The sequence below is a fragment of the Leopardus geoffroyi genome, chromosome C1 (genome assembly GCF_018350155.1).
Source record: "Leopardus geoffroyi isolate Oge1 chromosome C1, O.geoffroyi_Oge1_pat1.0, whole genome shotgun sequence".
Taxonomy (NCBI): Eukaryota; Metazoa; Chordata; class Mammalia; order Carnivora; family Felidae; genus Leopardus; species Leopardus geoffroyi.
Window position 1 is genome coordinate 111209475 of NC_059328.1, and position 132768 is coordinate 111342242.

Genomic DNA, 132768 nt, shown 5'->3' on the forward strand with positions numbered 1-132768 from the left:
AGAATCCTGCATTCCATCCTGACTGGACTGTCCTTCAGTGTTCCTGCTATCCTATCCTACACTAATGACATGGAACTGGAATTGTCTGTCTCTTGTACTGCAAGGAACTCTTTGAGATCTGGTTCATTCTGTGCTTGGAAGTTAGAGGAAATGCAGGGCAGTACTGTTTATGGCTTAAATAGTGGTTTATTGACTGAATTATGAGTTCCTTCACACCAGCCATCATCCCTGCTCCTCTCATTTCCACCTTTACCATATCCTCTAAGGGGATATACACCCTCATATATCCTAGTGTTAAAAAACAAGACCACCATAAAATGGAGTCACTTAAATTTAGCCCCACATCACCAAAACAAGACGTAAGTATAGTTTCGGTTCACCCCCAGAAGTGGGATCTTCAAGCAGTCATTCAGGAATCATCTATCAGCACTAGTTAGGTAATTTGCCTGATAGACCTTTGCCATCCTCTAAAGCAAAGTGACTTTGCCATAACTAATCCACCTTTTTGTCTAATTTCCTTGTTCCCAATCCCATCTGCCTATAAAAGTCTTTCATTTTGAAACCTTGTTATTTATTTATTAAAATTTTTAAATGTTTATTTATTTTTGAGAGAGAGGCAGACACAGAATCTGAAGCAGGCTCCAGGCTCTGAGCTGTCAGCACAGAGCCTGATATGAGGCTCAAACTCACAAACTGCGAGATCATGACCTGAGCCGAAGCTGGATGCCTAACTGACTGAGCCACCCAGGTGCCCCATATTTACTTATTTTTATTTATTTACTTACTTTGAAGGAGGGAGGGAGGGGGAGAGAGAAAGAGAGAAAGAGGGAGAGAGAGAGAGAATCCCAAGCCAGAGATCCACATTGTCAGCATGGAGCCTGATGTGGAGCTTGAACTAATGAACCATGAAATCATGACCTGAGCCAAAATCAAGAGTTGGATGCTTAACTGAGCCACCCAGATGCCCCTTTATTTTTTTAAGTAATGTCTCTGTCCAGTATGGGGCTCTAACTCACGACCCTGAGATTGAATTGTATGCTTTAACAACTGAGCCAGCCAGTTGCCCAATATTTAAAAAATTTTTTATTCACATTGTCGTATTATTTCCCAAAAGTTAGAAGACCATTTGTTTGGAATTTGTATTGTGAACCTCATATAAATGGAATCATCCCTGTCCTCTTTTGCCCCTGATTTAATGGCATCTGTGACATTCATCCAAGTTGTGTTTATCAGTACTTATTTCACGTAGTTCACTCTATAACCACACTACGGTTCATTTACATGCAGCAGCACTGATGGACATTGGATGGATCGATTTTTCTGATCAAAGCTGCTATGCACACTTCTGTACAAGCCTCTATTAGATGTATGCCCTCATTCCAATTGCTGGGTCGCACACCGAGTGAGTATAAACTTAGCTCCAACAGACACTGTTAAATGTTTTTCAAAGTGGTCGTACCACATGGTTCAGCTTTTATAACTTGGTCTGACTCTCAGGAAGGGAGTCACACTAAGAGGCCCGACTTGCACTGGGGTGATATAAACTCCAGCTGCACGCTTGACTAAGCTAAGTGCTTTCATTTAAATGCCCAAAAAACTAGCAGGCAGGAACTCCAATTTCACTGATAAATAGACTTAGCATGGCCAAGTGCCTTGCCCACAGTTTCACTCTAGGCCCCACGCTGGAACTGCCACTCCGCCCCCGAACAAATTTCTTATTCAAACCCTGAAAAACGGGGTGTTCTTGAGGGCATTAAGTTTAGCTCACAGCGCGAAGAAAGCACCGCTTAACACCTTCGCCGCGCCTCCGTTGGCAGCGCTGACTTCCGCTCACCGGGAACAAAGGAAGCCCTCAGGCAAGCCGCAAGGGGATTCGGCCAGGTCCCACCCCTCACCTACGCACCTGCGCAGATGGAGGCCGACCGAGCTAGGCGCCCCAGGCGCGAGTGACGTAGTAACGTCCGACGGTGCGTGGTGACGCCAGGGCGTGCGCTCGGTGGCTCGTAGGGGAAGATGGCGGCTGCTCCTTTGGAGGAGAGGGATTGAGAGGGGAGGAGGGAAGAGGCTAGATGCGAGAGACCTTCCGGGCGGTGGAGACGAACTCTTCGCTCGCCATTCATTAGGAGCTTTGCTCAGCGCCGGAGGGTGAGTGCGGCGGCGGCACGGGACTGCTCGCTTGCTGCAGACGATGGCACTTTCCGCCATTTTCAAGCTCGGCCGTTGCGTGCTTTGGGGGCCTAGAGGGGCGCCTGGGGACAGGTTGGGAGAACTGGGAGCATCGCCGTCGGGAGGGCCCTTTGAGGCTGGGTCGACTTTTAGGGGAGGGAGCTGGAGGCTTGAGGTAGACCAGAAAAGGAGGGCATGGTGGAAGTAAGGCCCCTGACTGGCGACGAGAAGACGTAGGTAGGGTAGGCCACGGATAAGACGTGAAGTTTGGAGAAGGGAAGCGCGTTAAACGTAGATTTGGGGCGGGAGTGGAAGGGGCTGAGCCGAGAGTTGAATGGAGTGCGGCTTTTGGTTCAAGGGTCGCGGGAAGTTAATGGGAAGCCTGTGAAACAGCAGGTTTAGCCTCGATATTATCGTGTCTTGAAATTGGCGTTTGTAATAGGTCCACAGCTTGACGGGCAAAAACCCTTCTCCTTTGGAATAGTTACATTCCTATTTTGCTTGCTTTCGATCATGCTAGTTGCAAGTGTGCCTACAGTAGTAACTCCCTCTTTATCTCCGGTTTTAAGTTGCTTCCTGACAACTACGTATTTAGGATTTTAGCTTTTTTTTTTTTTTTTCTTTTAAAGAAATACTAATACTCTCTTGTAACCCTTGTGGTTAGTGACCCTTCCGTTGTAAGAGGAAGGTGGGTCGACAGGGAATTCCGTAATTGGATCTGTTTAAATCAGATCAGAAAAGTACTTGTTATTTGTAGAAAACTTGTCAAGAATGTTTTTAAGTAATTTCTGCACAGATGACATTATCTTAACTGTTTAGGAACTTTGGAAGACATTAGAGTATGAACAAAAAAGCCGGTGTTAAAAGAAATACCTTTTGGGAGCGCTGAGTTGACTTTTAAGTACACTCTGGAGATAGAGTGTATGCAGTATTTTTGCTTGTGAACGTGATGCAATGGTAGATCTATTTAAAACAAAACTTTTAGAGACTGTTAAAAGGAAACATGTTAATTGTTCTCATGGTGGCTTTTTCTTTTCCTAATCTTAATTGCATTTGACACCCATCTTTAATCGCCATAAGATAATTTTGCAGTTTTTAATTGGTCTCCTTGCTTGGAAGATAAAATAACTGGAACGATTTTTTTTTTTTTTTTTTTTTTTTTTTTTTTTTGGCAGAGGCTTGCAGTTACTCTTTAGCCTGTTTCATTGAACTTTACGGAAAAGTTTTCTTTTTTTTTTTTTTTTAATTTTTTTTCAACGTTTATTTTATTTTTTGGGACAGCGAGAGACAGAGCATGAACGGGGGAGGGGCAGAGAGAGAGGGAGACACAGAATCGGAAACAGGCTCCAGGCTCTGAGCCATCAGCCCAGAGCCCGACGCGGGGCTCGAACTCACGGACCGCGAGATCGTGACCTGGCTGAAGTCGGACGCTTAACCGACTGCGCCACCCAGGCGCCCCAAGTTTTCTCTTTTTGTACTCGTGGTAAGAATATTGATGGAAAGTTGACCTTACATCACCATGATGTAGTTACAAATAAATTCTTATCTATGATGTTGATGGCTTAACTTACATACTTTGGTGAAAAGTACTAAAGGTCAGATTTTGCCATCACAAATTTATCTTGATCTAAGGCTTTAATTATACTTTTGCTAACCACTTAATGTATTTTTTCAGTTCTCTTTGCTAAGTAATAAGTCCATATCTCACATTGCTTTGGGAAAAACTTGTTATTTATTGCCAAATTCCAAACTGTTTCATATTTCAGAGTAGGAAAGTAAGGTTATAGCAAAGCTTTAAAACTACAACAAATCTGTTGCTTGTGTGTCGGTTAAGCATCTGATTCTTGATCTCAGGGTCGTGAGTTCAAACCCAGTGTTGGGCTTTTTATTAAAAAATAAAAATTAAAAAAAAAACCCCAAACTACAACAGATATATTGACAGAAATATTAGTGAAAGTCTCACTTATGAATATATATGTAATCCTTTTGAGGTTGCTTAGCAAAAAATTAGGGGTCTTAGTACTGTTTTTAGATAAAGTGGTATTATTTGTAGTCTGCAGATTAGAAATCTTTATTATCAAAGAATATTTAATTAAATACCATAAACTTACAACTTGCTTAAACACTGCAGATTTGTTCTTTTAAGATTCCGGAACATTCCAAGATTTTGTGTTGAAATTTTTGCTTGTAAGAGAGGTTATATCTGTTTTTCTTTTCTTTTCTTCTTTCTTTTCTTCTCTTCTTTTTTTTTTTTTTTTTTTTTTTTTTGGTCGAATGGTCAAAGTTTCTCTGTTGCTGTGTAATGTGTTGTGACAAGTAGGTCTCCTGACCATAGTTTTAATGCTTCAAGATATTTTATCTTTTGTCTTTTGTCTTTGACAGTGACATAGTTTAAAAACTTTCCTCCTTGAACACACACTGTGGCTGGTAACATTTGTGTCCCCATTGCGAAAGATTTACATTAGTCCTAGACATGGAAGCTCTTAAGTATGTTGGAAAATATTCCCCAAATTACACTTCTCTATTTCTGGTCCTTGATTGTTTTATGTAGTATTTGACTGAAAATTGACTGACTTCATTATGTTTGTATTGTACCGTATATTCATAATTTGAATGCTTATAAATTCTCAGAGCTGGGTAGTGTTGGAAAGGGCTTGACTTCCGGCATCAGACAGACCTAGGTTTGAATGCCAGGCTCACCACTAACTAGCTTTTTTTTAAATATTGGGTCGGGTAATGAAACTCTGAACATCAGTTTCCTTACATATGAAAGTGTTAATTATTATAGTAGTTATCTCAAAGGTGAAAGAAAATGATAATGTAGTAAGCATTCAATAAATTTTGGCATTTTTCTTTCTGTTACTTGAATTTAGTTGGCTAAGTCATTTGTAGGGTGTTTTAATTTATTTATTTATTTATTTTGAGGTATAACTGACATGTAACACGATATTAGTTTCAGGTGTACAACATAATGATTTAGTATTTATATCTGTTGCAAAATGACCACCTCAATAAGTCTAGTTAACATCTGTCACCATAGAAAGTTACACATTTTTTTTTCTTGTGATAACTTTTAGGATCTACGTATATGCACTATAGTATTATTAAATATAGTCGCCATGTTGTACATTACATCCCCATGACTTATTTTATAACTGGAAGTTTGTACTTTTTCCCCTTCACCTATTTTGCCTCCCTTCCACTTTTCAGTTCTTAAAGATTAACTCAGATATCTTTATTAAAGACTTGACAGTCTCATTCTCTTGTAAACTCTTCCTTTCCCTGTGTTATTAAAGCATTTGGTACATATCTCTGTTTAATGTATTTTGATTGTGTATCTTCTCCACTACTTTGTGAGCTCTTTGAAGGCAGATCCTTCATTGCCTTACATTTTTGTATTCATAAAACCATGGCATTCTAAAAATTGTTTTATAGAAGTGAGTGAATTTTCCACAAAAACTATTCTCATGATTCTACTGGGATTCATTTCACACAGATCTGGTTTATTTCTACTACTTGGCTTTAACTTTTTGCCTGTCTTCCTCCTCAAGACTATTCATAACCTATCCATTCCTCAAAAATCCAGCTAAATCTCATCCCATTAATAAGGTCTTCAGAAACTTTTCATGTATTTATTTATTAAAAACATTTTAAATGTTTATTTATTTTTGAGAGAGACAGAGACAGAGCGTGAGTGGGGGAGGGGCACAGAGCTAGAGAGACACAGAATCCAAAGCAGGCTGCAGGCTCTGAGCTGTCAGCACAGAGCCTGACGTGGGGCTCGAACCCATGAACCGTGAAATCATGATCTGAGCTGAAGTGTGACACTTAACCCCACTCAGCTACCCAGGCTCTCCTTTTTATTTATTTATAATTCCTCTCTCCAGTTAGCCTAGGGTCTGTGTGACTGCCTTCTGTTACTTTGTGTCCTTTAGTACCTGGCACTATGCCTTACCCATTTTGAGTAGGTCCTTGGGTGGGATGATAAATGTAAAATTGTGCTTGAGGCTGAGTTTGTTATAGGCTCCTGCTCTATTAACTGTCCCACTTAGGAAGATACTTTTAAGAGCCATTTCTCCTTTTTTGGATGTGGGATATTCTGGTAACTTTCTTATCTTTTTATGTTATGAGAAATTGCAAACATCCAGAAAAGTTGAAAGAATGAATATCTATTACCTTCCATTTAGATTTACCTGTTACTAACACTCAACCATTTTGCTTTAGCTATCTACGTCCCCTCTCAACAACCAATTGAAATTAAATTGCATATGCCATGCTATTTGTCCCCTAAACACCTCAGGATGCCTCTTTTTTTTTTTTTTTTAAAGTTTATTTATTTTGAGAGAGAGAGAGAGAGAGAGAGAGCATGCATGTGCATGGGGAGGGGGGGGATTGCAGAGCAGAGAGAGGGAGGGGTAGAGGGAGAGGGAGAGAGAGAATCCCAAGCAGGCTCAGCACTGTCAGTGCAGAACCTGACATGGGACTTGAACTCATGAACCATGAGATCATTACCTGAGCTGAGATCAAGAGTTGGATGCTTCACTAACTGAGCCATCAAGATGCCCCAGGATGCATCTTTTAAAAATAGTGTCATTCTTCTACACTTTAAACATTTTTATTTCAAGCCTGACTCCATCTAAGGCAGTACTAAAAACACGATACCATTATTGTGCCTGAGGCAATTAGCATTAAGTCTTTGGCATTGATTATTTTTTTAATTTTTATTTTTTATAGATTTTTAAAATTTTTTAAATTTATATATTTGGAGGGAGAGAGAGAGAGAGAGGGAGGGAAAGAGAGAATGAGCAGGGGAGGGTCAGAGAGAGAGAGAGGAAGAGAGAGAATCCTAAGCAGGCTCTGCACTGACAGCACAGAGCCAGATGCAGGGCTAGAACTCAGGAACTGTGAGATCATGACATGAGCTAAAGTTGGATGTTTAACCGACTGAGTCACCCAGGCACCCCTTTAAAGATTTTATTTATTTTTTTAATTAAAAAAATTTTTTTTAATGTTTATTTATTTTTGAGACAGAGAGAGACAGAGCATGAATGAGGGAGGGTCAGAGAGAGAAGGAGACACAGAATCTGAAGCAGGCTCCAGGCTCTGAGCTGTCAGCACAGAGCCCGATGTGGGGCTCGAACTCACAGACTGTGAGATCGTGACCTGAGCCGAAGTCGGCCGCTTAACTGACTGAGTCACCCAGGCACCCCATTTAAAGATTTTAAGTAATCTCTACCCCCCACGTGGGGCCCGAGCTTACAACCCCGAGATCAAGAGTCACATGCTTCACTGACTGAGCCAGCCAGGCACCCCTATATTGTTTTTTCTCTCTTTTTTTTTTTTTTTTTGATGTTTTTATTATTGAGACAGAACAAGTGAGAGAGCGAGCGAGAGAACAAGAGCAGGGGAGGGGCAGAGAGAGAGGGAGATAGAGGCTCTGAAGCAGGCTCCAGGCTCTGTCAGCACAGAGCCTGATGTGGGGCTGGAACTCACCAACTGTGAGATCATGACCTGAGATGAAATTGGATGCTTAACCGATTGAGCCACCCAGAGCCCCTCTTGTTTTTTGTTTTTGTTTTTAATGTTTGTTTACTTCTGAGAGAGAGGGAGGGAGAGATTTAGCAGGGGAGGAGGGGCAGAGAGAGAGGGGGACAGATGATCTGAAGCAGGCTCTGTGCTGATAGAGAGCCTGCTGTGGGGCTCGAACTCATGAACTGTGAGATCATGACCTGAGCTGAAGTTGGATGCTTAACCGACTGAGCCACCCAGCACCCAATCGATTTAATTTTGTAATACATCAAATATGTACATGGTTTACAATTTAAGACTATACTGAAAGAATTACTTCAGTCTTGGTTCTGTCTCTAGGCTCTCCACTACAATTCTCACTCACCCAATGTATGTATGTGTGTATTCTTATTTTTCTTTTCTGTAAAAACTTGTGACCTTTTTTTAATTGTGATGAAAAAATTTACCATCTTAACCATTTTTAAGCGTACAGTTTAGTAGCGTTAAGTATATTCACATTGTTGTGTCACAGATCTGAGAACTTTCTTCATCTTATAAAACTGGAACTCTGTACCCATGGAACAACTCCCCATTTCCCCCTCCTCCAGCCTGTGGCTATTCTACTTTGTGTTTCTAGGAGTTTGACTATTTTAGATACCTCATATGGTTGAAATCATGCATTATTTTTGTGGCTGGCTTATTGCACTTAACCATAATGTCCACAAGGCTCATCCATGTTGTAGAATGTGGCAAGATTTCCTTCCTTTTTTACAGCTTAACAATATTCCATTGTATGTATATACCACATTATATTTATCCATTCATCCATGGCTCATTGACTTTCTGGTTATTGTGAATAGTGCTGCTGTGAGCATGGAGATGTCCAAATATCTCTTCATGATCCTGTTTTCAATTCTTTTTAAATTTTTTTTGTTTTGATGTTTATTTATTTTTGAGACAGAGAGAGACAGAGCATGAACGGGGGAGGGTAAGAGAGAGGGAGACACAGAATCTGAAACAGGCTCTAGGCTCTGAGCGGTCAGCACAGAGCCCGACGCGGGGCTCGAACTCATGGACTGCGAAATCATGACCTGAGCCGAAGTCGGCCGCTTAACCGACTGAGCCACCCAGGTGCCCCTCAATTCTTATGAATATATACCCAGAAGTGGGATTGCTGGATCATATGGTAGTCTATTTTTCATTAAAACAGTTTTTTTAAAACATTTATTTATTTTTGAGAGACAGAGAGGGCATGAGCTGGAGAGGGGCAGAGATAGACACAGAATCGGAAACAGGCTCCAGGCTCTGAGCTGTCATTGCAGAGCCCAACGCGGGGCTCAGACCCATGAACTGTGAGATCATGACCTGAGCTGAAGACAGATGCTTAACTGACTGAGCCACCCAGGTGCCCCTATTTTTCATTTTTTGAGCAACTTCCATCCCGTTTTCCATAGCGATCATACCATTTTATATTTTATATTCCTGCTAATAGTACAAAAGGGTTCCAATTTCTCCACATCCCCATCAACACTTATTTTCTGTTTCTTTGATAGTAGCCATTCTGTTAGGTGTGAGGTGATATTTCATTGTGGTTTTAATTTGCATTTCTCTCATGATTAGTGATGTTGAGCATCTTTTCATATGCTTGTTGGCAATTTGTATATCATCTTTGGAGAAATGTCTATTCAAATCCTTTGCCCCAATTTTAATTGGATTATTTGATTTTTTGTTGTTGTTGAGTTGTAGGAGTTCTTTACCTCTTCTGGATACTAACGCCTTATCAGGCATGTGATTTGTGGGTATTTTCTCCCATTCTGTAGGTTGCCTTTTCTCTCTTAATTGTGTTCTCTGCTGTGCAAAAGTTGGAAAGTTTGATGTTTCCCATTTCTGTGTGTGATCCTTGTTCTTTTTCCACCTAACAACATATTCAAGAAATCATTCCATATCAATTCAGAGCTTCCCCCCACACCCACCCCATGATAATGTGATTTATAATAAGAAATACATATTTGATCTTTGTCCAGTTTTTGGCACAGAGCTCCTAAAACTCTTGGAATTTCCTAAGTGATTAGAGTGATGTGTGTCTTGACATTCAAAACAAACCTCTTTGAACCACACTGTATTTATGTTAAGGAGCTGACTTTTGGAAAGCTGTGGGATAGGGGCTGGTTGCCAGGGAAACCAACCAAGTGATTAGATGGTTGGATTTTCAGTCTCACCTTCTCAACCTCAGAGAGAGAGGTTGGAGGTAGGATCGGTTGCCAGTGGCCAGTGATTTAGTGAACCATGCCTAGGTAAAGAAGCCTCCATAAAAGGCCAAAAGGATGAGGTTCAGAAAGCTTCCAATTTGGTGATTGTGTAGAGATTTGGGCAGCTTGGTGGGTCAGTGGATGTGGATGCTCTAACCCTTTTCCCACATACCTTGCCCTGTATGTCTCTTCCATCTGACTAACCAGTAATCTAGTAAGTAAAATGTTTGGGTTGTTATCACTTTCAAGTTATTACGAAAAATAGTGAATAATGTTATGAATAATAGTTATGAATAATAGCATACAAGTTTTTGTGTAGACATAATGCTTTCGGTTCTCTTGGCATTATACCTAGGAATGGAATTGCTGGTTGTTATGGTAATTCTGTATTTGGGATTAAGGAGATTCCAAATCTGTTTTCTCAAAAGACTGTACTATTTCATATTCTTACCAGCAGTATATGAGGGTTAGAATTTCTCCTTATCCTCACCACCACGTGTTATTTGCCTTCTTTTTTTTTTTTTTTTTTTAATGTTTATTTATTTTGAGGGAGAGAGAGACAGCGTGTGAACAGGGGAGGGTCAGAGAGAGAGGGAGATACAGAAGCTGAAGGAGGCTCCAGGCTCCGAGCCGACAGCACAGAGCCCGATGTGGGGCTCGAACTCGTGAACCACGAGATCATGACCTGAGCCAAAGTTAGACGCTTAACCACCTGAGCCACCCAGGTGCCCCAGCCTTCTTTTAGATTATAGCTACCCTAATGGATGTGCAGTGTTATCTCATGGCTTTGATTTGCGTTTTCCTAATGACTAATAATGGTGAACATCTTTTCATGTGCTTATTGGCCATTTATATATCTTAGAGAAGTCTCTTTTCAGATACTTTGCCCATTTAAAATATTAGATTATTTGTTTTTTATTATTACTGAATATATTGTAAATGCTGCAAGTCCCTTATCAGATACATGATTTGCAGAAATTTTCTCTCATTTTATGGATTGTCTTTTCACTTTCTTGATGGTATTATTGAAGCACAAAAGTAATTTTGATGATGTCCAATTTATTTTTTCTTCTGTTGATTGTGCTTTTGGTATTATGTCTTAAGAAGGCTTTGTCTCATAGTCATGAATATATTATATATTTGCTGTATTTGATGCAGTTAGCAATTGGTCAAGCATTTGATTTACCCCACCAAGAATGTGTGTTGTCCATAGGGCAAATATGAGTAGGACTTTGACTTTTTGGTTAGAAACTTGTAGGGCTTTACTTTGTGGTTAGAAATCTATAAGCTTCAGTTTTGGCTCTAATAAAAGCAGTTTTACATAACTGTACTTAACCTTTATTTTATAAAGGGTAAGGAAGGTTATATATTTCATTGGTGAAATTTATTTATTTTTTATTTTCTTAAAGCTTTTATTTTTAAGTAATCTCTACCCCCAACATGGGGCTCAAACTCAACCCTGAGATTAAGAGTTGCATGCTCTACTGACTGAGCCAGCCAGGTGCTCCATTAGTGAAATTTTTTTAACTTCATTTTTACTACTAAAAAATTTTTTTTAAGTTTATTCGGGAAGAGAGATAGTGTGTGTGTGCACATGCGAGCAGGAGAAGGGGCAGCGAGAGAGGAGAGAGAATTCTGAGCAGGCTCTGCACTGGCAGCGTGAGCCCAACACAGGGCTTAAACTAAAAAATCACGAGATCATAACCTGAATCAAAATCAAGAGTTGGACGCTCAACACTCTGAGCCACCCAGGTGCCCCTAATTTCACTTTTAATATTTGATTAACTCTTAGTTTACTGTGTCCTTAATAACCACTATATTTTTGAGGTCCAGACTGGGTTGGAGGGAAATACAAATTGAGATAGTGTGTGTCATAGGGTAATTAAAGACACCGTAAATGCCAAATACTGAGGAACTTGTTAGGCTTTTAGGTAAGAACTAGAAACCGAGAACTGGCCCAAAATCAAGAAACATTCAAAGCCTTGAGCATGTCAGTTTATCTTGCTGTTGACAAATTTGAAATATTCAGGACCATGTCTTTAGGGATTGTTGCTTTGGGAATGATTTTGGGTATTCTGTTAAGTGCTTTTACCTTGTTGTTAAGCTAGATTAAAAATGAGCTGAACGAAATTTAGGAAAATTCTTACCTGCTCCCTGTGTAATCTTGAAATTATAGAATTGTTTTACTTTTGAAGGTCATCAAATCTAGACTTTTTAATTTGAAGATAAACAGGATTGAAGAGATTAAATTTGTTTGTAGTCACACGGTGGCAGAATTCAGGTCACCTGAATACCAGTTTAGTGTTCTTCATTCCACCTTTACAAAAAACCCAGAGCATTTCATAGTATAACTTGGAAGGGCTGTTTGGTTCATTGTCTTTGGGAGAGAGCTAAAATGACAAGTTACATACCTAAAAGAGTCTAAAATAGGAAAATCTTCCATCAGGATTTAAGTGGTCACATTGTGGTCCTTAAGTTGTCACAAATAGCTTTGTTCAGAATTGGTTACTGGTGAGGACTTTGGTGTATTTTTATTTTAGTAATGTGATGATTTTCAGTCTTTAAATCTGCATTTGGGAGAATATTTCTTAGTAGATTTTATACACACAGAAACACACACAACCACCCACCCTCACATCCCAAATGTAGCCCCGTGCCTCCCTATGTTTCATATACTCAAATTGTAGTTGGTATTATTAATAAGAGTCTTTTTCATCCACATTTTCTCTCTCTTTTTAAGTTTATTTATTTTGAGAGAGAGAGCTGGGGAGGCACAGAGAGAGAGGGAGGGCAGGAGGGAGACAGAATCCCAAGCAGGCTCCACACTCCCAGTGCAGAGCCTGATGTGGGGGGGCTCAAACTCATGAACTGTGAGATCATGACCTGAGTCAAAATCAAGAGTTGGACGCTCAACCGACTGAGCCACCTGAGCCACCCAGGCCCCCTTCACCTACATTTTCTATCCCAATGCTCATTTCCAGTTATATTTTTTATGTCGCTTTTGTGCCCAGAGTAGACATTTCCAGTTTTGTGTCTGGCCATGTTCATAACACTAACACTACAGTTGGTAGCATTACTTTTATAAGTTATTTCATTTTTGGGTATTTATTCATTCATTTATGTGCTATATACGTGTGTTAAGACACTGAAAAGTACAAGAGGATGTGCAGTGATCTGTCTTCTTGCAACTATCTTCTTTCTTCTATGCAGTAGCTATCTTTATCAGTTTGTTGTGAAATCTTCCAAAGTAATGTGAGGTATATGTAGCAAATTTATGCACTATAGATGTGTATGTGTTCCTTTTTCTGTTGCTTTTCACACACACATTAACATTCTATATGTTGGTTTGTACTTCCCTTTTTTTCACTTAACAGTTTATCTTGGAGATCCTAAATAGAATTACCTCCTTTATGGTAGTTTTCGTAATATGCACTGTATGTATATTTCATGGTTTACTTTGACTAGTCCTCTGTTTAACAGACATAGGTGGTTTCCAGTCTTTGTTATTGCAAAAAGTGCTCTGCCTGTGTAGGGGTGAATTCATGGACATGGGATTGCTTGGTCAAAGTATGTACCCCATTAGTGTCTGAGTATAGTTGTTTCTCTCACATCAATACATGTATTATGGATTTTGCTTTTTTTTTTTTTAATTTTTAATGTTTTGAGAGAGAGAGAGAGAAAGAGAGAGAGAGAGAGAGAGAGAGAGAGAATGAGTGGGGGAGGGGCAGAGAGAGGGAGACACAGAATCTGAAGAAGGCTTCAGGCTCTGAGCTGTCAGCACAGAGCCCGACGTGGGGCTCGAACTCATGGAGCATGAGATCATGACCTGAGCTGAAGTCGGTCGCTTAACCAACTGAGCCACCCAGGTGCCCTGGTATTTTGCTTTTTTTTTTTAAATAAAGATTTTACTTGAAGTAATCTCTACACCTAATGTGGGGCTTGAATTCACAACCTTGAGATCAAGAGTCACATGTTCTACCTGCTGAACCAGCAGGCACCCCTGATTTTTGCTTTTTTGAGTGATGTTGCTTTTCAGTAAGTGATGAAGAGTCATTCTTCAGCATGAGTATTGAAGGGAATTTAAAATCACCAATTTGGGAGCTCCTGGGTGGCTCGGTTGGTTGAGCATCTGGCTCTTGGTTTCAGCTCAGGTCATGATCTCATAGTTCCTGAGTTCAAACCCACAGATAGAGCCCTTGACAGCACAGAGCCTGCTTGGGATTCTCTCTCCCCCACTCTGTCTGCCCCTCCTCTGCTCACTCTTTCTGTTTTTCTCAAAATAAAATCAAATCACTAATTTGCCCCTTTTTGATCATTCTTCTGGGATAATTTTTGCATAGTAAAATGTTATGCAGCTCATTGAATACATTATTTAAAGTAGATCTCAAGGGCAGTCCATTAGAATCTTGTTTTGTATAGGTAAAAACCATAGATTTAAAAAAAATTTGTGAAGACTAAAAAATTTAGTGAGAGATTTTGGTAAAAAGATATGTACATCTTCCTTGATTATTATAGTTGAGTAAATTCTTTTCTTGCCTCTTATTCCTCCTTTAAAATTGCATAGGATAATTTATCTTTCTAAAATTCAAATTTTATCATTCACATTTCTTGGATGACTCATCATTGTCCACAGTAGTAGTTTTTTGAACCCCGTGAGGTGTCTGATGAAAGTTGTTTACTCTTTTCCCAGACAAATATGTAAATATTCATATTAGAATTCCTGCAGCTGTGAGGTGAGGGGGTCACTGAACTCCTTTTGCCCATTTATGTATTCATAGACCCCAGTTAAGGCTTCCTGCATTATTTGATAGATTTAGCATGTCTTCAGCATGTGTAGGTTAACATAACAGGAATTTCAGAATTCAGCTCCAATATATGAACTTCCTCTGCTGCTCACTCTTAACACCTACCCTGTCCATGAACCACTTTTAAAAACTTAAGTGCACCTAAAACCAATCCGGTGTTACATGTCAATTGTGTCTCCATTAGAACAGAGGCCTTTTATTCTTTTTGCTATTTCACTCTGCCTGTTGTCCAGTTGGTATATTCCTTTTTTTAATCACTGCATAATTTTTAAAATTTTTATTAAGAGAAAGCATGAGTTGGAGAGAGGAGCAGAGGGAGAGAGAGAGAGAGAATCTTTTTTTAAAAAATGTTTTTAATGTTTATTCATTTTTTTTTTTTTTAATTTTTTTTTTTTCAACGTTTATTTATTTTTGGGACAGAGAGAGACACAGCATGAACGGGGGAAGGGCAGAGAGAGAGGGAGACACAGAATTGGAAACAGGCTCCAGGCTCTGAGCCATCAGCCCAGAGCCCGACGCGGGGCTCGAACTCACGGACCGCGAGATCGTGACCTGGCTGAAGTCGGACGCTTAACCGACTGCGCCACCCAGGCGCCCCTGTTTATTCATTTTTTGAGAGAGAGAGAGAGAGAGAGAGAGAGAGACAGACAGAGCACAAGTGGGGGAGGGGCTGAGCTGTCAGCACAGAGCCTGATGCGGGGCTCGAACCCATGAACCTCGAGATCGTGACCTGAACCAAAGGTGACTCCTTAACCGACTGTGCCACCCAGGTGCCCTGAGAGAGAAGAGAGAGCGAGAGCAAGAACGAGAGAGAGAGAAAGAGAAAGAAAAAGAAAATCTTAAGTGGGCTCCACACTCGGTGCAGAGTGTGACCTGTGCTGAAAACAATAGTTCAAGCAACTGAGCCACCCAGGTGCTCCTATCACTGCATAAATGAATTCACTTGAAACTTGTTTTACATCTGTGCTTCCGCGTTCATTAATTCTTGTTTCTTCCCATAGTATTCCCTCTCATAGCATTTAAAAATTAATCCTTTAGTACACATTTATTAAAGCCACTAGTTCATTACGTAGTTATTGAATACCTGCTAGGTTCCATGTCTAGCTTTGTTTGTTTGTTTGTTTGTTTGTTTGTTTTGGTTAAAACATGCTTAGTGTAACTTCATTCTTTTCTCCCAGTGGTAGTTAACCTTTTTAAATATACACTTGTGGGACATTAAATACATTAACAATATTGTACAACCATCTGTTTCCAGAAGCCTTTCAACTTCCCTAACTGAAACTCTGTACTCATTAAAAACTAACTTCCCATTCTTCCCTCCCTTAGTCTGTGACAACCACCAATCTACCTTATCTTTATGAATCTGACTACTCTAGAAACCTCATATAAGAGACATTATACTATATCCTTTTGTGGCTAGCTTATTTCACTTAGCATAATGTCATTGGTGAATTCTACCAAACATTTCAGAAAGAAATTCTACTAATTCTCTATAGTTTCTTTCAGAAAATAGAAGGAATACTTCCAGAAAATAGGGAATACTTCCTAATTCATCCTATGAAGCCAGCATTACCCTAATACCAAAACCACATAAAGACCATACAGGAGGAAAACTACAGATCAGTATCTCTCATGAACATAAAAGCAGAAATCCTCAACAGAATATTAGCAAATTGAATGAATCTTATGGTAAATAAAAAGAATTACACACATTATGACCAAGTGGGATTTATTTCAGGTATGCAAGCCTGGTTTAGCATCCAAAAATGAAATGATGTACTTTATCACATCATATGATTATATGAAGAAAATTCATATTATATTAATAAATCATGCTTTATATTAATACATGCAAAAAAGCATTTGACAGAATTCAGTATCTATTCATGATAAAAATGTTCAGCAAACCAAACATAGAGGGGGTCTCTCCCAAGTTGATATGGCACATCTCTAAAACCCCCATGGCTAACATCATACTTTAATAGTGTGAGAAATTAAAGACTAAAATCTGGAACAAGGCAAAGATGTCCCTGCTCCCCACTCCTTTTCAGCATTGTCTTGGAAGTCCTAGAGAATGCAGTAAAACAAGAAAAGGGAATAAAAGGTATACAGATTGGTAAGGAAGAATTAAAATGGTCTTTGTTCGGGGCACCTGGCTCAGTTGGTTGAGTGTCTGACTCTGAATTTTGACTGAGGCCATGATCTCACAGTTTGTGGATCCGAGCCATAGGTTGGGCTCCGTGCTGACATTGCAGAGCCTGCTTGGGATTCTGTCTCTCTCCCTGCCCCATGCTTCCATATGCCTCGTGGGTGCTCCCCCCCCCCGCCCCCAAAATAAATAAAGTTAGAAAAAAATAAACTAAGCTCTTTGAAAAAAATAAAATTGTCTTTGTTCCCAGATGTGATTGTCTATGTAGAAAATTTCAAGAGTTAACAAAGTATCTTTTGTAACTAATTGATTATAGCGAGGTTTCAAAATACAAGATAAATATACAGAAGCCAATTGCTTTCTTATATACCAGCAACGAACAGTTGGAATCTGGAAATAAAGCAGTGCTATCTATATTAGCACCCCCCCCCCCAAATCCCTTAGATATTAATCTTAAAAAAATGTACAAAATCTGCATGAGGAAAGCTGTAAACTCTTTGAAAGAAATCAAATAATACTTAAATAAATGGAAAAATATTCCATATTGCATGGACAGGAAGATTCAATATTGTTCAAGCTGTCAGTTCTTTTGAATTTGATCTGTAGATTCAGTGTGATCCAAGTCAAAATCCCAGCAAGCTATTTTATGGATATATCGATAAACAAAGCTCCTTTTATTCAGGTAAGTATCATCAATGGCTACTAAATGGTTGATTATTAGAGAACAGAATATTCACACATTTCTAAGGTATTACCTGAGGTACTAAACATTTTAGATATGCAGAAAAGTTGAAAGTAGTTAATACCATATACTTGCCTCCTAGATTCAACATTTATTACAATTTTGGTGTAGTTTCTTTTTCTATTAGCTTGCTAGGCGGCCATAACACAACTGGGTTGCTTAAACAATAGTCACTTATTGGGGCGCCTGGGTGGCTTTGTCGGTTGGGCGTCTGACTTTGGCTCAGGTCATGATCTCACGGTCCGTGGGTTCGAGCCCCGCGTCAGGCTCTGTGCTGACAGCTCAGAGCCTGGAGCCTGTTTCGGGTTCTGTGTCTCCCTCTCTCTCTGCCCCTCCCCTGTTCATGCTCTGTCTCTCTCTGTCTCAAAAATAAATAAACGTTAAAAAAAAAAAAAACAATAGTCACTTATTGTTTTACAGTTCTAAACATTTATTTGTTTTTTATTTTATTTTTTAAGTTTATTTACTTAGAGAGATATCACAAGCAGGGGAGGGTCAGAGAGAAGGAGAGATCATTCCAAGCAGGCTCCATGCCAACAGTGCAGAGCCTGATGTGGGGCTCGAACCCAGGAACCATGATATCATGACCTGAGCTGAGATGAAGAGTCAGACGCCCATCAAACTGTGCCACCCAAGTGCCCCTCTAAACATTTTTTGTTTGTTTGTTTTCTATTTATTTATTTATTTTTTAAAACTTACATCCAAATTAGCATATAGTGCAACAATGATTTCAGGAATAGATTCCTTAGTGCCCCTACCCATTTAGCCTATCCCGCCTCCCACTAAACATTTTTTTTATTTTTTATTTTTTTAATATGAAATTTATTGTCAAATTGGTTTCCATACAACACCCAGTGCTCATCCCAAAAGGTGCCCTCCTCAATACGCATCACCCACTCTCCCCTCCCTCTCACCCCCCATTAACCCTCAGTTTGTTCTCAGTTTTTTTTTTTTAATTTTATTTTTTTAATGTTTATTTATTTTTGAGACAGAGAGAGACAGAGCATGAACGGGGGAGGGTCAGAGAGAGGGAGACACAGAATCCGAAACAGGCTCCAGGCTCTGAGCTGTCAGCACAGAGCCCGATGTGGGCTCGAACTCACGGACCGCGAGATCATGACCTGAGCCGAAGTCGGCCGCTTAACCGACTGAGCCACCCAGGCGCCCCTATTCTCAGTTTTTAAGAGTCTCTTATGCTTTGGCTCTCTCCCTCTCTAACCTCTTTTTTTTAAAAATTTTTCTTCCCCTCCCCCATGGACTTCTGTTAAGTTTCTCAGGATCCACGTAAGAGTGAAAACATATGGTATCTCTCTTTCTCTGTATGACTTATTTCACTTAGCATAACACTCTTCAGTTCCATCCATGTTGCTACAAAAGGCCATATTTCATTCTTTCTCATTGCCACGTAGTATTCCATTGTGTATATAAACCACAATTTCTTTATCCATTCATCAGTTGATGGACATTTAGGCTCTTTCCATAATTTGGCTATTGTTGAGAGTGCTGCTATAAACATTGAGGTATAAGTGCCCCTATGCATCAGCACTCCTGTATTCCTTGAGTAAATTCCTAGCAGTGCTATTGCTGGGTCATAGGGTAGGTCTATTTTTAATTTTTTGAGGAACCTCCACACTGTTTTCCACAGTGGCTGCACCAGTTTGCATTCCCACCAACAGTGCAAGAGGGTTCCTGTTTCTCCACATCCTCGCCAGCATCTATAGTCTCCTGACTTGTTCATTTTAGCCACTCTGACTGGTGTGAGGTGGTATCTGAGTATGGTTTTGATTTGTATTTCCTTGATGGGGAGTGACATTGAGCATCTTTTCATGTGCCTGTTAGCCATCTGGATGTCTTCTTTAGAGAAGTGTCTATTCATGTTTTCTGCCCATTTCTTCACTGGATTATTTATTTTTTGGGTGTTGAGTTTGGTGAGTTCTTTATAGATTTTGGATACTAGCCCTTTGTCCGATATGTCATTTGCAAATATCTTTTCCCATTCCGTTGGTTGCCTTTTAGTTTTGTTGTTTCCTTTGCTGTGCAGAAGCTTTTTATCTTCACGAGGTCCCAATAGTTCATTTTTGCTTTTAATTCCCTTGGCTTTGGGGATGTGTCAAGTAAGAAATTGCTGCAGCTGAGGTCGAAGAGGTTTTTTTGAGGAGAGAATGTGAGTGTGGGAGGGGCATAGAGAGAGGGAGACAGACGATCTGAAGCGGGCTGTGCACTGACAGTAGAGAGTCTGATGGGGGCTTGAACTCATAAGCCGTGAGATCTACCTAAGCCGAAGTTGGATGCTTAACGGACTGAGCCATCCAGTTGCCCCTATTGTCTTACATTTCTGAAGACTAGGTGTCTGGGATCAAGTATCAGTGGGGCCTTGTTCCCTCTGAAGATGTTAGGGAAGGATCTGTTCCAGGTTTCTCTCCTAGTTTCTGGTAGTTCTTTAGCTTGTGCTGGCATAACTCCAATATTTACGTGTGTCCAAATCCCCATGCCCCCTTTTTTTTTCAAAAAGGCATTTATTCTCTCACAGTTCTGGAGGCTAGAAGTCCAGAATTTCCCCTTTTTATCAGGACACCAATCATGTTGAATTACAGGCTCATCCTACTCCATATGACTTCATACTAACTAATGACATCTGCAATGACCCTAGTACCCAGTAAGGTACTAAGGGTTAGGGCTTCAATTTAAGGATGTTGAGGGGGAATGTAATTTAATCCATAACATTTTGTCTCTACATACATACATACGTACATACATGTTTTTGAACCATTTGAGAGTAATTGCAGACATGACACATATTGCTTCAGCATGCAGTAGTAACATGCAGTATCGTATCTAAGAAAATTAGTCATAGTTCCCTATTATTATGTAATATCTGTTCTACATTCAGCTGGTCTTTGATAGCTGTTTTTTTCAAACACCAGGACCTAATCAAGGTTTATATGTTCGATTTGGTTGGCTCCTCAGTCTTGTTTATTTAAAAAAATTTTTTTGATGTTTGTTTATTTTTGAGAGACACAGAGTGAGAGTGGGGGAGGGGTAGAGAGAGAGACACACACATACACAGAATCTGAAGCAGGCTCCAGGCCCTGTATGTCTTGTTTATTTAGAGCAGTCGTCCTTTTTATTTTTATTTTATTTATTTATTTATTAAAAAAATTTTTTTTTAATGTTTATTTCTGAGACAGAGCATGAGTGGGGGAGGGGCAGAGAGAGAGGGAGACACAGAATCAGAAGCAGGCTCCAGGCTCTGAGCCCCAGTGCGGGGCTTGAACTCATGAACTGTGAGATCATGACCTGAGCCAAAGTCGGTTGCTCAACTGACTGAGCCACCCAGGCGCCACTTTATTTTATTTATTTTAAAGTTTATTTATTTTGAGAGGGGGAGAGAGAGTGAGTGAGCACCAGGGAGGGGCGCAGAGAGAGAGAGAGACAATCCCAAGCAGGCTCTACACTGTCAGGGCAGAGCCTGATGCAGGGTTCGAACTCATGAACAGTGAGATCATGACCTGAGCCAAAGTCCAGAGTCAGATGCTTAACAGACTGAGCCACCCAGATGCACCCATCCAAGAGTATTAATACAGAAGGCTGTATTAATATACATGAGTATATATACAGAAGGCTCTTGATGGATAGTTAAGAGGGCTGTTTACATTAGTTGTCTCTGTTATAGTTATTCTGGCAAATGGACTTTATCTTTTTGTGTATCTCAGGGATTGTGTCACCACCTCAAAATGTTTATTTTATATGTGCAACACATTTTGTATTTTAAGTTTTAACTATCTGGAACATACCCTTTCAATCTGGTGAAAATTCCCTTAGCTCATTCTCTGTAATATAGAAACACAACAATTAATGTTGTTCTCTGAGCAGATACTTTGCTGGTTCTCTACTGCATAGTTACTGTTTTTTCATTTGTAATTAGTAAGTATCTTGGAGTAGATACTTTGGAATTATGTAAAATATACTGTTCTCAAACTTCTGCCTACGAATTTTCTTTTTTTATTTTTAAAAAAAATTTTTTTTTTTTCAACGTTTATTTTTATTTTTGGGACAGAGAGAGACAGAGCATGAACGGGGGAGGGGCAGAGAGAGAGGGAGACACAGAATCGGAAACAGGCTCCAGGCTCTGAGCCATCAGCCCAGAGCCCGACGTGGGGCTCGAACTCACGGACCGCGAGATCGTGACCTGGCTGAAGTCGGACGCTTAACCGACTGCGCCACCCAGGCACCCCTGCCTACGAATTTTCTTAATCCATTGGTGGATCCTGTCTGCAGCAAGTATTATTGGGTGTTCCAATGGTGATTTTCTGTTAGTATATATATATATATTTTTTTTTAATTTTTTTTTTAACGTTTATTTATTTTTGAGACAGAGAGAGACAGAGCATGAACGGGGGAGGGTCAGAGAGAGAGAGGGAGACACAGAATCTGAAACAGGCTCCAGGTTCCGAGCTGTCAGCACAGAGCCCGACGTGGGAACCGCGAGATCATGACCTGAGCCGAAGTCGGCCGCTTAACCAACTGAGCCACCCAGGCGCCCCTGTTAAGTATATATTTTAACGTATATATATATATATGACAGTTTTTATATGTGCCAGGCTGTATGCAAGGCATTGGAAATACAGAGATTATAAACATTCAGTCCGGGGTACTTGGGTGGCTCAGTCAGTCAAGCTTCCGACTTCAGCTCAGGTCACATTACAGCTTGTGAGTTCGAGCCCTGTATCAGGCTCTGTGCTGATAGCTCCGCACCTGGAGCCTGCTTTGAATTCTTTGTTCCCCCCGCCCCTGCTCATTCTGTGTGTGTGTGTGTCTCAAAAAGAAATAAACATTAAAAAAAAAAGAAACATTCAGTCCTTGGGACGCTTGGATGGCTCAGTTGGTTAAGTGTCTGACTTTTGGTTTCAGCTCAGGTCATGATCTCTCAGGTTTGTGAGATCAAGCCCTGCATTGGGCTTTGTTGGCAGTGCAGAGTCTGCTTGGAATTTCTCTCTCACCTCTTTCTCTACCCCTCCCCCATGCTCTCTTTCAAAGTAAATCAATAAACTTAAAAAAAAAAAAACTTAAAACCCAGTGCCGTCCTTGCTTACAAGGAATTTGAAGTTTAGGTAGAAAGATAATGTGTGTGTGTGTGTGTGTGTGTGTGTGTGTGTGTGTGTGTGTGTTTTTACCAGTGTGATGTATGCTTTCTAGGATTATGCATAGTATATTTTGGGAGTTCAAAGACTGCTGAATAAATTGAGCATAATAGGTAAGAATAAATTAACAAAAAGAATTGAGAGCATCAGTATAGGAATATATTAACTAACAGTGGTTTGGTTGTAGTTAACAGTGGTTGTGGGAGTATTTGGCAAAGTTAGAGATATTAGAGAAGCATTTTTATTTTTTTGAAGAGTTTTGTTGTTGTTGTTGTTCACTTGAGAGAGAACATGGTCAGGGGAGAGGGAGTGAGTCCCAAGCAGGGGACTTGGGACTTGGGGTTGGACCCCACAAACTGTGAGATCATGACCCAAGGTGAAATCAAGAGTTGGGCACCCAAATGACTGAGCCACCCAGGTGCCCCCAGAAGAGCGTTTTAAAAAGAAAACACCATTCCTACCTTCTTGTAAAAGTAATCCACATCTGTTGTGGACAGCTTAGAAAAACTGAAGGTATAAAGAAGACAGCAAAATTTTACCGTAACTCCCATGCTTTGTTGCCTTTCTTATGTGTTCCTTCCCATTTTTCTGCCCCCCCCCCTTTTTTTAAATACGGAACGTTTCACGGATTTGTGTGTCATTCTTGTGCAGGGACCATGCTAATCTTCTCTATATTGTTCCAGTTTTAGTATATGTGCTGCCGAAGTGAGCACCTATTTTTTGGCTTTTGCGCAAAAGTGTATGGTTCTTTTAAAGTAATTGTAATTATTCACAATCTGATTTTTCCACTTAACATTAGATCATGTGCAATTTGTTTAAAATATTTCAAGATTTTAAATGGTTATATAAAATTTCATGTTACAGATAGGTTGAAGTAATAGTCTTTTTTTTTTTCTCTCTCTCTGGTGCTTATGCCTGTGAACTTGACTGAAAGATTTTTTTGCAAGACAAAATTTTTTGTAAGACATTTTTTGTTTGCCTCTGTTCATCTCTATTAAATCATAGAATGGTTTTCTGAAATTTGTAAATATACAAAGGTACTTTTGGAAATCACAGCCAGTTGTAACCTGGTTTAAAAATAGCAAAAGTTTTCTTGAATATCAAATACAGGATTATAATTCATAATCATTCTGTGCTTTACAAATTTTAAGTATTGAGTAATATTAGTGGTCCTTAATTTTATTCCTTCATTTTAGAAATCAAAATATTGGGGTGACTGGGTGGTTCAGTCAGTTGAATGTCTGACTCTTGACTTCAGCTCAGGTCTTGATCTTGCAGTTTGTGAGATTGAGCCCCGCATCGGGCTCTGCATTGACAGTGCTGAGCCTGCTTAGGATTTTCTCCTCTCTGTTTGCCCCCCTCCCTCCAAAAAAAACTTTATTAAAAAAATGTTTTTTTAATGTTTTTATTTTTGAGAGAGAATGCGAGCCGGGGGAAGGGCAGAGAGAGACGGAGATACAGAATCAGAAGCAGACTCCAGGTTCTGAGCTTTCAGCACAGAGCCCGACGTGGGGCTCGAACCAATAAGCTGTGAGATGACCTGAGCCAAAGTCGGATGCCCAACTGACTGAGCCACCCAGGAGCCACCCAAAAAAACTTTAAAAAAGAAATCACAGTGTCAAAAAGTTCCCCAGCATTGACAGGGAAGTTATCAGAGCCTCAAATAGCGTTTTAGTTAGCTTTTCTAGTTCCTTATACTTTTTATTCAAATGCTTTGTACTCCTCTCCCCCCAAGGCTTAGGTGTTCTGTGGAGGAGTTGTGAATAGTATTAGAGTGGTACAGTTTTCTTGTGTATCTTGAACTTGCTTCTAAGACTGACTTGAGTAAGGGGCTCTTATAGTTGGAAGAGATTAAAAAGAGAATGAGAACATTCTTGTACTGTCTTTCCCATCCAATTCTATTATTTTTTCCCTGTGAATAGTAAGTATTCCCAGCTCTAGTTGATTCCTGTTATTCGTGGCAATAATATTTTGTGATATTGTTATGACACTGAATTAGCAAATACTAAATGGTTGTTCCTGGGGAAATACAGGGTTAGATTCTTGTGAGCCTTGGATGACAGTTGCATAAGACCAGCTGAAACATAATCTTATGTGTGCTTCTGTATAAAAATACCAGGGGCACCTGGGTGGGTCAGTCACTTAAGCACCTGACTTTGGCTCAGGTCATGATCTCACAGCTTGTGAGCTTGAGCCCCGCATTGGGCTCTGTGCTGACAGCTCAGAGCCTGGAGCCTGCTTCAGATTTTCTGTCTCCCTCTCTCTCTGCCCCTCACCCACTCGCACTGTGTCTTTCCCTCTCTCTCAAAGATAAATATTTAAAAAAATTTTAAAAATACTTTTAAAAAATCCAGCAATGAGATTTTTTAAAGGTTAACCGTCCAAGCAGTTTTTATTCATTGATACTCATAAATACATACAGCTTCATTAGAGATTTCAGTTTTCCTCTTCAGTTTGAATGTGGATTATTAGGAGAGCCTTTTGCATGTCATGGTACAGTAAACAGAGATCACCCCTGCACTGCTACTTACGTTTACCTGTTAGAAGTAAAAATTAGTTGAGATGATTATATGTATTTTCTCTCTTCCTTTGAATGTCCACCAGTGTCACAAGAGTGACAGACCTGAAATTATAATCACCAAACAAACCCAAGGTAATTGTTGTCCACTTCCATCGGCAAATACAGCATAGAGGACATTGTCTGTGAATTGAGATCTTATTAAAGAAGAGATGGTGGAGGCTCATTTCCTTTACTAAGCATTGAGACATTTAAGTAAATCATATTCTTAGTGGAACATTTAGGAAGTTGTTAAAAACATTTACAAAGAGTTTTGTAATATGGAAAACTCTTAAATTGTAATTATTAATGTGAAAAAAGAATAAAAATGTACATAATCCACAATTGTACACATGATTAATGGCAAATGGTGGTATATTTATTTTCTACTTTATTTTCCCCTCTTTTGTTTTAAGTGTTTATTTATTTTTGAGGGGGGGGGGAAGGGCAGAGAGAGAGGGAGGCAGGAGATCCAAAGTGGGCTTTGTGCTGACAGCAGAGAGCTTGATGTGGGGTTCAAACCCACAAACTGTGAGATCATGACCTGAGCTGACATCAGATGCTTAACTGACTAAGCCATCCAGATGCCCCTATTTTCTCCTCTTTTAACAGATAATCTGTTATTACCATGTGTTGTTTTCACAGTGGACCAAGGCTTAAAAATATGCAAATTATGTAATAGACAATACAGATTTGACTCAGCATATATAATGGGATCATCAGTGTCCATAATAATGTGATATTGAGATGGAACAGGATCTTCAAGTTACTTCTAATAGTCGTTAGAGAGGGATTAATTTGTTCATTTAGGTTTTTTATGAGCTCTGAAAGATGCAGACTTCTAAAAACCTCGTGTTCATCATCAGCAGTAATAAAGAGATTTTCTTAACCATATAGCAGTAAGAAAAGAAAATTAGCAATAATTACCTAATATTAATTAATATGTATTCTGTTTATCTAATGTGACAGACAAATTCTATTTACCTAATTTTATTTACCCAGGTTACCTAATTGAACTATATATAAATTCAATAAATTATTTTGTATAACTTTTTTTGCACTATATTTTTAAAATTCTGGTATACTTGACATATAACATTATATTAGTTTCATGTGTACAACGTAATTCAGTATTTGCATATATTGAAAAATGATCACCACAAATTTAGTAATAGCCATCACCTCACATAGATACAAATTTTTTTTTCTTGTGATGAGAACTTTTAAGATCTGTCTTAGCAGCTTTCAAATATGCAATACAGTATTATTAATGAGTGTCCATTAACAAGTGTCCGTTACATCCCCATGACGTATTTATTTTATAACTAGAAGTGGTGTACCTTTTGATCCCCTTCACCCATGTCTCCCACCTTCATCCCCTGCCTCTGGCCACCACCAGTCTGTTAATCTGTTTTCTTAAATGTATGAACTTGGCCTTTGTTTGTTTGTTTTGTTTTTAGATTCCACATGTAAGTTTCACCTATACAGTATTTGTCTTTTTCTGACTTATTTTACTTAGCATAGTTTCCTCAAGGTCCATCCATGTTGTTGAAACTGGCAGTTCTTTTTTATGTTGAAACTCCATTCTTTTTTATGGCCAAATATTGTGTTGCATACACACACACACACACACAGATTTTCTTTATCCTTTCATTTGTTGATGGACACTTAGGTTGTAAACATGGGGTGCATATATCTTATTAAATTAGTAGTTTTATTTTCTGTGGATAATTACCCAGAAGTAGAATTCCTTGATCCTGGGGTAGTTCTATTTTTAATGTTTTGAGGAACCTTTATCCTGTTTTCCGTAGTAGCTGTACCAATTTACATTCCCACCAGCAATGTACAAGGTATCCCTTTTCTCCACATCCTCACTGACACTTGTTTAACATTTTCTTTTTTTAAATCAGGGTTCCATCAAGGTTAGTTACATTAAAAATTTTTTTTTTAATGGGGCGCCTGGGTGGCTCAGTCGGTTAAGCGTCCGACTTCAGCTCACGTCACGATCTCGCGGTCCGTGAGTTCAAGCCCCGCGTCGGGCTCTGGGCTGATGGCTCAGAGCCTGGAGCCTGCTTCCGATTCTGTGTCTCCCTCTCTCTCTGCCCCTCCCCCGTTCATGCTGTGTCTCTCTCTGTCTCAAAAATCAATAAATGTTAAAAAAAAAAATTTTTTTTTTTTAACGTTTATTGATTTTTGAAAGAGAGAGCGTGTGTGTGAGTGGGGAAGGGACAGAGAGGGAGGGAGGCACAGAATCCAAAACAGGCTCCAGGCTCTGAGCCGTCAGCAGAGAGCCTGATATGGGGCTCGAACCCATGAACCTCGAGATCATGACCTGAGCTGAAGTCAGGTGCTTAACTGACTGAACCACCTAGGTGCCCCAAGGTTAGTTTATCTAAACAGATAAACAGTCACATAATCTGGAATAAGTCTTCCTTTTCTCTTCCAGTATTGTGTAAGCACATGTGAAAGGACAGTTTTTTGGACAGTCATATTTTCCATTTAAAATTAATTTTGGTTAAAAGTATTAAAAATGGTATTCCAAATAAAATAGTTGTTAGACTTGTGCCTTATTTGTCTGTATGTTTGAAATAATGTACTAGTGAAACTGTCAGTTCTCCAGAAATAACTGTATTGAACTGAATTCTCCATTTGGAGAGACCTATCACATAGATGTCAAGCATGTAAGCATGTTTTTCAGCCTTATAGAGCTTCCAGCTAAAAACTATCCAAGTTTTTGGTTGAAAATTTAATCCCAAATAGAATATGCAATTAAACTTGTATTTTTGTCATTTATAAATGGATACTATCTACTCATTAAAGGAGATCAAATAGGACCCTTACTGCTTTAGAATGATAATGCATATACTATATACTGAAATGGAAAAATATGTTCTTGTAGATGGAGAGAGGGTACAAGTGAGCAAGGGACAGAGAGAGAGAGAATCCCAGGAGGGACAGAGGAGAGAGAGGGAGGAAGGGAGAGAGAGAGAAGCGGGGCTTATTTGGAGTGGGCCTTGTGTTTTACCTGAAGCGGGGCTTGAGCTCACCGGATCTGGGGCTCATGCTCACCTGAAGCAGGGCACAGGCTCACCCGAAGTGGGGCTCGAGCTCCCCTGATGTGGGACTCAAACTCACAAACCATGAGATCATGACCTGAGGTGAAGTCAGATATTTAACAACTGAGCCACCCAGGTACCCTGGAAAAATATATTCTTAAAAACAAAACTGAATTCTGGCTTCTGTTTTTTAAGTTGAGTGAGACGGTGAAATTTTACAGTGTTTTACATTGAGTTTTTAACATATACCGGAACATTAAATACTACCTATGAAACAAATCTCATTTATTTTGGGCGGTAACACATATAATAGATGGTTCCAATAGAATTTGAACACCTACAATTCAAAAGGTTTTGAGTAAGTTTCTTCTCCTCCTTACATTAAGTCATCTAATTCCCTTCCCCAGAAGCCATCACTGATAGTGTTTCTGGCATATCTTTTAAAAAAAAATTTTTTTTTTTTAATGTTTATTTATTTTTGAGACAGAGACAGAGCATGAATGGGGGAGGGCAGAGAAAGAGGGAGACACAGAATCGGAAGCAGGCTCCAGGCTCTGAGCCATCAGCCCAGAGCCCGATGCAGGGCTCTAACTCACGGACCGCGAGATCGTGACCTGAGCTGAAGTCGGATGCTTAACCGACTGAGCCACCCAGGCGCCTCTGGCATATCTTTTTATAAGTGATACAAGCATAAACAAATTTGAGAGTGTTTATAGCATACCACTGGCCTGCTTTGTTTGTTTGTTTCATTCCAACCAAGATAGTTTTATTTATTTGTTCTTTTTAGATTCTGTGGAATTTCCCATTTCTTTCTAAGGTGTATATTCATCAAGTTGAAAGCATAACTTTATCATTTTCATAAATAAATTTGGAAAGCTTAGGAATTGGTCAGGTTTTATTGGTTATGTTTCTTGTGAATAATTTGTAATAATATCTTAAATTAATAATGTACTTCATAGTTTGTAATAAGTTCTTCTGTGCTAGTTATTTGAATTTAATTCTGTATGGCAGTGGCAAGTTTTCAAATTAAGGTCAGAACTACTTTCATAATACTAAGATATTATTAGGCCTTTTTACTATGTTGACATTTGTATGTATGGTGTGAAAGCAGTAATGGATAAAACTCTTGGCTCCTTAGCATGGTTCAAGGCAGTGGTATCAAATTTCTACTAATAGTCATTTTATGTTTACTACCACCTTACACTGGTAGTTGGAAAGAAAAAAAAAAGTCAATTTCACCTGAGAATGTTATTGGTAAAACATTAAAAATAATTTAATTAAATATCAACCCTTGAGAATATATACATATATATATATATATATATATATATATATATATATATATATATATTTTAATGTTTATTTCTGGGAGAGAGAGACAGAGAGGGAGGGAGACAGAGAATCCCAAGCAGGTTCCACACTGTCAGTGCAGAGCCCGACTTGGGGCTCGAACTCACTAATTGTTAGATCATGACCGGAGCCGAAATCAAGAGTTGGATACTTACCTGACTGAGCCACCCAGGCGCCACTTTGGTTTTGCGTTTTTAATTTATTTTATTTAATTAATTTTTTAAATGTTTGCTTATTTTTGAGAGAGCACCAATGGGGGAGGGGCAGAGAGAGTGGGAGACACAGAATTTGAAGCAGGCTCCAGGCTCTGAGCTGTCAGCACAGAGTGCGTTGCAGTGCTCAAACCCACAAACCGCAAGATCATGACCTGAGCTGAAGTCTGATGCTTAACCAACTGGGTCACCCAGGTGCCTCTAATTTATTTTATTTTAAAATTTACTTATTTATTTTGAGAAAGAGAAAGCATGTATGCCCAGGGGAGGGGCAGAAAGAGAGGGGGAGAGAGAATCCCAAGCAGGGTCCGCATGGCCAGCATGGAGGCTGATGTGGGGCTCAAACTCACAAACCCGTGAGATCGTGACCTGAGCTGAAATCAAGAGTCAGATGCTTAACCGACTGAACCACCCAAGTGCCCCAATTTGTTTTTATTATTATTATAATTATTTTTATTTTTTATTTATCCAAAGTGGGCTCCACACTGACAGCAGAGAGCCTGATGTGGGGCTCCAACTCACAAGCTGTGAGATCATGACCTGAGCCTAAGCTGGATGCTTAACCAACTGAGCCACCCAGGCCTCCTTCCCCCTCAAGTTATTTTAATTCCAGTATAGTTAACACACAGTGTTATATTCCTTTCAGATGTACAGTGTAGTGATTCACCTATTCCATACATCATCCAGTGTGCATTATGACAAGTGTACTCCTTAATCCCCATTACCTGTATCACCCATCCTCCCACCCACCTTGAATATATGTTTTTTTAAATAGAGCGTTCTGTGGATTGAATCATGTCTCTGTAAAATTTATATGTTGAGGCCCTAACCCCCAATGTGATGGGATTTGGAAATCTGGCCTTTGGGAGATAATTAGGTTTAAATGAGGGAATGAAGGTAGGGGCTTCCTGATGGGTCCCTATAAGAAGAGACACCAGAGTACTTGCTGTCTCTTTCTGCCATGTGAGGACATAGCAAGAAGGTGGCTGTCTGCAAACCAAGAGCCTGACTGTGCTGGCACCCTGATCTCAGATTTTCAGCTTCCAGAACTGTGAGAAAATAAATTTTTGTTTCAGCCTCTCAGTCGGTACTAGTTTGTTATGGCAAGCCAAGGAGAGTAATGGATAGTGTGTGGTGAAATGGGAAGTGTGGATAAAGCACTTTTGCTATTTACAGAAGTACAATAGTTCCCTTAGGAAATTATTTAATATTCATATTAATATTAATATTCACTTTTTACAGAACCTGGTGTTTTACTTGAAAGAATGACAGACTGTTTAATAGAAGCAGAGCATGGATAGTGAGGGAGGAGACCAAGTTAACAATATCAGGAATGAAAGAGGAGCTATCACTACAGATCTTACAGACATTAAAACAATAATAAGAATACCATGAACAACTCTATGCCCAAAATGTGACAGCTTGAGTGAAACTGCTCAATTCCTTCAAAGAACAAACTACCAAAACTCACTCAGAAGGAATAGATAACTGGAATAGTCTTCATCTTTTTTTTTTTTTTTTTTTTAAGTAGGCTTCGTGACCAATATGGGGACCTACACGGGGCATGAACTCATGTCCCTGAGATCAAGACCTCAACTGAGATCAGATTTGGATGCTTAACCAACTGAGCCACCCAGGTGCCCTAGAATAGTCTTCTTTTAAAGAAACTGAATTCATAGTTTAAAACCTTCCAGTGGAGGAAACTTGAAGTCCATCCAGATGGTTTCGCAGGTGAATTCTACCAAACATGTAAGAGGAAAAGATACCAAATCTGCACAGTGTCTCCCAGGAAATGTTAGAAGGAATACTTCCCAATTCATTATATGAGGCTTGATAATAAAACCAGATAAAGATGTTACAAGAAAAGAAAACTATGTTAATATTCTTCATGAGCGTAGATGAAAAAGTCACGACAAGATGTGAGTTAAATTCCACCAATATATTAAAAGGATGATACATCATGACCAGTGGGATTTATCTTGGGAATGCAAGTGTGTTCCACATTTAAAAGTTGTTGAGGCTTATTTACTGTATTAAGACTAAGAAAAGCCATATGATCATCTGTGTACATTGAGAAGAAGCATTTGACAAAATTTTTCATACTTGATAAAAATTCTTACAAACTAGAAATTCTAGGAATTGAGTTTTTCTTTTATGTGATGAAGGGCATCTACAAAAGTATGTAGCTAATGCCATAATGCTTACTAGTGAAGACAATGTTTTCTCCTTTAAGATGGAGAAGTGTGATAAGGCAAAAAAAGAAAGTTTTTAGAACAGAAAGGAAGAAATAAATTGCCCGTATTTGCAGATGATATGATTGTCTATGTAGAATACTCCAAGGAATCTACAAGAGAGATTCTAGGACCAACATGTGAATTTAGCAAGGTTGCAGGATATACGGACAATGTATAAGAATTAATTGTATTTGTTTATACTAGCAATGAACAACCAGGAATGGAAGTAAGTAAAAAACAGTACCACTTAAGTGGCACCAAAAATAGGTGCAAATCTGACAAAGTGTATACAGGATCTGTGTGTCTAGAACTACGAAACACTGATGCAGCAAATCAAAGAAGGCCTAAATATTTGTAGAGAATTACTGTTTGTGGTTTGAAGACTCAGTATTGTTAAAATGTAATTTCTCCTCAGCCTGGTGCACCCAGATCAAAATCAGTAACACTTTTTTTTGTAGATAATGATAAACTGCTTTTAAAAATTATAAAATGGCAGAAGAACACAGATTGCTAGACCATTTGATAAAGAACAACATAGTTGGAGGATTTGATCTGAAATGTAGCTGATTTCAAGACCTGTGAAGTTACAGTGATCAGGGTATTGAGGTAGACCCATAGAAAAAATGCAGTCAGTTGATTTCGATAAAGGTGTAAAGGCAATTCAGTAAAGATAGCCTTTTTCCACATAATGGAGTCAGAACAATTGGACAGCATATGAGAAAAAAGAATTTTAAACTATCTCTTATACCTAATGTGGCAATGAACTCAAATAGATCAGAGATCTAAATGTAAAATGTAAAATAATACAATTGGCAGAAGAGAACAAAGGAGAGAAACCTTTGTAACCTTGGCTTAGATGAAATTTCTTACATATGACCAAAAGCATAACATAAATTGATAAATTGGATGTTGTTAAAATTAATGACACCACAAATTAATCTTTGTGGTGTGATTCTTGATTTCGACTCAGGTCATGATCTCATGGTTCATGAGTTCGAGCCCCTCACTGCTAGTGCAGAGCCTGTTTGGGATATTCTCTTTCTCTCTCTCTCTCTCTCTCTCTCTCTCTCTCTGTCTCTGTCTCTCTCTCCCCCCCCCCCCCCCCAATAAACTTAAAAAAAGATAAAAACTTCCATTTTTTGAAAGATACTCTGAAGAGAGTGAAAAGAAGTGGCAGACTGAGAGAAGATATTTGCAGATCACATATCTGACAAAGATTTTATATGTAGAGTACAGAAATAATTCTGAAACTCTATAATAAGAAAAAAAACCGAATTAAAGAATGAGCAAAAGATTTTAACCCGAAACTTCACTGGACATGATGTATGGGTAGCAAGTAAGGGCTTGAAAGATTCTCTGCATCATTAGTCATTAGGGAAATGCAAATTACAGCCACAGTGAGATGTGACTGTACGCTTGTTAGGGTGACTAAGAAAATAAACAATCCTTCTCTCTCTAGCTGACAATATTAAGTATTAGTGAGGATGTAGAGCAACTGGAACACATACATTCCCACATACAATACATTGCTGTGGGAATGCAAAATGGTACAGCCACTTTGGTAAATCTTTTGAAAGCTTCCCATAAAGTTAAACAAAAACTTCCATGACCCTGTAGTTTTGTTTTTAATTAAAAAAAACTTTTTTAATGTTTATTTTTGAGAGAGAGCACTAGTGAGGGAGGGGCAGAAAGAGAGAGGGGAACAGAGGATCTGAAGTGGGCTCTGTGCTTACAGCAAACAGAGCCTGATATGGGGCTCAAACTCATGAAACCACGAGATCATGACCTGAGCTGAAGGAGGACGCTAAACCAACTGAGCCACCCAGGCGCCCTCCACCATTGTAGTTTCAATCCTAGGTATTTACTCAGGAAAAATGAAGACTTAACAGTTCACACAAAAACTACATGTGAATGTCAGTAGCAATTTTGTTCAAATTGTTAAGTGCTACAGGCATTCTCCTGAATTGGAGAATGGATAAACAAAATGTGGTATATCCATAGAATTCAATAATAAAAAAGGAATTATTGGTGGGGGGCACCTGGGTGACTTAGTCGGTTAAGCATCTGACTCTTGATTTCAGCTCAGGTCACGATCTCATGGTTTATGGGATTGAGCTCTGTACTGATGGTGTGGAGTCTGTTTGGGATTCTCTCTCCCACTCTCTGCCTCTCCCCTGCTTTCTCTCTCTCTCTCTCTCTCTCTCTCTCTCTCTTTCAGTAAATAAATAAAACTTAAAAAAAATGGAATTATTGGTACTTGCTACAACATTGGTGAATATCAAAAGTGTTAAGCTACGTGAAAAATGCCAGACTCAAAAGGGTACACAGTGTGTGATTTTATTTATATGACATTCAACAAAAGAGAAAAATTACAGTAATGGGAAACATCAGTTGTTGCCAGGGATTAGGGGTAGTGATAGGAGATTGATAACAGAGGGTTCTGCATCTTGGTTGTGGTTGTTTGATGATTCACGCTTTAAAAAGCGCTACTGCTCACGGAGTGCCTGGATGGCTCTGTTGGTTAAGCGCCTGATTATTGATTCTGGCTCAGGTCATGATCTCGTGGTTTTTCTCATTGAACCTTTCGTCGGGCTCTGTGCTGACAGTGTGGAGCCTGCTTGGGATTCACTCTCTCCTCTATCTCTTTCTCTTCCCTGCTCTCTCTCCCTCAAAATAAACAAACATTAAAAAAAAATCTCTGCTGCTTGGTTTATATCCCATACAGTTAAATCAGAATGAAGATGAGAGCCTTAAAGCCTGGCTTTGGGAACTGCTGGTTTTGGCTCATACTTGAATCTTTGAATTCCTTATTCCTAGTTTAGGAGACTACTTTATCTAGAAAATGTTGCATCATTTTTACTTTTGCAAAGATGAATTCAGTAATCCAGTGAGACTTCGTTTGTTCAGTTTTTATTGGCTTAAATAGTTGGTAAGTTAATACATAATCCAGTTTAAAAAACACATAAAAATGGAAAAGCTCTCTTGTTTTGTATGCTAATGACAAGGGGAAAAACCACACTGAGTTTATCTCCATGAAACAATTGATAGTACAGATTTCTTTATCCCAGAATCACACTTGTGGAATATTGAATTATTTTCTAATTAAGTCGACAGCCAGAATTATGTTCATGTGTGGATTATATGTAAAAGCTCTTGAAATGGCACAGAAAACAATCTAAAAGCCCAAGTATAGTATTAAGTAACATGTTAAATTGGTCAAGTTCAGTATCCACAAAAAGTTTCAGTAACTTCACAGCTAAGTATGCAGTGCAAGCTCCTTACCCCAGGTTATGAAGAGTTCTGCAGTTGAAACTGTGGCTGAAAGCTATAAAAGTTGGAAAACTCCTACACTGAGAGTTAAATAAAATTGATTTTTAGGGGTGCCTGGGTGGCTCTGTTGGTTGAATGTCTGACTTCAGCTCAGGTCATGATCTCATGGTTTGGGAGTTCGAGCCCCGGATTGGGCTTGCTGTTGTCAGTACGAACCTCTGGCTCCCTCTCTCTCTGCTCCTCCCCACTAATATATTCTCTCTCTCTCAAAAATAAACATTTCAAAAAATTTGCTTTTTAATGTCCAATTTAGTTATCAACAAATTTATGGTAGTCTTAAAATGCTCTTTTTTTTTTCTTTCCTTTTTTTTTTTTCCCCCAGAGAGCGAACAAGTGAGCAGGGGAGAGGGGCAGAGGGGGAGAGATAGAATCTTTATTTTTTTAATTATTTTTTTATTTTTTAAGTTTATTTTGAGAGAAAGCGCAAACTGGGGAGGGGCAGAGAGAGAGACTCCAAAGCCGGCTGTCCCTGTGAGTGCAGAGCCTGATGCAGGGCTTGAAACTCCTAAACTGTGAGATCATGACCTGAGGGGAAGTCTGACACTTAACCGACTGAGCCACCCAGGCCCCTGATAGAGAGAGAGAGAGAAAGAGAGAGAGGGGGGGAAGGGGGGGAAGAATACCCGAATGGGGGAGGGGCAGAGAGAGAGGGAGGCTGAGAATCTGAAACAGGCTCCAAGCTGACAGTGCAGATCTCAGTGTGGGACTCAAACCCACAAACCACAAGATTGTGACCTGAGCTGAAGTCAGATGCTTTATGGATTGGGCCACCCAGGTGCCCCTCATGTTAACATTTTTAATCAATTTTTATTGAGATTATATGTTCAGTGCATTTGGAAGAAAAATACCAAATGGGGCGCCTGACTGGCTCAGTTGGTTAAGCATCCAACTTTGCCTCAGGTCATAATCTCACAGTTTGTGAGTTTGAGCCCTGTGTTGGGCTCTGTGCTGACAGCTCGGAGCCTGGAGCTTGCTTCAGATTCTGTGTCTCCCTCTCTTCTATGCCCCATCCCCACTCATGCTCTGTCTCTCTCTCTGTCTTAAAAAGTAAATTTAAAAAAATTAAAAAAAAAAATACCTAATGGTCCCATGTACTTTGTCTAGTTTCTCCCAGGGGTAACAGCTTGGAAATGATAGCACAATATCACAAGATGAGATTAATACTGATTTTAATCTATAGATTTTACACAGATTTCTTGAGTTTTACTGGTGCTCGTGTGAGTAATTTTCTGTAATTTCATTATATGTATATATTTGTGTATTTACCACCACAGTCAAGATCCTTAACAGTTCATCACCACAGTAGTTCCCCTTTTATAATCACACCCCTTCCCTATCCCTAACTCCTGTTCTCCATTTTTGTTATTTTGTTATTTCAAGAATGTCACATAAATGACAGTGTACAATCAGATATAACCTTTTGGATAGGTTCGTGTATCTGCTACCACAGTCAAGATACAGAATCATGTGAACTTTTAAAAACTACTTATATAAACAGCTGTCTTGTTTATTCTTTAAAAAACTGAATGGTCTCATTATAATTTCTCCTCTAATTTGTTGGGGATTCACATTTATTAAAGATTGGGCAGTGAAGAAAAAGGGATCATGATGATGCTTTTGTTACTGGCCTTGTTTACCATTCATGTAGGTCCCCTCAAAGTTCTGGGACTTTGTAGGTATCAGATCTCATTTAGGGTAGACTGTTCATCCCAGGACATATTTACTGGTTTGGCTATCGATAGTCTTAAAATTTTTTTTTAAGTTTATTTATTTATTTTGAGAGAGCATGAGTGGGGTAGAGAAAGAGGAATTCTAAGCATGCTTACATGGTCAGCACAAAGCCTGACATAGGGCTCAAAATCACAAAACTGCGAGATCATGTCCTGAGTTGAAATCAAGAGTCAGACGCTTAACTAGCTGAGCCACCCAGGTGCCCCTGGAGATCAATAATCTTAAAATAGAGGTTTCCAGGCTAAGGTTCTGACAGTGGAATCCAGGTTTGTGTTAATCATGTGGGGATCTTAAAACCTTTTATTATTTTTAGAAGTTCCATACTTATTGTACTTGCTATCCTAGCTCTTTAATGCATAGATAATTTGCTCTTGGTTAGAATTATTTCATCTCAGTTTGGGAAAACAAGTTTTTTTTTGTGATCAGAAGCTCTGATTACTGGTTGACATGGTAAGAATTACTTGATTTGATAATTGGACCAAATTCTGCCATAGCTACTGTAGTCAGGCACAATACCTACTTACAGACTGTCAGTCTTTTGATAGCAGTGTGTGTGTGTGTGTGTGTGTGTGTGTGTGTGTGTGTGTGTGTGTCTTTTGAGCCTGTCAGGTAGTTAGTGCTCACTGATAAATTCTTGAAATGAATTGAATTTCTCATTATGCTTCCCTTTGCCATGGGGATTTTTCAGCTGTTTCAGCAATTTCTAAATGTGTGTGTATTCATGGCTGGGAACTGCCTCAGTACATTTGGTAGTGCCTGCTCATTACCCGATATTAATTTTCCTATCTAATTTCCAACTTAAGTCTTACCCTTACTAATGAATACCTTCCTGTTCTTTCTCTTCATTGTACTATTCGTTTCATAATTTTTGAGGCTTTGTTAGCATTCATGTACAGTTTTTGTTACTTTATTTGGAGGCTTAGGTTCAATAAAATGAGTTCTTGTTTAGCACAGTTCTACAATGTGAAATTTGTAATGACTGTTATTGAAGGAAAGCACTTATGGTTTTTTTCTATTCACTTTTCTATCTTCAGGTATGATTTTGGTATAATTGCCACATGATGAAGCTTACAAAACCTGTTACTTTGTGTCAGTTGCGACAAGAACCATAATTATAATGCTGGTACAGACTTGTGTGCACAAACAGTGGAGAACTAAGTCTGGATATTCCACTTTGTTCAACAGACTAGTCACTGTGTTGGCTAACAGAATAGTAGATTTCATTTAAAATAGTATCTTTGAGCAAAAAGAATCTTGGAAGTTATGTACATTAACTTCCTTGTCCAGGTTGAGAAAACATAGGCAGAGAAGTTGAGTGGTTTGCTTATTTTTGGGGAGTAGTTGAAAGCTTGAAGGCTAAGAATATGCTGCAAACTCTTGTGAACTCAGGAGTCTTTGTATTTGCCAAAAATAGAGATGGGTCCAACCACCACAAGGTCTGAAATCTGTTCTCTGAACTTAGAAGTGATACTCAGTAAATCAGAATGATATGCTATATGTGGTGCAGGGTATAATATAAAGTAGGCACTTGATGAAATTTTGCTTATTGCTTGAAACATTGAAGGCTTGTGTGTACAATAAAGACATGATGAGTTCATTGTTTCATGTGGATTTTTTTTTCCTTAGCCATTTGGTTTTCTTGTTAGTATGTAGTGTTTAATAATCATACCCAAATTACTTGTCCTCTCTGTACCTTAGTTTATCTTTCTTGTCCCACCTTCCCTCCACACTAGATAGATGAACATGCTTTGGGGACAAACCTGAGTGTAGTTTAAGTTGTTCTGTTAATGTAGCTTAAGTGAATAATAGAGTAAGTAGAAATCACAGTAATTATGAAGGATAAAGCTCTTATTTTCATTTTCTCCACTTGGTGATATATAGTTCCTTGAAGTGTAGCCCCTAAAAATGTTTGTTTGTTTGTTTATTTGTATTTAAAAATTTATTTTAGGTAGGTTCCATGCCTAGATTGGGGCTTGAACTCATGATCTTGAGATCAAGAGTTGAAGGCTCTACTGACTGAGCCAACCAGACACCCTTAAAGATGTTCATTTGATTTTTATTTATTTTTGAGCTTTTTAAAACAATTTATTATTTTTTTTAGAGAGAGCACGAGCAGGGGAGAGGGGCAGAGGGAGCGAGAGAGAGAATCCTAAGCAGGCTCCCTGCTCAGCACGGAGCCCCAATGTGGGACTCCATCTGATGAACCTGATGTCAAGACCTGAGTCGAAATCAAGAGAATATTTTTTCTGTTCAGATGTTAGTGTTGCTTGTATGAATATGTAAATACACAATGCTGAGAAATATGTTTTTGTGGTAGTTGTTTTGATCCTGAAATTAGATATACATGCTTTCAACATTCATACGAAATAGGATAGTTTATTGCTCTTTTTACACTATTCCTAGGAAATTTGAAAGGACAAAAAAGATTAAAAATTAGAAAAAAAATTTTTTTTTTACGATTTTTTTTTTTTTTTTAAATTTTTTTTTTTTTTCCAACGTTTATTTATTTTTGGGACAGAGAGAGACAGAGCATGAACGGGGGAGGGGCAGAGAGAGAGGGAGACACAGAACCGGAAACAGGCTCCAGGCTCTGAGCCATCAGCCCAGAGCCTGACGCGGGGCTCGAACTCAGGGACCGCGAGATCGTGACCTGGCTGAAGTCGGACGCTCAACCGACTGCGCCACCCAGGCGCCCCTTTACGATTTTTTTTAATGTTTATTTATTTATTTTGAGAAAGAGTGAGAGCCTACAAGTCAGGGAGGGGCAGAGAGAGAGGGAGAGTGAATCCCAAGCAGACTCCATGCTGTCAGCACAGAGTCTGATGTGGGGCTCGATTTCATGAACTTTAGGATCATGACCTGAGCCGAAATCAAGTGTCAGTCACTCAACTAACTGAGCCATCCAGATGCCCCCCAGATTTAAAAATTTTTTTAGTTATTCTTGTATAAATAGGGTCTTATCATAAGCTTAATATTTTTATTTATTTTTAAAAAATGTTTATTTTGGGGGGCACCTGGGTGAGTCACTTAAGTGTCTGACTTTGGCTCAGGTTATGATCTCGTGGCTCCTGAGTTCAAGCCCCGAGTCAGGTGCTCTGCTGACAGCTCAGAGCCTAGAGCCTCCTTCTGACTCTGTGTCTACTTCTCTCTCTGCCCCTCCCCTGCTTGCATTCTGTCTCTCTTCCTTTCTCAAAAATACATAAACATTAAATTTTTTTTTAATGTTTTTATTTATTTTTGAGACAGAGAGCATGAGCTGGGGAGGAGCAGAGAGAGGGGGAGACACAGAATCCGAAGCCAGGCTCTGAGCTGTCAGCACAGATCCCGACGTGGGGCTTAAACTCACAGACTGTGAGATCATGACCTGAGGCGAAGTCGGATGCTCAACCGACTGAACCACCTAGGCGCCCCCATAAACATTAAACAAAAAAATTTTTTTTTCTAATGGAAAAGAGTGTGAGCAGGGGAGGGGCTGAAAGGGAGGCAGACAGAGAATCTGAAGCTGGCTCTGTGCTGACAGCAGAGAGCTCAACATGGGGTTCGAACCCACGAACTGTGAGATCATGACCTGAGATGAAGTCGGATGCTTAGCCACTTGAGCCACCCTAGTGCCCTGAAAACTTCATATATATACACACACACACACACACACACACACACACACACACACACATATTTTTTAAAATTAATTATTATATTTTTTTTTGAGAGAGAACACAAGTTGGGGAGGGGCAGAGAGAGAGGCAGAGAATCTGCACTGTCAGCACAGAGACTGATGTGGGGCTCAAACCCACAAACTGTGAGGTCATGACCTGAGCCAAAGTCAGACTCTGAACTGACTGAGCTGCCCAGACGCCTCCCGAAAACTTCATTTTAACAATGTGAACAGTTCTCAGTGGTTCTACCCTACCCCCTACCTCACACATGCACAATACCCAGCACACACACCCCACGCTGTTATAAACTGTGGTTTTTTCCTTCCGTCAGCCTGAATTTTATAATAAATGCTTATTAGCACTTATTCTGTGAATTGACCTTTTTAAAATATATAACTGGTCTCTGCCATTAAATCCAATAGTTCATTTTGTAAATAGGTTGACTAAAAGCTAGAAATGATACTTATTTGAAAAAGGAAGAGAAGTGTAAAAAGTAACTCATTTAAAAATATTTTCAAGCAGTGCTTAGTGCTGATGTTTGTAGTGAAAGTACTTTTTCCCTACCCTAGTGTCCTAGAACGAAAACTTCACCATGGCTACAGAAATTGGTTCTCCTCCTCGTTTTTTCCATATGCCAAGGTTCCAACACCAAGCACCTCGACAACTCTTTTATAAGCGACCTGATTTTGCACAGCAGCAAGCAATGCAACAGCTTACTTTTGATGGAAAACGGATGAGAAAAGCAGTAAACCGAAAAACCATAGACTATAATCCATCTGTAATTAAGTATTTGGAGGTAAGTTAATGTGCTTCTGATGATCAAACTTTGTCTTTTTTTTAAAAGAGAAAGTTTTTAAAATACAGGGTTATAAGCATAGCTGTGTCCTTGGATTAATGGGATGGAGTGCAGTTCCAGAGTGCAGCTGGTCACCAGTACATTGACTCTTTGCATGTGTGAGTCTTCTCAAAAATTGTGAAATTTAAACTCTAATTTAGAAATAGGCCTTGTTCTAAAGTTCATAGCAAATCTTAGAAAGTGGTACTTTAATCCCTAGGCCAGCCTTAAGACACTTGTTAAACCCACGTACATATGAAATGTTGACACTACCAATATGAGGATATTCCTGTGAGAACACACATTCAGAATAGCGGTTCTGCGTGTCTGAGGCTCTGGCACAAGGCACAGGGACTCTTCAGGCCCTGCTGGTGGGTGGCACTCACAGACAGGATAGGGGTCTGCAGAAACCTCTGTCTGATCTTTCTCCCTTTGAGTTCTTTATTTACTTGTCTTCACCAAGGAATTAGCCTCTGTGACTCGCTTTTGATTACTAACCCTATTACTTTGATCAGGTTTTGGTCTTCTCTGGCCTCCAATGAAGAAAATGTTTGCTTTTTCTTACCTGAGACCTGTTAAAGACCTGTTGGCATATTGGATATAATTAGTATGTTGCAGACATGAGAAAAAGATTCATTCAGAGGTGAAGACAGATTTAGGTTTTTCCAGGTAATTCAGTTGCAAAACTAGCCTAAGAGAGCTTGAGATGTCTTAAGACAACCAAGGGCAGGATACCAGAAATTGTTTTGTGCTGAGGATTTTGAAGAAACTGAAGACATCTGCCTATCTATCCCTTATTCTTTTTCCTTTTATTAAAGTATGGTGAGAATGGTCAGCAGTATCTTAGATGATTGGTTGGGGATGAGGTGTAGTAAAGAGAGGAGGGAGATTCTAAGCAATGTAAGTAGGGTAAGAGCTCTCTCTCGAGCTCTCTCTCTTTTAATTTTTAATTTTTTTAAATGTCTTTATTTTTGAGAGAAGGGGAGAGACAGAATATGAGTTGGGGGGAGGGGCAGAGGGTGTGTGAGAGAGAGAGAGAGAGAGAGAGAGAGAGAGAGAGAGAGAGAATATGAATCTGAAGCAGGCTCTGAGCTGTCAGCACAGTGCCCAACACGGGGCTCGAACTCACCAACCGTGAGGTCGTTACCTGAGCTAAAGTCAGACACAACTGACTGAGCCACCCAGGTGCCCCTGATTTTTAAAAAATTTTTTTCTGGGGCACCTGGGTTGCTCTGTTAAGCGTCTGACTCTTGGTTTTGGCTCAGGTCATGATTTCACACGTTGTGGGTTTGAGCCCCACATCAGGCTCTGTGCTGGGAGCTCAGGGTCTGCTTGGGATTTCTCTCTCCCTCTCTCTCTGCCCTTTCCCCATTCATGCTCGTTCTTTCACACACACAAAAATAAACAAACATAGAAAAAAAATTTTTTTCTGTGTTTATTTTGAGAGAGAGAAGGAGTGCTGTGGGCACATGAGTGGCAGAAGTGCAGAGAGAGGGGGAGAGAGAAAATCCTAAGCAGGCTCTGTGTTGTCAGTGCAGAGTCCAAGGTGTAGCTTAACCTCACCAACGGAGGTCATGACCTGAGCGGAAATCAAGATTCTGGTGCTTAACCCACTGAACCACTCAGGCACCCCTAGGATAAGATCTCTTTAAGATACCCACTGTTATCTTTGTGTTAGAACCTGTGAAAAGGTTTTAATCCTATTTTCTCCCCATTTGATAGCAGCTTACATTCTGTTAATGCTTACTTTAGTTTGAAACTGAGTATAATGCGCCATATGTTAATTAATTAATTTGTTTATTTCAAACAGAATAGAATATGGCAAAGAGACCAGAGAGACATGCGGGCAGTTCAGCCTGACGCAGGTTATTATAATGATGTGAGTATTAAGATGTGTCACACTAGTTTAATAAAACCTCTTTGCTTGGACATTTGAACCTAAAACTATGTGACCTCAAATGCAACATGGAATTTTCTTTTTACGGATTTATAATTAAAACAAAAGATTCCTAAAGAGATAATATAACATGTATGTACTCCATTGGTTTTTATCTCAATTAAAATTTTTCTTGTACTCTAATGGTGGGTGAACTTTTTATTTGGGGCTTAAAGCCATGTCTAACAAAAGACTGCACTACCTCAAAGTCTGTGGAATACAAAAGCTGATTTTAAATTTGGCTTATTGTGAAACATGTTTTTATTATGTTGACCTTGAGAGGTAATTGGTGAAATCTGGTACTTGATTTTTTTGTTTTTTTATTAATAATGGGCATTTAACTGTCCTGTGTCTCAGTTTTTTTAAATTTAATTAATACTGACTGATTATTATCTATAATAATAGTTTTTTGAAAGTCCTGTATAGTCTTGAATTTGTCTTTACATGTTGAAATAATTACCTTGCTCTGTCCCTGGTTTATGCTCTGTGCATAATCAGGAGCTCTTTAAAACCCAATTTTCTCTTTTTGTAGCTGGTCCCACCTATAGGGATGTTGAACAATCCTATGAATGCAGTAACAACAAAATTTGTTCGAACATCAACAAATAAAGTAAAGTGTCCCGTATTTGTTGTTAGGGTAAGTATTCTTTTGGATGTTTTTTGGAAAAGTTAATCCTGAGTTAATCTGTACATATGCTTAACAGGACAGAGAAAATTAAATTATTTTAAATATATATATCTGGTATGAACATTGGTGTGTTGCTAATAAATCTTTTGAAATACCCAGTCACTTACCTACTATAGCCACATTGAGTAAGATACTGCTTTTGGATTGTTCTTCATGTTACAATTTCCATAGAATTCTCTGCGCAGGCCATAGATCTATATTGCAGCAGGTCTCGGACTTGCTCTTGAATAGGGATGCTTTTGCTGCTGTTTAGAAAGTGCATCTCAGGGTTAATGAAGACTGTTAGGTGTCACTAGTAAGGAAAACACCTGAGAAGAGCTAAAGACCAATAGTCAACCATAAATATTAGCTCCATTAAGGTACATAGTAGGTACTCCATACATTTGCATGAAATTAAAAAATGTATATTTTTAAATAAATAGTGGATTGACATGGTTCAAAACTTGAGAATTTGAAGGGGTTTGGAATAAAAAGTCTTCCCATCTTTGTCTCCCAGGCATTCAGTTAATATTACCATTTGTGATAGTATAATCATTTTCTTTGTGATTTGCTAAGTAAGAATGTACTTGTTGGTTAGCAGTACATCAAGTCCAGAAATGTAAGATAGCTAATAGAGTTGAGTAAATAAGAATTGGGGAAGAAAAAAATGGGACAGAGAAAAGAGAGTTATAGCAAACATTGTGGCAAGTGAGCATAATAAGCAAGTTCTCTGATACTAGGTATGGCAGACAGCAGGCAGAACTCAGGGGCTGGGGGAGATGCTGCAGTCAGTCTTCTGTCTCCTGTTTGCTTCAGAGGCCTAAAGCAGTAGAAAACATCAGTCGAGAAACTTATTTTAATGGCTGTTTTGTTGGTAGAGCCAACCAGTATGTAATATAATTTTGTTTGTCAGGAAATTTGGTAAGAGCTAATCTTATTTTTAACATTTATTTATTTATTTATTTATGTATTTATTTATTTATTTATTTATTTTTTAACATTTATTTATTTTTGAGACAGCATGAACAGGGGAGGGTCAGAGAAAGAGGGAGACACAGAATCTGAAACAGGCTCCAGGCTCTGAGCTGTCAGCACAGAGCCCGATGCGGGGCTCGAACCCACGGACCGCGAGATCATGACCTGAGCCGAAGTCAGACGCCCAACCGACTGAGCCACCCAGGCACCCCTATTTATTTATTTTTGAGAGAGAGAGGTGGGGTTTAGTGGGGGCAGAGAGAGGGAGACAGGATTCAAAGCAGGCTCTGCTCTGTGCACATAGACTCTCACAGCTTTGAAACTGTGAGATGGTGACCTGAGCCGAAATCAACAGTCAGTTTCTTAACCGACTGAGCCACCCAGGTGCCCCGGTGTGCAGCTGACTTAATATCTTCTTAGCATAATAGAGAACATCTTTTTTTTTTTTTTTTTAACTTTTTAAAACATTTTTATTTATTTTTGAGAGAGAGCATGAGCAGGGGAGGGGCAGAGAGAGAGGGAGGCACAGAATCTGAATGAGGCTCCAGGCGCTGAGCTGTCAGCACAGAGCCCCACTTGGAGCTTGAACTCACAAACTGTGAGATCATGACCTGAGCTGACATCGGATGCCTAACCGACTGAGCCACCCAGGCACTCTGAGAACATCTTTTTTTTTCCTTTTCTTTTAACATTCTTTTTCTTTTTTTTAAAAAAAAAAATTTTTTTTTTTAACCTTTATTTATTTTTGAGACAGAGAGAGACAGAGCATGAATGGGGGAGGGTCAGAGAGAGAGGGAGACACAGAATCTGAAACAGGCTCCAGGCTCTGAGCCATCAGCACAGAGCCCGACGCGGGGCTTGAACTCACGAACCGCAAGATCATGACCTGAGCCGAAGTCGGACGCTTAACCGACTGAGCCACCCAGGCACCCCTTAACATTCTTAATGTTTATTTAGTTTTTTTCAGACACACACACACACACACACACACACACACACACACACACACACACAGAACATGAGCAGGGGAGGGGCAGAGAGGGAGGGACACACAGAATCCAAAGCAGGCTGCAGGCTCTGACCTGTCAGCACAGACCCCGATGCAGGGCTCGAAATCACAAACTGTGAGATCATGACCTGAGCCAAAGTCAGACACTTAACTGATGGAGCCACCCAGCCGCCCCAGAACATCTTTTGAAATGAATAAAATCTGAGCGTTTTGCATCACAGTACAGAAGGGTAAAACTATTTGTTGCAGTTCATTAGATAAATTTCTTATATGGTGATCAAACTGTAAGATCTTAGGAGACACTTGCACATAGTGGAGGCAGAGTCCAAATTACAAGAAATTAAGACATAAAAACAGGGTCCTGTGCCTATAGTTGGTTGCCTGTAGTATTTACTTGGTTACAATCCATAGCAGATAACAGGAACTAGGAAAGTAGGAAGATTTTATTCATAATAGTCAAAGTCGTGATGTGCAGGTAAGCAGTAAAAAGCCAGGTTTACCAAGTAGTCTTTTTTTTAATTTTTTTTTTTTTTATCTATTTGAGAGAGAGTGCACGTGCAAGTCGGGGAAGGACAGAGAGGGTGGGGGAGAGAGAATCCCAAGCAGGCTCTGTGCTGTCAGCACAGAAGCCAACATGGGGCTTGAACTTGGAAACAGTGAGATCATGATCTGAGCCGAAACTAAGAGTCAGACACTCAACCAACTGAGCCACCCAGGCGCCCCTTATTTTTAAAAATTTTTGTTTATTTTGAGAGAGCGCGCAAGCAGGGGAGGGGTAGAGAGAGAAGGAGAGAGAAAGAATCCCAAGCAGGTTCTGAGCTGTCAGTGGGGAGCCCTATGTGGGGCTTGAACTCACAAACTGTGAAATTGTTGACCTGAGCCGAAACCAAGAGTCAACACTTAACTGACTGAGCCACCCAGGCATCCCCCAAATAGTCTTTATTTTATGTATCTCATCCTGCTATTCTGATAAGCACACTTCAGTTTTCAAGTATGTGTTACAATTTTTAGTTTGGAAAATGCAGTTGTTGTATTTTCATTTCATGTATTTACATTGTCTAAGGAAAATTAGTGTGTAATCTGTCATGGAAACTTGAAAATAAAAAGTTGAGAAAAAAATGTTGTGTTTTGAATTGATAAGCATATGTCACAGATTTCCTTCAGTATACAAATAATGGCATTAAAATATTGCTGTAGTGTTAGTCATGAGTGATGTATTACATGTTTTGGAAAGTAGATCAGTATAAGACTGCTTGATACTGTGAACAGAGGAGAGCTTTTTAAAGTACATTTAGTTGCCAGGAAAAGTTTGATAGCCTTGATGTCCTTAAATTAGCTTTTTTCATAAAACACCACTAACTTTTCTGCTTGAATTGGTCCACTAGCAGATGTAATTCTTTTTTTTTTTGGTGACTGACGATTTTATTTGTTAGCCTGCCTTGTATCCTAGAAAAATATGGTCTTTGCAAATTTTGTTTTTAAAGGTTCTTTAATGTATGTAGGTATATGTAACTTAACCAGATACTTATAATATATTTACCATTATTAATTTAGTTTATGGGCTAAAGTGCTAGAGCTTTCCCTGCACTGTGTTAACATTTTTTTTTTTTTTTTTCTGACAAAGTACTTATAAATCTGAACTATGATTCAGTGAAAGTATTGTCTATTTAATGGTGATTATTGGATATTTTATAAATCCTTTCTAAGTGCTTTAAAAATTAACTAAGATTGAGGAATTGTGACCTTGGATAACCTGTCTTCTTTTTCTTTCCTAGTGGACTCCAGAAGGAAGACGTTTGGTCACTGGAGCTTCTAGTGGAGAGTTCACTTTGTGGAATGGACTCACCTTCAATTTTGAAACAATATTACAGGTAACAGTAATCATCAGACTGTAGCATCCTCCTGTGGTCCTGTAACGAACTGGAGATACATTTACTTTGTTGGCGTTTTAAACTTGAAATTGGACAAGTAATTGTTGTGAGTTGATGTCTGCTCCTGTAAAGCCTTCTGTCATATATTCTTTTATATAATGTTTAAACTGTTTTATGTTTTCACAGGCTCATGATAGCCCAGTGAGGGCCATGACTTGGTCACATAATGACATGTGGATGTTGACAGCAGACCATGGAGGATATGTGAAATATTGGCAGTCGAACATGAACAACGTCAAGATGTTCCAGGCACATAAGGAGGCGATTAGAGAGGCCAGGTTTATACACAATATACCATTTTCTGTAGTCCCTATTGTCATGGTTAAATTATTCTCTAAGTGTATTCTGGGTGCAGAGATGCATGGGCTCTGTCAGATTCTGGGATACTTTCTGCACCCTATAAACACAATATTTTTCTTTGTTTTCACACATTCACCATTTTGCTGGCACTTTTCTGAAGTAGTGTTGTCCCGGTATCAGCCTTTGCAATATGTTAGAGATGTATTGTCTGCCGCATTTTGCACTGGTTTTCTCTTTTCATTTATGGTTAATAATGTGTATACGTTATTCCTTTTTATTACCTACTGTGTAAGATAAGAATCTTTCATTCCAAATAAAGAATTCAGTCTTTAATTATACAACTGAATAAAATCTAAAGCCTACAGAAAACACTTTCAGAGTTCACACAAAATACAAGAAAAAAAGGCTTAAGTGAAGACCTGGTTGGCTTGGTTATGCCACGACTTCAAAAGGAAAGTGTAGTAGGACTAAAAACTCACAAGTGACCCTGGATGTGGCAAACGTTAATGGAGTAATGAATGGGTTCTTCAAGCTTTGAAACTGTAAGCAGACCATTGTCAAGAGGACTCTAGGACTTTTTCTTCTGATTCACTGTTGAGAACATCAGTTATGCAAATGTATAATAATAAGTGGAGTTTAAAGTATTTTCAGTGAGTTGTATATTTTTACATATCAATGAGATATGCATAGTAAAACTGGAAAACAAAGTTTCAAAAACAAGCCTGACGAATTGCTGCAGCCTCAGAATAAAGCTAAGCAGCATTCTTTACGGTCGTACCGCCCATGTGTGGGAGGAGGTTGACATCTTTATAGAAACATCATCCGCTGCAGTCACTTGTTTCTACGTTCAGAGCCTTAACAAAAATTGTTGGACTGACATGCTTCTGCAAAGACTGTGCTGTAGTGTCCTGCCCATACATTGAGTTTTCACAGGTGGTTCTTTGTTAGTCACAGGACCCAAAAGTTCAAGGAAGTTCTTAGAGGTAGATGAGAAACGTGATGGTCTTTCATGGCAAGGAGGTAAAGATGGCAAAATCCTTTGCAGGAGATTACCTTTGGCTTCAAACACAGTCTGAAGGTCCCTGTGTTAAAGTTTTCCCTAAAAGGAGCAACATTCATGGAATAGCTTGCCAGGGAGAAGGTGTGAAAGTTTTCCACAGACCTTGCAAATAAACGAGAAACATTGTATGTAGTGATGTTTAGCCACGAGTTTTAAAGAGCCTGTCCAAAATTTTCAGCTCATCATGTCATGAAGTGTCCCAGGCAGAAGAAGCTGATGCTAATTTTTGGAGCGGTATTCCTAATGTGATTTAACAGCGTGTTTGTAGGAATATTGCAAAAACAGATTTCATTTAGTTTCTACACTTAAATGAGCTTCACGTTTTCTGTTGGTATGACAGGAAATATTCTACTGTGGGGAGTGTGGGGAAGCATCAGTGCTAATAATACACCGGTAAAGGTCTCTGAATATCAGTGATTGAAAACTAAGACGCAACTGCTGTGTTAAATTCTTCGTTTGATGAGATGCTTTTGTTAGCTGACAACATTCTCTTTAAGGGCTTCTTCACTCTTGGAATACTTCCCTCTCCTGTTTATAACGCAGCACAGTGTTTTTATTTTTCCCTGTCTGAGAAGCACAGATAATCTGTTAAATGCTGACTTCTTTCCCCTGCTGTGTGTCTTCATGTAACAGTTTCTCACCCACGGATAATAAATTTGCTACATGCTCTGATGACGGCACTGTTAGAATCTGGGACTTTCTTCGTTGCCATGAGGAAAGAATTCTCCGAGGTACGTGTACTAACAGTCCTGATTGGAATATTTAAATAGGGAAGGCATTTGTGGTTAAATCATCACAATACCACAATACCAGCTTACATCTCCATTCAATTTTTTTACACCGTCTCCGCCAGCCTCTTTAAAGAAGCCTGAACTCTCTTTCTGGTTCACAGTCATTTTGTAGATTTTTATTACTACTAAAATCTTTGAATTCTTTGAGCTATAAATTAAATACAACTGTTCCCCTTCTGTCATTCCACCCCCCTCCCCAATTACTTGCTTATCTGTATTTATCTGTTAGGGCTATATTCCTTTTCCTGTCTTGTAGCCCAGGTAGCTTTCTCCAACATAATGACACTATATTTTTTATTTACATGGCTCACATTCTCCTGGTAGTCCTATTACAATGATTACCTGAAGTATCAATAGCTGTACTTCTCATTATTGCTGTTTCTGCAAGCAGGTGTTTAAAAAAATGTATTTTTTTAAAGTATATCACATTTATACATTACATGGCCCACTTGTTATTAAATTTTGGAGGGATTTCTTGTTTACTTTTATTGATTTCATAATTAGAAACTAACGTTTATGAATTACTCCCTTCTACAAAAGAAATCCATAGTTTTACCTTGGATTAGGTTAGTTTTAAAGTAAGGCTCTGAAAATGCTAACAATTTATCAGTACCATTTATGTGAAATCAGTGGGTGTTAGGGAATTAACTGTGTTTTATATATGTAATACAAACATTGAGGCAAAAACATTTACATTTAATAAAAACATGTAATCTCATTGGTTTATCGTTAACTAGGAAGGTAGTTTTCTCAAGTGCTTAATTTGAATTTGTACTGATTTAACAAACATTCTACTTCAATCTCTTGATTTCAGTATAGCATAAAAGTAACATCTTCCTCTGACACATAAATGCAGAGTAGACACATGAGTACCATAGACATTGGGTGTCAAGAAATTACTGTTCAGCAATTTTCCTTTCCTTTCAAGTCTTGATTAAATTATAAGCTTTTAACAATGTTCCAGAACTTTATAAAGCCTTCAGTGTTGATGCTTTCTAGATAAGAAAATAAATGCCCTTGATATTTAACCCATATTTCAAGCCAGTAGTTTTTGAAATCATATTTGTTTAAACATTCCTGGCTTTGCACATTTTGTGTGGGTTCATCCACAGTACTTACTGTATGGTGATAGCTAGTATAAGGATATAGTACGTATTAAAGAGTGTACTCACTATGACGGCTATAATATTGTGTAATTTCAGAACTAGATGGAGTCTTTGGAGTTATTTAGTTGGAGTTATTTTATGGATGAGCATCATAACCCAGCAGGAGTAAATGACATGTTCAGGGTCATCTGAAATAAGTTCAGATCCAGGACTAGAATCTTATCACTTGACTCCTTGCCTAATGCTGTGATAATGTTGCATCTTTCCTCACTCTTGATAGAAGTCTTCGCTGTTAAACAGAAATAAGATGGACAACTTTTTCTGGGCTTTGAAAATCCTAAGAAATAAAAGTGAAACAATAATTGTAGTTACTAAAAGCAATATTCTAAAGTATCAAAACAATTATTTTTACAGAGGACTAGGGAGGACCACAATAATTGTGAAGTCTGATTTAAAATCACTATGTATCTTGGATTAAAAAAGAAAACCTGACATATGATAACATTTTTCAGTTTCATGTTCCAGTGAAATGTTACCCAATTTGGTGATGCAGCTGTTTCTAAATAGTACTTAAAAAAATTTTCCTCTGGAATGTAGAATGTATGTGAGACATTCTAGCAGTTAAATATTTTCAGATTTGAATTGAGGTGAATTTGGATAACGGTAAATGGATGCTGAGTTATTATTTGCTCCTGTAGCTTAAAAAATATACCAGCATCCTGTGTATATTAATTGAGAGTAGAATTTTCTTCTTTATGTGGGGGCTCTTTTAATTTTAAATTTAAATATTTTAAATTTTGCTACGGAAATTTCAAACATACAAAAGTATAATGAACTTCCATGTACTTTTATGATATGTGTTCTAGCTTATTCATGATTTTTGCTTCCTTTTAAAAATATTTTTTCTTAGTACCTCCATGAGTATATGGGACCAATATGAATCTATTAAACCAAGTTAATTGTATCTCCAAGTAGTAGTTCTAGTAGCAGGCAGGTCTGGTATAGTAGATAAGTTATTAGGTTCCAAGTATCCATTTTCTGTCATTCCCTGTTTTTCTAAATTTTCTGAAATTTAGCAGTGATTATAAAACAGTAAAACTGGTGTTATGATTTTTCTGTTCTTTGCTTGTGGGTTGAGGATCCCCAGGGTGATGGGATTCCAGTTGTCTCAGGACTGCTGTGAAATTCTTCATATAAAATTTGAAGTGAATTTAATTTAGCTTTTATACATAGAAAATTGGATCACAGAGTCAAATAAGGATAGGATCTTCCAACATCTAAAATGCCTGTTGGCCTCTGTGAAGGGTTGCTGTTCCTGTAACTTACACAGACTCTTAAACACTGGGCAGGTAAGCATACTCCTGCATCATGTTAGTGTTGTACATTAGACTGCAACTTGGGTTTAACTATAAGGAAAATATAAGAGCATTTTAATTGAAGGGGGTGTTTATGATCATGTAGTTCAACTCTATCAAATACTTAACCTTTTCTACATCATTCCTAAAAACCAGTCTTCTATTCATAAACATTTTTAGCATTCTAGTATTCACTACCTCAGATGATTCTCTTTTCCAATTTTGGATAGCTCTAGTTTTCAGAAGGTTCGTTCATTATATCAGAAATCTGCTTCTGTATGACTTGTCCTGCCTCTGGATAACAAAAAAATTAGTCTATATTATACTGTCTTCTTCATGGCAGCCCTTTATTTGAAGACTGTTATCATGTCTTCTTAACGTAGACCGTCAGCTGTAAGAATACAGGATCCCTACGCATGGCAGAAGCCATGATACCATACTACTGACCGCAGGATTTATGGTTACCTTTAAGTGTCCTTTCTGAGATCGTTCTCATGCTTCTTGGAAAAGGAAGAAGTTACACAAGAGAAAGCAATCAGATTTTTAAGGTTAAAACGAACACAGACCTATCATTAGGAGATTTGCTACTCAAAAAATGATGGTGATTGGTCCATAGGTATGAAATTGAATATACTGCAAAATTGAGAAGTGTCATATACCAGTCATTACTAAAGCACATGCAAGTCAGCATAATTTATACACAGTTATTCTTCTTTTGTTTTGTTTTGTTTTTGAGAGAGCAAGCACGCACAAGTGGGAGAGGAGGACAGGGTGAGGGAGAATTTTGAGCAGGCTCCATGCCCAGTGCGGAGCCCAACGCAGGTCTCTATCTCACAACCATGAGCTCATGACCTGAGCCGAAACCAAGAGTCAGACACTTAACTGCCTGAGCTGCCCAAGTGCCCCTATTCTTTTCTTTGGAGCACTCAGTATATGGGCTGGGATTAAAAGAACCTTTAAGCACCAGGAGTACATGAGACTAAATGAGTCTCTGGTTTACTGATACTTCTCCATTTGACTCCAAGTGAAACAGAGCCATTAAAATTAATGAGCATATGCTTCTACCATTGGTAGAAGAATCTTTTTAAAAGGTATGACCCCTCTCCTTCTTAAAGTTTAGTAGTGGGGGTGCCTGGGTGGCTCATTCAGCTAATTGATTTGGCTCAGGTCGTGATCTCATGGTTTGTGGGGATTGAGCCCTGCGTCGGGCTCCACGCTGTCAGCATGGGTGCTCTCTCCCTCTCTCTCAAAATAAACATTAAAAAAAAAAGTTTAGTAGGGAAGATAAGGTATTTTCACATACTTAAGATGGTGGAGAATATGGAAGAAGAGTCATGATAGCGTTAGACGTGTAGATTTACCAGTTTTATCAGAGGTCATGATAGTGTTAGAAGTGTAGAGTTAGAATGCACATGAGAAGGGGTAAAAGCATAGAATCAATAAGAACACTGAAACGAATTTTAGAAGCATAATACTCTTAAAAAAGAACCCAGGTTACAAGTTTTAGCATGCTTTAGTTTTTGTTTTACCTTCTTAGTTTTAACTATAGCCGACATATTACACTTAACTATGTATTGGGCATGTTCTAAGAACTTTGTTTAATCTCTGGTAACCCTGTGAGCTGAATACTGTTTGTTCCACGCTTCAAACGAATAACCAAGGTATGGAAAAATTAAGTAAACCTGTCTTAAGGTCAGGTAGCTTATAAGAGGTGGGACTAAGATTTGGACCCAGGGTTTTTGGTCCAGAGTTCATACTCAACCTCTATGTTAAACTGCCTCTTTTCTGTTTTAAAATTGATATCAACATGGATGTAATGATGTCTCCCTAAGCTGTGATGACAGAATTGTAGAGTTTCTTTTGGGGGTGGGGGGGAAGAGGAGGAGTGTAGTTAGAGGGAAGTAATTTAAGTACTCAAGGTCATTTTACTATTCTTTAAAACTGTCCATATTATAGGTTTTCAATGTATGATATATTTAACCACAGAAAAATTAAACTATAATGAATAGTTTAAACTGAATGGGTTATAAGATATATGCTGGTTTATATAATAAGGACATGGACATAAGGAGTTATCGTGAGACTTATTCGGGGGTAAGGTCTGTTTTTAGTTTTCAGATCTAGCACTCATGGAGAGGAAATGAACCCCTGAGTACACACAACTTAAGAAGAATATTATTAGTACTTTTGATAAATCCCTGTGTATGCCTTCCTTATTGCATTGACTGTGGTCTTTAATAAATGAGATCAATCCCTCTGCAAAGATCTTTTGGTTCAGCAGTGTGTTTTGAAATTTGTGAAGACATGTTTACGAAGTCTGAGTATTCCAAAAATCTTTGATGCTTTACTGGAAATAATTTTACTTATTAAAGTAAAATTGGCAAACCACATAGTTTATGATTAAGAGACCTACTTTATTTCTATAATGTTTTACAAAACATTCCTCAAGATCCTGTCTGTTCTCCCCCAGACAAAAGCCAGAAACACCCAGTTTCCTTTAAAAGATCCTATTTAAAAAAAAAAAAAAAAAAAAAGGCAAAGCAAAAAAGACTGTATCAGAATAACTCCTTCCACTAACATAGCATATTTTAATATTAAAGCTCTTCAAGGACATCTTACTTAATCATCCAAATAACGATGTAAACCAATTTTACTTATGGACACTGATTTTCTTGGTGTTTCCTTATTTTGAGGAAGTTTATTCTAAGGCTTTTTTCCTTCTCTCCTCTAAGGACTGGATTATGGTAGGTTCTTCTATGTAAAGAATCATCTGAGGGGCGCCTGGGTGGCGCAGTCGGTTAAGCGTCTGACTTCAGCCAGGTCACGATCTCGCGGTCCGTGAGTTCGAGCCCCGTGTCAGGCTCTGGGCTGATGGCTCGGAGCCTGGAGCCTGTTTCCGATTCTGTGTCTCCCTCTCTCTCTGCCCCTCCCCCGTTCATGCTCTGTCTCTCTCTGTCCCAAAAATAAATAAACGTTGAAAAAAAAAAAAAAAAAAGAATCATCTGAGAATGAGTGGGAAAAAGACTTAATAAGTCTTAACAAGACTTCCAAAGCATATTATTTGGAGAAATTAGTAGGGCTCTGAAATACCCATTTTGTTTGTTTATTTGTTTATTTATTTAAAAGTATATTTTGAGGGGGAGAGAGCGAGAGCAGGGGGAGGGGCAGAGAGAAGGAGAGAGAGAATTCCCACTGCAGTGTTAGCATAGAGCCTGATGAGGGGCTCAAACCTGTGAACTGGGAGATCATGACCTGAGCTGAAATCGAGTTGGATGCTTAACCGACCGAGTCACTCAGGTGCCCCTGAAATATTGATTTTATATGGTACATTCACATTTTTACAGGAATTGTTTTCAGATTTTTATATTGGGCTTTATTCTTTCTGTCTCTGTACTTAATTTCAAATGTTGCACATAATATGACAAAAAACTTGTTGAAAATAGATCTGTGGCTTTCTTGGGAAGCCAGAGTTGCATGCTGTTGCCACCAACAGTGTTTTAATTAAACAGAGTCTAGCAATTTCCAGACACTTCTATATAAAAGATTCTGGTTTCTTGACAGCAACAAATCACAATGATTAATAGTTTAGGCTGTTGAGGGGCACCTGGGTGGCTCAGTCATTTAAGCGTTTGACTTTGGCTCAGGTCATGATCTAGAGAGTTCGTGAGTTTGAGCCCTGCATGAGGCTCTGTGCTGACAGCTCAGAGTCTGGAGCCTGCTTCTGACTCTGTGTCTACCTCTCTGCCTTCCCTGCTCGTGCTCTGTGTCTCTCAAAAATAAACATTAAAAAAAAATAATTTAGGCAGCCGATTCCCAGAAAGAGTGTGCATCTTTGCATTAATTATTTTATAATCGCTTCAGTTATTTATTTATTTATTTATTTACTTACTTACTTCTGAGAGAGAGACAGAGTGTGAACAGGAGAGAGAGAGAGGGAGATACGGAATCCAAGCAGGCTCTAGGCTCTCAGCTGCCAGCACAGAGCCTGATGCAGGGCTTGAACTCATGAATGGTGAGATCGTGACCTGAGCCGAAGTCGGACACTCAACTAACTAAGCCACCCAGGTGCCCCTGCTTCAGTTTATTTTGAGTGAGGCTGAAATTTCCATTTGGTGATGAATTAGTTACCTGGTTATATTGTTAGAGCTTCCCAGCTAATTAGATCTTTCGTAGTTAAAAAAAGTTTCTTTAGGGGTTCCTGGATGGCTTAGTTAAGCATCCAGCTCTTGGTTATAGTTTTAAATTATTATTCATATTTTGAGGTGGGGGGTGGGCAGAGAGAGGGTGAGAGAAATCTCAAGCAGGGTCTGTGCTGTCAGCACAGAGCCCAACGCTATGCTCAAGCTTATGACCTTTGAGATCATGACCTGAGCCGAAACGAAGAGTCACCCAGGTGCCCCTATCTTTGGTAGTTTTTTTTTTTTAATGTTTATTCATTTTTTGATAGAGAGCGTGAGTGGGGAGGGGCAGAGATAGAGGGAGACACAGAATCCCAAGCAGGCTCCAGGCTCTGAACTGACAGCACAGAGCCCAATGTGGGGCCGGAACTCACGGACCATGAGATCATGACCTGAGCTAGTGTCGGACGAGCCACCCAAGCTCCCCTCTTTGGTAGTTTTTAAAGTTAAAATTCAGAGCATTGCAAAGAGCTGATGAAATTAGATAAATAGGTAATATACTTTTGGCTTTTTCAGTTTTAGTGGGTAGATCCTTAAATGATTAAAGTATGATACATTAAAAATAATTGTCAACGAGGGAGGTTAAGTACCAAAACAAATATTGTGTTTTTTATGTTTTTTGTTTTTAATTTAGAGAGTGAGCAAGTGGAAGCAGGGGAGAGGGGCAAAGGGAGAGAGAGAATCTTAAGCAGGCTCTGTGCTCAATACAGCCTGACATGGGGCTCGATCCCACGACCCTGGGATCTTGACTTGAGCTGAAATCGAGAGCTCAACCGACTGAGGCACCCAGGCATCCCAATACTGTTGTTTTAATAGTTACTTCTTCCCTTTATATTTTAACGATGTGTCAGAAAACCATTTTAAAGTTTGATTTATGTCCTATGTCTGGAATCTATAAGAAGCACCTACAGTGCTATGGTCTCTTTAGTTATAGAGAGACCAGATTAAGAATTTCTGTTGAAATCAAGAAATGGTATTTCTAAGTCCTATCCCATCAACCCCCCCACCCCATTTATCCTTTTTTATGGATTATTTCATAAACTAGTCTTAGTTTCCCCAACATGCACTAATAAGTTTTTCAAAGCCAATCTGCTGAATCCTCTGTTTTTTTCCCTTTGAAGGTATTTTGCTGTAACTCTCTTTGCTCTCAAAGAGCAAACTTTACCATTATTAGCATTCTTTTGGCATATCACATTTTACTTGGATGATTAGCCCAGTGAATTGTATCTGCTTCAATTTGCTGATATCTTTAAATACTGTATTGGTCCCTAGGGAATACCAGGAAGGCACAGCCACCACAGGCGGCCAGCAAGCAGACCTCCCAGTTTGGGCCAGGGAACGTTTAAGAGTTCACACGGCAGCCCTCTCATCTTTCTATAGGAAAAAGTTTCCATCATTAAACCCATATATGATATATCCTCCCCACCCCCTGAATTCTAGATCTGTATATAATAAATCCAACCCGACTTTCAAACATAATGCTTTAAATATTTGAAAATGGCATTTAAGTCTCTCTTACCCAAGTTGAATACTTAATCCCTTTACTCTTTCTCATGATTTCTGGACCGGCTGCCATTTTGAGCATCTCTAGTCCAGAATTAAGCTTCACCATTCTGAACACCCATTTTTGCTAAATGGGGGAAGGCAGGACACCATACGAATTCACACTAATCATCTAAAACCTGCACATTTTTTAAAGTTTATTTATTTTCGGGGAGAGAGAGGGAGCTGGGGAGTCCCAAGCAGGCTCTGTACTATCAGCACAGAGCCTGAGCTGAGATCTAGAGTCAGCTACCCAGGTGCCTCTACATTTGTTCTTATATAAACTCATAAGCCAGAATTGAGGTTGAAAACCTTAATACTGGGCCTTATATTTATCTTCAGTTAACATTTTATGTATTAAGTCATTAAATTTAACATCACAGTATCTTCTTGAATCCTAACACCTAGAGAACTGCCAGCTTTGGGTCACCTGTAAATTTGCAAAGCTGGCCATCTAGATTATTAAAAAAAAGATGTTAAACGGGACAGAGGCCAAGTAAAGAACCTTGCAGCCCTCTCTGCAGACTTGCATCACAGGTAACAAAACATCTAGTGGAAACTAACGTTGGAAATGACCTTTCAGTCATGTGGCTATAAAGCCATGATCTTCTGCCATGATCCACAGACTAGTTCAAAAGATTGCCTATTATTTGACTATAATTTCATTGACACCCCTTCAGTAATTCTGAAAAGAAAATTAAAAAAAGGATTGTTTTAGCATAACTTATTCCAAACCACTGGTTTTTGGTGGAGGCAGTAATACCCTGTAATGAACACTTTATGTAAAATAGATTTTTCTTCTCAAGAGTGTGCACTGATGGTGCCTTTATAAAAAAGTTTTATGTGTAGTGGTCATTATCAGTGAAGATAAAGAATGTTTTCAGCACTCTAAAGATTCCTTCATGCCTTTTACTCCACCCAAGCCTTTTGTTAGGTAGGTTAGACCTTCAAATATATTTTCTTTAAATTACTTTCCCTTTTTTTCTACTGTTTTTCAAGGGGTTTTTTGGGGTCATTTTGTGGTTTCTTTCTATCATCTCCCTTTCCTTTTTGTAGAGTTGTATTAATTTCCTTGATTTGCCTTTGTGTTCTTTCTTTTATTTTTCAATTTGTTTACTTTGAGAGAGAGTGCATGTGCACGGGGCAGGGGCAGAGATCAAGGGGGTGAGAGAGAATCCCCAGCAGGCTCTGCACTGACAGTGCACATGCAGGATTTGAACTTGTGAACCGTGAGATAACGACCTGAGCTGAGGTCAAGAGTTGGATGCTTAATTGACTGAGCCACCCAGGCACCCCTGTTGTTGTTGTTGTTGTTTGTTTGTTTTTTTGTTTTAATTTTTTAGCATTTATTTTTGAGAGAAAGAGACAGAGCACAAGTTGGGGGGTGCAGAGAGTGAGAATCTGAAGCAGGCTGCAGGCTCTGAGCTGTCTGCACAGAGCATGATGTGGGGCTTGAATCCACAAACGGTGAGATCATGACCTGAGCCAAAGTTGGACGCTCAACCGACTGAGCCACCCAGGTGCCCCTCTTTTTTTTTTTTTTTTTTTTTTTTTTTTTTTTTTTAATAAACATTAAGGGTTTATTTATTTATTTTTAATTTTAGTTTTTTAGGTAAACTCTAGTCCCAAAGTGAGGCTCATACTCATGATCCCAAGATCAAGAGTCACATGCTGGATCACCTGAGCCAGCCAGGAGCCCTGCCTCTGTGTTCTTTTGAAAACAGTGTTTTGTTATTTCTCTGATTAGCTTCATTTACTAGTTTCCTGATACTAAAAGCAACACAACAAAAGTTATTATATAAAGAGATAGTATTGTGTATTATCATCACAGGCTCTGGAACCTGGATGTTAGTCACTGTTTATTCCTTACCAGCCATGAGACATTGGGGCAAGTCACATTCCTGTATCTGTGTTTTCTTCTGTGTAATGGGGATTAATAGTAGTACTGACCTTCCTGAGTAGTTATGAGAATAAAATAGGTTAATTCATGAGAAGCATGTAGTGCCATAAAGAACATTTGATCAATGTCAGTTATTACCTAATTTCCAAAACTAATTTCAGAGCCTGCTTCCATTTCTCTGCCTACTTAAGGATAAAAATGGTTATTTCAGAAGTATATTTTACGTTTCTCATGTAAATTTTTTCAGCCACTGCCATTAGTTATTGCAGTTGTAAAGGTTCCTGTTTACGAGTGGTCCATAAATAGGACCACTTCTTTAGTGTACGTTCTGCTGGGATTAGCACTGTGGCCACTTGCTTAAATGTCATGATTTTCCGATGTTTTCAGGTATAAAAAAATTCCACACTCAGAATTGGCCTTTTTAAACAAGATCTCATATGGAAGCATTTAAAGATTCTATTTTATTTCACTATTTAAAAAAAATACTTATTTTTGAGAAAGAGTGTGAGCGGGGGGCAGGGGCAGAGAGAGGGAGACACAGAATCCAAAGCAGGCTCCAGGCTCTGGGCTATCAGCCCAGAGCCTGATGCGGGGCTCGAACCCATGGACCGGACTGTGAGACCATGACCTGAGCTGGAGTCAGATGCCCAACCGACTGAGCCACCCAGGCGCCCCTAAAGATTCTATTTTAATTGTTAGATGAATCAAATATTTAATGATTGCCAACTCTGGTCAATAAAAATTCTCAAGGCATGTCCTCATCCTTAAGCAGCATTTCCAACATTTCCCTAGTTCTTCATTTCTTCAAATACGTTTTGTGAATTGGGCAAGCACCATGGTGAATGTGAATGCTGAATACACTGAAAATCAAGTTGTCACAACTCATCACACCTCTACAGACTGGTCACTGGTGTCTAGACTGTTTCACTGGGACAGCATTTATTATTCTCTAGGGGGAGGAACAGGTTTTTTCCTATTGACCAAATTTAATCACAGTAATTTCTAACTCCATTTAGTAATGAGGTTGGATGAGCTAGTGCTAACTGTGGTAGAATATCATTTCTTTTTATCCTCTTCGATGAGTAAGGTGGTCAGTGGTAAGTTAGGGGTCTTGGGGAAGCTAATTCTATGTATTTTCTGTCCTAGTAGATGGGACTTAAATACAGAAACCTAATGTCATTTTTTGGGGCCTTCTGATCAGCCTCTACCCCATCCCATCAGACTAGCTGGGATGTCACCTGTTCTACCCCAAAAGTCTTTGGTGGAGTTTGTTGGAGGGTGGGAGGCTAAATCCTTATCTCAGGTGTAGCAGATATTGGCCCTACTGATAAAGTGATTCTAAGAGCAAATAGAATGGTATTAAAGGAGATACTAGGCATTAAAGAACACTGTAAGTTTAGTAATTCCCAAACTTAAATTCTGCTTTTTTGAGGTCATACAATACAGTGCCCAGTTTTAATGTTATTTCTGTAGGCCCTGAATGTTAAATACTGTGGAAGTTTGGTTATTAATAGTTTACATGTTTCATCATTTTCTAGAAATTTATGGAAACTTTCATTTACATCTTTTAGAAGTGTATTATTGCTTTACAGATTTATTGTTTTAATGTGTCATGCAAATGTAAATTACCAAGGATCTTCTTGGTAAAAATAAAATGCTTATTTAAACAAAAATTCGGGCTCACTCAACCTGGGTGACTCAGTTGGTTAAGTGTCTTGACTTTGGCTCAGGTCATGATGTCGCACTTCGAGAGTTGAGCTCCGCGTTAGGCTCTGTGCTGACAACTCAGGGCCTGGAGCCTGCTTCGGATTCTGTATCTCTCTCTCTCTCTCCCCTTCCCCTGCTTATGCGCTCTCTCTCTCTCTCTCTCTCTCTCTCTCTTTAAAAAAAAAAAAATTCTTCAAGTGATTTGCTAGGCATTTTATTTGGTTTATTAAATTCTAGAAGAGAAACTATTAAGTCAATTACTGTAAAATACTTTATAACTCTTTGAATGAACTGTTTGAAATTTAGGTTTTTTTTTAATATTTGGCCTTTTTTTTTTTTTTTAAGGGAAAAAAAACACTGCTGCCCTCCCACACTGGGGAAATCAGGTGGTGACAGTTCTGATTTAGGAATTGGATATTAGATATTGATGCTTATGAAATGAAAGGTATTTGAAAGAGGAGAGTTTTAGTCCTGGAGGAGGCACACCAAGGTCTGTGATCATCATAAAGGATAAAACTTGGCACTATTAGGATTACATTGTAAAGAGAGAGTAGTCAACAGTTTGGTGTCTTTTTTCATTGCTGTTGTAGAATGACACTTGAATTAAATGTGCTAAAATTCACTGGGTCGTAATTCTCCTTTTCATAGAAAAATTGTGGAAGACGTTTACAGAGGAGGTCGGGAGTTAGTGGAAAAGTCAGCCTTCTTAATTGGATTATCTCTAATACTCTAATACAAATACAGATGAAAGGATATAAACGTACTATAAAATGTAACTTAGAATATTTAGCCCATTATTCTCCAAAATACCTAATACCTCCTTCACCACATGGACTTGGAGACCACAAACTCTCTTTTCCTACTGTAAGTTACACAGGCATTACTTCATATAATACGTATTATCTTTGAACAAGCTTTTAAATAGTTTTTTAAAAATTGGTTCTCATTTTTATATTGAAATCATAGGGTTTTTTAATGTTTTTATTTTATTCTTGAGAGAGAGAGACACACAGTGAGAGCAGGGGAGGGGCAGAGAGAGATGAAGACAGAATCTGAAGAGCTCCAGGCTTCGACATGGGGCTTGAACTCACAGACTGCAAGATCATGACCTGAGCGGAAGTCGGACACCCAACCGACTGAGCCACCCAGGCGCTCCGAAATCATAGTTTTTGGTTTCTGGTTTTTTAAAAAAATATTTATCTGAGAGAGAGAGACAAAGTGCAAGTGGGGGAGGGGCAGAGAGGGAGAGGGAGACACAGAATCTGAAGCAGGCTCCAGGCTCTCAGCCGTCAGCACAGAGCCCAGTGTGGGGCTCAAACTCACGAACTGCAAGATCATGACCTAAGCCGAAGTTGGATGCTTCACTGACTGAGCCACCCAGGTGCCCCTTAAATCATAGTTTTGAACTACATATTGGCATCAGAAGATGAGTTTAAATCATTGCTCCTTCTACTTGTAACAAGGTTTTCATGATCCATAAAAAGTAAGTGGTAATGCCTAACGGAAATCAGATTGTAATATATACAACACTTTATGTGCTACACAGATGAGAGGGTAGTGGTGATGAATGTATTTTTTTCTCTGAACCAAAATTCCCATACAGTGCAGGTTGCTAAGAAATGATGTGCCTTCGAAGACAGTGACTTTTATGTGATGATCCACACTTAGTCTTCCAAGTCCAGGAAGGACACAGTGGGCACTTGGGGAAGTGGAAGTGGTGTGTGTGTGTGTGTGTGTGTGTGTGTGTGTGTGTGTGTGTGTGTACACACACAACCCATGTTCCCACCTCCTAGACATGAAAATCTTTCAGTTTTATCTAAAAGGTAGGTAGGTAATGGGAGCTTTATTTTCATAGGTTTGTAAAAATCTGGTTATACAGTTGACACTTAAAAGGTGTTTTCTGCCTTATCTTTGGGGCAGAGAAGGGTTTTAAAAAAAATTATTATTCCCCTCAGGTTCTTCAGGATTTCTAGTTTTTTAGTGTCTTCAGTAGATTTATTTGTGTTGTAAGGACTTGTTTTTTTTCTAAGTTGGTATTCTTGGTTTTTATACCTCTGTGTGGTGTGATTTATACTTACAAAAATAACATTTAGCTGCAAAGTGGGAGATTTTGCACATTGAGAAAGTCTTTCAGTGAAGAGCACATAGAAAAATTTTGCTTTCCTTTTCCTCTCACAGCCTGTTACCCGGATTTTCCAGTAGTTATGGTGAACACTATTTAAAGAAAAAGTTACCCTCTGCCACCTTTTCTTTTCCTTACACCTTTGGCTTTATTATTGTTGGGTATCTTACTGGAGTCCTTGTTTTAAAACACTTCTGCATCTGGGTATAGCCCAGATATGTGAGCATGTCCCCGATTGACATGGTTCCTGGCGAATGCCTGCTCATTCTTTTTTGTTTTTTTTTTTTTAAACTTTTTAATGTTTATTTATTTTGAGAGAGACAGAGTGTGAGCAGGGGAGGGGCAGAGAGAGAATGAGACACAGAATCCAAAGCAGGCTCCAGACTCTGAGCTGTCAGAACAGCCCGACGTGGGGCTCGAACTCACAAACCACGAGATCATGACCTGAGCTGGAGTCGGACGCTTAACCAACTGAGCCACCCAGGCGCCCCTGCTCATTCTCCTAATGAACATTGCTAGCTGGGCTTTTCCTACATGCCTTAACAATTTTCAGTACGATTGTCATTAATGCTTTTTATTTTATCTGAACTTTCAACACATGTTAGCATGGTCTTGACATTAAAAGCAAAATGGAAGGAGTGTTATACCAAAGTTATCCAAAGCTGCCCTCTCTGTGAATTGTGAGATGTGTACTAATAAGCCATATTTTGGAACCGTTTTGTAACCCTAGAACATGTAGTCTATTTTCATTCCACCATTAGTATTTACAGACGTCAATACCCTTCAGAGACCTCCAGGAACACTTGTAATTGAGCAAGTTGGATTTAATACTCTCTGCAGCAAAGAATACAGACCATAGAGAACTATGGGGTGTCTCAGTGAGAGGGTGTTACAAAGATTGTATTATAGGGTCTGGGCTTTGGGTAATTTGGGGGAGGGAGGATTGTCACTCATTTAGCATAAGAGACATTTTATATTTTGTGGGTTGAACGGTGATCTTTTTTTGATCTGACTTCATTATGGTCTCAGAATGACAGAGATGTCTGGAGAGATCAGGAGAGCAAAATGGTAAATGTCAAATCAGTTTGTAATAACATTGCGGCTTAGCTGTGAGTATTAGATTATTTCTCAGGGGTCAGAGACTGCTTTTTTTTTTTTTTTTTTTTTTTTTTAAACTTAAAAGCATTTAAATCCAAACTGGCTTCTCATTCTGTAGAAACCAGCTTGGGGTGGAGGGAGGTCAGGATTCAGTAGCTGTGACATTGGGCATGTCATTGGAACAAGCTGCAGTGGTACCAATAGTTATGTTTTTATAAAACAAAAACAGTTGGGAAGCACATCAGTTTTCAGCTGGCTAGAAGTAGTGGATAAAATACAAACATGTTCTTTTTAATAAAAGAAATGAGATGTGTGAGTTTTTCTGCATTAATCTCTCTGGGGGATCCCAGGGTTTATCCTGCTAAATTTGGTATCCAGGGATTGGTTTGTAGTGCTTCAGGGGTGGTTTATTTCCATCTGGGAAGGGTCAGTCATTCATTTTCTATATTATCTATGTTAATATAAAGCAGTAAATACCAAAGGGATTTTAAAGATTTAAGAACTCTGTCAAATACTTTACAAGTAAAAATTATAATAATTGGGGTTCCTGGGTGGCTCAATTAGTTGAGTGTCTGACTTTTGATTTCGGCTCGGGTTGTGATCCCAGGGTTGTGGGATCAAGCCCCGTGTCGGGCTTTGTGCTGAGTGTGGATCATGCTTGGAATTTTCTTTATCTCTCTGTCTGTCCCTTTCCCCCTCACACGTGTGCACACACACACACACACTCTCTCTCTCTCTCTCTCTCTCCCTCCCTCCCTCCCTCCCCAAACAAACAAACAAACAAAAAATTATAATAATTGTAAAAATTCCTTATGAACTGTCAGATTGACTTAAGGTAAAAAAAGAAAAAAGGATCATGTTTTCATAGCTCCATTGTCCATCTTAGTCATGTTCATCAAAGAGCACGAAAGGGAAATTTATATCTATTCATTTATTCAAATAATTGCTGCTTACTAAGTGCCAGGCCCTGGGTATGGAAGAAGGGGTCAAATAGCCAACCCTGTCTTCATGAGCAATACTAGTGGTAGCTGATTTTTGCTTTACAGTCATCACTTTTAATAGTCTCTTAATTTCACATATATTCTAGACTAAGCACTGCATGATTTTATTACAGTATACAGAAGAATATATGTATGATTAATAAAGTAGTTTTATAGTTTTTGTAGTTTTAAAAGTAATTTTTAAAAATCACATGTTTCTGGAGCATCGGCTCAGGCAGGTCCAGAGATACTTCTAAATTGGAGGTCTTGAGGACAAAATTTTGTGTCCTAGTAAACTGCAATATGTATCAGTTGCTTCTTTATATATCTTCATCTTGAATAACAAGTTGAGGGTATTCTCCTTAATACTGAAAAAAATAAAAACTGTCGTAAAAATAAAAATGAGTAAGTGTTAGAACTAGAAAAGTTAGGTTAGTAGTTAAGACTTAGCTGAGTAGCACATTTGGGTAGTGTCACAAGAAGGGAGAATGCAAAGTGTGTAGTTCCATCAGGCAAGATACCTTCTAGGCAAACCAGTCTTCCTCCTGCAGTACTACTAGATCTGTTGTTGGTCTGTGGAATTTTCCTGTGGCAACAAAGAATATAATGTTCGGTCATTGAACTCTTCATAGCTTTATGATAGCTTTGAATATTCATGAGATTCTCAGAAACCTTTAAGAAAGTATTTAGATTGCAAAACTTTTTACATCTTGGTGCTTTTGATAGAGCAGTAGTAGCATTAGAGTGTGGTTGCTTTGGACCCAACTAAGGGCGATAACGTTTCAGACCTAAAGACCATTCCACGCAGAAAAATGTGTGTGTTTTAAGTTTTAAACACCCTAAAATGAACTATCATTTAGATTTTATTTGCCAACTACAGTACGTATTTTTGCATAGGAAAAGGGATCCTAGAGTTACCACAATTTTAAGATTAGCAGGGAACTATTACATAACCATTTTTATCAGTGTCTAAATTATGTGTTGATGCCAGGACATGTCTTCATATAATTTAGGCATGTAGGTTTGTGGTACATTCTCTTGGTTAAAGTTTCTGGATCAGGTTTTGTGTTTTGAAACTAAATCTGTCTGGGCAGCAACCCACTTTAATGATCCCCACAGAATTTACTCTTCTATGATTTATTACAACCAGTGGATTTACATTTATGTCTTTGTAAGTATCCATCTACCAGATGGATTGATGTGGAATAATAGTACAGTTTACTATGTCTTTTCCTAATTAATGATGACTGTAAGTCTTATTTGTAGTATGTTATTTTTTCCCTGTAAAATGGGAGGGGTAAATTTTATTTTGTGTGTTGTTAACATTCAAAACTTAATGATAAGAGGGGCGCCTGGCAGGCTCAGTCAGTAGAGCATGCAACTTTTGATCTTGGGGTCACGAATTTGAGTCCCATGCTGGGTGTAGAGATAACTTAAAAAATAAACGAATAAATAAAAGATACCCTCCAAATTAAAAAAATAACTTAATGGTAGGAGAACATAGTGTAATTGCTGTTTACAATGCTTAAGTGATGAGGAAAAAGGAACTTAAAATTATCGAGCCTCTTCTCCAGCTGCGCCAGAATTCTAGGTACAGTATAGTTTTTCCCTGGGGGCAGTCGTAAGTCATCTGAGAGTCCGTAGTTCTGGCTTTGACTCCCAGCTCTGCCACTGGGCAAGTCCACCTGAGTTTGTGTTTCCTCCTCTGTCACGTGGGGCTAATGATACCTACCTCACAGGGTGGTTGTGAGGGTCGGAGAAGCACACAGAAGATCCCCTTCTCACGTGGCAGGCATGCAGTAAATGTGTGTTGCTTACATCACTTATGTGCAAAGAAAGATGGTGTAAAGAAAGTCACATATTTCAGTGAATTTGATTTAAGAGGATTTTAGAGCTCATTAGGAAAGGCATTATGAAGGATTTATTTAAAAGGAGATGACTAGATCAAGAGTTGGGATTTGGGATGGGATATTATATGTGGTTATCCTATTTTCAGTAAGGGTTCTTAGGATTAGAAGTGTCATCAATCAAATTAATTGTATTGTAAGCCACATTTAAATAAATAACATTGAAATGGAACTATGACTTATTTTTTAAAACTTTATTTATGTAAGTCCTCATACTTTACTTCCACTGTCATCTCAGAACCACCATATTCCCTTAAGGCGGTAGTGCACCTCCATTATTCCCCAGGCACTGTCCCCCAGATTCTGTTCTTTTCCTTTGGTCTGTTGCTTGCCTGTTTGCTTTTTGAACAGATCATGATTAGAGTCTTCTTGATAACTCCTAGCTTTTTTCTTTTTGAGTTCTAGTTAGGTCAGTTGATAGTTGGTGAGCATAAGATATACTGAGTTGTCTTACAGATTTGTAGCAGAATTTTCTTTTCATTGCTACTTAAAAAAAATTTTTTTTTTTTGAGAGAGAGGGCGTGAGCAGGGGAGAGGCAGAGAGAAAGGGAGACAGAGGATCTAAAGTGGGCTCTGCGCTGAGAGCGGAGAGCCCGATGCAGGGCTCCATCTCACAAACTGTGAAATCATGACCTGAGCTGAAGTCAGATGTATAACCGACTGAGCCACCCAGGTGCCCCTTTTCCGTTGCTACTTTTTACTAGGTTTACAGTATCCTGAAAAAAATTTAAGGGCCAAAAGCATGATATGTTTTTGTTGTGTGAGTTGTTTATTTGGGCATTTTTTTATTTTATTTATTTATTTTTTTCAACGTTTATTTATTTTTTTGGGGACAGAGAGAGACAGAGCATGAATGGGGGAGGGGCAGAGAGAGAGGGAGACATAGAATCGGAAACAGGCTCCAAGCCATCAGCCCAGAGCCTGACGCGGGGCTCGAACTCACGGACCGCGAGATCGTGACCTGGCTGAAGTCGGACGCTCAACCGACTGCGCCACCCAGGCGCCCCTATTTGGGCATTTTTAATAGACATTGAAAAAAATTTCTTTTTCTAATGTTTTTTTATTTTTGAGACAGAAAGACACAGAGCATGAGCGGAGGAGGGTAGAGAGAGAGAGGGAGACACAGAATCCAAAGCAGGCCCCAGGCTCTGAGCTGTCTGCACAGAGCCCGACACGGGGCTCAAACCCATGAGCCCTGAGATATGACCTGAGCCGACATCGGATGCTCAACCGACTGAGCCACCCAGGCGCCCCTTTAATAGACATTTTAAGTTTAGATCAGAATCCAATACGCCATCGTTAGAGATATTTATATAACTAGCACTGTGGTCCCTTTGTAAGTCCACATATATTCTGTTATCCGTCAGTCTTGATTTTCTCCTCTTACTGTTGCCTTCTCTAAAAATGAGTAATGAAAGAAAAATGATACTTCAAGCACAGTGAAGGTTGTGTAGCCTTCATTCTGTCATATTACTTTGATTTTTTTGTTCACTGTGATGACTGAAGACGGGAATTAAAGAACAGAAACTGAGAACTTCGTGGTCCCACATACCCCAGCATCACACTATTCCCACAGAGCACAGACAGGCAGTGTTGCTGCAGATACTCAGCTGACCAGCGCTCTCTGGGCAACATGACACAACTCAGTGACTGTGTGCAGTCGACTGGCAAAGAAATGTGTAAACTGGTCACACAAATGTGCATGTGTGTTCTTCAGAATACAACCATGAGACTGAAGCCCACTGTCCGTTTGTTCCCACTAGTTAAAATGGATTTACTTTGCTCTTTCCACACCTTGTACTGTCACCAGGAAGATGACCGATGAGTATGAAAGCAGACTGCATAACAGGTTTTGGCTGATGTGGGGATATCACTTGTAACTTTGGCTTTATTAGCAATGCCATACCGCAGCCAACCAAGCCGAAGACTAAATGCAACATTAAGATGCATTGTTTTCATCAGTCATGCATGGCAGCAAGTATTTTCTGTGTATCGCACGGGAGTAAGATTCGGAGAGTATTGTAAGGTCTGGATTCACACATCCCCACCATGTGCCAGATGGAAGGCTGAGATCTGTGGTGCAACAGTGTTGGGGGAGTGGAGGGGTGGAAAGGTAAGGAAAGAACTGGGTGGGATTAATGTGGAAGTTATCTTCTTGAGGTTTTCTGCCTTTACAAAGGTAATAAACATTCATAAAAAGTTCACACAATTAGAAGTGAAAACTCTGTCTCTCCCCCTTTTCAGTCTCATGTCCAGAGTTCATCACTATTCTGTTAATAGTTTGGTGTGTATGTTTCCACAGTTCTTACGCATATACAAAAAGGTATACATTAAAAAAACTACATGAAACGGGATTATACCACATATATATTCTTCTGCTGTTTGCTTTTCTCCCACTACAATATATCACGGTCATGTTTCCGTGTCATTACTACCTCAGTCTTTTTAGGTAACTATAACATTCCATAGCATGTATCTACCATAACTTACATAACCATTCTCATTGACAGACGTTTAGGATTTGCAAGAGGTTTAGAGTTGTACACTAAGCTTTCTTGTACCTTTTTATTTGTTCCCACTCATGTAAGTTTTCCTTTAGGATAGACAGCTAACCGTGAACCTGATGGATCAAAGACTATGAACATTTAAGCTTTTGGGAGATACTTCTTAGTTGTCCTCACAGTCCTGGAGTCCTTAATGATAAAGTTTAAGAATGTTGTTGTGGTCTAGCCAAAAACTAAAGATGACAGGGTTAACATTTTAGGATTTTCCCACCATTTAAGAATGCAATCTTATTTTTATTTTTATTTTTTATTTATTTATTTTTTTTCAACGTTTATTTATTTTTGGGACAGAGAGAGACAGAGCATGAACGGGGGAGGGGCAGAGAGAGAGGGAGACACAGAATCGGAAACAGGCTCCAGGCTCTGAGCCATCAGCCCAGAGCCTGACGCAGGGCTCGAACTCCCGGACCGTGAGATCGTGACCTGGCTGAAGTCGGACACTTAACCGACTGTGCCACCCAGGCGCCCCAATCTTATTTTTAAAAGTTACAATCTGCTCACATGGTAAAGTCTTTTCTCCAACATCATAGCAGGATGGAATTTGAAACATAAAAATCTGCCAATCCATTACGACTCCCCAGAGATAAAAATTTTAAACCAATTTGCTTTTATTCCTGTGGTTACCATCAGAATTTAAAATAATATATTTCTTGGTATATCTGTCTGATATGGTGTCTCTTTACTTCCTGTCATGAAAGATGAAGAGTTTCATGTACTTACACCACCGACTGCCTTCTGCCTCCTGGGTTTTATCATTACAAATTATAGTTGTTTTGATGGTTTCTGATAGCTTTCGATATGCTTATTAGTTCATTAGTTTTTTGGGCCACCAACTTTAAGCAGCCTCCTTTGACTCACTCACCTTATGTTACATGAGGAAACACATGCCCCTCGGTGTCTTTCTACTTTCTCTCCTCCCTTTACTTTTAGACACTGCCAAGGATTTTAGTTTGCGTTAGTTTTTCTTGCAATTTCTAACTACTTCCTCGTTTTTTTGTTTGTTTGTAATGTCACCAAAAGCATTTAAAAATTCTTTTAGTTTTGCAGTGACATTACATGAATTTTGGTTTGTTTATTTGTTTGTTTTAGTGCAAAAAAAAAAGTGATTTTATTAAAGCATGGGGACAGAACCTGGAGGCAGAAAGCTGCCTGTTTTTATTTTTGAAGACATTCTTTAGCTGGCTCTCTGACTTCCTGCTTTGATTTGAACTGTCTTCTGGGCCAGTGACTGCAGTCATACTGGGATTTCTTTGGCTTCCTTTGTTAAGTCCACTCATTTTTTCTCAGTTTAATTGACAATACATCAGAAAAAAAAATTTTTTTTTCTAGAGACAGTGTTTGGGAGATAAATTTCAAAATTCTTAGTGCCTGGAGAGGTGTATAATTTGCCATCATATTTGACTCATAGTTTGGGTTGTGAATTCTTACTTCTAGAATACACCTCAGAATTTTGAAGGCCTCTATTATCTATCAATTTCAGATGTTATTCTGATTCTCATTATTATGCATATAACCTAGATTTCCTTTCTGAATGTTCTTGAAATGATTGCTCTTTCTCTGTCAACTTCTTTTCTTACTGTACCCACACTAAGGTGTAAGTATTTTATTTTTTATTTATTTATTTTTTTAGAAAGCTTGAATGGTAGAAGGAGAGGGAGACTCTTAAGCAGGCTTCACACGCAGCATGGAGTCCACTGTGGGGCTTTTACTCATGATCCTGAGATCATTACCTGAGCCAGAATCAAGAGATGGATGCTTAACTGACTGAGCCACTCAGGCTCCCCATATATTTTATTTTATTTAAAAATTTTAAAAAGTGTTTATTTTTAAGAGAGAGAGAGAGAGGAAAGAGAGAGCACGCAGAGGAGGGGCAGAGAGAGAGAGAGAGAGAGAGAGAGAGAGAGAGAGAGAAAATCTCAAGCAGGCTCCAAGCTGTCAGCTCAAAGCCCAACTTGGGACTTGAACTCAATGCACTGTGAGGTCATGAGCCAAAATCAAGAGTTGGTCGTTTAACCGACTGAGCCACTTAGGTGCCCCAGCCCCTAGCATTTTAAACTTTTATCTTTTTTGGCTCACTTTAATCTACAATTTCAAATCTTTCTTTCAAAGAGTTTTTCTTCTTTCTTTGATTATCATTTTCTGTTATCTCTTGTAGAACTTTTAATATATTAATGTTGGGCCTCTTGGAGCTATCTGCCTTGTATTAACTGTTCCTTTCATATTTTGTTTCTCTCCTTTCCTCTTAAGAATTGGGAGATTTCTTCTGTTTTTATCTTCCAGAATATTATCTTTAGTCATGCCCAGTCTGTTCTGTAGCCCTTCTGATGAAATTTTAATTTTACCACTGTGTGTAATTTCCAAGATCTCCTAGTGGTTCCCTGGTATTTTTGTTTTTCATAGTGACCTGCTTTTTTTGTTTGTTTTAAATGAATATACCCCTTTAAGTTTTTAGCATAGTAATTAGCTTATTTGGTTTGGTTTGCCTTGGTCTTGTTCCTGTTTGTTTTCCCTGGGGTAACTTAATCTTTCTTTTTTCCTGGTCTTTCTCTTTCTTCCTGTTTGACTTTTCTCAGATGTTCAGTGATCCTTGGTTGGTTAAATATTTGAATGAAGATTTGTATTGGTTAGCATGAGTAGCTGTCTTTCGTTTCTTTTACCATTAAATAAGTCCACTCACCCCAGAGTCTCCTCCTCTGGATGCCAGCCCTCACTGTTGACTGTGTGTGCATGGTGGGGGTGGGGGTGGTGATGGTGGGAAGGACAGGCGTGGAGTGAGCAGCGTCTGCCACAAGCCATGGTTAAGTGGATTGTGTTACGAGGTGAAATGCTTGGTTGACTTCACTCTCAGATAGAATGCCTCTTCTCCTTTTCTCCCTCCTCCTCATCCTCCTTCCCTCTCTTGTCTCCTCTTTCCCCATTCACTCTTCCTCTTCCTTCCCTTCTGTCCTGCTTCAGGGTCATAGTGCAGCATTGCCTCAAGCTATGTGCTGCTTTCTCCTCCAGTCTTAAATCCTGTTCTTGGGTTTCTCCCAAGACTTAACTTCTGCTTTGTTTAGAAAGCTGTTGTCTGACTTTAACTGAAGGTGGCTGTTCTGTATAAATGAGAGGTCAGCAGGGGCCTGGACAAGTCACTTTATGGAAGCTTCTGTAATTATCCTCACTACAACATCACACAGCCTTTGTCATTGAACTGTCTTGGAGCCTAGAGTCTTTTATTGTTTATTTTTTAGTAATCTCTACACCCAGTGTGGGGCTTCAACTCACGACTCCGAGATCAAGAGTCACATGCTCTTCCAGCTGAGACAGCCAGGTGCCCCCATGTCTCTTAAAGGCCTCTAACAGTCTGCTGTGTATTTAGGGTTTGGTTTGTTTCTGCTCTGGCTTATTCTTTAGTAATAAGCCCACTTATTTTTTGAGAATGCTCACACTTGGCTTGAAGTTTTTTGAAATTTTAATAAAATTAGTGGTCTTGGGAAATAAGTGCCTCCACTGTAAACCTTTGAAAGTAAAGGAGGGGCTTATATACACCATTTCATAGTACTAAAATCATGATTTATTTTAAGACATAATTTCTTTTTCACATCAGTGACCTTTAGAAATAAAATAAATAGAAATAAAGCAATTTCCATTACTTCCCTCCTGGCATTTTTCCTACTTACATCATTTCTCTACATCTTAAAAAATAGTATGTATTTAAATTTTTAATCATGTATTTGAAGCTTAAGATAATACATGGCAGTGGGGGATTTAGAGGTAAGTGATCGAGTAAAATGACTGAAAGACACTTGAGTTAAACCTGGTATTTTTCCTGTAGGTTTCTTTCTCCCTAGAAAGGAGTTAATATTCTTTAAAAAAGAGAAGCTGCAGAGAATCGTCAAACATCTCCTCCATACATATAAAAGTAAGTCTCTGTGTTGGAGACTGCATTATCTTAGTCTAGTGGAATCCGTAGTTATAGCAAAAGTATTATCTGTCTTTCTTAGTTACTTAAAACATAGTCAAAGTCATTCAGGCAATGACGGCCCCCTTTTTCGATTTTCCAGTTCTGAGAGAGACACGACATGAGATCAAGTCTAAAACTTGGTTTGGATGTTGGTCATTGGAGCTCAATGTTCTTTTCTCAGAGGTCATTTGAAAACTGAAATTTAGCTAAATCTTAAGTCTTACTTTGTGGAAGTAGTTTTAAATTGAGCCATTTTCTGCTTTCCTGTATTCTGTTCATAGTAGGAAGAGCTCTTGCTGGATAACTGACTGGAAATATCTGTCCTCAGGGTGGAATTTTTCAGGGCAGAGATTGAATCAAAATAAGAGCATTTGTTGACTGTTCAAAATGTGTGCCAGGCATGATGATAAGTTATTTATATAGCTCTCATTTAATTCCTGAAACAACCCAATAATTGAGTATTAACACTTAAAAATATTAAGGCTTAGCAAGGGTTAAGTAAATTACACAAGGCTTTAACTGGTGACATCTGATGTTTGAACAGGTCAGGTTTACTGCAGGTTTTTAAAAAAATGTTTATTTATTTTAAGAGAGGGACAGAGAGAGAGAGAGTGGTAATCCTAGGCAGGCTCTGTGCTGTCAGTGCAGAGGTAGGGCTCGATCCCACGAACTGGGAGATCATGACCTGAGCCAAAATCAAGAGTCGGATGCTCAACTGACTGAGCCACCCAGGTGCCCCTACTCCATATTTTTTTACCAGTAACTGCTGTATAATGTATGAGCACTAAACAATGTACCAATATGAATTAAAGTATATTTAATATATCCTTTCTTTGCTTTCAAATAATACTGTTTTGGCACTGTACCTGTGCTCCTACTGGACAAAGCTAATTTCATCTTTTCTTCCTATGGAGGGAAGTCTAGTAGACTATGTGGAAATGAGAATTTTTGTGATTCTGTCTTGATGCTGCTCAGAGAGGAGGGCAGAATTAACCATTGATCTCTTTTCCCTAAGAAAACAATTTTGATTTTTAGTACAATGTGCATGGATGTATTTTTTGCTCTCTCAGCTTTTCATTATTCATTCAGTAAAATACAAGAAGATGGCAGATTTTAATTACCTCAAGGAAATGCTGGTATTCTTTATAATATATTAAGTTTAACTTAAAGCGGTTTGGATTTTCACATTTCCTACTAAGTATTTATTACTTGGTTTCCACATTTCTAGAATGGTAAATATTTTTTTCTTTCTGAGATCTGTGGGAGAAATTAAAAAAAATTATTGTATGTCTTCATTTCATGTTTACCTTTATAAAGAGGCATTGACTGGGTAGTGAATTCTAGATTCAGAGTCTCCCTCCACCCCCGCACCCCCAACTTTAGCACTGTCAAGATCTTGTTCCAGTCTTCTTGGAGCTAGTGTTTTGATGAGAAGTTTTACTCTGTCTTTAAAAACAAATTTTTTTTAATGTTTATTTATTTTGAAAGAGAGGAGGGGCAGAGAGAGATGAGAGAGAAACTCAAGCAGGTTCTGCACTGTTAGTGCAGAGTGTGATGCAGGGCTCAATCCCGTGAACCATGAGATCATGACTTAGGAGAAAATTTTATGGTACTTTGTAGAATGTCCCTCAATTGGGATTTATCTGATATTTTTCTCATGATTGGTTGTGGTTTTATGGGATTTGAGGGGGAACATCACAGAGGTCAAGTGCCCTTTTCATTACCTCAGAGCAAGGATGTACACTAACAACATGACCTGATGACCTTGATCACGAGGTTGAGGCAGTGTTTGTCAGAATTGTCCAGTGTAAGGCTGCTCTTTCTCTGCCTTCCCCTGCTGTGCTCTTTGGAAGGCAGAGTTATGAAGCACAGCCCACAGTTAAGGTGTGGGAAGTTCCACTTCATGTCCTTGAGGGTGCAGTAACTACTTAAGTTATGTGGAATTTTCATGCACAAGAGATTCAACTCTTCTCCCCACTCTTATTTGTTTATTCGGTTATTTATGTCATTGTGGACTCATATTTATTTGATTGTTTATACTATGATGGAAGCTAAGTAATATCACCAGCTCCCAGCTGTGGTTTTGTTTTCTTATTTCTGCTTTGAAACAGAAAGGGAGATAATTGTCAAGAGCCAATTGGAGTGTTGATGCCATCTTGGATTACGTATTTATAGAAAAAGTTCTTAGTAATAATAGCTTGAAATTACAGTCTGCTGGGAATCATGTGGTAGACACCTGCCTCCAGCAGTTACTTAGGGGTTTGTGTAACCTTGTTCTGATACAGGTAAATTTCTTTTAAGTTTGCCATTGTTACCTTCCTTAGTGGTAGATGAAAAGGGTTTACAGGGAGCCAAAAATGTGCAAATATACACAAGTAGATACTGGCAAAACTCAAGAGATTCACAGTACAGTTGATGTTGGGCATAACTATGATTATCATGGGGTTAATTAATTACTTCTAGTTTGGTCAGGATTCCTTATTGCTTTTGTGTATCTAAACCTCCAACTTTAAAAAACAGTGACCTTAATCTGGCCAATTGAGGGTGATGAATCAGTTTACTTTTTAAATCTTTTTTTCAGAAGGAAAGCTTTCCCAAAAAATGCCTTAAAGTATAATTTAAAATTACTCTTGTTTTCCTTTTGTGATTCTGCCTTTTCTTCTTTATTAGGGGTTTCAGGCATGGCTTCTTTTCACTTTTGGCCAAGGTGTCTGTCTACTGGTGTTCGTGACTCCGTTGTTAATGTGGTACACCATAGGTGCTACTCTTTCTGGGAGTCTTGGGAGTCTTGGTATTGCCAGGCCTTCCCATCATTCTTTCCAAGATTTTTTTTTTTTTTTTTTGGTTTTTATACTTTCTTTTCTAGTTTTTCAAGTGGTGACTATATGCTTCTTTTCGTGATTCTTTAAGACTATTACGTCATCTGTATAATAATACTGAATTATGAATGTATGCAGAAATGTTTGCTAGAGAACTTCTGATCTTACACACACACACACACACACACACACACACACACACACACACACCAGTGCACACTTTCTTATAAAGGACTTTGTAGCTGGTTTCTGCCATGTGTATGGGACACCAGGTAGCTTCCATCTCAGACTAATGGCTCCTGTGCTTTGTGATACTAGTTGTTAATATGTGGGACAGTAAAATAGCAATGAGATTGAAAGAATATTTGGTTGCATTCTTTCCCTTTAGGCTTCTTTGATGAATATTGTCCAAAATAGCCTTGTAATTTTATTTTTTTTGAATATTTTAAAAGAAGAAAAACCAACAAAGAGTTTGCTGGTTGGCAGAAAACATGATGCAATGTTCCTGCTTTTTGAACTGAAGAATATAGAGTGTTGACACTCATTTTTTACGCTATCAGGCAGTGTTTGGGGGGGAAAGTGTAGAGTTTCCTGTTGTATCAATCATCTCTTAATTGTTTTTCTCCCTTACATAATCCACAAGATTTTTCTAAATACAGTCTTTTAAATTGACTCAGGGAAGCTGTGCTTTTCCTCTGTTACACCCTTCCCCCACATTATTGTGTAAGTTCAGTAGCAGTCTGACATGTAAGTTTTAGCAAACTTACACCTGTATATGTTTTTATTGGGCTCAGAAATTATTTATATGTCATATATTCATAAAACATTTCACTTTGATGCCAAAAGTAGCTACCTGGCATTAATCTTATGACATGTATGCTTAATTTCAGTTTTTAACCTACCTGACAATTTCTTTTAGGTCAGTCTTTCATGTAAATACATGGTACAGATAAATAGAAACCATTTTACTTGCATACGCAAATTAAATGTGTGACTTAAGTAGGAGATTGGCAAATTTATGATGTATCTTACCCCCTTGTTTCATTTGAATTTTTATGCCTGTATACTGGATACTCTTCTGACACCATACATTTCAGTTTTTTACAACCTGATAAACACTTTTGTGTTAACACTCAGCTGTGTCAAATCCTTCCATTTTGCCATGCTTATTTCTGAATTTTTTAAAAGAAGAGCACATTACAAACGTGGTGAAAATCCCTTTACACGCCCTTCCCCAGTGCCCTTCCCCTCTTCCCTCAGAGGTGTTTGCGGTCCTGAATTTGAGTTCATCACTGCACACAATATAATAAGCTAGCATTTCATAATTTCCCACATTCATCTTCTGGGAGACTCATGAGTGGTTTGAGGAAAAAAAAAAAGCCCCATGGTCAGATTCTCACCTGCAGATTTGTAATCCATATTGAAAGCATCTCTCAGACATGGAAAAAAAAAAAACTTAATTTTTAAAATTTAACATTGCCTGACTCTTTGACCACAGAACCCCTTCATCCAAGATTTTGTGCTCTGTTGTTGCTTGGAACATACTCCTTAAAAACACTGCCTAGAGGTATAATGTTTCCATGATTGACTTTCCATTTAATTCTATCAGTTTTTACTAATGTCACTTTCTAGATTTAGATGACGGAAATACTAATAGTATCACTTTCAGTTGACATTGACAGTTGAATTGGCTTTAAAATCATTTTGCAAAAAAAGGGAGGTAAAATGTTAATAAATTGCCTATTTATTGGCCAGCGTACAAGTTATTTATGATGTTTAATTTTTTAATGGAGTTCGCTAATCTATTGAATACTAAAATGTCTGGCTGTGGACCCTGGCAACAAATACCCTTTGCTTTAAACTGATCTGTCACATTTATGTTCCTGTGGCTGGAAGTAGATGGAGTTTGTTGTTATTGTTTGACACATTTTCTTGAATAACAGTTCTTCAACTGTTAATGTATGAGATGGTACTTGAATTCTTTGTTTGCTTTTTTTCTTCCTGTATTAGAAAATCTTGGTGCTTTTTGTAAGTTATGTGTAAAAGAAATTTTTCTTAAGATTTGTTCATATACTGGCCTGATCCAGGAAAAATAAAATGGGAAAATGGACACTATATTTGACCTTCAAATAAAAATACTGGTTTTCAGACTGTTCACCGAGCTTTGGGGTCATATGCATTGTCTTAAGGCAGGACTATTTACCTGTGTGGGATGACAGATGCCCTAGGATCTGGTGAGGCTGTGGAGGAGAGATGAGGTTCTTGAATACACAGAGGCACACAGTTTACATACAATATCACAGAAGCCAGGGAACCTCCTCTTCTAAAGGAAGAGTCCACAAACAGACCTCATTCCCCTACTGGCTTCTGTCACTGAATTACATGTTATGGTTCTGAGATAGGAAATAAACAGAAAAGCCTCCACTTTCTACAAAGTACATCTGGGACTGTTCATCAAATATCTAATGACTAAACCATCTGTCCTGTTATTAGAGTTTTAGGTTTTATTAAGAAGTCTCTGCATTTTATTTCTAGGATCTGTCCTAAGAAAAACACATCAAATTAGGAAAAATTGTTTTGCATTCTGCATCTTGCTATTTTAGGCAAGTTATGTAACTTTTTTTTTTTAAAGAGATTTTTCTGTTTTCATTTGTGGAGAAAAGTCTCTTAAGAACCATTAGTTTTTGTTAGCTTGATTTCAGTCTTTATTCGGCATTTTATTCTAAATATTAACTTTGTTGAAAGTTACTGTACCTGGATTATATGATTCTGCAAATATTTCCCCAGTGTTCAGTCCTCATTTTATTTGGTGATCACATACATATTTTAGAGATTGAGCATCCAAAGTAGGAGCCCAATAAATGTTGCTATTGTGCACACTTATTTTGAATTAACGAGCAAGGGAAAGCACACAAATGAGCGTGTGAAGGAATGATCACGTGTAATAAGTAAAATTTTGTTTTCTTCCTATTTGGCATAAATTCTGGTGTACAACTTATGGCTATTTTTTGCAAATAATTATTTTGAAGAAGTAAGTTAAACAAGTGTGGTGTGTCAGACTCCAGTTCATCCACAAAGCAGTACCACCTATCTCCTAAAAGATGCTAATTCTGTCACTGTTCATTTAGCTAGGACCGGAAGAGAGTGTTAGCTAGCTAAGAAATGATGCAGAATTCGTTCCCCCCAAAGCTTAATCTCTAAAGGTAACCTAGTATTGTTAAGTTAGTTTATAATTTCTTTGGGTGGAGTTAGGTCATGGTTGCCACGTTCCTTTCCTTTTCTTTTCTTCCCCCTGTCCCCCACATCCCTTTAATCTTAATAAGACTCCCTGGTCTCCAGAATCCATCTGATTACTTCTCAGGTAGTTAAAAGAAGCAATTCTCATTTATGTATTTATTTTTAAATTTTACCCTTCGATTCTGTTCTTCTGTCATTCTGAGACATGGAAAGGTGTACAGAAGTTGGTTTACTGCAGTCTCCTCAGTTACATGTGACTGATGGTGAAACAAGAGGAACCTTTTTGACCCTTGTCCAATGCAGGGGTTAGGGACCTGGATCCCTCCGCTGCAAACTCCATGTGTAACTTTTGATTCCCTAAAAATAATTTAGCTGCTCATAACCTACTGTCGATGGGAAAGCCTTACTGATAACATAAACAGTTGATAAATACATATTTTTTACGTCATATGTATTATATGTTGTATTCTTAGAATAAAGTAAGCTAGAGGAAAAAAATGTTACCAAGAAAATCATAAGGAATAGAAAATACATTTACAGTACAGTGCTGTATTTATCAAAAAAACATGTGCATGTAAGTGGACCTGTGCAGTTCAATCCCCTGTTCAAGGGTCAGCTGTATTTTGCCACTTCATTTGGATGTTCTATATAGTAAGGCAAAGGGAAGGTAGGGATGGTGAGGAAATCCAGGCCACCTCTGGGCACTGGCTTACCCCTTTTAGGCCTCAGCTTTATCTTAATGTAACAATTTCAGCACTGGATAACTTTGCAGGTCTTCCCTGGCTCTAGTATCAATTGAAGATACTTCTTTTGTTGTTCATTATGTAACAGTGAATAAAAATGATACCATTATGGGAACTTAAGGAGGAACTTTCTTTAAAATGGCTAATTACAGTCTATACCTGTGTTGTCCAATAGGAATTTTTGTGATGATGGAACTATTCCATGTCTGTATTGTCCAGTATGCTAGCCTATAGTTCCATGTGGCTGTCAAGCACTTGAAAAGTCACTAGTGTGACTGAAGAACCTAAATTTTTACTTTGATTAACACAAATTTAAGTAGCCACGTGTGGCTGATAAGTTTTACTGTATTGGACAGTGCAGGTTAAATTCTTAAGTATCTGTAAGTATTTAAGGGATTCCACACATAGATTTATTATGACAGTCTTGTTCTTTATGTAATGATTTGCAACTGGAATCTCTTAGTTTTAGAATTTAGCAATTGCAGCTCCAACTTTGAATATTAATCTTTCTTCCAGCCTATCCTCCCTTTCTAATTGCAGTCAAGTGTGGGTAGAGGTACTGTGACCTTTCCCAGGGATCCTGGAATCTTTACTTGGTAACCATGCACCTATGTTGCTGGCTCTTTAAAGCTCTTCTCCTATGGAAGACTATATGTGTTTACCACAGTCTACCTGTAGACTCCTGTCAGATCCCTGCAAGGCTACACCTTGCCCTGTGTTAGGCTTTGTAGTACCTGGAGCGGGTTTGATGTTGAATTTAATCTTCACATTTTCAGGCTTGATTTTGAAAAGTTACAATTAAGGGCCACTTTAAAAATTGCTTGGTCTTCCATTGGCAAGAAGTTTTTAGTCCTAGATCTTGAGCCATTAGCAAGATGTTAGCTCTAAAATATCTAGGTCACTGGGTCGTAAAAATGGTTATCACTTGAATAAATTTTCAATTCCATCTGTGTTAATTGCTTCAGCATTGCAAATACTAATTACGTTCTTGAAGTTTCCATATTTGGGGATCACAAAGAATTTTGAATGGTTCTATCCTGAAATTCTGGACCTTTCAAATGATAAAAATTAGTATAGAGACATTCTTTTGGGTTAATGGTTACAGTTGATAAGCTGTGTGTTTGGGCTTCAATCATTTTTCTGTGAGAGAATAATTTATATAAAATTAAGCTTCTATATATAGCACCCAGCTCACAAAACCTGAAATATACAACTTAATTCATTCATACTGAGTCTGAGAGCTATCCGAAAAAGTGCATCCCCACTGAGGTTCTGAAGCACATCTTCCTGGGACTGCAAGCACTGGTTAGTTCTGTATTGACAGACAAAGGCACTAATTAGTATCAGTCATTTCTTTTTTTTTTTTTTTTAAGAACCTGCTGGATTTGATCCACAGATTTTTTTTTTTTTTCAACGTTTATTTATTTTTGGGACAGAGAGAGACAGAGCATGAACGGGGGAGGGTCAGAGAGAGAGGGAGACACAGAATCGGAAACAGGCTCCAGGCTCTGAGCCATCAGCCCAGAGCCCGACGCGGGGCTCGAACTCACGGACCGCGAGATCGTGACCTGGCTGAAGTCGGACGCTTAACCGACTGCGCCACCCAGGCGCCCCTCAGTCATTTCTTAAGATCTGAATAGAAGGAGACCAAAGGCAGTTGCCATTAAGTAAAGTAATAAAAGAACATGTTAAAAACTTCAGGCAGTGCAAGAGTAAATGCCTACTTATTCCCATAGCATTTCTTTTCCCTAAAAAACTATTATCAGCTACGTTTTCTTTTGTACAAATTGGATGAAATTACACCTTGCTTTTCTGCTTATATTTTTTTAAAAGTCAGGCTTATTGAGGTCTAAATTACACATGGTAACATTCACCCTTGCTGGGTATTCAGTTCTATGAATTTTGACATATACCATAATGAAGATATGTAACATTTCAGTCCCTTCAAAATGTTCCTTTCCTTTGCTTCATTGTTGTAACCACCACCATAATCAAGATATAGAACATTTCCTTCACCCCCAAAATGTTCCCTCATCTTGCCTCAGTTTAACAGCTGTACTGTTTTCAGTTACATGGATTTACCTTAATTTTCCTAAGTAACCCCTCATTGATTGATGTTTGGGTTGTTTCCAGTCTTGCGAATCAAACAAGGAACAATAAATATGTTTGTAAAATTTTGGTGTGATTTTACAACTACAGACACAGGTAAATTTCTAGGAGAATTAAGGCTATAACATTTTTTTTAATTTAATTTTTTATTTTTTTAAATTTACATCCAAATTAGCATATAGTGCAACACTGATTTCAGAAGTAGATTCCTTAGTGCCCCTTACCCATTTAGCCCATCCCCCCTCCCACAACCCCTCCCGTAACCCTCAGTTTGTTCTCCATATTTTTATGAGTCTCTTCTGTTTTGTCCCCCTCCCTGTTTTTATACTATTTTTGTTTCCCTTCCCTTATGTTCATCTGTTTTGTCTCTTAAAGTCCTCATATGAGTGAAGTCATATGATTTTTGTCTTTTTCTGACTAATTTCACTTAGCATAATACTTTCTAGTTCCAAGCATGTAGTTGCAAATGGCAAGATTTCATTCTTTTTGATTGACGAGTAATATTCCATTGTATATATATACCACATTTTCTTTATCCTTTCATCAATCAATGGACATTTGGGCTCTTTGCATGCTTTGGCTATTGTTGGTAGTGCTGCTATAAACATTGGGGTGCATGTGTCCCTTTAAAACAGCACACCTGTATCCCTTGGATAAATGCCTAGTAGTGCAATTGCTGGGTCATAGGGTAATTCTATTTTTAGTTTTTTGAAACAGTTCCATACTGTTTTCCAGAGTGGCTGTACCAGCTTGCATTCCCAAGGCTATAACATTTTGATAGATTTGACCTAATGGCCTCTCCCAAAATTGGACCAGTTTACTTTCTGACCAGTAATGGATGATGGTGCCTATTATTCTCTTATTGCTGGGGTCACCAAATTTAATTTTTGTTACTCTGATAGAAAAAATATTGCCTAGCAAAGTAACTTGCATTCAGTGGTGGGTTTTTTTTCTCATTTTAAAAACATCAGAAAGTTACCCACACACAAAAATCTAACCTATGTGATTTATGGTTAAAACCACACTGTAACAGAGAAAATATGAACACTTCACCTTTGTTTCTGTGATCTCAATATAGTTTTCATTTGCTGCTTATTCATATTTCTGTACTTACACATGAACATTTTCATAATCACCCCTGTGGTATATGCACCATTTATACATATGTTATTTTGCTTGCTAGTTTAAAATTCACTTTATTTCATGAGCATTTTCCTTTGTTCCTAGAATCCTTATTTTAATAGTTGTATGTTCTTTTTTTTGGCCATGACACAGTTCGCTTAATTATCCCACTTCTAAAATTTGTTCACACATTTTCACTACTTTCAACAAGGTTTCAAATGCCATCTCTTAAATATAAAAGTTAAAAAAAACCTTTAGATTATTTTCTTAGGATAAATTTCTATTAGTCTCTCCTTGTTCTGGATCTAATTGTGTCAACACTGACATGAGAGGGTACAATTTTATCATTTGAAAGCATTTTTTTACTTCATTGGAAATTCAGTAACATTTTTTTACTGAAGAAGGAAGCGGTTGCAGATCAGTGTGCTTCTGCGCCAGGGTTAAGCTATTTATTTTTCCTTCTTTTCATTTGGAAAAATTGTAACAATGATACATGCTACTTGTAACCATTTCGTATCCACTTTCCAGAGGTAATCAGTCTACTGCTATTTAGTAAATTAAAAATTTTAGCTGATTTTTTTCTCAATAGATGATTCATGTGTTTCAGTATTTAAAAAGTACCAAACAATATACAGTGAAGTCTCCTTACTCAGTTGCCTCTCTTGGAGGCAATTAATGTGATGAGATTCTTGTGTTTTCTTTCAGACACATTTTGTACATTTTTGAGCAAATGTTTGTGTGTGCTCTCTGTGTGTGTCTTTTTAAGCTACAAATGTTATTAGCATGGTGCACATATTATTTTGTACATATTTTCTTAGGTAACTTTTATTTGTGTTTAATAAAAAAATAGATGACATGTGCATATAGTTAAAAATAAAATAATGTAAAGACTTGGATACTTGCCTTTCCATCTGTTCCCTGTCTGCTATCTTTCAGTGAGTCTTTGTGCATATAGAAGCCAATAGAAAGGGACATGTTTTCTTTTCCTCCTGTAACTCTTAGACGAACCTTTCCACATCTAATGGGGCAATAGGCATTTAAGAGCTATGGCTTAGGGGCCAGCTCCCTGCATTCAAGATGTCTGCTCTGCCATATATCAGCTATGTGATCATGGGCAAGTTGTTCAACCTATTTGTAATTTTCATATGTAAAGTATTAGTATACATGCTTTGCTTAGAATAACTAATAGTGCCATACAGATGTGCCTGGGTGGCTCAGCCAGGCGTCTGACTCTTGTTTTTTGCTCAGATCACAATTCCAGGGTTTTAGGACCGAGCCCCTCATTAGGTTCCGTGCTGAGCGTGGAGCTTGCTTAAGACACTGTCTCTCTCTGTCTCTCTCTGTCCACCGTCACCACCACCCCCCCCACGCCCCTGTGCTCTTACTCTCTAAAAAAAAAAAAAAAAAAGAATAATACCATACATATAAGAAGTGTATATGCTTGCTAATAGTAGTATTTTTATTTTATTATTAAGAACAATGACCAATAAAATAATATCTAAGAATCAGTTCCAATCACTTGGATTTTTATTAGTGATTTGTCTGGATATGGGTAAATTTGTTTAGCAGAAAAGGATAGATGGGATTCCTCACTTGGCTTGGATTCTACTTAAATACATTGTAGAAAACTTCAGAAAACAAAATCAAAGCAGCTAAAATATATTTTGTTGTTTCTTTTTTATGAACTGATAGGGTTTTCTTTTCTTTTTTTTTTTTTTTTTTTTTGCATATACTTCTTTAAACATATACTATATAGACTAAACATATAAAGTGGAGGCAATATCAAAAGTATCCCAGAAAAGGCGAGGTTAGAGGGGGCTGCTTAGAGTATGAACTTTTTTTTGCACAGTGCATCGTATTTTAAAAGTGTTTTCTAACGTATTTTCCAAATTTGGCTAAAATACACATGTATCTATACATAATACTTGATTTTGGGTGATAATGGCCCATAAAGTTTTTTTAATTTCCTGGCCATATCTTAGTTGTTAATGACATTAAACTTTCTTAAGCCAAACAAGGGGCTGGGGGACTGAAGTGTATTTCTATTCAATTTTATCATCCTCAGTTCTTTTTCTTAATAAAATCAAAACAACAATAAAATTTCCCCTTTTCCACCTTCGGGTCCCATATATAAAATTATATATGTTCATTATATATATACAGCACAAAACATTACAAAAAGAAGATATAAAAACAAAACACACAGGAATAAGAATCACCTTAATACCTCTACTCATCTTAATAATATTTCTGGTAACAGTTTGCAAGTCTAGACTTCTTGCATTTTTTCTCTAGATAGGTTTGCATACACTCATAGTCTTAATTTATCTTTTACATTCGTGGCATCAGGAATACTGCACACACTGGTATTTTTGAGATTGTATCATGAACATTGTAATTACATCGTTAAATTACTATATTATCATTTATAACAGGTACATCATATTCCATTGAGCCCGTATGCCATACTGAAATATATTTTGCAATATGTTTCTGGAGGACACTTCAGAATAAACTATCAGTTAACATTCTTGTAAATAAATCTTTCTGTACATCCATTATTTCCTCAGGATAAATTCTGAGACATGAGGTCATTGGGTTGTAGGATACACACATTTTTCAGGCTTCAGTACACATTGTTAAACTGTTGCCCAGGCAGTTGGCATCTTCTTACATGCTTGCCAGCATGGGGTCTTGTTTTTAAAGTTCCTGCTTATTTGAGATGCAAATCCTTCTTTCCTCCTCCTCCTCCTCCTCCTCCTCCTCCTCCTCCTCCTCCTCCTCCTCCTTCTCCTCCTCCTCCTCTTCTCCTTCTCCTTCTCCTACTCCTTCTCCTTCTCCTTCTCCTACTCCTACTCCTCCTTCTCCTTCTCCTTCTCCTTCTCCTTCTCCTTCTCCTTCTCCTCCTCCTCCTCCTTCTCCTTCTTCTCCTCCTTCTCCTTCTTCTCCTCCTCCTTCTCCTCCTCCTCCTCCTCCTTCATTTACTTTTGAGAGAGAGAGCACGAGCAGGAGAGGGGCAGAGAGGATCCTAAGTGGTCTCTGCACCGTCAGCGCAAGCCCAACAGAGGGCTCCATCTCACGAACTGCAAGATCATGACCTGAGCCAAAATCAAGAGTGGGATGCTCAACCAACTGAGCCACCTGGGTGCCCCAAATCACTCACCTTAATTGGTGCAAATTTACTTTCTAGTGCCTCTGGAACCATCTCTTCCTTCTTCCCTACCTCCCTCCCTTGATATTCTTCCATATCCTTTCTCCTTCCCACCTCAAACTTCATAGAAGCTGGATTTGGTCTTGATTAGAGAGGGAGCTGTTTGAAATACTCTCTACCTCCCTTTTCACCTGCTTTGTAGTGCTGTATAAACTGCTCCTGAGGCTTTTTCTGGATAGCACTGATTTTTTAAAAGCCATAACTAGTTTCTTTGAGTTCTGTAAATTGTGATTTTGACTTTAGTGAGTTTTAGTATCAGTTAATGTGTTCCACTTGTGAAGTGACCTCATGCTCTAGCACTGTGGTTGAGAGGACTATTTCTGGAATCCTGTAGACCAGGTTCACATTCCAGCTCCTGTTCTCGTTGACTAGCTTTGGAAACTAGGACGTCTTAGTTAACCCCTCCAGTCCTTCTGTTTCTTTACTTCCCTTATAAAAAGGATGTAATGATCATATCTTTCTCAGGATTTTGTGAGGATTTCAAGAGGTGATGCTTGTAGTAAGCACTAAACAGAGTAGCTGGCATGTGTGTGAATAACGCAGGGATTGTTTTTCTCATTTTGATTTAATCAAATTCATCAATTCATTTCAGTAAGTGGAATACTTTTCCTACTGCCACATCTAGAAAATGCTGGTGTGTGAATCTGAATTTAGGACTTTTGATCTATAAGGATCATTGTGAAGTGGGAAAACCTGGAGTGAATGGCAAGGATCATGCCCAATGATTATGATCGTCCTGCAAAAACATAAAAAGCTTTAAATATGGGGCTTGGGTGATGCAGCTTCCAAAATGCTTTGACTGGCCCTCCAGCAGGTAGGCAAGAAGATGAGCTTAGTTGTAGGAGAAGAGGAATAGTTCCTGTGCATCGTGGCCTTGGAAGAGGTTGCTGTATCTAAAACTCGAAAGACCAAAGAGTCTTTTCAAAAAGATTAATATGACAGTACTAGGATCAAAACTTATAATAGTTTTGTCTACTCTGGTTTAAATTCAGTGGAGTTCTGCTTTAAATGTGTGACTGATTAGGTTTTATCTTAATTTGTTTCCCACAGGGCATGGTGCAGATGTGAAATGTGTAGACTGGCATCCAACAAAAGGGTTAGTTGTTTCAGGAAGTAAAGATAGTCAACAACCAATCAAGTTCTGGGATCCCAAGACGGGGCAGAGTCTTGCAACACTGTAAGTGATAGGAACCCTACCTTGGTCCCTAAACAAAGGGGCACAAGGCTGCCTGTATTCCTTAACTTGAGCCTTCTTTCCCACCATGTATTCTTGAAAATCTAGGGTAGACAACAGATGGACTCGTACCTAGAGTCTTCTTATTAATTAAGTGTGGGTTCTGTTCTGTATGTATCTAAATGTAATTTGGGGATCCTGGGGGTGGGGGTGGGGAGGAGGAGGTGGTTCTCGCTACCCTAGGTTGCCATGTCTCACGATGTACCGTTTGGTACCATATGGAGCTGATGTTGTGCCACTTACTAGACATACCCCAGGCCTCTCCATCTCGCCACATCTGCCCATCTCGCCACATCTGTCCCAGCCCTCTCCATCTCGCCACATCTGCCCACCTCGCCACATCTGCCCCAGCCCTCTCCATCTCGCCACATCTGCCCCAGCCCTCTCCATCTCTCTACATCTGTCCCATCTCACCATATCTGTCCATCTCGCCACATCTGCCCCAGCCTTCACCTTCTCGCCACATCTGCCCCAGCCCTCTCCATCTTGCCACATCTGTCCATCTCACCACATCTGCCGCAGCCTTCTCCATCTCGCCACATCTGTCCGTCTCGCCACATCTGTCCCAGCCCTCTCCATCTCACCACATCTGCGCACCTCGCCACATCTGCCCAGCCCTCTCCATCTCACCACATCTGCGCACCTCGCCACATCTGCCCAGCCCTCTCCATCTCGCCACATCTGTCCATCTCGCCATATCTGCCCCAGCCCTCTCCATCTTGCCACATCTGTCCATCTCACCACATCTGCCGCAGCCCTCTCCATATTGCCACATCTGTCCATCTCACCACATCTGCCCCAGCCCTCTCCATCTTGCCACATCTGTCCATCTCGCCACATCTGCCCCAGCCCTCTCCATCTTGCCACATCTGTCCATCTCGCCGCATCTGCCCCAGCCCTCTCCATCTTGCCACATCTGTCCATCTCGCCACATCTGCTCACCTCGCCACATCTGCCCCAGCCCTCTCCATCTCGCCATATCTGTCCATCTCACCATATCTGCCCCAGCCCTCTCCATCTCACATCTGCCCACCTCACATCTGCCCCAGCCCTCTCCATCTCACCACATCTGTCCCATCTCACCATATCTGTCCATCTCACCACATCTGTCCATCTCGCCACATCTGCCCCAGCCCTCTCCATCTCACCACATCTGTTTAGAGGGAAGTTTCCCCTCCAGTTTTGAGTCCATTCTCATTTTTTGTCTGAGGTGCTTACTTCTGATGCAGCCTCATAATAAAGTTTTGTCTTTGAATTATCTGTTGACATTCATATTTAAATGGCTATGTTACTAACATGTTTTTGACGAAAAGCTGGATCCTGGTCCTTGTGACTGGGAAGGGAGGCAAATCCAGAGTGAGGGGTTGGAGCAAGGCTGCTTTGCTGCAGACTGCAGTGGCTGCAGCCGCTGGAGGGAAACGTGAGCGGTGCTCCTTGCAGGCCTCGACTTGTTGCAGTGTTTTTAGTTCAAATTAACCCTCAAACTAGCCTGTGCCCCTTTTTTATGCTTTGTCTTAATGAGAGGAGCTTCACTGAACTTTGAAAAGTTAATGAGCTTTATTGAATATTAATTTACATGTTCAGGTGCTTCCCTGCTTCACAGATCAGCTTCCCTGTACAGTTGAAGTTCTGTTGCTATTTTAGTTGGTTAATGAAAACTATGCTTAGATAATGGATGTTATTTCTGTCATTGACATATTTCTTTCAAGTGTACTTTAACTGTGGTCTTGTGCTGTTACATGCTTTACAGACCTCTTGCCGTCTTGACCCATGTCCTTTTTAACCAAAATGGCCATTGTATGGATTCATACTTGTTTTGAATTCTGACAGATTATTTCCTTGGTACTCTGTTTCTAGTCACGCCCATAAAAACACAGTAATGGAAGTGAAATTAAATCTCAATGGCAATTGGCTGCTCACCGCATCACGTGACCACCTCTGCAAACTTTTTGATATCCGAAACCTGAAAGAAGAGCTTCAAGTCTTCCGAGGTCACAAGAAAGAAGCCACAGGTCGGTGGCTGTGGCATGCTTCTCATTCTGTCACCACTAGTATGCTGAGATGCTGACGACTTTGCCTTCCCCCACGTTTGTTTTACAGCTGTGGCCTGGCATCCTGTTCACGAAGGACTATTTGCCAGTGGCGGGTCCGATGGCTCTTTGTTATTCTGGCATGTGGGGTATGTAATACTTACCATGTAAAACAGTTGTATATTTTATGAAGAGAGCTCCCAAAAGTATAGAACATGGTATTTTGTGTTTTTTCCTGAGTATTCCTATGTCCTGTATCAGAGTCTTCCTGCAGTTTTCAATTCTGTAAACCCAGCTTGGAATAGAAAACTTAGCACCTTCATTTTGGATTTGGAAACCTTTAAAGGAGAATAAAACAGATTTCTTTGTTTCTTATTGGTGAAATCATTCTTGAAGCATTTTTCCCTCTGAAGTGCTCTTTGAATCAAAGATTATATTACTGATGACAAATCAGTACCCCTGAAACATGTGGAACTGACCAGATTCAAAGTAAAAGGCTTTGGTAGCTTTGTGTTACAGTAAAATAAAATGTCTGTGTGTGTGTGTGTGCGTGTGTGTGTGTGTGTGTGTGCGTGCGTGATTTTATTGAAAAGACTTCTTTCTGTGGTGCTATTACAGGGTAGAGAAGGAAGTGGGTGGGATGGAGATGGCCCATGAAGGAATGATCTGGAGTCTGGCTTGGCATCCTCTTGGACATATTCTCTGCTCAGGTTCAAATGACCATACTAGGTAAGCTTTATTTCAAAAATAACAAGGAATTACTGTGTTTATAGAGCTGCAGAGAAGATATATATTTATTTTTATTGATGTATTAATTTGTGGTCCAACCTCTTTTTTATAAATTTTTTAAAACTTAATTTTGAGAGAGAGAGAGAGAGAATGAGAGGGGGAAGGATAGACAGAGAAGGAGACAGAGAATCCAAAGCAGGGCTCGAACCCACAAACTGTGAGATTATGACTTGAGAGCTGAAGTCAGACTGAGCCACCCAGACACCCCTTTATGAATTTTTTTTAATCTTTATTTATTTTTGAGAGAGAGAGATAGAGCATGAGAGGGGGAGGGGCAGAGAGGGAGACACAGAATCTGAAGCAGGCTCCAGGCTCTGAGCTGTTAGCACAGAGCCCAACATGGGGCTCGAACCCATGACCTGTGACCTGAGCCGAAGTCAGATATTCAGCTGACTGAGCCACCCAGGCGCCCCTGTAGTTCAACATTTTTATAGTGATTTATAAATATGTATATAATAATAAGGAGATAGAGTATGGAGTATGACTTTGTTATTCAAATTTTGTTCTGCCTTCTTATAAAAAAAAATCATTCATTTTAAATTTTTAGAAGAAAGGTGTTGTAAAACTTTATTGCGTTTACCCTGCTTGGTATTTGTAAGTGCCCAGAAATACACCAAAACTGTGCTCCTCCCCTCGCCCCTCCAAATGGTTTTGTTTTGACAGCAAATTTTGGACCCGAAACCGACCAGGTGATAAAATGCGAGATCGATATAATCTCAACCTATTGCCTGGAATGTCTGAAGATGGAGTAGAATATGGTGAGACCCTTGCACATTTATTGTTCTTTGAAATCTGATATTCTTTTATAAAAGTGTTATCAGGTATGGATAAGATTATATAAAACTAATTTCAGTTTTACAGTTTATTGAGTGATAATTCATTTTTATAAAGTCTTCATTTTATTGGACTACTATGTTTATAAAATCTCTATTGACAATAGATGTATTTCTATTTGTAGATGACCTTGAACCTAACAGCCTGGCAGTAATTCCAGGAATGGGAATACCAGAACAACTAAAACTGGCTATGGAACAGGAGCAGATGGGTAAGAGACATTGTACCTATATGTTTTATTTTTATAAAATTTTTGGAGACCTCTTCTATTTTCTTCTTTTTTTAAGTTTATTTATTTGTTTTGAGAGACAGAGAGAGCATGCACAGGCAGGGGAGGGTCTGAGAGAGGGAGAGGATTCCAAGCTGGCTCTGAGCTGGCAGCCCAAAGCCCAGTGTGGAGCTCCAACTCACAAACTGTGAGATCATGACCTGAGCTGAAACCAAGAGTTTGGACCCTTAACTGACTGAGCCACCCAGGCGCCCCTGGAGACCTGTTTCTTACCTTCATGATACTGAATTATTTTGAAAGTGCCCAAATGATTTATGTTGAGACATGTTGATAAAAGTCATCTAATTATCTATTACATATTATTTAAAGTCTCTTCTAAAAATGCATTCACTGATGAAGTAGCCACCTTCTCTTATTTCCTTGGCTAACTGCTTCTTTTTATGGTTACAGGGAAAGATGAGTCAAATGAAATTGAGATGACAATTCCAGGTTTGGACTGGGGAATGGAGGAGGTGATGCAAAAGGATCAGAAAAAAGTTCCTCAGAAGAAAGTTCCATATGCAAAACCTATTCCTGCTCAGTTCCAGCAGGTGAGTAACTACCAGCAGCCCCCTCCTCCACCAGGAGGTTCTGCCTGCTGAGGCTTTCTTGCATGTTTTCATCCGAGGAAGGTATTTGTGCACTACAGACTTCTTTGGAGTATTCTTAGAGTTCCCATCTGCTGTTCTGCATTCCTGTGGAGTTCGTCATGACTCTTGTAGCTCTTTGATTCTCACCTATGTCTTACTGTCCAAGTCATCAGAGGAAAGAGAAGAGAGAAGCATGGAACAGAGAGTATGTTGACTCTCCTCTGCGTTGTCTGTCTGTCTTCTACTTTATTTGTCTCTGCAACACAAAGTGCATGTGCCCTTTTGAAGATGTGGGCAGGCTTTTCATTCTTAATAACACATAAGATCTTATAGTTTTTATTAAGTTAGTAATTTCTACCTGGCAATGTGCTTGCCTAACTCCATTCTTGTGTCACTAAGAAGGAGCATTAGAAATAAAGGCAGTGTACCAGGTGAACTGGCTTCTTTTCAGCAGGTTGGAATGAGCCAATGACCTTACAGAATGGTTTTCACCTTCTCTCATTATAATATACACACTTAGGGTATATTTTAATATTCTCTTCTTTCCCAAGGCGTGGATGCAAAATAAAGTTCCAATTCCTGCCCCAAATGAGGTACTGAATGACAGAAAAGAGGACATTAAATTGGAAGAGAAGAAGAAAACACAAGCGGAAATTGAACAAGAAATGGCCACGTTACAGTATACTAACCCACAGCTTCTGGAGGTGTGTGATGCTCTTTAGCAGAGGGTTCAAGATGATCTAAGAAAGTAGATCTTTCTTAAAAGACATTTATTGACATGCTGTTAAGGAGAGGGGAGGGGACTCTCAGATGGATCTGACGAACGCCACCATTTCTTTCTGTTTTTCTCATTTTTTAATTGAAGCATAGTTTACATACAATGTCACAGTTTCAGGTGTACAACATAGTGATTCAACAGTTCTATACCTTATGCTGTGCACAGCATGATAAGTGTATCATCTGTCACCATGCAACATTATTACAGTATTAGTGACTATATTCTCAATGCTGTACGTTTTGTCCCTGTGACTTAATTATTTTATTAACTGGAGGTTTGTACCTCTTAAACCTCTTCCCCTATTTTGCCCATCCCCCCACCCAGCACCACCATTTCTTATTGCTACATTAGGAAGCTAGTTTGTGAAAGAATTCTGTTTCTTAGACTTTGAAACCAGATCAGTCAAGCAGTGAGTCGAACTAAGTTAAACGTACCTTTTTAATAGAAAAGATAAAGCCAGCATAGTTTTAACTTGAATTCATTTATTTACCCACAGATAAAATAATTTTTCTTTTTCTGTCAGCTCTAGAGCAGGTGATTTGCTCCTTTTTTTTTTTTAACCTTTGAAAGTTAGCAAGAATGATAAAGAACTAGTAAATTATTGGATATGAATAATTCTGACTGTTGTTTCCCAGTATTTCAAAAGAAGGTGCTTACATGCTCCCAGAATACCTGAATGTTGTATGGCTTGTAGTTACTGTGGAGTGTTGGGAGGTCGATGCCTTATGTTTGTACTGAGGCTCTCCCAGTGAAGTAAGTGATAGTAATATTGTCATCGTTGAGGGCTGCGGCATATTTATCAGTGTGTTTTTTCTTTCTTTCTTTCCAGCAACTTAAAATTGAAAGACTTGCACAGAAACAGGCTGAGCAAATTCAGCCGCCTCCTTCATCTGGCACTCCTCTCCTCGGACCCCAGCCCTTTCCAGGACAAGGTCCAATGTCTCAGATTCCTCAAGGTTTTCAACAACCCCATCCATCTCAGCAGATGCCAATGAACATGGCTCAAATGGGGCCTCCGGGGCCGCAGGGACAGTTTAGACCCCCTGGACCCCAGGGACAAATGGGACCACAAGGTCCTCCACTGCATCAGGGAGGTGGGGGGCCACAAGGATTCATGGGACCACAAGGGCCCCAGGGCCCACCCCAGGGGTTGCCGAGGCCTCAGGACATGCATGGGCCCCAAGGAATGCAAAGGCATCCTGGACCTCATGGCCCTTTGGGACCTCAAGGACCACCTGGACCACAGGGTAATTCTGGTCCTCAAGGTCATATGGGGCCTCAGGGTCCACCTGGCCCACAAGGTCACATAGGCCCCCAAGGCCCACCTGGTCCCCAGGGTCACTTGGGCCCTCAGGGGCCTCCTGGTACTCAAGGTATGCAGGGACCACCTGGTCCCAGAGGAATGCAAGGACCTCCTCACCCTCATGGGATCCAAGGTGGGCCAGGGTCTCAAGGGATCCAAGGTCCTGTGTCTCAGGGACCTCTGATGGGATTGAATCCAAGAGGAATGCAGGGTCCTCCAGGCCCCCGAGAGAACCAGGGTCCTGCTCCCCAAGGGATGATGATGGGCCACCCGCCTCAAGAGATGAGAGGACCTCACCCTCCAAGTGGACTGCTGGGACACGGCCCTCAGGAGATGCGAGGCATGCAGGGGCCTCCAGCCCAAGGGTCCATGCTAGGCCCTCCCCAGGAATTGCGGGGGCCTCCAGGCTCACAAGGTCAGCAGGGGCCGCCCCAGGGCTCTTTGGGGCCTCCACCCCAGGGTGGCATGCAAGGGCCCCCTGGACCTCAGGGACAGCAGAACCCGGCAAGAGGGCCACATCCGTCTCAAGGGCCAATACCATTCCAGCAGCAGAAAACAGCTCTGCTAGGTGATGGGCCTCGGGCCCCCTTCAATCAGGTATTATTTATTTCTAACTTCTAGGCATTACACATTGGGAAAATATGCCCTGCACAGAAGTGGCCCTTCCAGATGCTATGGGAAGCCATCACAGCTCGTATCAGGGGCTCTCAAGTAGTGATGGTGGCTTGAGAGTAGCATCATGGCTGAAGAAGCAAATGAGAATAATTAAATGGACCATTATACATAATGTAATATGAATCTTTTCAATAGCAGTTATTCCAGAAAAGATAAACTCTTAGTTTAGTACAGTTCCTAATTGTCCCCGGGGCTAAAAGAGCTGTGACCTTGAGGAAGAGGCATGGATGGCTTTGAGCCTGTCAGGCCTCCCCTTTCTGGGCTCTTCATGTTGTAGCCTGGTGTTTCACGGGCTGGTTTGCCTGCCGGCTCTACTCTTGAAGATAGGATGGAGTATGTAACTCACAAGTTTACAGCAGACTCTGATCTCACTATTTTCATTTCAGTGAATGCTTTTAGAGACCTCTGAGCCCAGAATTGTGCATTCTCAAATGATGACCCTTTGGACAAAATTCTGTTCAGGGTTTTAGCTCACATGTCAATTTACTGGAGGGAATATTTCTGTAGACGTTTTCTGGGCCCTTTTTTTGACGATTCTGTTTTGTTCGCCAAGTTTTATTACCCCTTGGCTGGGCTTGTGCTTTGAGAGGAGGGCTCAGGGTTCATGGGGGACTTCGAGAAAGACTGCATGAGCATGAATGGATTTGACAGTGTGGCTCTGTGGTTTTTATATTTTTCTCCGTTTCATAGTGTGGAAGCATTATTTGGGTGTGAACAACTGGGTTTGTGTCCCTGAAGTCAGTTGTGGACCAAAAGTGAGTGAGTGAGTGAGCTAATGTTGACCCCCTGGGTCTTCACTGGGAGGCACTCGATCCACTTGGAGAGGATGTGCTGCTGATGCTGCATGTGCAGAACATGGCCCGTTTTGCTTTTTCAGACACCTGAGAATCTGTCACATGAAGATGACCGTAGGGTCTACTGAATTAAAATAGTTAGCTAAATAAGGTTACACGTTACCCTTCTGTAGATCTCCCAGGATTTAGAGGTGTCACAGCAGCAAAGAACCCGATGGTAGTTGAGTTTCTTTCCAGAATCTGTTGGGCATCTTTTAGAATTTAGGACGAGTGGAATAAATCTAGGTTGATCGTCCTTAACTGCCCTAAAACTGGAAGTGTTATAGATTTTATTAACACACAGAGCATTTGTGTGTGTTTACAGTATCAGTTACCTAACCTTATGGTAATGAATTAACTGCGTTCATTTGAAGGACAAAAACAGTGATGAACTTTAGCTACCACATTATGACTGAAATTATAAACATGTCAGATTCAAGAGGATAGGCCTGAGTTTCTGGGACAGTTCAGTAAGTTTTTATTGTATCAAGTAGTGACAGATTTTATACATGAAAGGCGTAATGGTTCTAAAGACTCATTAGTTGACCTACGGAATGAGTGTGAAGGTTTGATACATTATAGGACATTTCAAATCTCAAGAGTTGCCTGATGAACATCTTTGCTCATATTTTTTATATGCTGAAATTTGACTTTCTTCACTTTGATGAAGCCAACTATTTAAACCCATTGTGTCAGTTGGTTTAATTTAGTGAAATTGCTTTCTGGTGTTAAAGTGACAGCTTGAGAGATGTTGATAAGAGCAGTCCTTGGGTCAGGGGGAGAGGAAACAAAGGATGGAAATTACTGGTGTTGAGTTAATGGTGGCCTTGTAGCCGCATGCCGCACGTCCTGTCATGGCTGCTCTTTCATGGAGCTGGTTTGGAATGTGCAACTACTGTTTTCATAGTAGGTCCAGCCACCAAATGCATTTTTTATATAAAGGAATTTGTTAAGAGACCTGATCCAAGGTCATTGGACAGTGTGGAGACTCAGAATTTAGGCGTGGCTGGGAAAAAATGCAGAGTCTTGGGGACACGCTGGAGTGAACTCTGGGGTTCCCGAGCGCAGGGACAGAGGATCAGAGCAGCAGGTTTGTGTCTGCAGGAACCTAAGGAGTCTGGTTGTCTGCAAGAACCTAAGGAGTCTGGTAGGGTCCCAGGTGACTCAGCTGGGAATGAGAAGTAGGTGCTGAGGATGGGAAATGAGGAGGTCAAGAAAGAGGGAGGGAAGGAGGTGGTGGGAGAAAGCCGGTGTGGACGAACTCCTTTCTTCTGCCTCTTCAAACCCAGCCCTAGCCTCTTGAGAGGACTGATTATTCTCTGTAGCTGGAAGGGAGTCTTGAGTGTGAGAGCAGAGTTTACCTGTCCCGGCAGATTTCCAGATCTTCACTTTGGCTGGAAGTTCCTCCTTTATGCAGAGTGTTATGTATGATTTCTGACTTTCCATTGTGGTTCTTACTTGGCATTACAGGTAAAGATCTAGCTTTACATGAAACCTGTCATCAGGTTTAAAATGTAAGTGTTTTGTTTTATTATGGTAAGAGAAGTGTCTCCTTCTCTCAATCTAAGGACCATTTTACTATAATGTCACTAGCTGTATATTTACTGCTGGAGGCTGTGGGGCAACCTAGTGTTTTAATCTTGTCACATTATGATGAAATTGCTATTCATGAAGCACAAGCCTATGATTTCACACCCCCGCTTTAAAAACATCTTTTCAGGAAGGACAGAACGCAGGCCCCCCACCCCTGATACCAGGCCTAGGGCAGCAGGGAGCACAAGGTCGCATCCCCCCTCTTAACCCTGGACAAGGACCTGGCCCTAACAAAGGTAAATATCTGCTTGGCTGAATAAGGGATTGCATTCTACTACCTCTGGGTAAATCTCACAGTAAATAGTTTATTGGTAAGTAACTGATAGAATGGGCACTTGAACCTATAGGAAAACTAGGAGCACAGTCATTTCAGGTAAAGGCTTTGTTAACGGTGTTTTCTTAGACTTGCTTTGGTTAGCTGGAAATGCCGCCCGAGGAGGTGGCAGCTGGCAGTGAGACTGCTGGGACGACCCCTGGGAGAAGGGCCTGTGCCTCGGACAGTCAGCCGCGTGCCTCTCTTGGGAGCGGGAGCGACTCCCGTGCTCACTGAGCACACATGCATGTTGTTAGCATCCTGGAGAGCTCAGCTGCTTCCACTTACAGGTTTTGATGAGATCATGAATGCAGAGGTTTTAGTAGTGTTTTTCATATCACCCTCTTCTGCCCCCAAGTTGTGCCACATATTGAATGCTTTACCTGCTTATATTGTTCTGCATGATTCACTAAGAAAAAGAAGAAAGCAATGTACTGATGCATCGGGTTCTTGATCTTATGGAAAGCACAGAGATGAGAACTGTCAGTATCAAGATGTAAGGCTGTTTGGAAGTTGAGTTCATTGCAGGAGTTGAAGGAGAGCACAGAGGCAGCCCCTAGTCTCATTCACATGTTGTACTGTCACACGAGAAGGGCTGGAGCGGGACCGAGGGGGCCGCAGGCTGCTGGCTGCAGAGGGCAAGGGCAGGACTATGAGGGGTGTGGATGGAGGGCAGGTCGGAGGTGGAGGCGTTGGAGTCAGTGTGCTTTTCACAGGGAGGACACAGGCCCGAAACCTAGGAGCACTGTGGAGGCTGCACTTCAATGAACTTCAGTCCCTGTAATTTTTAATGAGCGGAGCCCACAGCACTCTGTGGGACATGTTACATTTCTTGCCCTCACTTTATCAAATTACCATCAGCATTTTGCAGCACTAGGGACTTTGGGAGAAGCAGCACGTCCTAGGAAAGGTAGCAGTAAAGAGATTAGGAGAATCTTTATGGTAGTCTCATTGCATGGAAGTGGTGGCCGACAGGGAAACAGAGAAAGCAGGAACCCATCTTTGGAATTTGGGGACCCTGAGAAAAGAAGAGTCTGTTACCCACAAGGTACAGCTATCAACGAACTGAGAGCCTGCCTCTCTTCCTCTCCCCTACCTTGTGTCTGTCTCCACCTATTTCCCTCTCCTCCTTGCTCTTCCCCTTTTCTCTTTACCTCTCTCTCTCTCTCTCTTCCTCCTCTCTTTCTCCTCCCAGGGACCAAAGGGAGAAGGGAGAGCCGAGAAAGTGGCCCTGCCATCCCCTACTGGATTAACCAACGCCGCCGCCCCACCACCGGTGGCCACACCCCTTCTAATTTGTAGTGGTGGGTTTCTTTCCTTGGAGGAGCCAGGGTACTTTTAAACAGATAGAGGTAATGGGAGGATTATTATTCATAGGTAAGTCCAAATGGAATGTGTTCAGCTTCCTCAGGTCAAAGTCTGCTGTGTCTGAGATCACACCAAGTTCAAGCAACTTAAAGTCAGAGAAGAAGCCATTAGCTGTAGGAACCCACTGAGAAGTGGGGGGGCCACTTTATAGAAGGAAAGGGCCCTGGGATTTGCAAACTGACTGAACAAAGAGGCAACTTAGAAGGTGCTTTCCTCAGCATGGAGAGGACTGGTTTACTGAAGTAAAGAGCGGGAGGCAGGAAGAGCTTAGGAGCAGAGAGAACCCTTCTAGTGGTGTTTTTTAATACTGATATTTACAAGTTTTTTATTCATGTTGAATGGTGAGGCGGGATTGAAATGGCCAAGAGAAAGGAACAAAAGGGATGAGGAAGGGCATGGGAGGGGAAAAAGCTGGCTGGCTGTGGCTCGAGGAGAGGGTGTTCATCTTTATTGCCAGGGAGAAGCGGGGAAAGGCGCGAGCGGGGCAGGAGGAGGCATTCGGAGGAAGTCCATCCTAAAAACCTAGTTGTTTTGGAACAAGAGGGGCCCTTTGCTACCTACCTTTAAAAATGCTTGGTTTGAATTGTACCCTGACAGAAAATAGGTACCAATTTACGATGGCTGCAGTAGTTCAGTAGCCAGGAGAACAAATCCCTCCAAGGTTAAGAAGTGAGCTAAGGTAACCATCACAAGTTTAATTGGCCTGTTTCCATTTTTATTCAGGATGTTGAATATATTACATACGTTAAAGTATTTTCAAAAAATCTCTAGTGGGTTTCCAAACGCTGTCTGCAAAGAATGGTGATAATTCTTACAGATGAGGGATATATATCATTCATGCGAAGGGGCAGGAAAATGTGTTTGTATAAACCCCCAAACTGAAGCATAGCAAGGCTGTTTGGTCACCAGGCAGTTATTAGGGGGCCTGTGGTTCCATGTGCTTTTCAGAGGATTTTGTTAAGAGTCAAAGTGTGCTTTGTTACTGACCCAAGCTGTCCATTTCTCTGATGGGCTTGAATAAAGTATTCCCTGTCAAAAAAAAAAAAAAAGAATCAAAGTGTGAGTTAACGAATCAATTAAATGAAGTGGAGGATAAAAGGGTGACCTCAGGGGTGGAGGAAGTGGAGGTACAGCACCCTGGGCTTTGAGGGTCTTTTCAGGTGCAGAGGTGGCCTCCCTGTGCTTGGCTTTCTGGCCTGCTGCATGGGTGTTCTCTGCCGTCTCCTCCCTCGGTAGGGGGCAGGCAGGCCTAAGGAAGTTACTGAAGGAATGGGGACAGGAAGGGGTGCTCGTCCTTATGCCTGGGAGACTCATGTTTTTTGAATTAATCCTCACAGCAGCCAAGTAGTTGCTAATCTCATTTGAGATTAATAATTTGCCCTAGGTGGAGTTGCTTAGCTAGTGAGTGATGAGGTTGAAATCTGCACCCCAAAACCTGCATTCTTCCATTAGATGATGCCTGAGGGATTTGTCTCCTGAGTGTGCTGAGAGCTAAGGAGGGAAAACATTCTAAATGCCAGAATGCTTTCTGAAAGTTTAAGATGCTGAAAATCAGACCTGTGTTGGCAGGATTCCTGGAAGACAAGGTAAAAATCAGCTTTGTTTCCTTTAGGTGACTCACGCGGCCCTCCAAACCACCACATGGGCCCCATGTCAGAGAGGCGGCATGAGCAGAGCAGCGGCCCTGAGCACGGGCCTGAGAGGGGGCCTTTCCGGGGCGGCCAGGACTGCAGGGGTCCCCCTGATAGGCGTGGCCCTCACCCCGACTTCCCTGACGACTTCAGCAGACCAGATGACTTCCACCCGGACAAACGCTTTGGCCACCGATTACGTGAATTTGAGGGGCGAGGAGGACCTTTACCACAAGAAGAGAAGTGGAGGCGCGGGGGCCCCGGGCCTCCGTTTCCGCCTGATCACAGGGAATTCAGCGAGGGGGATGGCCGGGGCGCAGCTCGGGGCCCTCCGGGGGCTTGGGAAGGCCGCAGACCTGGAGATGAACGATTCCCCCGGGATCCTGAGGACCCACGTTTTCGAGGGCGCAGAGAAGAAAGGTGGGACGGACGCTTTGTCTGCTAGCTCTTCCCTGGAGCTGTGGCCCTGTTCTCTCCCCAGAAGTCTCTTTCCTCTTTCGCTGGGCAGGGGGCACTGGACTGATTGCTAGTTCTACCCTCTTTAGGTTTTGCGTTTAGACTTGAAGCAAGTAATTATGCTTTTTAACCTTTTTGTGCTTCTTTTTTATCTTTGCAATTTAGGAATCTTTTTGTTTTTGCTTACTTTTTGGTTCTTTTAAAGAGATGTGAGCATCAGGATAGTATCAAGTTTCTGGGGGCTGATTAGAAGGCACCAGCTTCTCTTAAAATGATGCAGTATGGTACAGATAATCCAGGTGGAGAGTAAAGGAATTATGAGATTGTTTTTGTGTAATTGCCTAAAGAGCTTAACACCGTGGAATCAAGCTGAAAAATTATTCTGCTGTTGAATTAGGGTAAGGTCAGGCTTGAGCACTCCGCTTGCCTGGGGTAAAAAAGGTATGAAGAAATAAGGAGCAAAACCAAGAATTAGTGAATCGCAGATGAGACAGAGAATAATCAGGGGTGATGATAATTGAGCATTTCTGTGTGCCACTGAATTGTGAGATCGGTGTTCTTGTCAGCAGTGTCCAGATGAGGGGCCATGCTGAGAATCAGCAGTTTGACTTTAGGACAGGTGGACGCGTCGGACAGGCGGAAGTGTCCCAGCGGCTTCAGGCCAGGCTGGCAGACTGCGGTGCCGGTGCTGTGTGCCATTCCTGCCGTCCATCCCTGCCACAGTGTTTCCTGTCACATTTGGACCATTGCTAGTAGAGGATAGAGTCAAGGGTTGGCATTCCCTCCTCCTCACGGGATGTGTTAGACAAGAATGGTTGATAAGATGGCCAAGGGGTGTGGGGGAGCAGCCATCAGAGGGGAGTTCTTTAAAAAGACGTAAGGGCTCCTAGTTTTCTTGAGGGCCTGTCTTATGGTATCCGAGGTATACCAGTGGTGTTCAAGGATCTTCGAAACGGCACTGTGTGTCTGCAGGAGCCGCATCTCCAGGGGCTTTGGCATCAGCATAACTTTCACCAATTTCCTGAATGTCTGCACCTTGTTCAGTTTCACATTTTACTGTGCCTCAGTTTGTATTGTATTTCATCTGTTAACGACAGACCTGCAGCCTAGTGCTCTTAACATCACTCTTCAAATACGCCAGAGGTGCTCCTGCTCCTGTTGTGTGTGCTGTTTTCTCTGCCTGGAGCACAGTCCTGCAGACGTTTGTGGCTCACTGCAGTCAGAGCCCTCCTCCTCTCACCCCAGTTCTTTCACCCTGCTTCCTGTTTCTTCATAGCATTTAGCACTGCTTGACATTAAGCAATGTGTTTATTTCTTATTATGTGTATCTCCCAGGAACATGACCGCTTCCCCCGGGCAGGGGCTTTGTTTCTGTACCTCTGTGGCCTCAGGACCCAGAACAGTAATGGTGACACAGCATGGGTGCTCAGTAACTGTTGAATTAGTGAATCTGTCAAATGGGGAGAGGTATTTGAGAAGGGTCAGTTCATTCGGGGATGTACTCATCAGCTCATACTGCCATAACAAGATACCAAGGACTGGGGAAGTTTAAATAACATGAGTCTATTTTCTCACAGTTCTGGAGGCTTGAAGTCACGGGTCCAGGTCCAGCAGGGTGGGTTTTTGGTGAGACTTATCTCCCTGGCTTGCAGGCAGCCAGCCACCTTCTCCCTGTGTCCTTGCACAGTAGAGAGACAGTGAGCTAGCCCTTGCTGGTGTCCTTCTTACCAGGGCACTGATCCATCACAAAGCCCCCATGCCCATGACCTCCCCTAATCTTAATTACCCCTCACAGGCCTGTCTCCTAATACCATCCCATTGGGGATTTGGGCTTCAACGTACAAGTTTTACGGAGGACACGTTAAGTCCTTGATAGGAGCTACTTTCTAATGAGGGCACATTAGATTCTCTTGTCGTAACTAGGGCAGCCTTGTAATGGTTGCCTGGCCAGTCCTGTGGTGTTTGGGGGCGTGGGGATTCTCCCCGAATCTGTCCCAGGGAGACAGCGCCCTCTGCTGTACTTTTCCTGCTCCACTCATCTCCTTTTGGCCAATTCCACCTTTACGTTTAGTTGTTATTTCAGCCAGTGTCCCGGGCACACCCTCTTTGCTTGCAGGAGCGTGAGTCATCAAGGTCCACAGGACCAAGACAGTTCTTAAAAAAGATAGCTGGAGTGGAAAAGGGAAAGCTCTTTTTACACTAAAACCCTGTATAGATCACTCCACAGATTCCTTAATTGTGAAGGAAAGAAAGTGTACATTTGCAACAGTGAAATTTGGTTCAGCACACCACTTTTACCTCATAAACAGGCAGACAACCTGGCATCACTGAGACGGTATAAGCAGTTTTGCCAAAAAGGTTTAACTTGAGTCTAGTCATGAGGAAATAGATAAATTTAAATTGTGGTACATTCTATAAAATACCTAGATGGATTTTTTTTTTTTAATTTTAAAATTTAATTTAGAGAGTGCATGTGTGTGAGTCAAGAGGGGCAGAGGGAAAGAGAGAGAATCTTTTTTTATAAATATTTATTAATTTTTGAGAGAGAGACAGAGAATCCTAAGCAAGCTCCATGCTCAGTGCAGAGCCTGACATGGGGCTGGATCTCATGAACGGTGAGATCATGACTTGAGGTGAAATCAAGAGTTGGATGCTCAACCAGTTGAGCCACCCAGGCGCCTCGTTTTATCTGGATGTAATCTTAAAAAATGCTGGGATCATGAAAGATCAAATATAGGAAGGTCCTAGATAAAGTAGACCAGAGACAGGGCCACTAAATAACAGTATGTGATCAGGATTGAAATCTATATTTAAAAACAACTATAAAGGACATTTTGAGGACAATGGGAGAAATTTGAATTGGACTGTATTAAAGAATATTCCATGTTATTCAAGTGGTAATGGTATTGTTCTGTAGGAGAAAGTCCTTGTACTTAGAAGAAACATACTGAGGTGTTAGGGATGAGGGTCATGTTGTTGGCAATTGATTTTGAAATGGCTTAGAAAGTGGATTTGTAAGTAGATGGAGAGAGAAGATAAAGTACACGTGGCAGTGTCCTAAGAACTGATGAATCTAAAAAAACAAAATGAAGAGAACTGATCAGTCTAGGTGAAGGATACATGGGTGTTTGTTCTGTTCTTTTAACTGTGTTCTTGGTTTGAAATTTTGCAAAGTGAAACGTTGGAGTAAAAGATAACTGAATGGAGACTCAAGAAAAGTGAAAGGCCTGGCTGCTCGCGCAGACTGGCCCTGTGCCCTCACTCCTCCTGACCCATTCTCCAGCCCCAAGGCCTCTCTCCACGTGCTCATGCCCCATTTCTGCTTGTAGGCCCCTTTTCCGCTTCCCCACAGGCCTCCTCTGGCTCAGACACTCTTCTTGTAATGGCTGTGCTTTGGCAGTACTCTTGGCCAACTTGGCCTCCGGTCCAGAATCCTGAGGGACACTGAACCTGTCCGCCAGCCAGGGCTCTAGGCTGCCAGCTAGCTAGTGTGTGGGCTGCCAAGTGCCTGCCTGTACAGCAGTCAGCTGTGGAGTGGAGCTGTGGGTGAAGTTCATGGCCAGCCCTGCATAGAAGCGGTGGGCTAGGGCAGATGGGAGAGCAGATGTTCCCAAATGAGTCTGGTACAGTTGGCAGTCATAAATCTGTACCCTCCCTTTTCTGATTGTAAATGATCATGAAAAATACTGGGAAGGCAGTGGTAAAAGAGCATGGGCTGGAGTCCAGACTGGCTGAGTTCAAATCCCAACACTTACTGTGTGTCATAAATAAATGACGTTACCTCTCTGTGCCTCAGTGTACTCATGGGTAGAATGGAATTAATAATGGGGTGCTGAGGATGAAATGAAATCTGAAAGTGAAAGCATGATTATTAGCACTTAAAACGTATTCACTGCTTTCGTTACTCCTAAAAGCTTTCGGAGAAAATGAACATAACCCTACATTTTCCTTCCTGTTTTTGCCTTTAATATTGGGACTATAAAATCTGTACTTAAAAAAAAAAAATACATAATTTTATTTTGTTTTCCTCCCATTTAACGTTAATATCATACTTTCTTACACCATTATGTTTCTTTGAAACATGAACTCAAGAGCTATGAGGGGTTTCATCAGGTGGATATTTTGCTGCTTTTCCCTGACAGCTTTAGAAGAGGAGCACCCCCAAGACATGAAGGCCGTGCCCCGCCCCGAGGTAGGGATGGCTTTCCTGGTCCTGAAGACTTTGGTCCAGAGGAGAATTTTGATCCTTCTGATGAATCGGCCCGAGGAAGAGATCTCCGAGGTCGAGGTCGGGGTACCCCGCGAGGTGAGTGTGTGCTGAGGATGCTGGGCTTGGCAAGGATGGGCTGGAGAGTTTGCCGCTAGGGACACACCTGAAATGGTCTGTGAGTGTGGTGTTGTGTTGTTCCCATGTGTAGGAGGAAGGAAGGGTTTGCTCCCCACTCCTGATGAGTTCCCTCGCTTTGAAGGAGGACGGAAACCAGACTCCTGGGATGGAAATAGAGAGCCAGGTAAGGAAGGAGAGCTGCTGTGGCTTCTGGTGATCCGAGCCCAGCCGCTCATAGAGTGCGGTCTGGGGACTTCTGGGGGCCCACCAGGTCCATTTTCTTTACTGTTTATTTATTTTGAGAGAGAGAGAGAGAGATAGAGACCAAGTGGGGGGAGGGGCAGAGAGAGAGGGAGACAGAGGATCCCAAGCAGGCTCCTCACTGTCAGTACAGAGCCAGATGCGGGGCTCAGACTCACAAACCATGAGATCATGACCCGAGCCAAAACCAAGAGTCGGACGCTTAACCAACTGAGTCCACCAGGTGCCCCCAGGTCCTCTCTTTTCTAACTCACATCTCCATGGGAAGATGGATTGTCTTCAGATCCTTGAGGCAGCAGCATTTTATTGCAGTAGATTGAGTGCAGAAACGGCTGGGAGAATCCACCTTTCTTCTTCTGAGCCTGATGTCAGAGGGGTTTGTCTAAATAGAAAACATTACCATTCTTTCCACGAAGTGGCTTTGTTTTCAGAAAATATAGTTAAATGCATTAAAGTTTTCTCAGCTTTAATTGCTAGTATGGCAAATTTTATGAAATATAAGTCTCATAAATTAAATCTCAGTAATTTTTAAGAGTGTAAAGACATCCTGAGACTAAAAAGTCTGAGAACCACTTTTCTGGACGCTGCCTGTCTCTTATTTTAAGAGGTACGTTGATTTCTGATCTTGACCTTTTTTTATGTACTCGTGATGTGGCCTAGGTGGGTGTTCAGCATACCTTTCTTGCATGAATGAACATTGGTTCTCAAGTTGGTACTAAATAGTATGATTTCCACCTGCTTTCGGTCACACTAGAAGATTGTCAGATGCTTAGCCTTGTGTCTCCCGTTTCAGGGCCAGGTCATGAACATTTCCGTGATGCTCCGCGCCCTGATCATCCCCCTCACGACGGTCATTCCCCAGCTAGCAGAGAACGTTCCTCTTCTCTGCAGGGCATGGACATGGCATCCCTGCCACCCCGAAAGCGCCCCTGGCACGACGGGCCGGGGACCTCGGAGCACAGAGAAATGGAAGCCCCGGGGGGTCCGTCTGAGGATCGAGGAGGCAAAGGTCAGTGGAGGCCAGTGATCAACAGTGGTGGGAGCTCTGTCAAGAAGGCTGCGGGGCCACAGGCCAGCCCCATCCCCGTGTTCCTGTTCTATCCGTTCTGGGCAGGATACCCAGGGTCCTTCCTCCATTCTCCACTCCAGTTCTTGGGCTGTGTAAAGGCACATGTCCCCAAATGTGCTACAGATATAGCTTGTTGGGGCTCACGCCAACAGTCTGAGCCCTCACTCTATGATTGCAGGCTCATCCTCTGCATTATCTTTCACTTGCTTCCGAGAGTCCCCTCCCTGGTTCCTTCAGGCTTCCACTCCTGCTGTTCGTCAGGGTACCCCAGAGCAGGGTGTCTCGTGCTCTCGTTGGCACATGTGTTGTCTGCTTCTGGCTGCTCCCGGCCCTCCAGGCTTTCCTTGGTGGCAGGAACAATGGTCTTCTCCCAGCTTCTGTGTTTTCCGGGTCTGGAAGGAACTGCTGATGCTCAGAGTCACAAAGACTTTGAGGAATATGGTCCGGAAGGGGTGTTTTCAGGGGCAATAGATTACTTCTACAGCGTGAAACTTGGGAACTTTATTTTGGACGTAGCACTTTTAGCCAGGAACAGTAGCCACCATGTGGTCTCAGATTAGGCTGGGTATATTAGGCATATGTGGTAGTTTGGAGGCTGCTAGAAAGTAAGCCCAGTTAACCTGCCTCATATTTACAGTCTCTTCATTACAAAGTTGTGCTTTTTGTTTTTGGTGGTTCTTCTCAAAGCAAAACCCTCAGAAGCTACTTCATGTCACTGGTAGGTCTCCCTACCTAAGCACACATTTTTTTGCTGGTCAGTACGGGCACTTAGGACACCTGTGGGTCCTGAGCCAAGGCCACAGGGCTAGTGTGGAAATGACTTCCTAACGACATCTTCTCTGCCCAGTCACCTTCAGGTGGGTCTGGGCTACACTTTGTAGGAAAAGAAGCCAACATTTCCCCTTTGGCTAGCTTTCCTAACCTCCTTGTTCACATTCCATTCAAAATTTTGAGACAAAAAAGAGTTGCCTGGGTGGCTTGGTTGGTTAAGCGTCTGACTTCAGCTCAGATCATGATCTCACAGTTCATGGTTAAGCCCCACATTGGGCTCTGTGCTGACAGGTCAGAGCCTGGAGTCTGCTTTGGTTTCTGTCTCCCTCTCTTTCTGCCTCTCTCCTGGTGGTACTCTCTCTCTCTCTCTCAAAAACAAAACAAAAAAAAAACATTACAAATTAAAAAAACATTAAGACAAGATAAAGTTGGCAGTTGTTTTCTGATAGTACATTATGGGATATATGACCAAATTCAGCTCATGAGAAAAAAAATTTTTTAAGTCAGAATTTTAATATACCTAAAAGGTTTTTGTGTCCAAGTCTGGAACAGATAAAACTATCCCTGGGAGAGGGGGCGCCTGGGTGGCTCAGTTGGTTAAGTGTCTTACTTTGGCTCAGGTCATGATCTCAGGGTTTGGTTCAAGCCTTGTGTCAGGCTCTGTGCTGACAGCTCAGAGCCTGGAGCCTGCTTGGGATTTTGTGTCTCCCTCTCTCTGCCCCTCCCCCACTCGTGCTCTGTCTCTCAAAAATAAACATTGAAAAAAATTTACTTATTTATTTATTTATTTATTTATTTATTTTTTTTCAACGTTTATTTATTTTTGGGACAGAGAGAGACAGAGCATGAACGGGGGAGGGGCAGAGAGAGAGGGAGACACAGAATCTGAAACAGGCTCCAGGCTCTGAGCCATCAGCCCAGAGCCTGACGCGGGGCTCGAACTCACAGACCGCGAGATCGTGACCTGGTTGAAGTCGGACGCTTAACCGACTGCGCCACCCAGGCGCCCCAACATTGAAAAAAATTTAAACAAAAAAAAACCTATCCCTGGGAGAAATAATTCTGAAAGCTGAGTTTTCTTTTTCCTTTTTTTAATTGCTTATTTTTAAAGAAATACTTTTACTATTTAAAAGAAAACAAAAATGCCACAGCTGTGGGATAATGATAACACATTGTAATTAACATCAACAGTTTGTATTTCTTAGTTGCTTCCAAAGTTCTTAGTTGCCTTTCAAGTCTCCCCAGAACAGAATAACCCCTGGTGGCACAAGAGAGTGAAGATACACTTGCTAGAGACGTGGCCCAGCGTGGTCTGTGGCTCCCAGAGGTGCTCCGTGTTTACCTTGGGTTTCCTGTCCTGTCCATCACACAGCCTCGGGGAGCATGTGTGGTTGCTGAGGAACACGGCCCCAAGCTGGGTGGGATTGCGACAGTGGTGACCAGAGAGGGTGGAGGCACGACCTCTAACCCTCCGAGTGCCACTGCTCATGTCCTCAGAACTCTGTTTTAAAGACCCAGTGTTCCTTCCACTATCACTATTAAGAGTTTGCACCAGGACTTAGATCAACAGTCTCTGATATAAAAAAGTAACATGTGAAATCAATTTGTTTTCTTTCAGGCCGAGGGGGCCCAGGACCTTCCCAGAGAGTGCCAAAATCTGGGCGCTCCAGCTCCTTGGATGGGGATCACCACGACGGCTACCACAGAGATGAACCTTTTGGGGGCCCTCCGGGCAGCGGTACTCCTTCCAGAGGGGGCCGTAGCGGCAGTAACTGGGGTAGAGGGAGTAACATGAACTCTGGCCCGCCACGGCGAGGAGCTTCAAGGGGTGGTGGAAGGGGTCGGTAGAAGTTGGGGCTGAGTATCCCAAGGCCTCTCTGGACAGTATTTAAGAACTTCTTGTGGACTTACCAAGAGAAACAAAAGGAAGCCTGCACCATGTAGCCCTGAACTTTTTCTGGGGCAGCTGAAGCCCAGGAGCCCCTAATGAGGTCGAGATGAAGACTGCTGCTGGCGACCCAGAGTGGCCGGCCTCGTTCTGTCCTGTCCACCCTCACTGCCCTGACTCCCACTGTTTTGTGAAGAGAAAAGCTGGAATCTTTTTTTTTTTTTTTTTTAGGTGTCACGCGACATGGAGCCTCCACAAATTTAAGTTCATGTCCAATTGGAAATGTTTCTATATGTACAGTTTGTCAGAGAAAAACATTAAGTTGTTTTTGTATGAATACAGAATGTGATTTATGCAAGAAATAACAGAAAACTAGTTGTGAAATGCTTGCCTTAAGGAACCCTTCGTTCCCACCGCACCCAGGCTGCTGAGGGGTGTATAGTTACAGCTTGTATCTGTGAGCACACTTGATGGGTACCTCTAAGCCGTCGAAGTTAACTTTATCTGTGAACTTTGTCTTAAATCCTCCTCTACCTATTCTGTCACACTTATTTTTGTAAGAGTGAGAAATACTTTGAAACTATAACACAGTCTGATGTGGATCCAAAGCCTTAGCTACCCACCAGCTCTGGCAGGTGGAAAATTCTACTCCAAAGAAAAAAAAATCTTCTGGTTGTGCAAGTAGGGGTTTGCCCTTGGGTGCATCTCCTGGTAGTCACACTTAGACTTGAATTCTCTTGTTCCTGATGAGAGGAACCTGATGTAAGCCAGAAATTAACTACATGTACCCTTCTGATTACTGTACATCATGTCACAAATTGTTTAAGGAATAGACCAAATATCTCCTAAACAATTTTGCAAAACTTTCTCTCCTACCAGTGTTTAAGGCAGGGAATAGTTCTAGCTTAAAGCCAGGAAGTTCTCATCCCCAACTAACTCCTTTAGTTTTAAATAAATGTTAACATTTGGCCCGGTTTGGATTGGAAGCAAAAGTTCAGTTTTGATAACCCCATATTTTCTCTACACATTGTTTTTATAAGAAAACTATTACTCAAAGGATATTCCCGTGGCCACCCTAACATCTTATTACTTTGCCAGCTTCAATTTGGTACTGGAGACCAGCTGACCTGGCCAGTTCATTGGTGCTGGGAGTCTCAGCGTTTGCCTAGACAGGGATGCTGGCACAGGTGGACAGATAACAAAACCCTCTTAATTGGTTCCCTGTCAATGTAAAACATGGCAAAAGGTAAGTTATTTCTGCACACACACTGCTCTTCAGGGTGCTAGAACCTAGAGACTACAAGTGAATAATTTTCACTGTTTTGAAATATAAGGACGTTTACCAGCATGTCAGTGTGAACACACGATTAGGAGGCTCCAGAATGCTTCAAGTTTGTGGGACGTTCTTTATTTGTCCTCCACTGGCACAGCTTAAGTTGTAATCAAATTCTGATAAGCTAAAATGGGATCCAGGGACCAAACCCATATTGAGAGGCTTTTTCTGAGATTCATGTGCTAAGATCTTTACCATCATAACATTTTAGGCTTCAGCTTTAAACAATACAGTACCTCAGCAAACAGATAACCACATCATATTTTGAGAAAGAATTCCTTTAAAAAAAACTGCAATCTTTACACTGTAATTTACTGAATACTTAGGAACTTTTAGAACATTACTACCAAGTACATACAAGGTATTGTGCTTTGAATTTTATAAATGCTACATTTTCGGTGTTTGAATTCTTGAGAAAATGCTGGGAAAACAATAAAAAAAAACCATAACAGCATCAACATAAAAATGGGCTAAACACTGTCAGATCTTCAGCTGTGCAAATTCTAGAGAAATTGATAACTAGGACAGAGATTTAACTAGGGGATAGAAGGAGCAGCCAATGGCACAAGTTTTTTCCAATTACAAAAAAAAGTCCCTCTAAAAACATGTGTTTTTACTACAAACACCCTCTTGTTTGTTCCTCTTGAGGTAGGTAAGTAGCCCTGTTTACTGAAAGGGGAACAAGGCAGTAATTCTTAGAGAATACTGGGGTGCGGAAACCCCATGAAGTTGGGGCAGGGATTAGGACACTGATCAGGATCTAGGAATATAAATATTGAGCAAAAGGAGGCAATGCTCTATTGCTGCCTGACACACCTGTTTAGGCAAAGTGGAATCCAGCCCCAGAAAATAATTATTTTCAAACTGTGCAATCTAGTGCACAGAAAAGTAGTTCTCCACCTTAGCTGAACAGGGAATCATCTGGAGAGCTCTAAAAAAATTACTGAGGCCTGGGTTCCCTGCCGCCCCTCTCCAGATTCTGGCTGAATTGATCTGGTTCTTCAAGTAATTTTGATGTGAACTGAGACCCACTGATAACGAATTTGAAAATCCTAAGTACATTTACTTTCTAGTTAATATAGAGCTACTAACAAAACATGTTTTCTGGACTCATCAGAATACTGAGTCCGAACTTTTTGGCAATACATTAGGGTATGCAATGAAGTCAAAGACAAGAGTAAATGCTGAACCTAAGAGGCAACGTGTCAGATATGAAAAGCATCTTACACTGCATTAGAATCAGCCTACAAAATATAAATTGCACTTTAAAAAGCAGGTAGTAAAACTAGGAATGATAAATTAGGACTTGTAGAAATCCACGATTTCCGTCAAATACAGAACTTTGCATGTAGAAGTCTCTTGTCTGGCAGGAGTCCCCAACCCAGTTCTGCCCAGGGACCTCTCATAGCATCATCGACAGGTCATGCTTGGGGCATTTACTTTTTGGTCCATCGCTTTCATGTCTGATACAAAACCAATTTTCCTTCAATTTTATAAGGCACCATATTTACAATTTCACTAAAAAAAAAAAAAAAAAGAAAGAAAAACCGAGGTAAACGGTCTTAACTAAAATACTTAAATAAAAACCTGGTGGCTAAATTTAGTGTTTAATTTGATACCCTTAAGAATCCACTCATTGAATGAGGAAGAATAAATTTTCGAGAGCCAAAGAAAAGGGTATTGTAGCTAAGCTACTACAATCTACCACTGGATTTCTGAAACGACAAAAGGTAGAAGTCTGAGAAAAGTCACAAGGGCAGCTAATTAAAACTGAAGAGCCATTCATTTTTTACTGCGCTCAATCTAAGACCACGGTTAACGCAAAAGCAATTTACCGTGAGTGTTTCACAGCAGTACTCTCACCAAGTCAACCACAACATCCCGATTTCATAGCACATGCAACAGTAAGGCGGAAGACGCTGAAACCGAAGAGCTTCCGAGGCGGCTCAAGTCTCAGTTTTAGAACAGCTGCTCAAAGGTCACAGGTTCGGTGGCACAACAACGGAGCAGCCTCTACCCAGCGCGATCTGGAAGACGGCGGGCGCAGTCCTTGGCTCCGTCCGCGCCGCGCCAGGGACCGGCTCCCGGTGGTCTTCCGACGGCGCGTCGCGGGGCCGGGCTCCGCGTCGCCTCCGTACAGGACCTCCGTCCGTCCTTGCTCGACAGCACGGGCCCCGGGGCTTCTCACACCGGCAGCGCCTTGGCGAGGCCGGCTCCCGGGCCCAGGCGCCCGAGCGCTAGCCGCAGCGCGGTGACCGCACCCCGGGGCAGGAGACCGAATAGCACGGACAGCAGAGCGGCCACCTGCACGCAGGCGCCTAGCGCCGTGAACAACGTACTGCGCAGCCCGAGCGCCGCGTACAGCGTGGCGCCCAGTGCGGCCACATAGAGCAGCGCTGGCCGCGACGGCGTCTCCTCGCCGCGCAGCAGGCGCCCGCACGCCGCGCCGCCCCGCAATAGCGTGCCGCCAGCTAGCGCCAGCGCAGAGCCCAGGGACCAGAGCAGTGCGAACTTGCGGGCGCGCAGCAGCAGCACGGGTGCGTAGAGCGCGGCCAGGCCGAAGCAGAGCGCGGCCAGCAGCAGGCACACGCCGCTCGCCACCAGCCGCTGCGCGCGCGTCACGCTGGGAAAGCACGCTGAGGTCACTGCCGCCGTTGGCTCCGCGGGGCTCCGCGCCCACGTCCAGCGTAGACCCGCGCGGCCCAGCCACGCCCCCGCCGGCCCGCCCCCCGCCGCGGGCTCCTCCGCCTTTTCCGCAGCGAGCAGCGGCTCCGCGGCCGCCAGCCCGCCGGCTTTCCCCTGCGCCAGGTACTCCTGCAGCTGGCGGTGGAGGTCCGCCATTTTGGCCGGAGCGGCCGCGAGAGGGGAAGACTGGCGCCGACTTCCGGTTTTTCTCGGTCGCTGACGGAAGCGGCTCGTCTCCAGATGGCTGTTGGTCGGCCCCGGCGGGGGGGGCGGGGCCTGCAGCTTGCGTGAAAGGGGCGGGGCCGCCCCTCTGCAGACTTCTGTCTGGGTTAGCAGCGGCCCAGGCTAACTGTTCCAGGTGGGAGCTGTTACTGTCTGGATTATGTCCTGTCATTAAAAGTTAGTTGTGGGGCGGGGTGGGTTGTGGCTATAAAAGGATACACGAGGGACCCTTGGGGTGGCGATGGAACAGTTCTATATCTGGAGCTTATGGGTATCAGTACCGTGCTGTAGTTTTGCAAGATGTTGCCATTGGGAGAATCTCCGTGTTACTTAACACTGTATACTAATCTGCAGTTCTTCATAAATTAATTTTTAAGAAAGCTTAGAGCTCAGGACTTAGGTGGTTTCTTTGGGAAGGCTTCCGGAATTGATAAATGAAGAGTTACCCACCCCCCCCCCCGCGCCCCCCCCCCCACCTACTTGCTTATCTTCTGTTCCCCATTTCATCAGAGGCTACTTGACTCCTTCAAGACCTATGTGCAAGACTTGTTGGTCCCCCTGCCTTATATTTTTGGTTCACCTTTTTGTGCTCCTGGCGTCTTTGGGTCCCGGTCTCCTGATTTATGGGCAGATCAGTGATAAGCTTGCCCATACTTCAATCAATTCCTAGATCTGTTCTGAGGTGGCTCCCAGGGATCCTGCTCTTCCTCAGAGCCTGTCTGGGGTTACTCACAAAGGTCACACCCAGCAGGTCTCCTCCATGGTTTCTGTGCTCTCTTGTTTCCACCTGGCTAATTCCTGCTCCTGGACGTTCAGATCTAGCCACACCTGCAACTGCCTACGGCTGACATTCTCACCTTTCCCAGTTGTGAAAGTTTATTTGTTTAAGACTGTGCCAGCAACTCAAGCACAGGGTCTCTTTTGTCTCCCTTTTTCTAGGACTTGAAAGGCTGCTGCAAATGCACAAAGCTGTCAATTCTGGTGTAGTAAAGGTGCTTGAGAGGGATCTGGCCTGAAGCCATCGATTGAAACACCTATTTTGCTAGACTTCATAAATAGCTCCTGCAAACTTAAATATGATGATATGGAAGTCCTTTTGTAATGTAAAGGACAGTACCGGTAAGTTGTACAGCAGTCTGTTGTTGGGCAGGTCTTTGGCTTGCTTGCCCCAGAAGGCCATTCGTAGCCTACACTCCTTTGTACCGGGGATGAGAGGCAGTGCCTACCTCTATAGCTGTTTCCAGTAATCCTCTGTCACCTGGCTTCAGAGGCACTGATGCAGAGAAGCCGGGGTATTTTCTTTTGGCTGCACTACAGCTCCCCTCATCACCTTGGTACTAGCTTCCCCACAGTGACAGAACATGACACTAGCTAATGGACAGGTAATGCTCTTTCCTCCTCCACCCTAGGAAGAGGCAGGTGTTCATGGCTTTCTGCTGGTGTCATCTCTGGCTTCTCAGCCTTTCTGTTACTTGTGTAACCGTTGTCCCCATTAAATTCTCTTTAATATTTCCTGTCTGATTGCATCCTGATATACATTATTCTTTCTCAACATACATTATGATTTGTTACCTCAACCTAAAGCGGTTAACTGAGGCAAGCTTGAATTATCAGAATTGAATTTATTTGGGAAAAGCAGAGGAATTACAGTTTGGGGAATGCAGACTTTAGCAAGCTACAGGTGACTCCCACTAAGTATTTGGGGTGTAGTGGGCTGTATTTATGGGCAAGGAGTGCAAAGATGGGGGAATCTAGCCAGAGTCCAGATGGTAAGTTCATTGGTTCCCAGATGGGGAGAGAGCCTTGATGGATGTTCCTTGGTCAGGAGATAAATTTCTGTCTTCTGTAAACTGAGGATTTAGAGGAAATCAGCTTTTCAGTTCTTAAGTTTTGTTTTCCTGAGAGCACATCCATTTCCTGTCCTCTGGTTTCATTTTAGATTGAAATTCTTCTGCACTTGGTAATAATGGTGATCATCTTGGATCACTAACCATGAGCAAAACCATTAGGATGGCTACTATGAAATAAAAACAAAACACTGGGGCACCTGAGTGGCTCAGTCAGTTGAGTGTTCAACTCTTGATTTCAGCTCAGGTCATGATCTCATGATTATAAGATAGTCTCAGGTCATGATCTCATGGTTATAAGATAGAGCCCCGTGTCAGGTCTAGATGAGTGTGGAGGAGCCTGCTTGACATTCTCTCTCTGCCCTTCTCCCACTTGTGCATGCACACACACTCTCTCAAAATAAATAAATAAACATTTAAAAAACACACCGAAAATAACAAGTGTTGGCCAGGATGTGAGCAATTGTAACATGCACTGTTGGTAGGAATAGAAGGTGGTACGGCTGCTATGGAAAACAGTATGGTGCTTCCTCAAAAAATTAAAAATAGAATTACTATGTGATCCAATATTCTACTTCTGGGTATATACCCAAAAGAATTGAAAGCAGGGTGTTGAGATACTTGTACATCCGTGTTAATAGTAGCATTATTAACAATAGCAACCTAGTGTCCATCCAAGCTGAGTGGATAAGCAAAATGTAGTGTATACAGACAATGAAATACTATTCAGTGTTTAAAAGGAAAGAAATTCTAACACATACTATTACATGGATGAACCTTGAGAAAATCATGCTAGGTGAAATAGGCCAGTCACAAAGTGGCCAGTACTGTAATATTCCACTTCTATGAAGTGGTCAGATTGATAGAGACAGAAAGAATAGTGGTCCACAAATGACTTTTTCCTAATCATTTATGCAGCTATGAGATGCAGAAGACAGTTTACTCAGATTAGGGGAAACTGGAATACCAGGAAGTTAAATAACCTGCCTAACCCCCCCCCCCCGCCCCCCGCCCCCAGCCAAAAGTTGGTGGTAGAGCAGGGCTGTAAGTTCTGGTTTCCTAATGCACAAGGCGATCTTCCTTAGGATCGAATTGCATGAAAGCTGACAATATGTTCAGGTTTGGTTCCTGCACTGATAGAAGGACATAATGAAACCATCCCTGGATACCACCTGCCCTCCAGCTACTGCAGCAAAATTCATTTAAAGAATCTGTCAACCCCACATCTCCACTTAGCCCTGTTCTTCCTTGAACCCTCTTCATCCCACTATGTCAGCAAAATTGTTCATAACAAGGTCACCAGACATTTCTGTTGCCAAGTACAGTAAAATTGACAGCATTGGAGATGGGGGTGTCCAGCAGTCTCTTTTGATGGCTGCTCTTCCCTTCCCACTGTAGTTGGATCCCAGCTCCCATGACCCAGAGGGGAAAGGAGGCTGAAGCAAGCCTTTTATTTTACTGAGGATTTTCAACTTGACCTAAGGAAGCAGAACCCACTCCCCAAATCCAATCTCTACCTCAAGGGAGACATCCCTAGAGCCAGGCAGTTCCAGGTGTTACCCACGCTCCTTTGCGGTGTTTCCAGAGTGGCATCTCCCTTCCTTCCCTGTCTGCAGTGGCCCATTCCTGTTCAGTAATGTCCTCCTGCACCCGCCCAGGCCTCCCCCTGAAATGCCCAGTTCACTCTTCCTTCAGCACAGCGATGTGCTGGCACCCACCTTCTCTGTGCAAAACTGAAGTCTACTCATTTCTTTTCTTTTTAATTTTTTTTTATGTTTTTACTTTAATTTTGAGGAAGAGACAGAGTGTAAGCAGGGGAGGGACAGAGAGAGAGGGAGACACAGAATCTAAAGCAGGCTCCAGGCTCTGAACTATCAGCACAGAGCCTGACATGGGGCTCAAACCCATGAATCGCGAGATCATGACCTGAGCCGAAGTCGGATGCTTAACTAACTGAGCCATCCAGGTGCCCCATCTTTTTAATTTTTTTTATGTTTATTTTTGAGAGAGAGAGAGGCAGAGCATGAGCAAGGGAAGGGAAAGAGAGAGAGGGAGACACAGAATCCGAAGCAGGCTCCAGGCTCTGAGCTGTGAACACAGGGCCTGATGTGAGGCTCGAACTCACTAACTCTGAGATCATGACCTGAGCCAACGTCCAACAGTTAACAGACTGAGCCACCCAGGGGCCCTTCTACTCATTTCTTCTTGTGCCTAACATTCTTCAATAGCCCCTCTGCTTCTAAAAATTGAATTTCAGATTCCCTATCTGGCATTCTAGGCCTGCCCCTTTAGACCCCAGCAGCTCTTACCCTGCTCTGAGGGGCTCTTTCTGGGGCCATTGGGCCCCAGCAGCTGGGTGACTCCTCTGGCTTTGCTAATGCAGGCCCTGCCCCTGGGCTGACCCTCTCCCTTCCTGAGGCCCCTTGCCTCTGGGTCACCCCTTCATGATCCACACAGCACAGTGGTCTCCTGTGCGCTGACTGTGACACCTCCAAGGCCTTGAGGAGTTTCCTTTTTCATTTACTAAAAGCAATACCTAACTGCTTACATACTTGTGATCTTCTCAAGTCTTATTTCTTTGCATCCCTCCTTCTTGGCCCCCAACACTCTGCCCTGGTTTTGTTGGATTTTCTTGTTAATCTTGAGTTGGGTAAGCATCACGCTTTGCGACACAGAAGACTGCATTGCATAGAGTGCTCCACAGGGTCACTGGGCTGCACCATCACCTCCAGATCGCCTGACCCTGCTCACCTTCCCCAGGAGGGGCGGCAAAGGACTTACCGATCAGATGACTCCTGTCCATCCTGATGGCTGGCAGTGGGGGGGGGGGGGGGGCAGCAGAGCCTGTAGGCACCTGCTGTCCTGTAGACCTTTTGCTGTCATTGCAGAAATGCTCTGGACCTGTGCTGTCCAGGTTCATAGCCACTAAGCACATGTAGCTCTGGGTGCCTGGAAGGTTGCTCGTGAGACTGAAGAACTGAACTTTTTAATTTTAATTCATTATTTATGATATTATGATTTACACATAGGACCTAAGTAATATATAAAATATATTACTTCATCATGTATTTCAATTCATATATAATTATATAAATCCAGTCATGTTTATAGTAGCCACACGTGGCCAGTGGCTGCTGTATTGGACAGTGCAGTGTGGAGCATACTGGAAATGGGGGGTATTTTGGTGATCATCATGACTGGGGGCTGCTGCTGGCTTTGGTGGGCATTGGTGAAAGGCAGAGTGTGTGGCTGGGACAGCTTGTTCCCCCACAAGAGGGCTGTAGCTGAATGTCCCATGTGAGGGCACCATGCACCCTGCTGCCTGCCCCAGCAGAGGGGCTGCCTGAACAGGGACCTTCCCCTGGGTTGTCTCCTTCAGCTTCTGCGGGAGACCAAGGAGATGGGCCACCTCACACAGGAGCTGGCTCACAGCAAAACTGGAGGCCCCATCACAGGATTTCTCACTGTTTAGCAACCTTGTGGTGGTTGGCTTGCTTAACCTGAGGGCGCCCCTGCTGTTGCCTGTGGGGGGTCTGCCCTTGTGCACCAGCGCCCTTGTGGGTGGACCTGGGGGCAGAGAAGCAGGCACTGCCTACTTCCAAAGGAGGACTCAGGGGAAACACATAAGCTAAACTGAGGGTGCCTTTCTATGGGCCAGACAGCGAACATAGCTGATCTTGTGTGCTGAACTTGGAGTTTTTAAAAGTACACATTGTCGGGGTGCCTGGGTGGCTCAGTCAGTTGAGCATCTGACTCTTGATTTTGGCTCAAGTCATGATCTCATGGTACATGAGATTGAGCCCTGTGTCGGGCCCTGCACTGACTGTGCCGGAGCCTGCTTGGGATTCTCTCTCTGCTTGGGATTCTCCCTCTCTCTCTGCCCCCCAACCCCTGCCCCACTCACTCTCTCTTCCTTTCTCAAAATAAGTAAATAAACTTAAAAAAAATACACACTATCTTCTTCTTTTGCAATATTATTAAAATTTTTCTCAAAAACTTCTACATTTACATTTTTTATATATGGCAGATCTGTACAAAATTCATCTGTTTATCTACAGAATAGTATATGAGAATGTCTTTTTCTCTAAAACATCACCAATACTAAGCATTATCATTCTTTTAAGTTTTGACAATGTGAGATTCATTCAAAAAGTATTTTATAAGAGCCTACTATAGTGCAGTCTCTATTCTAAGGTTTGAGAATTAGCAATCATCATACAAACAATCTCTACCTTCAAGGAACTTGCATTCTAGTAGAGAAAAGCTGATAATAAATAGAAAATATGTGTTATGATATTAGATAATACATATAGTATGTTTGAGGTTGGTGTTGCTATGAAGGAAAAATGAAACAGGAAATAGGCAATAGGGAGTATGGTGTTAGTGATGGGACTTTTCCACTAAAAATGGTATCCCACACACATCTTTATGTACATTGCTTTTATTGTTTATTAGGCCCATATGTTTATTGGGCCTTTCTTCATTTTTCAAAATTATTGAAATAAAATTCACATACAATGTTCTATTAGTCTCAGGTGTACAACATACTGATTTAACAGTTTCTGTTTTGTTCTGTTTTTTTTTTTTTTGAGAGAGAGAGGGTGCAAGTGAGTGAGGGTCAGAGAGAGAAGGAGAGAGAGTGAGAAAGAAGTGGAGCTCAACCTAGGGCTCGTGTTTTACCTGAAGCGGGGCTCAAGCTCACCCAGTGCAGGACTAGAACTCATGAACTGCAAGATCACGACCTGAGCTGAAGTCAGGTCCTTAATGACTGAGCCCCCCCAAGCACCCGACTTGACAGTCTATCCATTATGCAGTGCTCGCCATGGTAAGAGTGGTCACCGTCTGTCACCGTACAATGCTATCACAAAATTATTGACTATATTCCCTATGTTGTGCTGTTCATCTCCATGACTTACTGATTTTATAACTGAAAGTTTGTACCTTTAATCCCTTTTATTTATTTCACCTGTCCCCTCATCCACCTCCCCTCCTGCAACCATTAGTTTGTTCTCTGTATTTCAAGAGTCTGTGTGTTGGTTGCTTGGTTGGTTTTCTTTTCTAGATTCCACATGTAAGTGAAATCATATGCTATTTGTTTTTCTGGCTTATTTCACTTAGCATAATACCCTCTGGGTCCATCCAGGAGTTGCAAATGGCAAGATTTCATACTTTTTTATGGCTGAATAGTATTCTACTAGTATCTACATACTAGTATGTATAGTATTCATACTATATATATACGTGTGCATATATGTATACATATATACATATACATGCACACTATTCTTTATCTGTTCATCTGTTGCTGGAGACTTGGGTTGCTTCCACATTGTGGCTATTGTAAATAATCCTGCAGTAAACACAGGGGTGCATATATCTTATCAAATTAGTGGTTTTGTTTTCTTTGGGTAGATACTCATTCATGGAATTACTGGATCACATGGTATTTCTAATTTTAAGTTTTTGAGGAACCTCCATACTGTTTTCCACAGCAGTTGCAACCAATTTACATTTCCCCCAACAGTGCACAGAAGCTTCCTTTTCTCCACATTCTTGCCAACATTTGTTATTTCTTGATCTCTTTTTTTGATACTAGCCATTCTGACATGTGTGAAGTGATAGCTCGTGGTGGTTTTGATTTGTGTTTCCCTGCTGCTTAGTGATATTGAGCATCTTTTCATGCGTCTGTTGGCCATCTGTATGTCTTCTTTGGAAAAATGTCTATTCAGGTCCTCTGTCCATTTTTTAATCAGATTTTTTTTTTGGTGTTTAAGTTCTTTACATATTTTGAATACTAACCTCTTATAAGATAGACAATTTACAAATATCTTCTCCCATTCAGTAGGTTGCCTTTTCATTTTGCTGATTGTTTCCTTCACTGTGAGAAAGATTTTTATTTTGGTATAGTTCAGTAGTTTATTTTTCCTTTTGTTTTTTTTTCGCTTGAGGAGACATAGCCATAAATATGTTGTTAAGGCCGATGTCCAAGAGATTACTGCCTCTGTTTTCTTTTAGGAGCTTTATGGTCTCACATTTCAATCTTTAATCCATTTTTTAAGTTTATTTATTTTGAGAGAGAGAGAGAGCAAGGTGAGGGTGGGGGAGGTGGTGGGGAACAGAGAGATAGGGAGAGAGAGAATCCCCAGCAAGATCCCACTGTCAGTGCAGAGCCCGACCTGGGGCTCAAACTCACGAACCGTGAGACCATGACCTAGCCGAAATCAAGAGTTGGACACATAACCAACTGAGCCATACAGGTGCCCCTGTCTTTAATCCATTTCAAATTTATTTTTGTGTATGGTGCAAAAAAGTGGTCCGGTTTTGTTGTTTTGCATGTAGCTCTCCAGTTTTCCCAGCACCATTTATTGAAAAGACTAACTTTACCCTATTGTATAGTCTTGCCTCCTTTGTCATAGATTACTTGACCATGTAAGTGTGGGTTTATTTCTGGTCTCTAATCTGTTCCATTGATCTATGTGTCTGTTTTTTTCCAGTACCATACTGTTTTGATTACTATAACTTTGTAGTGTAAGTTGAAATCTGGGATTGTAATACCTCCAACTTTATCTTTCTCAGGATTGCTTTGCTGTTTGGGGTCTTTTGTGGTTCCATACACATTATAGACTGTTTGTTCTAGTTCTGTGAAAAATGCTGTTGGTATTTTGGTAGGGATTGCATTGGATCTGTATATTGCTTTGGGCATTATGGACGGTTGTTTTTTTTTTTGTTTTTTTTTTTAATTTTTTTTTTCAACGTTTATTTATTTTTGGGACAGAGAGAGACAGAGCATGAACGGGGGAGGGGCAGAGAGAGAGGGAGACACAGAATCGGAAACAGGCTCCAGGCTCTGAGCCATCAGCCCAGAGCCTGACACAGGGCTCGAACTCACGGACCGCGAGATCGTGACCTGGCTGAAGTCGGACGCTTAACCGACTGCGCCACCCAGGCGCCCCTGGACGTTTTATTTTATTTTAATGTTTATTTTATTTATTTATTTTAAAAAATTTATTTATTTAATTTAATCTTTTTTTAATGTTTTATTCATTTTTGAGAGACAGAGAGACAGAGAACGTAAGCTGGGGAGGGGCAGAGAGAGAGGGAGATACAGATTCCGAAACAGGCTCCAGGCTCTGAGCTGTTAGCACAGAGCCCGACGTGGGGCTTGAACTCATGAACTGTGAGATCATGACCTGAGATGAAGTTGGACACTTAACCAACTGAGCCACCCAGGTGCCCCTAATAGTATTTGTCCTTCTAATCCATGAACATGGAATGTCTTCCCATATGTGAAGGTGTTTGTCATCTTCAATCTCTTTCATCAGTGTCTTATATGTTTTCAGAGTACAGGTCTTTCACATATTTGTTTAAATTTATTCGCAGGTATTTTATTCTTCCTTTCCCCCTTCCCTTCCTCCTTCCCTTCCCCCTTCTCTTCCCTTCCCCCTTCCCTTCCCTTCCCTCTTCCCTTCCCCCTTCCCTTCCCTTCCCCCTTCCATTCCCTTCCCTTCCCCTCCCTTCCCTTCCCCTTCCCCCTCCCCCTCCCCCTTCCCTAGTATTTTATTCTTTTGGGTATAATTGTAAATAGTAGTTGTTTTCTTAATTTCTCTTTCTGCTACTTCGTTATGAGAGTATAGAAATTCAATAGATTTCTGTATATTAATTTTGTGTTCTACAACCTTACTGAATTCGTTTATCAGTTCTAATAGTTTTCTGGTGGAGTCTTTAGAGTTTTCTGTATATAGTATCTTATCATCAACAAATAGAGACAATTTTACTTCCTCTTTGCTAATTTGGATGCCTTGTATTTGTTTTTTATGTCTGATTGCTGCAGCTACAGCAATTTTACATTTTACATTCTACATTTTACATTTTTTAAAAATCTAAAACTGTTACTGTTTTAGCATTTAACATTTTATTCTAACGTAACTAAAATTTATATTATTTAAAAGATCTTTTAAAATGGATTTTTGTCTTAAAAATGGAGGACTTGCTTTCTCAGTTCACAGTTGCACTGTACATCTAAAGAAGCTGGAAAAGATGAAACTGATATATCAGAGTTTTCTGACTCATGAAAGAGAGGGATCAACTCCATAGAACTGGGTAAATTCTACAAGAGCTAAAGATATAAAGCTGACCTCGATGTGTATTACATTGAACTTTATCTGCACCCTGTGCTTCTGGAAGGCAGTGACAATTGAGAAATTCTCCCCAACTTCACCTTCTGGTAAAAGACTCCCCCCTGTCTTCACATATTCTGAGACAGGGCTCACCTCCACCACTCTTCCCTCATGACCCTTTGCCTAGCTCTATAAAACCCCAGACTCCTTCCTTTTTGAGATATTGTTCTTTAATGAACATTCTCCCTAGTGCAATATTCCGAGTAAAACCATTTCGTTAATTGTTGGTACATTTTATTTTTGACAGTTTTGATGCATGATTTGTATAGGAGCAAGCTTGTGGTGGGATCCCTGTTTACCCCACCCACATGATGAGCCTCTCTGTTCTTGGCTGGTGATTTGAGACCAGAGGTGTGTCTGACTTCTGGTCCTGCACTCTGGATTCATGTCCGTCAGTAGCATGGCAAGGATTCTGTTTTGATTCTTTTTGAGTAGTCACTTGATTTCTGGACCTGACTTCTTTTGGCTTCATGGTCTATAACCATTTAGGTTCTAGAGATCTTGTCTTTGTTGGGTAAAAGATGACAGCAAATCTTGTCTGTTACCGTTTTCTGTTTGCGTTGAGCTGAAATCAGTTAAGGATTCAAACCCATTGGGAAGAGAACAGCTCTTGATATGGAGCAGTGAATTCTGTTAACCTGTGTTTACTGTTGACCAGGGCTGAAATTTTAGAATTAGAGCTATAATAAACAGTCTATGTCTATCTGTACATTGATGGTTGTCTCTGTAGTTCACAAAGGCTTTACTTCTTATTGTGAGTGTGGGGTTTTTCTACTTCTGGATGGTATTGCCAAATTAGATTATAAAATCACCTAAATTAAAGGAGCTCTATTCTGATTAGCTTAGAGATAATTAATCACCTTATATAAATGGAATATTGTTAAAATTTCCAGAAGTTAAGGAACCCGAAATTTTAATGCTTTCAAAGAGCAAAAAGAAAGAAATATATAGAAATTAATTCAGAAATAGTTTAAGACAAGTTCACACTAGGCCAATGAGACTATTTTTTTAATTAATTTATTTATTTTGAGAGAGAGCAGGGGAGGGTCGGAGAGATAGGGTGAGAAAGAATTCCCCTTCCCACCCCCCATTTGGGGCTTGATCTCACAAACGAACTGTGAGATCATGACCTGAGTTGAAATCAAAAGTCGGATACTTAACTGAGCCACCCAGGAGCCCCAGATGAGACTAGTTTAATATTTTTAAACTTAGTTTAATATTTTTGGTTTAATAAAAGCAGCTATGTAGTCTCTGAGCATTAGGTATAATATAAGCTTATTTTTTTTTAGTTTTTTTAAGATTTTATTTATTTATGAGAGAGAGAGAGAGAGAGAGACAGCATGAGTGGGGGTGAGGAAGAGAGAGGGAGACCCAGAACCCGAAGGAGGCTCCAAGCTCTGAGCTGTCAGCACAAAGCCCGACGCGGGGCTTGAACTCACAAACCGGGAGATCATGACCTGAGCCGAAGTCGGATGCCTAACTGACTGAGCCACCCAGACACCCCATAAGCTTATATTTTTATTCTATTTAGGTATATTTTTCTTGAGTTTATGCATATCTTGGGATCAAATAAACTAGCATTATTTATACTACCTGTTTAAGATTATGAAACATATGTGTTTGGATTTAACCAAGTCAGATTATTATTCTGACAAACTTTATTTCAATGGTAATTATGTTTCCTGGGTATGTCCACTTGAAGATAATTGCCAAGATGTTTGTGTAATTTAAACCCTTGGAGTTATACTACACTGAGTTAATTAATGGCTGTTCACTAGATAGATACCTGGGTCATCTCCAAGTAAGTCATCACATTGCCTTTGGTTTTATAATGATAAATGAAAAACATTAAAATTCTCTAATCAAACAAGGTATGCAAGGATGTAAAAATTTTTTTTTAATTTATTTTTATTTTGTGTGTATGTGTGTGTGTGAGAGAGAGACAGACAGAGACAGAGACAGAGAGACAGAGAGAATAAGTGGGGGAGGGGCAGAGAGAGCGTGGGGGGGAGAGAATCCTTTCATGCTGTCAGTGCAGAGCCCTGATTGTGACCTGAACTGAAATAGGAGTTGGACACTTAACTGACCAAGCCACTCAGGTGCCCCAGTATGCAAGGGTTTTTATGTTGTTCTTTTTTTGTTAAACAGTGAGAACAAAATAAGTTATTGGAATATAGAGATAGGAGCTGAACGAGCATGCTACTAATGGAGAAAGGGGGCATTTTCACAGATTTTTTTTCATTTTCACAGTATTTTTCCCCATCCCATCTCCATTTGATATTGATCCAAACATGCCACTGACCATTTAGTTAAAAAAAATTGCACGATGCTTGTGCACACTTTATGTACAGCAAATGAGTAGGGAGAGGGAATGTGAACAAATAGAGAAAACTGTACTGTGGTGGTCAGGACGTGGTGGGACCAAATTGTGCCTTTCTCATTGAGAATGTCTTCTTGGTCTGGAGGAACAGAGTTCTGGAGTAAGCTAGCAAGTTCCCTTTGTAGTAGACACCTTGGTCTGCTGCTAGAACACTTCACCTGTGTCTTCTTCATCCTCCCATCTCCAGCTGTGCGGGGGTGTGGATTTCACTGATTGGCTGCCCATCAAATCGGAATCTGATCTGCCTCACTGACAAACCCGGTCACTCACAGTAGGCTTTCATCAGTTTACTAAGTGGTGTGTATGCCTCTTAATCTTACGCTGCACCACAGAACCATCCTGCCCCGCCACCTTCAAAATAATATGATTTTGTTCTCAGTCTTGATTCCTTGGGCTTTGCATTGGCCATGGTGAGTGCTGGCATCTCCTTAGCTGCTGATTCTCAAAAGAGGTACCAGGTCTGCACCAAAGGAGCACCCCAAAAAGCTTTTAAAAGTACAATGTGAGGGTTTTTTTTTAATTTTTTAAATTTTTATATATTTTTGAGAGTGAGAGAGACAGAGTGTGAGCAGGGGAGGCAAGAGAGAGAGAGGGAGACACAGAATCTGAAGCAGGCTCCAGGCTCTGAGCTGTCAGCACAGAGCCCGATGCGGGGCTTGAGCTCACGAGCTGTTAGATCATGACCTGAGCCGAAGTTGGACGCTTAACCGACTGAGCCCACAGGCTCCTGAGGTTTCTTATGAAAACTTGCAGCACAGCAAACTCAGGAAGGCCTGTGGTAAATGACCATTCTTGCTGCCCCTGTGAAAGTAACCATGTCAAATCTAATGAGACCAGCCTTATTTTGTAATCAAGACTAATGTCACTTTGAGATTATTTTTTAATCAGAAGTGAGGAGATGAAGGAAAACATTATTTCAGTAGAAAACTATGTGCACAGTTCATAGTGCATTCTTCCAGGTATTCAGATTCTAGCCTTGTTCATTGTCTCTGAGCTACTTTGCACCTTCTGTAAATTGCAGGTAACTGATGGAGATAAAACTCTCTCTTGGCTGGTAGAGATTTAGTTGACCTCCTAAACAGTGTGGAAGAATCGGTTCTGATACCTACCTGCACTTTGGACAGGATCCTGCTACCTTTCCCAAATTGTCAATCCTTACTAAATTTTCACTTCCTCCAGTTTCCATTCACATCTGGCCACAACTCTCCCAATGAATATTTCTAGTTTTTCTCACTCCCACCCGGCTTGGCATCACCAAGATTAAAGCTTGATCACCCAGATCCCTTTTGGGTCTCTAGGTCGTCTGGCCATTTCCCCAGGATCTGGAGAAGCCCTGCAAGCTGAAGCCTGGTGACTTGTTATAAACCTGGAAGGACTGCTCACAGCAGCAGACCCTTCATGACCTGGATTTCCCTGGACAAGGGTAGTGTGGGAGCTTTCAGAAACTCAGGAAGCAGTGCTGCTGCGTAACAAAGATTTTCCTCCACCAACTTCTTGGAATTTACTGGACTAGATTGTTTCAGGGTTCAACTCCTGGTACTTTATTTACAAAAAGCTTTTGTATTAACATTTCCCTTTCCCAGTTAGGCATCCTTCTTTTAAGATGTCTGATCTCCAGGATCCTGACATCTGATCTTTGCTACCACCTTCCAGTAGACGGTTCAGCTGGTTTTACAGGAACCACACCAACAAGAATCCACGAGATACAAGTTTTCTTTTTCATATTTCTTTATTGAAGTGTAATTGGCAAACAGTATTATATGTTAGTTTCAAGTTTGATTTGGTTAGTGTCAGGTTAGAGTTGATTCAGCAATTCTACCCATTGCTCAGTGCTTCCCACAATAAGTGTAGTCACCACCTGTCACCATACAATGCTTTTACAGTATTATTGACTATTTCCATGTCTTACTTATTTTATAGCCTCTTCATCTATTTCACCCATTCTTTTCCACCTCCCTTCTTGGCAACCACCAGTTTGTTCTCTGTATTTAAGAGTGTGTTGAGATAGAATTGCTTAGACCCTGCTTCACTCACTCAGGAGGCTCATGATTGCCTCTGAGTTGTTCAGCAACAACTGACATTTGAAGGGATTAATCATACTGAGTTTTATTTGAGCTCTGTGCTGCTGGAAGGCAGAAAAACTCCCAACCCTTTTTTTTTTATTAAAAAAAATTTTTTTAATGTTTATTTATTTTTGAGACTGAGACAGAGCATGAATGTGGGAGGGGCAGAGAGAGAGGGAGACCCAGAATCCGAAGCAGGCTCCAGGCTCTGAGCTGTCGCCACAGAGCCCCATGCGGGGCTCGAACTTGTCAACTGCGAGATCATGACCTGAGCCGAAGTCAGATGCTCAACCGACTGAGTCACCCAGGCGCCCCTCAACCCTTTTGAGTTCTGAGAAATGGCTAATTGCCAAGGACCATCCTGTGCTTGCACCTTGGACCCACCTCTACCCTTTCTCATGACTCCCTTTTTCACCTGCCTCTGTGAAGTCCAGGCCCCCTTTGCTTAGAGGCGCTCCTTATTAATGAACCTTCTCCCTAGTGCAGTAGGCTGAATAAAATAATCTCCTTAATTGTACCATGCGTTTTGTGTTTCACAATGTTAAAAATATAGCTTATTTAAAACAAGGTTTTTTTTTTTTTTTTAATGTTTATTCATTTATTTTTTGAAAGAGAGAGAGAGTGTGAGCAGGGGACAGAGAGAGAGGTATAGAATCCAAAGCAGGCTCCAGGCCCCAAACTGTCAGCACAGAGCCTGATGTGGGGCTTGAACCCATGAACCATGAGATCATGACCTGAGCCGAAGTCAGATGCTTAACCGACTGAGACACCCAGGTGCCCTTACTTTAGCTCATTGTTATGCATATTTTCAGTATTTTCAAGTAATACTGTTCCAGTTCAGTTGCATTATCACTTTAACACCACTTACTGAGGATTTGAAGAAAAAGGAATTGGATGATTTAAGTAATTTAATAATTTAATTTGATAGACAAAATTTGTTTCTCACAGTTTTAAAATTAGATGTGAAAAAAACCAGTGGGCCATCTTACAGGGTAAGGTATGAGCAACCTTGATTAGTGAAGTATATAATGGCTAGGAGACCAATAAAACTCATGCCGTCAACACCACTAGGTGGAAAGTCGGTGAAAGAAATCACAGAGGTGAATTGTTTTTGGAATATTGGAGTAAAGATGGTGGACTCACCATGGCGGACTCACTCCCCAACAAAACAACATTTAACTGGAGAAAATTATTAAAAACAATAAAGTCCTGGAAATTATCCTAAGTGTATACAGCAAGTAGAGAAACAGTCATTCAAGAAAATCTACTAAATCTCAATAAGAAATCTGTGGCAACAGCCCTGCCAGCTCCATCTTACAGAAATGCTACTCCAGGTACTCTACTTGGGGTAGTCAAGAAGAGGAGGGCTTTCCCCTCCCAGACCCCATGTGTAGAGTAGAAGCTCTCCTGTAACTGAGCAAGCCACAGATGCTGGGACCTCTATCCCTGCCACCACCCCAGCTGGCTTATAGGGGAGGCTCCACACCAGGAGGGGCAAGCCTAAAAGAACAGAAGTACCATCACCCCAGAGATCACTTTTAGAGAAGGGTTACTCTGGGATAAGTGGGTTGCTATCCCTAAGTCTAGATCCTGTGCAGGGTGCAGAGATTCTGTCCAGGGGAAGAGTCTGGCCACAAGGATTAAGAACTCCCAGCTCTGTCTGAGGGGGACTGACTTTATTTGGAACAGAGAGTGGGAAATTCTGTCTAAGGGTATTGTTGAAAACAGTGGAGATTGTGGTCAAGAGGAATTAGGAAGGCGCTTATAGCTACATGATACTAGTGGCAACAAGCACTAGTATCTCATCAGACATTTAACAGAACCAGGGAAAGCAATAACCAAGAAGAATGCTCCTTGGATCACAGTCAACCCTGGGTGTCAGTAAGTTTGTATATAAAACATTCACCCACTGAGAAGAAATCACATCAGGACATGGAGCAGATTTGGAAACACTCCCCAGGCTGCACAAAGACAAATTAACACAGGAAAGAAACCTTGCTGATACAAGGGCCTTAAGTGCAATTTCTGACCAAACACTGGTTGAACAATAAGCTACTCTGATACAGGGGCAATGCCTGGGAAGCCAGGCTTTCATATAATATCACACATATCCCTTGGAGTCTGAAAGACTGTGCGTGGCCATGGCTGGGCAATTTCAGGAGTGATCAGAGGGGGAAAATCCAAGCTACCGGTCTCTGGCTGCACATGGGTAAAAACGAATTAGCCAACCAAACAGCCAACAAATAAATTCCTCAGACTGTGGTAGCAGCATTTAAGACTCACACACTTTCAATGGTAAAGGGTAAAAAAAATTTTGACCAGTAAGTGACTTGTGCTACCCCAAGGATGACTGCTAGAAAGCCAGGTTAAGAGAGAAAAACAAGACAAAATCTGAATAGGAACATCAGAAGCTGCACACTACCAGGGAAATAGGCCTTACAGAGTTAGTTCAGCAAGTCACTATACAAATAAATAGCCAAGCAAACAGAAACATCAACCCCTGGGAGATGGAGGTAATTAGTATCCAGAGTTGCTATAGCATAATATCTAAAATGTCAGTTTTCAACAGAAATAATTTTGAGACATGCAATGAAAGAGGAAATTATGACCCCACACAGGAAAAAAGTGACCAATACAAACTGCTTTTGAAGGGGCCCAGATGTTGGACTTAGTAGACACATACTTGAAAACAGCCATTGTAGGATTGTAGAGGCACCTCAGTGGCTCAAGAGTCTGCCTCTTTTTTTTTTTTAATTTTTTTTAAACGTTTATTTATTTTTGAGACAGAGAGAGACAGAGCATGAACGGGGGAGGGTCAGAGAGAGAGGGAGACACAGAATCCGAAACAGGCTCCAGGCTCCGAGCTGTCAGCACAGAGCCCGACACGGGGCTCGAACTCACGGACCGCGAGATCATGACCTGAGCCGAAGTCAGCCGCTTAACCGACTGAGCCACCCAGGTGCCCAAGAGTCTGCCTCTTGATTTTAGCTCAGGTAATGATCTCATGGTCATGAGAC

General features: G+C 40.7%; 2 protein-coding genes and 1 non-coding gene across 14 annotated transcripts; 1 reads left to right on the top strand and 2 right to left on the bottom strand.

Moving 5' to 3' along the window:
* The first annotated feature begins 1971 nt into the window (after nucleotides 1-1971).
* WDR33 (WD repeat domain 33) lies at nucleotides 1972-111428 on the top strand. Of its 12 annotated transcripts, none has more exons than XM_045479369.1 (22): nucleotides 1973-2145; nucleotides 41456-41682; nucleotides 43532-43600; nucleotides 44190-44294; nucleotides 48084-48179; nucleotides 48366-48517; nucleotides 50233-50330; nucleotides 89084-89210; nucleotides 91125-91279; nucleotides 91368-91446; nucleotides 91916-92026; nucleotides 92750-92844; nucleotides 93045-93131; nucleotides 93600-93739; nucleotides 94330-94482; nucleotides 95386-96456; nucleotides 99088-99196; nucleotides 102254-102692; nucleotides 106871-107034; nucleotides 107147-107239; nucleotides 108110-108325; nucleotides 110775-111428. In XM_045479369.1, exons 2-22 carry the CDS (start codon nucleotides 41479-41481, stop codon nucleotides 111002-111004), a joined length of 3993 nt encoding a protein of 1330 aa, XP_045335325.1. In that variant the 5' UTR covers nucleotides 1973-2145; nucleotides 41456-41478; the 3' UTR covers nucleotides 111005-111428. The 12 variants fall into 12 exon arrangements, with proteins under 12 accessions (XP_045335329.1, XP_045335325.1, XP_045335328.1 ...); XM_045479370.1 differs by lacking the exon at nucleotides 1973-2145 and adding an exon at nucleotides 31566-31666; XM_045479372.1 differs by lacking the exon at nucleotides 108110-108325.
* Nucleotides 23367-23473, bottom strand: LOC123600117. Its single transcript, XR_006713496.1, has one exon. It is a non-coding gene; the product is annotated as a U6 spliceosomal RNA (small nuclear RNA).
* Nucleotides 111429-112430: 1002 nt separating the features above from the next.
* On the bottom strand, nucleotides 112431-115274 carry SFT2D3 (SFT2 domain containing 3). The gene has a single exon (XM_045479382.1). The coding sequence runs from the start codon at nucleotides 115216-115218 to the stop codon at nucleotides 114562-114564; it is 657 nt and encodes a 218-aa protein (XP_045335338.1). The 5' UTR covers nucleotides 115219-115274; the 3' UTR covers nucleotides 112431-114561.
* Between the last annotated feature and the right edge of the window lie 17494 nt (nucleotides 115275-132768).

Bases quoted from the DNA above. Each gene is read 5' to 3' on its own strand.
- SFT2D3 (XM_045479382.1), bottom strand. From the start codon at position 115,218: ATGGCGGACCTCCACCGCCAGCTGCAGGAGTACCTGGCGCAGGGGAAA.
- WDR33 (XM_045479369.1), top strand. From the start codon at position 41,479: ATGGCTACAGAAATTGGTTCTCCTCCTCGTTTTTTCCATATGCCAAGG. The intron at 44,295-48,083 runs GTAAGTATTCTT...TTTCTTTCCTAG, and splicing joins GTCCCGTATTTGTTGTTAGG to TGGACTCCAGAAGGAAGACG. The intron at 107,035-107,146 runs GTGAGTGTGTGC...TCCCATGTGTAG, and splicing joins AGGTCGGGGTACCCCGCGAG to GAGGAAGGAAGGGTTTGCTC.